The sequence below is a fragment of the Hemibagrus wyckioides genome, linkage group LG04, assembly GCF_019097595.1.
Source record: "Hemibagrus wyckioides isolate EC202008001 linkage group LG04, SWU_Hwy_1.0, whole genome shotgun sequence".
In the NCBI taxonomy this organism is placed as follows: Eukaryota; Metazoa; Chordata; class Actinopteri; order Siluriformes; family Bagridae; genus Hemibagrus; species Hemibagrus wyckioides.
Window position 1 is genome coordinate 10006819 of NC_080713.1, and position 144179 is coordinate 10150997.

General features: G+C 36.9%; 1 protein-coding gene across 1 annotated transcript; it reads left to right on the forward strand.

The window, feature by feature from the left end:
• The first annotated feature begins 20914 nt into the window (after positions 1-20914).
• si (sucrase-isomaltase) lies at positions 20915-110827 on the forward strand. Its single transcript, XM_058387154.1, has 48 exons — positions 20915-20988; positions 23243-23360; positions 24426-24499; positions 24853-24973; positions 25397-25506; positions 26056-26207; positions 28862-29033; positions 31117-31216; positions 35785-35897; positions 38811-38936; positions 42246-42377; positions 42657-42773; positions 49878-49991; positions 56434-56518; positions 57386-57503; positions 58086-58257; positions 62350-62466; positions 66602-66756; positions 67974-68058; positions 69809-69865; positions 79887-80011; positions 81024-81112; positions 82917-82966; positions 84296-84469; positions 85199-85348; positions 86300-86503; positions 86778-86932; positions 88774-88942; positions 90666-90762; positions 91316-91428; positions 92002-92127; positions 92293-92421; positions 93715-93828; positions 93924-93986; positions 94262-94375; positions 95300-95390; positions 96150-96288; positions 98229-98362; positions 98633-98667; positions 98806-98922; positions 104488-104636; positions 105786-105870; positions 106113-106169; positions 106518-106642; positions 106744-106832; positions 107167-107216; positions 108499-108669; positions 109260-110827. Exons 2-48 carry the CDS (start codon positions 23243-23245, stop codon positions 109335-109337), a joined length of 5430 nt encoding a protein of 1809 aa, XP_058243137.1. The 5' UTR covers positions 20915-20988; the 3' UTR covers positions 109338-110827.
• The last annotated feature ends 33352 nt before the right edge of the window (positions 110828-144179 follow it).

Sequence of the window (144179 nt, forward strand, 5' to 3'; positions counted from 1 at the left end):
AGGGATAATACAAAGCACCCTGACCTTTCAGAAGTGGCATGTTTTTTCATGGAAACATGAATTATTCTGTCACATAAGATACAGATGAATGTACTAAGAAACTGGCCTGAACAGCTACAGCCTCATATATCCCTGAAGCTTAAAAGGCAAAGTTAAAATATGAAATAATGTATGAAGTAAATAAGGAGAGAAACAGAGGTACAGAATCACAAAAATGCACTTTCATCTATCAAAGTGTTTACGCAGCAAAGTATCCATGCGTGATTTCTCATTTCTGTCATTTCCCTCTATCCTTCTCCTGTATCTTGTTTTCCTTATAAATAAATATACCCCTCCCAAACAGTTTGGGGTCAGCCAAACGCTAGTCATGCTGTGCTTATGTTACATAACCTCACTCGAGCTCTTATATTTAAAATGTGTGTGTGTGTGCTTGCAGGCATCTCAATGTCAGCACACCTGGTGTGTCAGTGTAGGAAAAGGACACACAGCTGAATTGGCCCGTGCCCCCTCCCTGTCTCCCTCTTGTGTGTGTGTGTGTGTGAGACTGTGTTTGCATTGTTCTAAATGTAAAATAAATTATATAGCATATATTATGCTAAAGTGCGCTACCACTGTGAGATAGCACGGGAGTTCCATCCATCTGTTGTTCAATCACTGCTCTCGTGTGTGTGTATAAAGAAGGGACCACGGACTGGCCTATGTGCGCACGAGATGGGACAGTGTAACGTGGCTCGAGCACATTTAATAAAGGTGCATGTATTGGTGAGATGAACAGTTTTGTTTCATTTTTTGTGAACTGCTGATGGTATTTCTCCTAAATTCAAAATATAACTATTGTTATTTAGAGTGTATATTTAAAGGAAATTACAAGACATCAAAATAACCCAAGATCATGCAGTATTTGCAGAGCTTTTTATAACTTAAATAAAACAAAATGCAAATAATTTGTAAACAAATTGTGTTAATGCTTTGGCTAAATAACATTAAGAAATCAGTATTTGGTGGAATAACCCCAGTTTACATGCATTTTGGTATGCTCTCCACCAGTTTTTCACATTGCTGTTGGATAACTTTATACCACTCTTTTTGCAAAAAAAGTAAACATCTCAGCTTTGCTTGATGGTTTGTGACCATCCATCTTCCTCTTGATGACATTCCAGAGGTTTTCAATAGGGTTCAAATCTGGAGATTGGGCAGTGGTCTCTTTTTTTCCAGAGCTGTATATACACAATATTGCCAAAAGTATTCGCTCACCCATCCAAATAATCAGAATCAGGTGCTCCAATCACTTCCATGGCCACAGGTGTATAAAATCAAGCACCTAGACATGCAGACTGTTTTTACAAACATTTGTGAAAGAATGGGTCGCTCTCAGGAGCTCAGTGAATTCCAGCGTGGAACTGTGATAGGATGCCACCTGTGCAACAAATCCAGTCGTGAAATTTCCTTGCTCCTAAATATTCCACAGTCAACTGTCAGCTGTATTATAAGAACGTGGAAGTGTTTGGGAACGACAGCAACTCATCCACGAAGTGGTAGGCCACGTAAACTGACGGAGCAGGGTCAGCGGATGCTGAGGCGCATAGTGCGAAGAGGTCGCCAACTTTCTGCAGAGTCAATCGCTACAGACCTCCAAACTTCATGTGGCCTTCAGATTAGCTCAAGAACAGTGCGCAGAGAGCTTCATGGAATGGGTTTCCATGGCCAAGCAGCTGCATCCAAGCCATACATCACCAAGTGCAATGCAAAGCGTTGGATGCAGTGGTGTAAAGCACGCCGCCACTGGACTCTAGAACAGTGGAGACGCGTTCTCTGGAGTGACGAATCGCGCTTCTCCATCTGATGGATGAGTCTGGGTTTGGCGGTTACCAGGAGAACGGTACTTGTCTAACTGCATTGTGCCAAGTGTAAAGTTTGGTGGAGGGGGGATTATGGTGTGGGGTTGTTTTTCAGGAGCTGGAACTCCAGTGAAAGGAACTCTGAATGCTTCAGCATACCAAGACATTTTGGACAATTCCATGCTCCCAACTTTGTGGGAACGGTTTGGAGCTGGCCCCTTCCTCTTCCAACATGACTGTGCACCAGTGCACAAAGCAAGGTCCATAAAGACATGGATGACAGAGTCTGGTATGGATGAACTTGACTGGCCTGCACAGAGTCCTGACCTCAACCTGATAGAACACCTTCGGGATGAATTAGAGCGGAGACTGAGAGCCAGGTCTTCTCGTCCAACAACAGTGTGTGACCTCACAAATGTGCTTCTGGAAGAATGGTCAAAAATTCCCATAAACACACTCCTAAACCTTGTGGACAGCCTTCCCAGAAGAGTTGAAGCTGTTATAGCTGCAAAGGGTGGACCGACGTCATATTGAACCCTATGGATTAGGAATGGGATGTCACTTAAGTTCATATGTGAGTCAAGGCAGGTGAGCGAATACTTTTGGCAATATAGTGTATATATATCATTTCTAACATGATAATAGTCCATCAAAAGGTACCCTGCACACACACATTTGCACACTCATTCACACATAGAGGCACTTCTGTGCAACCATGCATGCTTATGGACAGTGGGAGGATACTTATATGCGCACAGGCAGAACACTACTAAATCTGCAATGTTTTTAAATGTTGTTCTAAAGATATTTTCAAAGGTTCCATTTACAACTGGAGATTACGAGACAAGCCATTTCAACAGAGGATGTGGGATCGGCTAGCATGAGGAGAATGCATGTTAATGTTTTCATTGCAAATTCATCTTGCAGGTTGCAAGAGGCTCTAATTACAAATTGCTTTTTTTAGCATCAGGACACATTAATGCTACATAATATTACACACTAATGAAAAGAATAGAGTAGTATGAGTCACTATGAGATGTAATAGATGTTTCATTCAGTGAATTTTCTGTCTTATTTATAACATCTTGAGAAGATCTCTCACTCTTTCTCTCTCTCTCTCTGTCTCTCTCTCTCTCTCTCTCTCTCTCTCTCTGTAGGTGTGTGTGTGTGTTTGTGATAGGTGTATTTTTCACTACTTGAAATTTTTGAGGCCTCACACACAAGCTCTAATTGAAGATGAACATGCATGCAATGTGCAAGACTGTTTATAGGTATATATATATATATATATATATATATATATATATATATATATATATATATATACCCACACACACACATACACACATATACACACACACACACACATATATATATATATATATATATATATATATATATATATATATATATATATATATATATACATATATATATATATGTGGTAAAATCTCATCAGATTATCTTAAAAAATTGACAGCTAGAATGCCCAGGCTATAATTGCTGCAAAAGGTGTTTTTTTGATGAAGGCAAAGTTTGAAGAAAACATTCATCATTTCCATCAAAATCATTATTTCTAACTCTGACATATGAGCATGTCCTGTTTTTTTGCTATATTTTTTGCTATATTTATTGCTATATTCAGACTAATTTTGTGTGTGTTTCCTTGGAATACAATAACATTTTTGAGTGATCCCAAACTTTTGAGTGGTAGTGTAGACAACATAACATATAGCTACAGAAAAAAAACAACACCGAGCTAAGGACAGAAATTTTGTACTAGCTACATTAAGTGCAGCGTGTGCAACCAGGTGCAAACTAGTGATGTGTCATTCACGTACGATTCGTTCATTTTGACCGAATCTTTCCCATCACTCGAGAACATCGGGGAGTGAATCGTTCATTTTGTGTTGACTGCGCAAGTGCAACATCGTGTAAGATCAGTAAACAGAAAAGATTACTTCACCTTTTGAGTCTTCGGGTTTGAGTCATTGAGCCGGAAACAGAAAAGATTAGTTCATTTTTCGAGTCTTCGGGTTTGAGTCATTGAGCCGGAAACAGAAAAGATTAGTTCACTTTTAGAGTCTTCGGGTTTGAGTCATTGAGCCGGAAACAGAAAAGTTTAGTTCACTTTTCGAGTCTTCGGGTTCGGGTCTTTCATTCATTGAGCCGGAAACAGAAAAGCTTAGTTCACTTTTCAAGTCTTCGAGTTTGTAACGTGACATGACCGCTTTATTGGATACAGAAATGAATTCATTCTCAAACATCCTTACAGTTTTTTTACTCTTACTGTTACGTGATGCATTATAGCTTTTTATTTCCTACAGACTATAAATGTGTGAATATCTGTCATTATGGTTCTTTTCCATAACACTAAATGTTTTAATAAAGAGTTGGTTAATGCTTTAAACTTCATTAGGGAAAATCATTCTTGCTTTCTTTCTTTCTTATTTATCTACTTACTTTTTATTTTATTTATTTATTATCTTACTGTTTATTTATTCTTTGTATTATTTATCTGAATAAACATCAGCAGTAGTGCATCTGTAGTGTAGAAAATAGAAATGTATAAATTCATGCATAAATCTGACTGTTGTTTTTAATCCATATGCAGTTATTTAATAATATAGAATCTGACCTAAATGTAACCTTAATATATGAAACTAATATTAATTATTCACATTAATAGTGTTATTTGCTTTTATGTTATGCCCCTGTGTCATTTATGAGTTTGAGTTATCAGTATTATACCAGCAAATGCACAACTAGTGGCAAAATAAACAACAATAGGTACTTTGCAGGTGTTTGCAGATTTAGTTTATTTTAATAAGTAGTATTTGTTTACAGATAAAGACAGAACAGGCAAATTAGCATTTCCAAGTAAAATGCGGATTTATTTATTTATTTATTTTTTAAAAACCCTCACACACCACATATATCCTCAAGAAATATTAAACAATAAAAAAGGAGACTGACAGAATTATTATTTTTCAGAAAATGTTTATTGCACAAATATTTTGATAATTTTATGATATCTTATAGTTTTATAATTTAATACTTTATAAAGTCAATAATACTAATGTAATATTGTATTTGTTATAAGATACTGAGACTGGAAGCAGTCACATTACAAGAACGAACAACATGAATCCAAAGACTTGTTATGTAAACTAATCTTTTCTGTTTCCGGCTCAGACTGCATTGCCTTAGCATACGGGGCTGTCAGGTGATGAACGAATGAATCGAACCCGAAGACTCGAAAGGTGAACTAATCTTTTCTGTTTATGCCTCAGACTGCGTTGCCATACGGGGCTGTCACGTGATGAACAAAATGACTCGAACCGAAGGCACGGGAGATTAATCATTCTGTTGGGTATACAGGAGATGGCACAGCATAGCTTAGTTTAGGATGTTACGTGACAAAAGAATGAACGAATTCGACCCAAAAAATCCGTAGGTGAGGTGATGAAGTAACAGACTGCATAGCCACAAGACACAGGTAAGCTATTACTTATAATATGACAGTTCTTTCTTATTCGAAATGTGATCAATATGTGCGTGAGTAGATGTGTTAGGGAATTAACATGTAACATTTTAATTACATTCTGCTGGAGTGAACGAAATGAACGAAATGACTCGAAAAAAGATTCATTCATTTTGCTGAACGAGATTCAAAGAACCAAATCAGTAAAATGATCCGAACTTCCCATCACTAGTGCAAACAATGCAAGACAAGAGTACAAGTACAAACAGAACATACAAAAACAACACAGGACAGTACAGGACACATGTTGCCAAAAATGTGCAAACAAAAATGTGCAAACTAGAGAAACTGTAAACCAGTTGTATCTTATAACATATATGTTTGTAAACATATTGTCACAGAGCTATGAGGCTGAGTGGACCCAAATGCTGTGAGAGTCAGTAGATGAGGGTAAAGAAGTCTTTAATGAAAGAAATGAAGAACTGCAAACTCAAAAAGAAATGCAAAATGGCAATGAAGAAAAGGCTAGAATCCAAAAAGGCAAAATACCAAAAATAAAGCACTGAAAATACCTAAAAAAATCAACTCACAAATGTAATCCGGCACAGAAAACTCTGCAATAAAAACCACCCAAAAAAATCCATGTGAAAGGCATGGAGCAAAAACCAGAGAACAAACAAACAAAAGATCAAAAACCCAAAAAACGAGAATCCAGAAAGAGGTAATCCAGAGGGGCGATTGTATGAGTCAAGGGAAAAGCAGGATCAGAAACAGGAAACAATGCAACTAGGCGTCTGAGCTGAGAGACGTGAAAGGTGGGGTTGATGCAACATATGGTCAAGGGCAGACACAGTCTGACTGCACAGGGGTTGATAACTTTGATAATGGAAAAGGGGCCAATAAACCTGGGGAAAAAACTTGTGGGACATGGTCTTTATGGGGATGTCCCAGGTCAAAAGCATGACTCTGTCGCCAATCCAGAGCCTAGGACGAATGGAGTGGTGCTGATCTGCCTGCCACTTGTAGGCCCTGACAGATCTGAGGAGCTGTAGATGTGCCATCTTCCAGATCTTCTTTTGGTGGATGAATGCTTGGGCGCACAGAACCGATCATACTTCCTGTTCCTGGGTAGGAAACTGGGGAGGCTGGTAGCTGAAGCAATACTGAAAAGGAGACAGTCCTGTAGCATTGTTGGGCAGGGTGTTGTAGGCATTTTCCACCCAAAGGAGAAACCTGCTCTAAGATGTTGAGTCCAATGAGGCCATGCATCTAAGTGTAGTCTCCAACTTCTGATTAGTCCTCTCAGTCAGTCCACTAGTTTGAGGATGACAACCAGAGGACAGGCTGGGTGAAGTGCCAACTAGCCTGCAAAAAGTCTTCCAGAATTGGGCAGAAAACTGTGGCCCCCTGTTGGACACAGTATCGAAGGGGAGCCCATGAAGGCGAAAGAGCACAAGGACTTTAGAGAAAAGAGCCAACACCATCATGATGCAAGAGTTCCCCTCAGAAACCGGAAGGTCAGTGATGAAATCGAGGGCTATGTGGGACCAAGGATGGTGGGGGACAAGAAGAGGTCTGAGGAGGCCTGAAGGGGGTGAGTTGGGAGACTTGTTTCTGATGCAAATATCACATGCAGCCACAAACTGGCGGATGTCCTCCTTCATGTTGGCCCACCAGAAGCATTGCTGAATCAAGTAGAGGGTACAGGCCGCTCCTGGGTGGCAAGAAAGCTTGGAGTTGTGTCCCCATTCAAGAACTTCTGGGCGCATGGTAGCAAGTATGAACAGGCGACTAGGGGGAACATTGTTAGGGTCAGGCTCACATTCCACGGCCTCTCTGACCTTTCCTTCTATATCCAGAACAATGACTGCCACAAGGCACTGAGAAGGTAAGACAGTCTTTATGGATGAAGGCTCTTGAGAACAGTGTGAGAACAAGGAGCAAGGATGTAACTTGTTGTCCCAGGGATTACGCTGGCAGAGAATGGCACCAACACCTTTTCTGAAGCATCAACCTCACTGACAAGCTGAAGTAAAGGATCAGGAATGGTAAGTATGGGAGCAGAGGAGAATCTGTGTTTGAGATGTTTTGCAGCTTGAGCATTCCACTGAAAGGGCTGTGAGAGGGGAAGCCAGGGTACTGTAATTTCTTATGAATTTCCTATAAAAGTTGGCAAATCCCAGGAACCACTGAAGTACTTGATGAGAGGTCAGTGTAGGCCAGTCTAAGGCCCTGTCCACACGAACACGGGTATTTTTAAAACCACAGCTTTTTTTTATGCGGTTTGGCCATTTTTCCACATGCAAACACAGCATCAGGTCACTGAAACTGAACATTTTTGAAAACTGCCAGGGTGAAGTTTTTTAAAAACTCCAGTTTCAGTGTTATCATGTAGACAGCGAAACTGGAGATTTTTGGCTTGTAAACAGGGTTGCCAGATTGGACTGAAGATTTCCAGCCCAACTACAGCTTAAAACCCGCCCATTAAAAAAAATACCAGCCCAAAATGCATACCTTTATAACTAATACAATAACAAACACTTATAATAGTTAATAACTTTGTGATATTGGCTTAACGAGTAGAACGATTACAACAACCTGCTAATCAAGACTGAAGTCTGACTGGACAGGACTCTCCTTAACCTTATTGGCTAAACTGAACCATAAACGTCAACATTACATATTACATTTTATTTAATCGTTTGAATAGAAAATTAATAAAATATCATGTTTATAGTCAAAAATAAAAATCCGCCAGTTGCATCAAAAAAACAGACCAGATTTTATCAGCCCGCCCAATGCACTTTTTCCTGGTGAGACGTGACCAAAAGAAGCCCAATTGGGTGGAAACAGGCTAAGTCGGCGTCTCAGGCTTCTGATTGGCCAACATGGCTTTACAGTTGAGATTATATTGCCACCTGTCGGTTTTGCATGCTCTTGACAGCGCTTCAGACCACGTTTTTGCGTTTTCATGTGGACGAGATTTTTTTTAAAAACGAAGGAGGAAAAACTCCTTTTAAAAATCTCTTTTTAAAAATACCCGTGTATGTGTGGACTAGGCCTAAGACCGCCTTGACTTTGGAAGGTTCCATGCTGATTTTAGATGGAAAAATCTTAAAACCAAGGAAGGTTACAGATGTCTTGTGAAACTCACATTTTTCAGCCTTAACATGCATCTTTTTTTCCAGCAGTCATTGTAGGACCTGACGGACATGACAGTTATGTTTTTTAAGAGAACGAGAGAAAACCAGGCTGTCATGGAGGTAAGCAAAGACAAAGATGTTGAGGAAATCCCTGAGAACATAATTAATGGATGCCTGGAAGACTGCAGGTGCATTGTTTAACCCAAATGGAATGAATAGATATTCATAGTGGCCAGATGGAGTGTTGAAGGCCGTGGCTGACATCATGGTTTGCACAGCCGTAAGGCCTTCAGAATTAAAAGTGCAGGCGCCCAGAGCTTAAAATAAGTGGCAATGAAACTGATCCATTAACCAATCAAATTTTGAGTTGGCATCACTGGGGCCATCTAGCAGGCATACGATAATGTCAGCAATTTCCCGTCCTTTGATTGGATAGTCAGAGGCAGCGACCCACCCATATACATTGTTTCTATATTCGCTGCATCTCATTTCGGATGCTGCATCCTCCGGAGATTGCAGTTTGCTGCATATGGCATCAAGAATGTCTTTTTTGAGAAAAGTAACCATAATAAAATGGACTATTCCTTGTGAGGTTTGAAATACTGTAGCATAATTTCTTTTTTACTTTGTCATTTAATGGTTGATTAGTATCTATTGCCGTGGCTTCCAAGGGCGATTCTAGAATTTTCATTTAAGGGGGGCTCAGCCCCCAATGAGTGTATAATATTAAAAAATAAATAAATAAATGAAATAAAATAAAGGTTTGACTAACAGGGTAGGATGGTAAACTTATTGCAATGAAATAAGTCATAATGATGGAATAGAGGTGGATTAATTCAGGAAGGACACCAGTGAAGGATATTTGGCTTTTGGGTGAAATTTATAGAAAATGTAAAAAGTTCACGCTACAGTCATATTATATCATGAAAGTAGGACATTTAAGTAGAAGCATGCAATGGTGATTTACTCATCTCAAACAATTTATTGAAACAAAAGCCAACAACCGTGGTGGGTTTACCACAACAAAAAATGTCAATATTTCAATAATTTGTCATGTGCCCTTGACCATCAATTACAGCTTGACAACAACGTCTCATGCTGTTCACGAGTCAACTTATTGTCTGCTGAGGCATGGCATTCCACTCTTCTTGAAGGGCGGCCCTCAGTTCATTGAGGTTCTGGGGCGCAGGGTTACGAGCCTCTACAGAGGGACTCAGCTGATCCCATAGGAGGTTCTATGGGATTCAGGTCTGGAGAAAGTGCAGGCCACTCCATTTGAGGTACCCCAGCCTCCAGCAGCCATTCCCTAATGATGCGACCTTGATGAGCTGGAGCATTGTCGTCCATGAAGGTGAAATTAGGCCTGTGTTGTTCATGCAAGGACACAATGACTGGATTAATGATGTTATTCAGGTGGTATTGGCTTGTTACTGTACCATTCACAAGATGTAGGGCAGTTCTGTATTGAGTAGACACACCTGCCCAGACTGTAACCCCACCACAACAGTGGCTGATGCATAGCGCTCTCCTTGATGTCTCCAACATCGTTGGTGGCCATCATTTCTGCTCAACGTGAATCGGCTTTCATCAGAGAACAGCACTGAGGCCCACTGGTCCCTCATCCAGTGTAAATGCTCCCTGGCCCATGCAAGATGTCTGGTGGTGTGGTCAGGTACCCAAGCAGGTCGTCTAGCACGCAGACCAGGCTGATATAAATGGTTTTAAATGGTCTGACGTGACACTTGGGTGCCTCTCACCTCCCTTAAATGTGCCTGGAGTTGAGTGGCATTCATCATCTGGTTACACAGGGCACTGTTCACAATGAAGCAGTCATCATCATGGGATGTGGCCAAAGGACGCCCACTTCTATGCCTTTCTGTGACTCTTCCAGTCTCTCTGTATCTCTGTCGCAACCTGCTGATGACACTCTGTGACACTCTAAGCTCAGTGGCCACTTCCATCTGAGAACATTCTGTTTGAAGCCTCACAATTGTGAGGTACTGTTGATCAATTGTTAGTTGTTTTCTTGGTCTCATGATGTCAAAATGTGAACAGCATGATGAAGAGGACTGTTTAAATACCACTTCTAATTGAACCAGAAAATTTATTGGTTGATTTATGGATCAAACACCAGTTGTGAATTTTGCCGTTAAGCACCTTGTTAGAGAACAGCAAGTTATGCAAAAAGTACTGAAACACTGAACAGTTGGACATGTGCATTCAAAAGTATAGAGAAGGTCAAATTAAGTTCACCTGTAAAGGTTATAGAGCCTGAAATTTCAAACCTGAAAGCCAAATATCCTTAACTTTTTGTGAGTAGTGTATATACATTATATATATATATATATATATATATAATATATATATATATATATATATATACCAGTGGCGGGCTGTGCATTTCACACCTAGGCCTTCACTGGTGTCCTTCCTGCCTTCCTGAATTAATCCACCATCATTATGACACCACCATTCTACTCAGCCTTCCTAAAATTCTGCGATTCTTCATAAACTGTACACAGATTCGTGATCGCCTCAGTCCCCTTTAAATTTCATATGAAAACAGCGGCAGACTTCGGCTCCTCCCCGTCTTTCAGCACATTCTTCAATCCGCAGACTGTGGCAGCGCAGAGCGAGGATCCGAGGACAAGTGTGTGTGTGTGTGTGTGTCTGTGTGTGTGTGTGTGTGTGATCAGGAAGACTCATAGTTGGCTTGTTTAGTACTCAAATATTATACACATATATGCAATACAGTGGAATGCTGCAATAAGTTTACCATCCTACCCTGTTAGTTAAACCTTTATTTTATTTTATTTTATTTTATTTTATTTTATTTTATTTTATTTTATTTTATTTTATTTTAATTAATTAATGAATTAATTAATTAATTGGTGGCTGAACCCCCCTTAAATGAAAATTCTAGAATCGCCTCTGGATGCCACGGCAATAAATAATAATCAACCGTTAAATAGCAAAGTAAAAAAGAAATTGGGCTACAGTATTTCACACCCCTCAAGGAACAGTCAATTTTATTATGGTTACTTTTAAAAAAAAAAAGACATTCTTGATGACGTATGCAGCAAACTGCAATCTCCAGAGGACGCATCATCTGAAATGAGACGCAGCGAATATAGAAACAATGTATATGTGTGGTTCGCTGCCTCTGACTACTCCAATTATCCAATCAAAGGACGGGAAATTGCTGACGTAATCGTATGCCTGCTAGATGGCCCCAGTGACGACAACTTGAAATCTGATTGGTTAATGTAACAATTTCATTACCACTTATTTTAAGCTAAGGGCGTCTGCACTATTGATTCTGAAGGCCTTAAGACAGATTTCTTTCACTCTGGCAACACATGATGTCAGCCACTGGCTGAAATATGATTGGATAAATACATAAATATACACTACTGGAAGCAGCGCAACCAAGAGAAAAGCTATGAAATGTAGAGAATAGACTATTTGGGAATAATTTAATACACATTAATTGAAAAATATATTAAATATATTAAAATGCAAGTCAATGATTCAGATCACTGCTGTTTAGACCAGCAGAGAAGGCCTTGCTGACCCTGACTGCCCACCACTGATATATACATAGATGTATGTGTTGAATCTCACACAGTTGACACAAGTCAGTTCACACAGTTGAGTGAGCGAGCGAGTGAGTGTGTGTGTGTGAGAGAGAGTTGATACATTTCAGTTCTGGATGTTGAGCCTGAATTCTTTGGTACCTCTTTCCAGATGGCAGGAGAGTGTGTGAGGGGTTTGTGGGGTCATCCACAATGCTGTTGGATTTGCAGTGTATCGTGCTCTCAACGGTCCCTCTGTAGAACATGGTCAGGATGGGGGGAGGGAGGTGGGCTTTCCTCAGCCTTTGTAGGAAGTAGTGACACTGCTGGGCTTTCTTGGTGTTGGAGTTGGTGTTGAGTGACTAGGTGAAGTTCTCTGCCAGATGAGCACCAAGGAATTTGGTGCTCTTGACGATCTCAACAAAGGATCCATCAATGTACAACAGAGAATGGCCACTATGTGCTCTCCTAAAGTCAACAACTATCTCTTTAGTCATCATTCAGAGATAGATTGTAGGCTTTACACCAGGCTGCTAGATGTTGCACCTTTTCTCTGTATGCTGACTCGTCATTTTTGCTGATGAGAGCGACCATGGTCATGTCAATGTCTGCAACAATGCTTAGGTATGTGCTCCTTGCCAAAGTAACATCCACATGGATGGCAGGACCCAAGATTTCCCAGCAGAACATTGCCCAAAGCAAGACACTGCCTCTGCCGGTTTGCCTTCTTCTCATAGTGCATCCTGATGCCATGTGTTCCCCAGGTAAGCACAACCGGCCATCCACGTGATGTAAAAGAAAATGTGACTCAACAGGCTACCTTCTTCCATTGCTCTGTGGTCCAGTTATGATGCTCACATGCCCATTGTTGGCGTTTACGGTGGTGCACAGGGGTCAGCATGGGTACCCTGACTGGTCTGCTATATTCTGACATCTTTCTATCACAACCAGTATTAACTATTTTTGGCAATCTGAGCAACAGTAGCTCGCCTGTTGGTTCAGACCACATGGGCCAGCCTTCACCCCCCACATGCATCCATGAGTCTTGGACACTCATTACCCTGTTGCTGTTCTTTCCTTAGACCACTTTTGATAGATACTGACCAAAGACATAAAAGACTATAAAAGAAGAAAGAAGAAAACCTTAAATACAGTAAGTATTTAGTATTTACATCACAGCACACATGTGCAAACTGGCAGAGTACATAATAAATATGAAGAACCTTGAGAGTCTAGAATATAATGATGTTAATGATAGCAGTACAATGTGAAATTGTTATCACCTGTCACACACAGGTGTAAGGATGCACCAGAGGCAGGTGTAGCAGAATCCATAAGCAGATCTTTATTATAACAAAATCAGCAGGCAAGTATCGGTATCAGTATGGTCAGGCAAAAAGGGTCAAAAAGCCGGGAAACAAAACACCGATCAAACAAAACCAAAATCGCAAAACCGAACAATCGTAGAACTAGGGTCAGGCAGGGATCATACACGTAGTAGACACAATAGTAAATACAAGGCTTGATACACAATCTTAGAGAATGATACTTCGCAGTGAACACCTAGGCAGAGCTGTTTAAATACCTGAGTGAGACCGGAAGCAAATTAGAGACTGTCAAAACTCAGGTGATAGCACCCTCTGGCGATCTGGTTCCGCAGGCACTGTTACAACAGGTAAGCTATTGCACAATGTAAAATACAAATACAAATGTGTTTGTGTGTGTCAGTTTTTGAAACTCCTACAGAAAGATCATTAGCAGTCAGCAAAATTTCAGCTCTAAACCAAAGCCAATAAATTTTGAGTTTTTGTACAGTAGTTTTTGGTGTTCTCACATGGTCAAATTTCCCATCATTTCAAAATGGACAGAAACATTTGCAATGATTAATGCATTAATCATTAAAGCCTGTGCTGTATTTTAAAATTCTCAATTTCTCCTAATGGTCTGTTCAGCAATGTCATTAATACAGTTGTCAACAGGTACCGGGGGTTAAGCAGCAGTCGTTGGCATTTAAAAAATGTATCCCTTGCCACAGAGAAGCACCAAGGCCTTCAACAAATGGCCAGCAGCCCCAGTCTAGCCTGCTGAGGCATGAGAAGAAGTCTAGCGTTGCAGCCCAAGCTCCACTGTGTTAAACCAGGGCAGTCAGTCAGTGCGCTCAGGGGCAAGCCCACCAAGTGAGAGAAGACATGAGGTCAGTCATCTCCACCAGGTGGGTCAAAAAGGAATCCTGATGACTGAGGGCTAGGGTTACTGGGGGTATCCCCTCTAGGGCTGTCTCCAGTGCAGAAAACCTGCAAAGGACATTCCACAAATGCATCATTGGATTTAGATCTTTGGTATTTGGAGGCAAAATCAGCACCATGAATGCTTTGTCATGTTCTTCAAAACATTTTTGAAAAACATTTGGAGCATGGCAGGGTGCATTATCATGCTGAAAGAGTCTAACACATTTGCTTTCCTCAGTAAGCACTCTGCTGAGAAACCTGAAAGAGCTCTGGTTATAAGAGACTCTTAAAGTATGTAAAATTAGCTAGGCCTTTAGGTGCTCCAGCAGCACTAGTTAGGTGTATAATGAAATCTTAGAATCATTGGAAAGCATAGGTTTTGTAGGGATGTGGCTTCCAGCAGGTTATGGTCATTGAACTGCTGGATGTGGTGCAGGTGGTGATCCAAAACAATGTGGGCTATATAGATACTGGGAGCAGTTGTGATGCCAAGGCTGGCCTGTTATGGTAGGAGGGTATGACAGGTGCTGCTCTCATTTCTTGCAGCATAGCACATCTATCTCTGAAGAGGTCAATGTAATCTGTGGCAATCCAGAGCCAAGGCCAGACAGCAGCCAAGCTGGCTAAACTGACCCTCTGATAGCTGCACTTAGGTTCAACAATACTGAGACTGTATCAGTTCTCTGAGCTAAACATCATGTATCTCAGTAAATGCACAGCTAATACCTTTGATCTGAAGATAGGACTGTTAAATATTAGATCTCTTACATCCAAAGACTTATTGTTAATGAAGCTGTTCAGTATGATAATCTTCACATCATACACAAACCTAGACATAAATTCATTGCATTTGAAGATCCTTATACTAATATATTCTATGTAGCCACATAAAAATACGTTTACCCAGTAGATTATGTAAATTATTATTTACAGAACCATATTCTGAATGCCTTCCTAAATTTGTGAATTGCATCTCAATTCTAGTTGTTTCTTTAGACAAAGCATTAATTGTTGGAAACTTTAATATGTATTTTTACAATCCAGAAGGCCCTCTGAGAGTCATATCCATTCTAGATTCACTAGAGGTTAATCAGAAAATAATAGGACACACTCATAATTTTGATTATACTTTTAAAGTAAAAATAACATATGGATTTATAATGTGTCTGAATCTGTGCCATATGGACATACACATGAGTTTTTTTTTTTTTTTATAAATAATCTCCCAAAGTCAGCAACAGTGGTGATTCAACAATAGTGATTCAACAAATCACTATTGAATTCTTAGAGTCAACATTTTGCTGCACTCTAGATGATGTAGCTCAACTTAAAAGAAAAAAATTTGGAGACAAAAAATAGGACCCTTGTATACTGATCACACATGCACATTAAAGCTCGAAAATTAGAGTGTCAGTCATGTGAAAATAAATTGCCAGTATTTCAAAGAGCATTAAAGGAGAGCCTCCTGAGCTGCTGGAAAATTTATTATTGCTGCTAGATCAATGTATTACTATGCCCTTTTAGAACATAACAAAAATGAACCCTAGATTTAAATATAATATTAATGTATAGCAAAATTAATATAGAACTCTTACTACATAAACATGCACACCATCAACATGTAGCAAAGTTGAGTTTATGAAATATTTCAGTGGTAAAATTGACAGAAATATTGACAGAAAAATCAGACCATAAAGCACACAAACACTTTCAGATTAAAATATGTATAAGCTACCTCTGGATAAAATTATTTGTAAACCAGCTTCCACAGTTATGCTGATGATACCTCGTTGTATGTTTCAGCAAAGCCAGATGAGAGGCACCAACTAAATAAAGTTGAGGAAGGTGCAAAGAATGTTAACTTCCTCCTATTTAATTATGACAAAAAAGAAGTACACCTAGAAATAACCTTCTAATTATTTATTGCTTTATCTGGTGCTGAAGTAAAAGTCCTTGGTGTGATTGTTGACTCCAGTTCCAGTTTATTTGAACCTCAAATAATATAATAATATTATATTCTCTTTCATCTTAGAAATAATGCCAAGACAAGAAAAAATGTCTTGAGAACATGTGCGTGATTCAGAAAGGCCAGTTTATGCATCTGCTTCTGGAATAGATTATTGTAATGCCTTTCTGTCTGGATGTTCCAGTAGGTGCGTAAGCAAGTCCAGAATGCAGCAACCAGAGTCTTAACTAGAATAAGAAGATATGAACACATTACCCCTATCTTATCCACACTATATTACTTTATGACCCTCTATGCTTACTTCGATCAATATATACAGGCATTTATGATGGTAGCTCGAATAGTGAAGGCTACAGCAGGGGGTAGATGTATTTTACAATGCCCCAAAGTGCAGGAAGAAGTTTCCAATTAGTGTTCAGGACTCAGACACAGTCTCAGGGTTTGAACCTTTTCTGAAAACATATTTGTGAAGGCAAGAGTTTTTTGGTGGAATGTTTGGATGCTGTGGGTGAAATACCTTATTGATGAATGTCACCCCCTACCCTGTTTCTTTAAAGGTGGAGTGGCTGGCCGCTGTATGTCTAAGGGAGTTGTCATGTCTGTGTTATTTACTGTCTTGCACTCTGCACACAATGCACATTGTCCATAACCATTATATAGCAGATAGCAGATACTTGATAGCTGGTGTTTCTCCTTCTTCCTCTCTCTATCTATCTCTCTTTCTCTTTCTATCTCTATCTGTCAAGCCACACATTATACTACTGAGATATTATCAGACCCCTACTGCTTGCTGGACCTGCCCTACATGGACAGCATAAAAATACCAATACCTGGTATCACTTAGACACCATGAAACTGGATTTGGACCACAATTAATATGAATAGATTTGCTATGATGGCTTAGGACTACAATTCCTATGAGAACTCTAGTACTCCATAGTTATAGCTTCAACAAAATAGACTTCATGTTAAAAGTAGAATGAATTACATGGTTACATAACTTTTTGACCTTGCAGTTACAGAAGGGAAATTATTTCAGTATCTTTTTCAGTAATTTATGCTACAGTACAGTAGCTCTTCTGTGAGATCAGACTAGATGGTGTAGACAGTTGTCCTTTCTGAGTCTAACTCAGAAACCGGGAAATCACACAAGGTCAATACTCAAAGTAGCAATCAGAACAAGCATAAGCAAATGGATCAGTATGGAATTAAATCACAATTCTTTGTGTTATAGCGTTGCGAGCACGTTGCTTAAATGTTCTAGAAAAACCAGGAAGTGTTCCTCGTGGATGGTGTCAGAACTTGGGGGAGGGCTCCGTCTGGAGGACTGGTGCCAGTGGCGTTGTTACAGAGCACCCCCCCTCTAGGAACACCTCCAGGTGTTTTACACCGAGGGCAGCCCCAATGTCATGGATCGGGTGAGTTGGGGTGAAGGCAATGGAACTCCTCTACCACGAGGTGTCGTTCCTCCAGGCCGTAACCCTCCCACTTCAGCAAGTACTGAAGGCGATTTCTACGGCTCAAGGAGCTCACCCCGTAGGTTGGGGCTCCATCTATCTCGAGGGGTGGGAGTGGCTCGCTGTTCGTGGCTGCTTGCCCTGACAGCGGTGAGCTGGCTTGATACTGCATGGAAGGTGTGATTTTTGTCAGTTAACAACACTGTAAATTGCCATAGAAGTTTCACATTAACGACTGTTCACAGGAATGTGCATGCAGCATAGATAATTGTTGGGAACTCCCAAAAATAGATGTGGAATAGGCTTGGCAGTTGAATCAGTGTTTAATTCTTTAATAAAAATCAAACCAGTGTTAGCTTTTCACTAAAAAAATCAAAGATTCAAAGATCCCTCAAAGATCAAAAATCTACATTAGAAGAGTGCAGTGAAGGTTTTGCTTTTCAGTGAGCAACATTTTACATTTAGTAAAACATTTTTTCAGTAGTAGTAGTAGCAAGTAGTAGCAAAAAAAAAACATATTTTTATGTTTTTTTATTTACTTTTTTTTATTAGCTTTTATTTACTTCTTAAATGAAATTGCCAGTCAAATGCCAGGCAGCAGTGTGGATTTCTTTGAAGCAACAATTCATCTGAATCCATAAAGTAACTGCTGTGTACTTAACTCTGTTTTATTACTACACACTGCCAAAAAGTGGTTATTAAAAACAACATCGAAAAATTGAGTTTGAGATCAGTTGAGGAAAGATTTCCTCAATCTCAACAAAAATTGTGTACCACAGTGTTCACAGTCACAGTACATTTATCCTTAGCAATCTTATGGATACTACAAGGACAGTGACTGTATTCCAGAAAAAAGTGTAAGAACCATTTAGATTTTTTCCCAATTTTCCCCAAATCAGTAGCACTTCATTAATAATGTACATACTTGATTAATAATTTATCTGGTACTACAATTAATTAGCTTATTCATAGGCACAAGACATTACTGTGGTCTCTAATTTTATTTCACTCTGATAATAATTATACTAATCTTATCTTTATGATACACCTCTTGCACTCTGTATTGCTCCTTGGTATGATCCTACAGCAGGGACATCCAATGTCCGGTCACAGGGACAAATGTGGACCATGGCATCTCGATTAGATTGCATTATACATTGCAATTTTTTTTCTGTCACTTGATGAAAACAGCACACTGTGTTAAGTCATTCGGTCATCCATCCATCCATACATACATACATTCATACATACATACATCTTTCCATTTTCTCTACTGTTTATGATAGACAGAGTGGCAAGGAACCTGGAACATATCCCCCTGGAGGGGGTGCCAACCTATTGCAGGTCACAATCGCAGACATGCTCATACACAGGTCAGAGGACATTTAGATCATAAACATTTTTGAAGGTTTTCTATATCTTCTAAATGACAAAAAAAGTATACAAAACCTGACAATCCAAAACCTGATCGTCACTGTCTGACCCCCTTCAGAGTTAAAGGTGGTAACAGCAAATTTATTTAGTTATTTATTTATTAAAGTATATTTTCTTAAAGTGTAACAGATGAATGCTTAGTTAGCTTATCATTTAAGGTGAACTTTATTGAAATGATCTCTTATTATTTTGATTACTTCAGTGAATCAGTATAGCAAATTAAAAGCATGATAAAAATATCTTACATCCCATGCAAACAAATTTCGTGAGCATAATATAGTGTCTTGTCACCATACTATTTTGTGTGAACAATTAGCTGTCAGTATATGAAGTAACACTTGTCTAAACACTTCTGGCAAATTACATAAAGCTCTTTATACATTTACAGTGCATTGTAAGAAATATCTGGTTCTAGATTTTTCTTTATTTCCCAGTTACCTAATTAGAATACAGTAACCTAATTAGAATACAAATTAAGTTTTCTACTAATGAGAGCAGGTAGCAGAAATATTTCAGATATAAAAGGTGCTGTTTTCTTTATTTATTTTGTTTAAAAGACCAGAGAAAGCACCCAGCCAAACCCATTTCTCATCCTCACACCTCACACAAGCACTCAGTCTAGTTCCCATGGCTGAAACTGGAATTGGCAATTGAATTCTAAGTATTGACTCCACCAATTGGCACTTCTTCTCTTTGTGTAAAAGCTGCCCACCCAGCTTTTGGTCTGTGTGGAGCAATCTAGGCCTGAATGAATGTGCAGGCACAGAAAGCCTTTGAAAAATGTATCATTTGTGGCTTCTGCTGTTGGGTGTTATCTTGATAAACAAATCTGACTAACATATAACAATATCTAACATTTAAGAAATAGACTCAAGTCAGACAAGAGATTGTCTTTATCTGTACTTTCAAAATGAGATAAAATAATAATAATAATAATAATAATAATAATAATCATAAATTGCTCATTTTTATTAGGTAATTGCACAAGCAATCACTCATATGAAATGTAACCTATAAATTAGTTCTGGTACAACCAGTTGTCATCATAGTCACATAAATACAATTACATGACTTGAACCATCTGCGCAGTTCATTATTCTGGACTATTCATTGTCTATTGTCTAACGTGACATAAGACAGTCTACTGTATTATTATTGTAACTGTTTAGCTTTAGAGATTAGTGGTTAATGTATGATAAATCAGAAAAATAATCTGTGAATAAATATTAGCTGTAAGTCTTAATATTTGTGTAAAACATACACAAATTCTTTTATGCATTTTTATTTACTTAAACTGGAAAAGTTTCACAGAAAACATTTTCTATTTTCCTTTTAACTCACTTCATACTTGACACAGAAAAAATCTTCACAGGCCAAGGTCAATCCTCAGATCAAAAAATCAACAAATCAATAAATCAACCCTGCTATTGTGAAAGTGTTTCCAAAGGGTTGTGTAATCACTCCATTATTATCGCTGAATTATACTGCACTCCTTCCTTTGAAGCATTATATTCTCATTATATCTATTTGATTTTAGAAACAATAACTTATCCTATTCTGAATCTGGCAATCAGTTTGGTATTGACTTTGCAACATACTGGTAGAGATCTTCAAGCTTGGAAACACAGAGAAGCTGAACCTTAACAGCTGGTTATCATTTTGTAAATCTGCTGAGTTATTGCTGCATTCACACATAGACAAAGTCACAATCCCACCCACCCGCACTAACTAAAGATCATTACATCAGACTATACTCCATTAAAGGAGCTTTATAAGTCCAGAGGGAAGGCTCAAGAGAAACCGTTTTCTTCTTGTGTGGATTGCTGTGAAGAGTTTTGAAGCATAGCAAAGTAAATAGCAAAGGTAAGACAAAGAATGACATTATATCTTACTAGTTATTTTAAAGTGATCCTATTTGGCCATTAGACTTTACCATGACTATACATCCATGGGGAATGAAAGGAACTTGATTGAAATATAAATATGTGCAATGTTTATGTGCAACAAGAATGGAATTAGTTGATTTAGCTTAAATTATCTTTGAGCAACCATGTTAATCTATAGCACAATAAAAGTGCAGGCTTACCAGAATGGACTAATGGTTTTAGGAGGTCTGTGGGTAGCTCCATCACAGTGTTTGTGTTTCTGCCCATTTATCCATCCCAAAAATACCAACTGTTTTTCAAATAACATATAGCAGACTGATTAATGATTAATTATAATTAATTTCATATTTTGTCAACAACAACAAAATAAATAATTCATAACAGTAATATACAGATACATTTTAATACTACTACTACTACTACTACTACTACTACTACTACTAATAATAATAATAATAATAGATATATTGCTGTTGTGTGTGGCTTAATTCATAGTCACAGTGTTGCTCGTTAATTTGACACACTAATATGAAATAAAACCATTTAAATATCATTTTAAAGTATTAAACCTTTCAAGAATTTGGTCTGACCATTAAAATTCTGTTTGGTTAGATACAAGATATAATAATATATAATGCTAAATATGTAGGGCCATATTCAGGATTAGTACTAAAAGGTTACTTTTATATTTACTCAGGGAAATTTAATTACATTCAAATTTGGGTTACTATATTCACTATATTGGGTTACTATATTGAAAGCTGGGTTACGCAAATACTTTTACTTACTGATTTTCTGGGTGTGCTATTCTGATTAGGCAAAGTACCATTCTTTGAGATTTATTTATATATTTGCACAGAAACATCTGAGATGTAAATAATAATAGTAATAATAAATACATTATTAGTATAATAATAATAATAATAATAATAATAATAATAATAATAATAATAATTAATCAAATATAGCAGACCTGCAAATGTTTATGCATTTTTTGCAAAGGCTCCCCATTTTAACAAAGAGGTATGTTGCTTTCTGTCTAGGAAAGTGGAGAGTATCTTCAGTTCCAAATCCCAGCTGAAGATTTTAAAAACTAAAATTATCAGACAGACTCACAGAGAAATGTTAAATCTAATACTTTAAAAATGATGTTAATGACAATGGTAACTGAACAGAATGCAGAATGCAAGAAATGATGTATATATTTTCTGTCCACTGCCTTGGATCGGTGAAAAGGCCATGGATACTTCAAAAACTGCGGGATTTTATTCCATCTTAATTCTTAGCTTCCTAGATCCAGAAGTTATCACATACCTCACCATGAATAATAAACACTGTAAAAGGAGTGTTTTTTTTCTAAAATATACCTCCCAGCCCAAGCACATTTTTCATGTATTATATAAAATACCTGAAATGGGACCAATATGCCAACTCTGTCTTGGAGACTAGTTGAAATATTTCTAGAAAACAAAAGAGTTTAGGCTATAGTTATGAAAAATGTGATTCTAATACTGAAAGTGAAAAAAGAGAGAAATGATAAAGTGTACTGCATGCTTCCTCTGCAAAATCTCACTGAAAAAATGATGAATTCAGGAAGCATTGGATGAACTCAGAAGATGAGTATTTTCATAAACACAAGCTCTCAACATTTGAAGATTAAAGTAAAATAAAATAATGATGAAATGAATAGCACCAGATTATGCACTAGTATTAGGAACTGAAAATTCAGCAGAGGCCTTTCTAAGTAAGAAAGTGTTCTATTCCCAAGAGAATGTATATCCCATCCAGAAGGATATTGCTAAACTTTTGCTTTAAAAAAAAAAAAAAAACAGAACAAAACAACACCAAAAATAAAATAAAATAAATAAGTTAAACAATTAGAATGTCTTCTCTACCCTGAGTTCAGCACATGACATCAAATCAATATGGCTACTCAGAGACAATTTTAGAAAGTATTTGTGTCACTGAATTTGTTTGTTTGTTATTTTTTGTTTGTTTGTTTTAAAGGAGTACAATGTGTCCTTCAGAGCAAAAGCAATACTAAAATTCTGCTTTTGATAATATTGTAAACAATAACTGTTGTAAACAACAACTGTGAACAAATAAAAAAAGAAAAAAAAGATAACAAATATACATTTGAATTTAATACTCATACATGACTTCTATGGAAATGATCAGCATTTGATAATGGCTTTTGTGTGTGTTTGTGTGTGTGTGTGTGTGTGCGTCAGATGGGGAAGAAGACGTTTTCTGGGTTACAAATGACCCTGATAGTGATGTTTGTCATGATGGGGATTGTTGCCATAGCACTGATTGCTGTGCTTGCCACAAGAACAAACAATACAAAGAGTAAGTGATGTATGTTTACTCATTCAGAATCTCATAGCTTCATACATAGTCCATATAAACAACTCTTGCTCAACTCATTGGTTTAATAAAGACTGGATTGGGTTATCATAAAACTGTACCATGTCAAATTTTCTCTGAGATAAACACAGAAATGTATATGGTTTGGTTACCTATAATCCAACTTAACCATACATCAGCTGCTAGCTGAGGTTTCAAACAATCATTAACAACAATCAGTAACAACATTAACAAGCTGCCTTTTCACCAAGAGTTGGTATTCTGATAAGGCATGAAGAACACATTTAGCCTGCCTATCAAGGGCAACACATGAAGTGGGTCAGCCAAGAGGCAAAAACAAGAAAGAAAACAAAAAGATTCATAAGGGCATGAGGAATCAGCTGCTGAATCTGCACGGCCATGCTTATTATGACAGTTGTCACTCATGATCACAATTTGAACCCTTGATGCCATTCTGGCTCACTGCTAGCTTAAACTGGACAGACAGTTATACACCACAGGGGTGTTGAGGGCCACAGAGATTTGCATATTTGTGTAAGGAACATTCTAGTTTGCCTACTTGAAAAATACAGGGAAAATGTTGTGCAAGCCAAATGCAAATTCATCCAGATAGCTCATAGCTGACTTTTTCTGGATGGTGACTAGCTTTTCTAAAGAAAACTATTATCAAATTATCAGATCACTGGGAAATTTGCACTGCACTTTCACCACTGAACATTTTGCAAATTATTACTTTATAGTGAGCATACAGTATAAAAAGACTGAAAACTGAGTGGTTGTTTAATTGACTAAATGCTTAACCAGTTATATAATGTTGCCAGCTGTAAATCATGTATGGTTTCAACCTAAATCAACATAATAACTATCTAAAACAACAACAACAACAACAACAATAATAATAATAATAATAATAATAATAATAATAATAATAATAATAATAATGTATTTTACAGTTAATATTTAGTAGACAAATTCTTTGTTAAATAAATAAATAAACAAGACATACAGTATCTGTGTCATAATTCTCACTTTATATTTTAAACACAGATTTTGTAGTACAGTGTCCAAATATTCCCCTGTTGGAAAGAGTGGACTGTTTTCCAGATGCAGGTGCCTCTCAGGTAAAATATACATTTTTATTATAAACTCAACACACACACACACACACACACAAAGTTACAAATCCTACTATGAACATGTTCAATGAACCTACACTACTAGTTAAATGTACTCATTTAAACTTCATTTTCTGTTTCTAGAAAAAAAAATTATATTATATTTTACGCAATTCAATGATCAAGTGCATTAACTATAAATCAAAATGTTCTGCTATAAAAAAGAAATGTTAATCAGAATGCAGATGTCTAATTGAAGGCATGCATATATAGATGTCTGAACCTAATTGAACTGGCATATCTTATTATAATCAATCTCTGAAAATTCCTTTTATGGTTTTTGCTTCCTGACCCTCCAGCAAAGCTGTCAGGAGCGTGGGTGCTGCTGGGGCCCACATGACCAAAAAAATGTGCCTTGGTGCTTCTTCTCTAGCAATCATGGCTACACTGTGGTCAGTGAAAAACAGCCAAGTAGTACAAGTGAGTAGTGGATAATTATTTTATTCACTTATTTGGTTAGTATTAGGTACTAGTTATGTTTCAACATACATGTATGTATGTATGTATGTATGCATAGATAGATAGATAGATAGATAGATAGATAGATAGATAGATAGATAGATAGATAGATAGATAGATAGATAGATAGATAGTGACTTCCATTTTTGGAGATGACTCAAATCTCAAGTTACAGAAGGCTCTACAAATTACAATAAATCTACAGCCAGTTTTATTAGGTAAAGAAAATGCAGTAACATCATGCAACAATGCTGTGAAACAATTATAAGTATTACTATCTGTATTGGAGAAAAATGGTCTGGTGTGGTAATTCATCGCTACAGTATTCAGTGGGGTTGAGGTCAGGGATCTGTTTGTACTAAAATTGTTCACTTTATTTCTCAGAACTGGAGGCCAGGCTGAAAAGACAGGACTCACCCTCTCTGTTTGGCTCTGACATTCTTGAGCTATCCTTCCTAGCAGAAATGCAGACAGAAAACCGCCTTCGCTTCAAGGTATGCTTATTGTATACATTCCTATTTTGTTCCTCCTTTTGTTTCTCCACACACACACACACACACCATTATTACTAAATTGTATGCCTTAAAGAACCTTTAAAATATGCTTTGACTAAATTTGGATCAATCCCAAAATAATCAGTTCATCTGCTGGCAGCAAGGAATAATTCCATACAAATTCTACATTCAACCACTTATTTTTGAGATACTAAAAATTTCTTACAGACTGGCAGATGTACTGTCAGACTGATGGAAAATTGATGAATAAACTTTTAGATTCTGAGTCAGAAAGTTTAGTCAAGGAAGCAACTTTGCAATAAAAAATAGGCAAAACACCTGTGCTTAGAAGACAGCTGTGCTATACTGCCTTCCAAATTGCTTAGGCTTTTTCTAAAGAGTTTGCTAAATGCTGCCAAAATGCTGATTACTGAGGCAGCCTGCACACAAGAGTATATATAAAGTGGCATGCTAACAGTCTCATGCATGTTGAATGTTAAAATAAATCCTGTAACTTATAATTGGCCTGTGTCTGCTTTATGCCTACAGATCACTGATGCAAATAAAGCCCGGTTTGAAGTACCTCATGAACACATCCAGTCTCTTTCCAGCACTGTTAATGGACCACTGAAATATGAGTTTGAGCTTCTCAAAAGTCCATTTGGAGTTAGAGTCAGAAGAGCATCCAACAAAAAAGTCCTGTAAGTCTTTTTACTAACTGTGTCACATGACCAGTCTCATGATCCATATTCCAGTTCACAGTCTCAGGTTTTTGGGTAATTTGATAATGTCACACATGTCTATAAAGTTTTTTGACTGGTTTTTAATTGTAAAAGTTATTGAGCAACTTGACCATTTGTTCTTCATAGTTTTCACTCAGACAATTCTATCCATGCTTAGTTTTATTTCTTTGCTGAATTAGGCTTTACTTTAAACTCAGTCATCCTATTTCTTATCTACGTTTGGAGTTCAGGACGATTATTGGAAGCAGTAAATCCAGCATTATAAATGATCAAATAATATCTTGTTTGGTTTTCCTCCACCATTTATTACCATTTAATGTGTATATTTAGCTACCTATGTGGTGCCCTTGCATTGGCTTTATTTTGTATTCTTTTATGGATTCTTTTTCTCCTTACTCCTAGTTAATTGCCTCGCCAATTGCAAATCTTATATTATGATTGGTTGGAGAGTTGGTCTTCTGAATCACATTTGATTTGGCTGTTGCATTTGGCGTGTTCTGTTGTTTTGATTGTGAGACATTCTTTTATCTGGTCTGCCGAGTGTCACTTTTTTGGACTTTGAGTTTGACTAGGAAGTGACTCTAACCTTGACTGTTTTAAAATTGTTTGCAAAGTATACAGTGTAAAATATAATTCTGCACATTAAAAAGCTTAAGTTATATATTGTCACAGAATATTGTCAAAAAATCTGCAAAAATAACTAGGCTGCATCAATGTCTACAGATCCAGATACTCATTTTTGATTACTCAAGAAAACATTCACCGAAAGACATATTCCAAAGTATTCTGGTCTGTTACTCCCTTTCTGTGCTCCCATTCCCAATTAACCTCACATTTCCTGATATGTTTCAATATGTTGTTTTTTTCTTTATATACATCTTATTTCCAGTTTTTAAATCAAAATGACAGCAGAGTTTTACATGTTCTTCTCATGTCTAGATGTTTTTTCTCCAGCTTCTTCCCACAGACAAAAAACATGCTTTTAAGTGGTTTGGCTATGCTAAATTTCCCCTTAGGTGTGAATGAGTGTTCACTATGAGGGTCACACAGAAGAAAAGAGCATTATTGCTATATCATTATTTTATGTTATATTAGACTTATTTACCTGTCATTACAGACTTATTTTATGATACTTACATATTTATGTATTTGGTTGTATACTCTTTTGCACACCACTACTCTTTTTTTCTTAATTGCATGTCTTGATGACAGACAATCCATTTCATTATTTATCAGTTTTAATTTTATGTGAATGAGAACACATTCAGTCTTGAGATTACTTGTGAATCATAGCTTATGACTATTCCATGTCAGGAGATAAAATCATAATCACTGTACTTAGCTGTCATTAATGCCGTACATCTGTATTTCACAACTGGGCTTGCTCATTTTTATGCTCTGAGCTCAATATTATGCATTAATTTTGAAATAATAGCGTTATTTGTTTGACAGTGGCCTGCCAGTCAATGTCAGACTAAAAGACGTCATGATTATAGCTGTGTCAGTCACATGCACATGCACACACAGTTATTAGAGGAGTAAGTGCTAACAAACACAGCCCAAACTATTCAAGCTTAATTATTGACTGGCTTTTAGCACACTTCAAAGCACTGTGTTGTTTAGTAATGCTGCTTCATACAAGACTTAATCTATGTGTACTTCTAAAGTTATTTACAATGATTTTACAATGACGGTACTTTGAACTTGAGTAATAATTTGTCAATGCTTTTGCAATAATTCAAAAGTCCACATAACTTATCAAAATTATATGATTTTACTGACCTGATGGAAGTAGGTAAAAGAGTACAACTGTATGGGTCCAAATATCCAACAGTTAAAAAGTTGTTTTTTTTCTCTCATCAGTTATTAAGTGATAATTATTCAACAACCTAAAACTGAGCAATCCTTGTATGATTCTAGTGCATTAGCTATGTGTTTAATTAAAGCTACATAATTGTTTTAATATGGTTTGTTAGTTATCCGATTTAAGTGTTTGCCTTAAAGCAAAATAAAATATGAGTATCATTTTATTTATTCTAACATGTAGATAAAACCAACATTTATTCTATAAAATTCCCCAAAGTTAGATTGTGAGTTCCATGTGACCATTTCACAACTGTACGTGCCACTCTTCTTAGTACACAAGGGTAAGCCATAGAATACAATTTTTCAGTTGGCAGTCACTTCATTATAACACTTGATCACCCCCACTGGTCACAGCCTAGGCACATTCTTATCTGCAATAACAGACAGGTTAATTAGGTTATTGTTACAATATGGTGTCAGTATCTTTGGCAGAAACATTACAAAAAGAAACAAACTTAAAAACAAAGTAAGTAGATGGCAATGATCCAGTTGTTTGTTTCTGGTCAGATTTTTTACAGTCAATGTTTCATGAAAAAAGATTGATTCCAAGACCAAACAATGTTTTCAATCATTCAAAACATATCATTGACTGTCCATTTTCAGTGAAACTGTGCCCACTTTTTTTGGCTAGCAGGAGTGGAAACTGATATGGTCTTTTGCTGTTGTAATGTATATAAATGTAAATGTATATATACAATATATACTTACTGTTGCTATACTTATATAATATCTTTTTTTAATACCAGCTTTGATACAAGTATTGGACCCCTGGTTTTTGCTAACCAGTACCTTCAGCTCTCTGCCAAACTCTCCTCTGATAACATCTATGGACTCGGTGAACACGTTCACCAGCACTTTCGCCATGACATAAACTGGAGAACATGGCCTATATTTACACGAGATGCTTTTCCCAATGGTGTAAGTAGATTAAATACTGCATACTGTATCTAAAAAACAAAATACACCTTCCAAGAACTGCTTGAACAATATAATCAGTTATCAAATAAATATGAATAAAATTACAACACTCTTTACTGACATCAATCTGAAACATAGGTTCCCTTCATGGGAACTCAATGCTGTGTGTGGCTTAATGCTATGGGAACACCTCCACTAGACTGGTATCTGAAGCTGATGTGAAAATATGCTGATTCTGTTGGTTAACATGGGTGATGTGAGGTCAGGTCACATAGCGGCATGCATCAGCGAGACCATAAAAGGCCATCTATGTCACAGAATCCTCAGGTCAGTTTGGTGCATCCATGCACACAACATGGCAATTCTGGAGGCATACCAGGCTGATTTTCTTAAATACATAAATCAGGATGAGGGATTAGAATCTCAGCTGCTTTTGCCTTCTATGCCACTATGCAAATGACCTGCTCTATGTCCATTCAATGCTGTAGTTGTCATGGATAGGCACCTCGGGCTCAGTGTTATGGGGATTAAGGAGAAGGATAAATCCTTCTTCCTGAAATCCATAATTTCAACTCCTGGCCTGTTTGGCAATGCCATTTGCACCATCATTAACAGGTATCAGATGGCTAAGCTGCAGTTAGCGGTGTTCAGCATTATTCCCCTCCCTCTAGGCCTAGCTCCTAACCAAGTTCCTTGTCTAGAAGTATGGCTGAGGGGAAGTGGACTTGTTTGCCTCTGAGGAGTCAACACACTGTTCCCTCTGGTTCACCCTTACATTTCAACCTGAGCTAGATGCCATAGCCGAGGCTTCATCTGAATGCTTTTCCTCTGATAGCTTTGCTCCTGGGAGTTCTAGCCATCATTCAAGTCTGGGTCTTGGATCTAATGTATCGCTTTGACAGCACTTTTTGAAGATTCTTTTTCTAGGAGGTCTTGCCAAGCATTGGCAAACTTCAGCCCAGTTGGATATTTGGAAAGTTTGGATCTGGCCCATGAGGGGCACCAGCTAGATTCCAGTCTTCTGACTGAAATTGTTGAGACAATCCTGAGTTCCAAAGCTACCTCCACAAGGGATTTGTATACCATAAAATGATAGCTTTTTGCATTGTGGTGCCTTGAGCCCAGTCCACTTGCTTAGTGCTGGAGTCAGCAGGATTAGCCCCTGATAGCCATCATTGGAGCTTCTGTAAAGAGTCATCCCCTGGTTACTCACTTTTTGTGTGGCACCAGATGGCTGTGGCATAATGCAGGACACAAGTCTTGATAACTTTCAGTGGTCCTGGAAGAGTTTTTTTTGAGCCATTTGAGTCTGCCTCAATTAGAGAAGTTACTGACTCTACAAGTACAAATTTTGGTCTACATTGGTGGATGCTATCGCTCTGTCCTATTATGCAAATGGGATGGCTTCACCTCTAGGTGTGAGGGCCAACTTCACTAGAAGTGTAACACTTTCTGGGGCGCTAGCCATGGGTGCACCCTCATACAATGTATCTGCTGTGGAGGGCTGATCCTCTTCGTACACATCTTCATAGTTGATCTGGTCCAGTCTGCACTCAATTGTCTGTTTCAGTGGTGGCTCAAGTGGTTAAGGCTCTGGGTCGTTGACCGGAAGATCAGGGGTTCAAGCCCCAGCACCGCCAAGTTGCCACTGTTGGGCCCTTGAGCAAGGCCCTTAACCCTCTCTGCTCCAGGGGCGCCGTATCATCTCTGACCCCAACCTCCAAGGATGGGATATGTGAAGAAAGAATTTCACTGTGCTGTAATGTATATGTGACAAATAAAGGCTGTTTCATTTCAATGCCACACAATCAATTCCTAACATCTCAGGTTAAATATGTAACTTGGTTCACTGAGAAGGCAAGGAGACATGTCATATGTTGGGCATGCCTACTATCTTCCTTCAATCAATTAGAATCTGGGGATACTTTTACAGTTTTCTGACACACACTTCCAAATCTACTGAACTTACATTAGTCAGCAGAATTGCTGTGTTTTCACACCAGCTGAGACACCAGTCTCACATTCCCATAGCATCAGGCCATGATGCAAATATTTTAGTTGTTTTTTTTCCTTTTGTTCTTAGGGTACTCACAACCTGTATGGTCACTACCCCTTTTTCATGTGCCTGGAGGATGGAAGTGGCAAATCCTTTGGAGTTTTCCTAATGAACAGCAATGCTATGGGTAACCCAAAACTCTAATGCTCTTTAATGCTCAATGTAAAAGCCTAGAATATTTATAAAATAAAATACTAAATAATATAATTTACTGACTAATAAACCATCAACCCTTTGTAGAGAAAGTTCCAAGGAATTGCTGTTTCAAGTTCTTGTTAGTCTTCTTGTAACTGTTTGTCAAATACAGTTCATGTTGTCATTCAAGAATGCATTGTTTAAAACTGAGACAAGTCTTTTGTTTATTTTTGCATGTATTTTCTGTATGTAGCTGCTAGATATCTTATTTGCACCCTATGCATCCTAATGCAAGTGTTCTCTGCTATTTGTTTGTTTGTTTCCATTTGATATACTGTCAGGTTCATAAATATGTGTACATTGAAAAAGTTATTGCTATTTCAGCTATTTTCCACAGTACATTCAAGTTGGAAAGAGATTTGGGGTTTAAGTACAGTCTGTTATCATGAATTTACAGGTATTTGCATCCAAATTAGGTGAATGGTATAGAACACACAGGACTTAAACCCTTAAACCCAACTCACTATTAAGTCATTCTTTAAGTAACTGACAAACAAAATAACATAAACATCAATTGTTATTTTTAATTTTTAATGTTTTTATTCTTACGTTTTTGCAAATAATTTGCAGTCAAGAAGTCTTGATCCCATAGACATCTCTTTTTTTTTTTTGTTTTGTTTTTTGTCATTTTTATCTTACCAGTGGTCCACAGTTTTGGTTTCTTTGGGTTATTTTAAACTTTCTATATTTACTATGTTGCAATCTTCTCTTGATTGTTGACTTTGACTTTTTTCTTTGGTTAAACTTTGGTTCCCTTTCGAGGGAACTCGATGCTGCGTCATGGCTGACGCTATGGTAATGCTTCTATGTGGAAGTTGTGTCTGAAGCTCTGTGTGAAATCACACCAATTTATCGGCTCCCGTAGATCATGTGACAAAGTGGGGTGTGCCAGCAAGACCAGAAAAGGGCATCTACATCACATTACACCAGCTTCTTTGTCATCAGGAAACACTCTGTGTATGTTTGTGTCGATTGTTTGTCCTGACTGTCTAGACTAGGGAAAAAGAAGTTATATATAAAAGATTAGGAAAGATGTCACATTCAAGTGTGTACATCCATGCCCTGCTACATTTCAGGGGATGACTCACGCTTTTTCTGCATTGTTTGTTTGATAGTGGAGCATGCACTCGTTTTGCTATTTCTTTCATGAGGAATTGTGTTTATCAGAATCTGAGGAGCTCAATGTGGGTGTTGATGAGTGGTATGCCTCTGAATTGCTTCTTGAGAGAAAGCAATCAGTGGCGTTCATGCTGTTGAGTTTTGCATGCTGTCGCTAAGCTCATTCCATGTTCACTTGCTTGTATTTCCAGCCAAGTATTTGACAAGCTCCTGGAGGTGATCACACTTGCTGTTGCTATGCTTAGCTTAGTTTAGCATGATGAAAGGTTAGTGTTGTCCACTTTGAGCTTGACAATCTCACACTAACTTCACACCACCTTTCACCCCCATGCAGGTGTCTCCCATTTTTTTTCCATACTTCCAAACTGAGGTGTCGAGGTTGTGGAATAATCCTTATTCTGCCTGACTGTTCTCCCCAGCCACTGCAGACTATTCAGCCATTGTGGACTTTGATGAACATGGGTATGCGGCAATGCCTAGGGTTGAAGAGATGCTTGCAGGCTATCTCTCCTTTTCATTGGACTACAATCCTGCAGGTTAAACCGTTGCAGTGTTGAACACAATGGCAGTTTTGACCAAGCTGACCTGCTAAAGGAGCTCATCTGCAGGAAGGGGCTCATCAATGAGGTCTGAACTCTGCCAGGCCACAGATTTAGCACTCTGTGCCACAAAGCAGATGGCCCATGCCATCGGCCGTTTCATGACTGCATTTAGTTGCCAGAGAAGGAATCTGACAGAGATAAAAGAAAGGGACAAACCTTTCTTTTAGATGTCCTGATATGTTCTAAGGTCCTGTTCTTCCTTTGCCGCAGTGAGAAGCTATGGCTAGGCCAGTGCCCACCAGCCCCAGTCTGGCCTGCTGAGGCAGGAAAAGAAGGCTAGACTTGCAGCCTGAGCCATCTCATGTAAAATCTGGGTGGCTGGCCAGCACTTAGAGGCAGGTCCCCCAGGTGAGAGACAACCATCTCTGCCATGTGGGCCAGAAAGGAATCCTAATACCCAAGGGCTAGGGTTCTCAGGGATTTAGGGCCATTTCCACTGCTGCCTATCCTGCCACCTCCGGTGCGTCGAGGTATGTGTTGCCATCTCCTGGGTTAGCCCCTGACTGGCTCATTTTGGCTCAGTAAAGGGGAGTGGCAGCCAGGCATTGAGATGCTTTGCTTGTCCACATGAGGTCCCTAGGCCTCAACCCAGTGAAGTGTGTGCTTTCTCCCTCTCTGAGAACCACCTTCTGGGGATAGTTTGGGATTCAGCCACGATGTGGGCACATCTGACTAGGCCAGTGCCTCTCTGCCTTTCAGGCTTAGAGGGTGCTTGGGTCATGACTGTAGTGGCCAGAGCTATTCCTTTGGATCTGCTACACAAGAGACTGTTTCAACACTGGGGTTGGTGCAGGAGCAGGGGTTTTCACCCCCACAGAAAGCCTTTTTAGGGTCACAAGGGTTACATGCCATGAGCTTTGTACCCTACTTATGTGGACAGACCCCGGTTTCTCACCTTGGGTCCCACTCCAGGACTCTTTCAACAAATGCCCCCCTCTTGGGCCGAGGAGTGCATGGCATTTAGGAGGGCTCTTGTCTCTCATGGCACACAGATTGCCTGAAGATGTTGTCTATTTTTCTAGTTCTAAAACACTTTCTTCTGAAACTCAGGGGCTACCTTTATAGCTCCCCTTATTCAGTCATTAAGGCGGTCTGTGTTTGAGACCCTGTTCAGGTTGGTTTACACTCCAGAGAACATGATGAGAAAGCAGGCTTTCTGCTGAAGGTGCATGGGTGATTCTCCACCATCGCCCTGAGATTTAGAACCTCTAGTCTGGCCCCTGAGGGGGACCAGCTCCTATTTTGAACTTTCGCCTCTGGTGTAATCGCAATCGTCTGAATCTAGTTCAGAATCTAGTCAGAATCTAGTTCACTGTCTTTTTTGTACAGTGCCTCTTTGAGGGTCTATCACCATCTACATTGAGGTATACATGGCAGCCATTGCCGAGAGTCACATGCCTGTTCTCTGGTCTCTCATTTAAAGGATTTCCTGTAGATCATGTCTCCCTTCCTAAAACCTCTAAGTGGTCCTAGACAGGCTTCTCCAAGCCCCCTTTGAGCCAATAGAGTCAGCCTCTGAGGAGTTTCTGACCCTGAAAACGGCTCTGCTATAAGCCAGTCATTCAGCCTTCGTGATATCACACAGAGCTTCAGACACAACTTGCACATAGAAGAATTCCCATAGCATCAGCCATGATCCAGTGTCTTGTTCCCTTCTCAGGGAACATACGTAACCTGGTGTAGTTTTTTCATGACCTGAGATGGAATTTCCTGTCATCCTCTATAGCTTTCTGTGACCATTTGGGATTTTTCTGTTCTTGTTCATCCTTACATTATTTTTCTTTGAGGAATGTACCAGATAGTTGAACTGCATTACCCATTAGCACATTACATGACCTAGTCTCACTCACAGATTACTGCCACTAGTTTTTTGTTTTAATAATTAATCCCTATTTAAGTTCTATTTTCTTTGGGATCATGGTCAAACATCGTTTGTGTGTTGTTTTTGCCCACCTTAGTTTTTCTTACTCTCAGGTATGTATTATACCATGCTGTGATATTTTAGTTTGTTGTTGATCCTGTTTTGTACGTTGGACTTTTTTTGCTTGTTTTTTCCTAAATAAATGCCTGCACTTATTTGTCAGGGACTGGGATGTATCTGCCGCCTAGTCCCTGACAAATAAGGGTTAAACAGTACTATAGTCAAAATGCAAAAGCCACACTAGAAATCAACTTTTGACCATCTATAGTGAAATAATGAGGGGATAACACACAAATAGCCAGACTACATTATTTAATTTCAACTACAGTAGACAGAAAACTAACAATAACTGAGCCAATGCTCAAATATTTATGGATCTGACATTATATGTGGGCATAAATTCATTGACAGATATCATAAATATTTACATTTTACATCTTATTTTACAGATTCAAAACTAAAGATCCTAAAAAGATTTTAAATGTAAGGTGGTCAGAGTTTTGATAAACTTAGGTTTTCTCTAAATTGTAAGTTAAAAATATATGAATGTATGTGTATAGTAGTGATAACATTTTGATCTAAACCTATTGGACTAAAACTACCTGAACTGTATATGACATGAAGGTGAAAGCTTTGCAATTTTCTTTAGCACATAAGCAAAAAAACATGGGGGGGGCTTTAGAAGTTGAAGAACTTATCTGTGTACAAGCATGCAACTGTATAATGCATTTTTACATGGTGAATAGTGCAGTGTTCATCTCAGCATGTGTGTTTAATTGTATGTGAAAACAGGATATGTGAAAACTTTGCTTCACAAAGATGAACAGATAGATTTAATGCACTGGCATGTGTTTGTAGAGGTGACTCTACAGCCAGCACCTGCTGTGACCTACAGGACAATTGGAGGAGTTCTGGACTTTTATATCCTGCTTGGAGACACACCAGAGGCTATTGTACAGGAGTTCACACAGGTCAGATTAAATGGTGGAATATTGCTGATGAATCACAAATCTGTTATTCAATCAATTTGGCTTTGTAGGCTTTAAAGCTGAACTGGCCATGGACCATAAAAATAAAAAAAATACAAAGTTCAATTGTTCAGAAATTCAAACTTGATTTGTAAATCAAACCACTTTTCAGTGCTAACTCTACATATGGATTTATCATGCAATAATAAAATGAAGTCCCTAGTCAGTTTCAGTGGAGTGGGACTGTATTAGAAGTAGTTAATAGTCCTTTGACTATTTTTGAGCAAGTTTTGAGCAAGTTATTAGTTTGAGTCAATTGTAAAATCCCTCGAATAAGCATGTTAGCAACCCTAGACTCATAAACTGAAATGAGTGACTCTGATCAAACAAAATTACAGTGCAGAAGTGCATAAGTTCTAACTAACATTTTTAAAGGGCATAGAAGTAATCATAATTATCATGGTGGCTGGAGTGCAATGAGATATTTACAATCTTTAGCAGACAACCTGTAAAATATAAGCATCTGGTAAATTGGCTTGTGCCCAGTGGGGTGGCATGAGTGTGGTAGTTGGCAGCTGAACATGAAGACAGTGATTTTACACCATCAAGACACATTCTCCTGCTAGTTCACTAGGTCAGAGACTAAGAACCACTGAGAAAATTTTGTGAAAACAAGTCATTAGTAAATGAGCAAATAAAAACCCATAAATTATTATTATGTAATACATAATATATATATATATATATATATATATATATATATATATATATATATATATATATATATATATACATATATACAGTATATATATATATATATATATATATATATATATATATATATATATATATATATATACTGTATATATGTATATATATACATATATACAGTATATATATATATATATATATATATACATATATACAGTATATATATATATATATATATATATATATATATATATATATATATTCTTCTCTCTCTCTCTCTCTCTCTCTCTATATATATATATATTCTTGAACCATAACATAATATGGAGTTGGCCCAGCCTTTGCAACAAGGTTTAGAAGTGTGTTTGTAGGAATTTTTGACCATTTCTCTAGAAGCACATTTCTGAGGTCAGGCACTAATGTAGGAAAAGAAGGCCTGGTTCACAGTCTCCACTCTAATTCATCCCAAAGGTGGTCTATCAGGTTGAGGTCAGGACTTTGTGCAGGCCAGTCAACTTCCTCCACACCAAACTCCCTCATCCATGTCTTTATGGACAATGCTATGTGCGCTGGTCTGCAGTTATGTTGGAACAGGTAGGGGCCATCCCCAAACTGTTCCTATAAAGTTGGGAGCATGAAATTGTCCAAAAATGTTTTGGTATTCTGAAGCATTAAGAGTTCCTTTCACTGGAACTAAGGAGCCCCTGAAAAACAACCCCACACCATACCCCCCCCCCCCACCAAACTTTACACTTGGCACAATGCAGTCAGGCAAGTTCAATTCTCCTGGAAGCCACCAAACCCAGGCTCGTCTATCAGATTGCCAGACAGAAAAGTGTGATTTGTCACTCCAGAGAACATGTCTCCACTGCTCTAGAGTCCAGTGGCAGCATGTTTTATACCACTGCATCCAATGCTTTGCATTGCACTTGGTGATTTAAGGCTAGGATGCAGCTGCTTGGCCATGAAAACCCATTCCATGAAATTCTCTACGCACTGTTTTTGAGATAATCTAAAGGTCACACGAAGTTTGGAGGTCTGTACCTATTGACGCTGCAGAAAATTGCTGACTTCTTCACACTGTGCTCCCCCACTCTGATTTTATGTGGCTTACCACTTTGTGGCTGAGATGCTATTGTTTCAACTTTGTTAAAATTCCACTAACAGATAACCATGGAATATTTAACGAATGGACTTGCACAGGTGGCAAGGTGAACTCCTGAGAGTGACCCATACTTTCACAAAGAAGCAGTCTGCATGCCAAGGTGCTTGATTTTGGAGGGGTGTCCCAAAACCTTTGGCAATATAGTGTATATGTACTGTTCAAATATTTGGGATCATTTGAAAATGTCCTTGTTTTCCAGTTGTGCACACTGGAGCCTCCCACTCCTTTTTCTGTTCAGGTTAGAACTAGATAACTTTGTACCACAAAAGGAAAGAAATTTTATGTTTTTAAAATTGATACAGATTGTTAGAAAAAAGTGTGGTAGACAGACATCACTTGCAACAACCAACAACCGTGATCAACTGTGAGATGGGATCATCAGTTAGGATGTTCTTGGGTATCCCAACCCTGCTGAAGAGGAGCATCGATTCTTTAGCAGTGTTACAGGAGGTGGCCTTTCGAAGTGGGACCATCTTGGGGTACCTGGTGGTGTAATCGATGATCAAGAGGACGTATTTGTGACCCTGGGCTGACTTCAGCAGCAGCCTGGCAAGATCCATGCAGATATGCTCGAACGGGGTGCTGATGATAGGCCAGTGGATGCATGTCAACAGACTTGTTTTTGTTCTTTGAACTACTAATGAGTCACAGGGTTGGCTATGGTGCTCAGTGTGGTAGTATGACAGAAACATGGGGTGTGGGTCGTACCTTCCATGCCTGATCCCACATCCCGTCAGGTCTAAGCCATGTAAGCCATGTATGAGGATATACTTAATTTTGTTTATGGCAGGTTGGATTTTAACAGACTTTGTGGCTGCTTCGGGGAAGCCCATCCAATATATCCCGAAGAACAGGGGCATTGGGAGATCCTAAATGATGTAATAGGCCAGTTGGTCTGCCCAGAGAGGAACGGAGCAAGGAATCATTCCCATTTCACTTTGTCCCACCTCTTATGCAGGGCTACCCTCTTGAACGTGTGTTTTAGAGCTGTATATATGAAATATCTTTCACATTTTTCACACTGTATTTTGTTTCTTTAGCTGGTTGGAAGGCCAACAATTCCTCCATATTGGGCTTTGGGTTTCCAGCTCTCTCGTTGGGATTATGGCAGTCTGGAAGAAGTGAAGAGAACAGTGGAGAGAAATCGAGCAATTGGACTTCCTTATGTAAGTTTCAGAAAAATCATTACTGAATATTCTTCTGTTCTTACTTAAAGAAGCAACCAAAAGAAATTTGCTTATGAGACCTTCTCATTTTTAAAATAACGTGACTCATGTGTATGTAATAAAAAATATGAAAGTGCCACACACAGTGTCTGCAGTACTTAATGTTACACCTATAATTGCTGTAAGAAACTGTGAAGGACAATGTTTTTTGTGTTATGACTTTATGTTAAGGCAGAATTAGTACAGCAGCCTAATATGTCTCTATATAATTAGCATTTGCAAAGACCTGGCAGGAGCAACTCACCATCTGCTGAGGCTTTATGCAAGACTGAATATGCCAATGTAATGGAAAGCAGTAGCCAATGGTGCAGCTAACACACTAGCATAAGCAACAGGCTTTGACAATGTCCGTTCATCAGCTAGTGGATGCTAATGATGGGGAAAGCACATTTGCCAAGCTTGAAGCTTCAGGACCTGTGTGAAGGTCATGCTCTTATAAATAGAGTCTATTGTAACTTTAATTCTTACATTTATGTATAAAACTCCTCAAAATAATGAGCAATGTATTAGAGCTAAAAACCACAGCAGGTGCAGGTGGATACTAATGCTGGTAAAAAATGCTCTTAATAAGCCTGAGAACTCAGAAAGCAAGGGAAGTATTTCCTATTTTGTTTTTCACATTCAGATTCAGACAAAATCATAAATTAATAACCTATACATCACACCAGGCTTCTTTGGAAAGAGCAATTACAAAATACCAGGGAAGACATAATTGCCAAGCTTGAGACCACAGAAACTAAAATGAAGGATTTTAGAGGCCCATTTCAGTGATTTTGATTTGTAATAATACGTATGTCAAATCTCCAAATAATTAGGCAGGTGTGAGATCTTCAGAAGCTGATAAGGAATGCTGATGTTGAAAAATGCTTAATAGCATTAAAATTACAGTCTGGAGGCATCCAAACCATCAAAAAACATATTCCATTATTTTTCTTTCTGTCTTTCAAGCATGGAATTCAGCTGTTTTGAGGTTTGCAACAGCACCTAGCACATATTCATGTTAGTAGGACGTGTGTGTGTGTAAATATTATTCAATAAATAATAAACCTGATGGTCTCTGCAGAAATAGTATGAAGAGGTTAATGAAGGAGAATGAATATATATATATATATATATATATATATATATATATATATATATATATATATATATATATATATATATATAAAAGTTTGGACATTTTAAATCAATGTTTTTTTGTTTAGGGATTTATTTTCTACATTCTAAAACAATACTGGAGATTTCAAACTATGATTTCACTATGAAATAACACACATGGACTTAAGTAATCCATATGTAATGACAACAAAAAACAGTCAGTTGTTATTTTAAGACACAAAGGTCAGGTGTTCTGGAATAGTTCTTGTAAGAACAGTATTGTCAAGTGCATTTGCAAAACCCATCAAGTACCATGATGAAACTGGCTCACATGAAGACAAGCAAGACCAAAACTTACCTCTGCTGCAGAGGAGAAGTTCATTTAGAGTTGCCAGCCTCAGAAATCACCAATTAACAGCACCTCAGATTAGAGCCGTTATGAAAGCTTTACAGAGCATAAGTAGCAGACATATCTCAATATCAACTGTTCAAAGGACATTATTGTGTATTTCGGCCACCTTCAGCATTGTTTTACAATGTAGAAGGAAATAAACATCAGGAAAGACCATGGAATTAGAAGGTGTGTCCAAACTTTTGACTGGTAGTGTATATATTAAGCCTATTTCTATACATGTTCTAGACATTATAATGTTGCTACTTTTAACTCTTTCACACTTTCATTCTCTCTTTCCCTCTCATACACATATATACATACATACAGTATATGTGCTACAAATCAAAAATGGTTCAGGAATGGTTTGATGAGCACAACCGAGCATCTGTGGGATGTGCTGAACAAACAAGTCTGATCCATGGAGGCCCCACCTTGCAATCTAGATGACATAAAGGATCTGCTGCTAACATCTTGGGGCCACATACTACATCACACCTTTAGTGATCTAGTGGAATCCATGCCTCGACGGGTCAGGGCTGTTTTGGCAGCAAATGGGGGACCAACATAATATTAGGCATGTGGTCATAATGTTATGGCTGATCAATGCATGTATATATATATATATATATATATATATATATATATATATATATATATATATATATATATATATACGGAGTGGACCAGTGTGGTACATTGCTGCCTGACTATGCAAACACTAATAGCTAAAAGAAATTTTAAGATCTCTGAGAAAAAAATGTATTTACTTGATTCTTGCATTAATAGATGAAAATCAAAAACTGATGAAGCATACATCAGAGCAGAAGCCTGTGGCAGCAATCGAATGTTAATTGTGAGGAAAACATAACTGTCAAGCCAGACATCTCAGAAATTGCGTCCTTCCCCAAACAGTTGTTTTTAGAGGTTGTTAGACCTGCATTTATGCATGAAACACACAAAGTGATGAACTATACATTACAGCTGAGGCCTCCAACAACTAGCAAACAATATTAACAAGGAAGCCATTCTTAACAAGATTAGGAGCTCATAAATTGTGGTCTGGGATCTTGCCCATGAGAATGTGAATTAGAGAGACATTTGCTTTTGCAGTTATATTTAAAAGTGACAAATTAATAAGCCTTACTTAAGTACAACTTCCTGGTTCAGCAGCTAGCACATGCTAATATTAGAAAATAACATACTTGACAAACTAATATGTCATTCTGCTTAAAAGTCGGCTTTCCAGATGGATTCATGTATTTTAAATAATATTTTATAAATGAGACCAAAGTCCAGCAGCAACTAGAAACTGTTTGTCTTAGACACCACAAATGTTACTTTGGGTTATAGGCATGTCCTTCCCACAACAATCAATTTAATTTCAGAGTGTTAATATTTGAAAACTATGACACAAAATAATTGTTATGCATTGCCCTTAAAGGTCTAGCAGTTTTATCTATTACAGACACTATTTCTGGGGTGGACATAGTTAAAAAAGGAAGATTTTCCAGAGACAAGTGAGGTAGTGTTAAGGATGAATTTTAAGAGACTCATGCATTTACATATGAAAATAAGGAAATAATAATCCATGAGGAATGCATTTTCAGGCTCACGTATAAAAAATAAATTCTGAATGAGAGACAAGGATGATGAAAACTGGGACTCTCCCAGGTGAATTGCTGGAGATGGCAGAGAATGAAAGAATGAGATAATAAGGACAAATACACTCATTTATTCTCCTGCATGACCTGTTCCAGGATGTGCAGTTCACAGATATAGACTACATGGAGGACAAAAAGGACTTCACTTACGACATGGTGAAGTTCAAAGACCTGCCACAGTTTGCTGACTACATGCATGCAGAAGGACAAAAATATATTCTCATATTGGTGAGTCATATTATTATTATTATTATTATTATTATTATTATTATTGTTATTATTATTATTATTATTATTATTATTATTATTATTATTATTTGTAGTAGTATTTGTTTTCATTTTTATTTGGTCAGTAAACGTTTACCTGTCTTTTTGTAGAGACAATTTGTGCAGAAATCGGCTGCCTTTTCCACCTGTGTATCAACACCTATTCTAGTTTGATGAATAATTAGAAGCAATCATAATCAAGCTGAAAATGTTTTTGTTTGTTTGTTTGTTTGGTGAAAGGATCCTGCCATTGCCATAAGCAAGAGAATAAATGGGACATACGAGTCATATGACAGAGGAACACATGCTGAGGCATGGATCACTGAGGCAGACGGAAAGACTCCACTACTGGGAGAGGTAAACAATGATGGTTGTAAAAATAAATATGGTGATAACCTGAGATAACATATGATCCCCTGTTCTGCCCATCAAGACATAATTTACTTAATTCAGTAGATCCACAAAATGTAACTTCATGACAAATTATTTTTATAGTAACAGGGAAGATATATTTATATTATATTTATATTTATTATTACTTTATATATTGCTGTATGCACGTGTGTTTTGTGTTTCCTTTATCTAACTTTTCCAAAAGCACATAACTTTACTTTTCTAAATTTACATATACAATTTGTTTACCTAGTTACTATGAAAATAGGCATATACACATTCAAAAATATAACACTAGACCATTTAAATAAATAGACCATAGACCATTTTAAAATGAATTTTATAAATAGAAGACTGTCATTCCTATCTAGAGAGCAGGACCAAATACATTGGCTCCAAAGTGTTTTATTCCTCTTATAACACAGAATTTTGCCAAGAATTAGGTTTTATATTTTATTATTGAGCAATACATAGTGCTGTTTAACCATTTCATTTTGTAGGATGTCTCCAAGACCAGTTAGTTCCTATTATTATTTACATTATAGAAAATATAAATCTTAAAGGAAAATACAACTTGTCATGTTACCAAGAATTTTGAAAGTGCAATATTCACCCCGATGTAGATTGCCTGCTATGGATGTACTTGTGAAATAGCTGTTACTTTTTAAGATAAAATGCATTAGGTGAAGCACATTAAGGTAAACCTATCATTTTAATTACAGCTGGCACATTTATCAGACTTGTAACAGAAAAGGAATCAATACATCTGACCAATCATATTTGAGAATTCAGCAGCGTGGTAGTAAAACAAACAATCAGCATGACCTTCAGAGGTAGTTGGTGGTTTAAAGAATGTGTTTGATTAACCATAGTTTACAAACATTGTTTATCAGTAAAGTGCTTACTCAATGTAAATAAACGAAGGGTTGACAACTCCTCTCAGTTAAACAAGACAATACATTGACACATTATAACTGAAACTTTTTGACAAATGAATCCACAGATTCATAATCAGAAATAACACGTATGGACAAATGTATGTCAACACCACCATGCACACATTTGCTTGTTTATTATTAAAATTACAAAGAGGTGCACCCCTTCTGGTGCAATTATGATATATATATACAGCTCTGGAAAAAAATAAGAGACCACTGCCCAATATCCTGATTTGAACCCTATTGAAAACCTCTGGAATGTCATCAAGAGGAAGATGGATGGTCACAAACCATCAAGCAAAGCTGAGCTGTTTGCTTTTTACAAAAAGAGTATAAAGTTTATGGTATAAAGTTACCCAACAGCAATGTGAAAAACTGATGGAGAGCATGCCAAAATGCATGCAAATCTTATATTATTATATTAATAATAATAATATATTATAACTAATATTATTATTGAACATAAGCACTTGATCATACAATGGCTACAATGGTCATATGTTAACAGAAACAGTTAAACTGACCTCAATTCCTCTTATTTACCATTCATCCAGTTGCTAAGACAAACTAACTTGTTTACATTTTCTGAGTGCAAAGATGCCCTCTTCTTTTGGACAATGTTGCCAGCCAGTGAGAAAATTCTTTCGCATGGTACAGTAGTTGCAGGGGTGGCCAGATATTTGCGAGCTAAGAAAGACAGTTTAACATGGGCCCCTGTGTGAGCTGACCACCACTGTAGAGGACACTTATCCATCTCAATACTGGGCTCAGCTCTGTAATGATTTAGAGGATTGCTAAGCTCATTTTCCTCCTCTGATTTGGAGTCAGAACCCAGCAGGAGGATTCTTCTCTTCTTTGCTGGATTATGCTCTACACAGTGTTATGGAGTATCTGTGCCAGATTCTACATTTTTTAGCATCTTCTCAAGGCTGTACTACACCTGTTCTCTCTCTCTCCTCTTAATAGGCACTTCAAATCCTTAAAATGTGGTTCACGAGCTGAAGCCAGTTTCAGCCATTCGTTGTTCATGTCAGCTTGCCATTCAGCAAGGTCTTTCTTAAAGGCCGCCTTGAACCTCTCCACATAAACGGTCTAAACCGTTGGCAACAAAAGTGAGTACACCCCTAAGTGGAAATGTCCAAACTGGGCCCAATTAGCCATTTACCCTCCCCGGTGTCATGTGACTCATTAGTGTTACAAGGTCTCAGGTGTGAATGGGGAGCAGGTGTGTTAAGTTTGGTGTTATCGCTCTCACACTGTCTCGTACTGGTCACTGGAAGTTCAACATGGCACCTCATGGCGAAGAACTCTCTGAGGATCTGTAAAAAAGAATCTTAAAGTTGCTCTACATAAAGATGGCCTAGGCTATAAGAAGATTACCAAGACCTGAAACTGAGCTGCAGCATGGTGGGCAACATCATACAGCGGTTTTACAGGACAGGTTCCTCTCAGAACAGGCCTCACCATGGTCGACCAAAGAAGTTGAGTGCACATGCTCAGTGTCATATCCGGAGGTTGTCTTTGGGAAATAGATGTATGAGTGCTGTCAGCATTGCTGCAGAGGTTGAAGGGGTAGGGGGTCAGCCTGTCAGTTCTCAGACTATATGCCGCACACTGCATCAAATTGGTCTGCATGGCTGTTGTCAATGCATCAACAAATCTCACTGTCAGAGAGGCAAACAGAGATGGTCCTCTGCAATATGTGTGCGGCACAGGGCATATGATCTAACGGAAGTTTTCTTGCTGCTGCAACCATGTTTCGAGCACTGTCTGTTCCAATGGTTGTCACCTTATTGCGAATTCCTCATGCCTCAGCCACTATTAGGAACTGTTTGGTACATGCATCAGAATAGTGCCATACCATCAACGCAAAGGTCTGAAGTTTCCAGTCATGATCGATGAAATGTGTAGTAACACCTAGATAGTTCTGATTACTGACCGAGGTCCAGTGATCTCCAGTCAGGGCAACATATTTAGCTTGAGCTAATATTTCCTCTTTTGATTTTTTTGGTGTCAAAGAGTCGATTTATTTTTGAAGGTACAGCAGTATAAAAAGTCTACACGCACCTGTTAAAATGCCAGGTTTCTGTTAAATAAATGAGACCAAGATAAATCATTTCAGACCTTTTTCCACCTTTAATGTGACCTATAACCTGTACAACTCAATTGAATAACAAACAGAAATCTTTTAGGGGGTGGAGTAAAAATAAAAAACTAAAATAATGTGGTTGCATAAGTGTGCACACCCTCTTATAACTGGGGATTTGGCTGTGTTCAGAATTAAGCAATCACATTCAAACTCATGTTAAATTGGAGTCAGCGCACACCTGCCATCATTTAAAGTGCCTCTGATTAACCCCAAATAAATGAAGCTATTCTAGTAGACTTTTCCTGACATTTTCTTAGTAGCATCTTACAGCAAAAGCCATGGTCTGTAGAGAGCTTCCAAAGCATCAGAGGGATCTCATTGTTAAAAGGTTTCATTCAGGAGAAGGGTACAAATAATTTCCAAGGCATTACATATAGCATGGATCACAGTGGAGACAGCTATCATCAAGTGGAGAAAATATGGTTCAACAGTGACATTACCAAGAACTGGACGTCCCTCCAAAATTGATGACAAGACAAGAAGAAAACTGTTAAGGGAAGCTGCCAAGAGGCCTACAGTAACATTAAAGAAGCTACAGGAATTTATGGCAAGTACTGGCCGTGTAGTACATGTGACAACAATTTCCTGTATTCTTCATACATCTGGGCTGTGCGGTAGGGGGGCAAGACAGAAGCCTTTTCTTACGAAGAAAAACATCCAAACTTGGCTAAATTTTGCAAAAACACATTTGAAGTCTCCCAAAAGCATGTGGGGAAATGTTATGGTCTGGTGAAACCAATGTTGAACTCTTCAGCCATAATTCCAAAAGGTATGTTTGGTGCAAAAACAACACTGCACATCACCAAAAGAACACCATACCCACAGTGTAGTTTGTTTTTCAATTGAGTTGTACAGGTTATAGGCCACATTAAATGTGGAAAAAGGTCTAGAATGATTTATCTTGGTCTCATTTTTTACATCACAAAAGGCATTTTATATATATATATATATATATATATATATATATATATATATATATGAATGTGTATTAAATCATTCCTAATAGTCTATTCTCTACATTTCATAGCTTTTCTCTTGGTTGTGCTGCTTGCAGTAGTGTATATTTATGATAAGAGTATTTATCCAATCATATTTCAGCCAGTGACTGACATTATGTGTTGCCAGGGTGAAAGAAATTTGCCTTAAGAATCAATAGTGCAGGCACCCATAGCTTAAAATAAGTGGCAATGAAATTGTTACATTAACCAGTCAGATTTCGAGTTGGCATCACTGGGGCCATCTAGCAGGCATACGATTACATCAGCAATTTCCCGTCCTTTGATTGGATAATTGGAGTAGTCAGCGGCAGCAAACCGCACAAACTAAATAAAATGTATATTTTTTAACTCACAATGGCTGATAGAAGAATTTGATTTCATGAAGGTTAGTGAAGGCCTAGGTGTGAAATGCATGGCCGCATATGCACTGACATACACTATATTGCCAAAAGTATTCGCTCACCCATCCAAATAATCAGAATCAGGTGTTCCAATCACTTCCATGGCCACAGGTGTATAAAATCAAGCACCTAGGCATGCAGACTGTTTTTACAAACATTTGTGAAAGAATGGGTCGCTCTCAGGAGCTCAATGAATTCCAGCGTGGAAATCCAGTCGTGAAATTTCCTTGCTCCTAAATATTCCACAGTCAACTGTCAGCTGTATTATAAGAACGTGGAAGTGTTTGGGAACGACAGCAACTCAGCCACGAAGTGGTAGGCCACATAAACTGACGGAGCGGGGTCAGCGGATGCTGAGGCGCATAGTGCGAAGAGGTCGCCAACTTTCTGCGGAGTCAATCGCTACAGACCTCCAAACTTCATGTGACCTTCAGATTAGCTCAAGAACAGTGCGCAGAGAGCTTCATGGAATGGGTTTCCATGGCCGAGCAGCTGCATCCAAGCCATACATCACCAAGTGCAATGCAAAGCGTCGGATGCAGTGGTGTAAAGCACGCCGCCACTGGACTCTAGAGCAGTGTAGACATGTTCTCTGGAGTGACAAATCACACTTCTCCATCTGGCAATCTGATGGACGAGTCTAGGTTTGGCGGTTGCCAGGAGAACGGTACTTGTCTGACTGCATTGTGCCAAGTGTAAAGTTTGGTGGAGGGGGGATTATGGTGTGGGGTTGTTTTTCAGGCTTGGCCCCTTAGTTCCAATGAAAGGAACTCTGAATGCTTCAGCATACCAAGACATTTTGGACAATTCCATGCTCCGAACTTTGTGGGAACAGTTTGGAGCTGGCCCCTTCCTCTTCCAACATGACTGTGCACCAGTGCACAAAGCAAGGTCCATAAAGACATGGATGACAGAGTCTGATGTGGATGAACTTGACTGGCCTGCACAGAGTCCTAACCTCAACCCGATAGCACATCTTTGGGATGAATTAGAGCGGAGACTGAGAGCCAGGCCTTCTCGTCCAACATCAGTGTGTGATCTCACAAATGCGCTTCTGGAAGAATGGTCAAAAATTCCCATAAACACACTCCTAAACCTTGTGGACAGCCTTCCCAGAAGAGATGAAGCTGTTATAGCTGCAAAGGGTGGACCGACATCATATTGAACCCTATGGATTAGGAATGGGATGTGACTTAAGTTCATATGCGAAGGTCAAGGCAGGTGAGCGAATACTTTTGGCAATATAGTGTATGTATATATTTTTTTCAGTTAATATATGTAGGTGATATATAGCCCTTAGACACCAGTGGAGGAACAGAAATTATTTTTAGAGATGATAAGAGCAGATAAGTATGTTATATAACATCAGTTCTTGTAACATAACTTACACTTGCAAGCTATGTAATGAAAGAGAGGATTATTTTTAATGATTCTATCAGAGGAATACAAGAGATAAACCACACTGGCTGTGATTATTCACTCTTGAGTTTTGTGGGTTTTATTTCAAGTCAAGTATGCATTGATTTTAGATTAGAGTCTAATGTCATTGTAGTTTGCCTCTCAAAGTGATTGCAGACTATCATGGTTAGGACAAGCCATTCTGCTGCTCTTGATAAAGCAATGAAGTACAATTTTGCCACTGCTTCTAAATGTTCTGTGCATGCTTACAATCAGTAGAAAACAATGTACAATATCCAGTAAACTCCTTTCCCATACATACAGTTATGTGAAAAAGAAAAGAATACCCTCTTGAAGTCTATGGTTTTACATATCAGGACATAATTTTAAAAAAATCCATCTACTGTTTGAAACTAATATTAATAATAAAACCTTTACATTTTTAACACAATTTATGTTTTTTTTTTCTTTTGTCAATATTGATACGTGTTCTAAGAAGGTAGTAACTATCACTCTCTGCCTTGGGCTTAAATATTGTACAAATATGAGATTGTACAAATTGTACAAATGTGCTTTAATATTGAAGTGCTGGGAGTAAAACTGTCATTTTACTCTATTGTCATTGTTGTACTGCACAGACACACCAATAACATTTTCTTAAATAATCAGAATAAAAACTATTAAAATTTAGACAAAGGGAGAATATGGATTAAATACTGTACATATATCAGACATCATGCTGACCTTGTTTCCCATGCAAAGAATGTGAGCAATGAATAAAAAAATGTAGTGGCTGAATTTCTTTAGGGTTATTTTTAGTGTTTGGGGTGGATTTAGCATAGTACTTGGGCTGAAAACTTAAATTGTGGCAATCATATTTGGTTGATATTAACTATGTATAAACATATGCTATCAAGCACAGTTATACAATGTCACACTTAAAACTGCCTCTTATGGGATTACAATTAAAATTTACTAGTAACCTCTTGACTTGCCACTATAATCTATAAAACTGATCCGCTGCTGTTGCAGTTGTACAGCATGCCCTCTTTTAGTTGTGTGATATTGTATGACGATCTATTGTTCAGTTTGGTGCTTTGAGATAGATTGTGTGATTCTCTGCACCTACATTCATCCATTCATTTTTCAGGATTTATGATGTAAGGTGTTTGCATTACATGCAGGTTTGGCCTGGAGAAACTGTGTTTCCTGACTACACCAAGCAATCCTGCATCAAGTGGTGGGTGGATGAAATCAGCCAGTTCCATCAGCAAGTAAAACATGATGCAATATGGATTGTAAGTAAATCAGTGGAATACAAAGTCTGATGACAAGAGTTGGTTTTCGATTTCGATTTTACCTCCAATACTGTAGAGGTATATAGTATGTAAAAATGCAGTAATATACACTTCCAGTCAGAAGTTTGGACACACCTTCTAATTCCATGGTCTTTCCTGATGTTTATTTCTTTCTACATTGTAAAACAATGCTGAAGGTAGGCGAAATACACAATAATGTCCTTTGAACAGTTGATATTGAGATATGTCTGCTACTTATGCTCTGTAAAGCCTTCATAATGGCTCTAATCTGAGGTGCTGTTAATTGGTGATTTCTGAGGCTGGCAACTCTAAATGAACTTCTCCTCTGCAGCAGAGGTAAGTTTTGGTCTTGCTTTACTGGGATGGTCTTCATGTGAGCCAGTTTCATCATGGTGCTTGATGGGTTTTGCAAATGCACTTGACAATACTGTTCTTACAAGAACTATTCCAGAACACCTGACCTTCGTGTCTTAAAATAACAACTGACTGTTTTTTGTTGTCATTACATATGGATTACTTAAGTCCATGTGTGTTATTTCATAGTTTTGAAATCTCCAGTATTGTTCTAGAATGTAGAAAATAAATCCCTAAACAAAAAACATTGAATTAAAAGGTGTGTCCAAACTTTTGACTGATAGTGTACAAGCTACAGTATACAGGCAACTACGTGTGGCTTACGTGGAGTTACAGATGGAAAACAGTAGTGCATCTTATGTACATAGAAATGTGTATCTATGTGTATCAATGGCAAGTTTGTTAAAATTGTAAATTTCTAGAGCTGTTCATTATTACTCAACTAAATTATGCTATACATTGATTGTCTCAAAACTGGAGTGGAATGCGCCAGCAAGACCATAAAACGACATCTACGCCACATTCCTCCAGCTTCTACTTGTCTGAAGGAATGTCAGGGAAATTGGTTACATATGTAACCTGTTATAATTCCCTTTCGAGGGAACTTAACACTGCTTCATGGCTGACGCTATGGGAATGCTAATACCAACACTGCCACATGCTGGGAGATATCACGGGGGAAGGTCATGAAAGAGCACAAACAAGCCAGGAGCAGAAGACCATTACCCCTGTAAGACCCAGGACCTAGGAATTAGGTCCAGGTCCAGGTTATAGAACCTGGTAAAGGTCTGCAGAGAGGACCAACCTGCCTCAGCACAAATATCCCAGAGGGAAACACCCCTAGCCAGAGTGCTGGACAAGGTGATACACCTAGTGGAGTAGGTGGAGCGTGGATTCAATTCAATTCAATTCAATTTTATTTGTATAATGCTTTTAGCAATGAACATTGTCTTAAAGCAGCTTTACAGAACATAAGAAACAAAAACATAGTGCAAAAAGTCCTAGATTTTAGACAAAATCATTCCCAGTGAGCAAGCCTGAGGAGACTGTGGCAAGGAAAACCTCCCTTAGATGTTATGAGGAAGAAACATTAAGAGGGACCAGACTCAAAATAAAACCAATCCTCATTTAGGTGATACCAGAGTGTGTGATTATAAATTATTCTAAACACCAGAGTGTGATATGAACACTATATTTTACTGTACAGACAGTTGTGTGATGCAGATACAGCATATGTAAAATGTTATGTGTGTATTAATTAAGAGTTTATTGTTGTCCTCAAAGTCCACATAGGGTTGGCAGTGTTGCTTTGAATACGCAAATCCTCACGAAGCAGAACCCATTAGGTGCTGGTCCATCTCTGGATGCTTCAGGATCCTCGCAGGGTTGGCCAATGTCTCCTGGAGCTGACACAATCTCTAGATTCCTCGGGATGGGTAGAAAAAGGGAACAATTGGAAATCCCAAGAGGTGATGCCACACAGCCCACCTCATAGGCCTAGGAGATAGCTACCATGACCCAGCACAAGGTGCTGCTTGGAGAGTGGATTGTTTATGTTGCAGCCACCAAAGCAGTTGAAAAGGGAGGTGAATTGTGCCATGCACTCAAGCAATTGGCATGAGTGCTAACAAACCAAACTGGGCACAGCAGGTGCAGTCTCTCCTGCTCTGCCAACTTGTGGGGCAGAGTGCAGAAGGCCTGCAGAAAGGGTGGATAGCAGAGCCATTTCCAGGGTCAGAAACTCTTCAGAGGCTAATTCTATTGGTTAAAAGGGGGCTTGGAAAAGCCCCTCCATGATCACTGAGAGGTCCCAGGAGGGTAGACATGGTCTGCATAAAAAGCCTCACCTGCCTGGCACTGCGCAGAAGGTGAGAGATCAGAGGTCAGTGCCTGCCACATATACCTCAACATAGAGGGTGATAGGCCCTCAAAGAGGCATATCTGCAGGAACTCTAGCACTGTACTAACAGTGCAGTGAACTAGATCCTGATGACACCGATTATACCAGAGGCGAAAGTTCAAAATAGTCTCCACAACCTCGGTTGGGCTAACAGAGTCTAGGAGCTCAAGAGCCAAACCATAGGTTCTAAATCTCAGGGTGGTGGTGGAGAATCATCCCCTGCACCTGAGAGACGAGGCTCCTGCTGACGGGAATCTCCAAAGGAGCACCATTCAGAAGGGAAAATAGAAATCCACAGGATACAGTGAGTCGACTCTGAGTGAGGCGAACATAGACACTTCTGCCTTGCCAAAAATTACCATATGCATTCCACCACATTTGGGTGCCTCAACAGGAAGCATGCTGATCATGTGCTATGGATTGTAAACCACTCTCATTGAGAGGAATCTGGTCTCTACCTGGGGACAGATCTGGTGAACAGAGGGAGCAACACATACCTTAATGACTGATGAAGGAGACCACCAAAGGTAGCCCCTGAATTTTGGAAGAAAGTGTTTTAGCGCTAGAAACACAGCTCCCATCTTCAGGCAATTGGTGTGTCATGAAAGACAGGAGCCCTTCTAAATTAGTTAAGTTGTCTTTATTTGTCACATACATTACTGCACAGGGAAATTCTTTCTTCGCATATCCCTGGGGGTTGGAGTCAGAGCACAGGGTCAGTCATGATACAGCACCCCTGGAGCAGAATGGGTTGAGGACCTTGTTCAAGGGCCCAACAGTGGCAGCTTGGTGGTGCTGTTGCTTGAACCCCGATCTTCCGGTCAATGACCCAGAGCCTTAACCACTTGAGCTACCACCACCCCATGTTAACAGCATGGGCAGGGCAGCTATCTAGGATAGCTCCCCAACCCAATGGGGGGGGGGCATCCATTGAATGAGTCTTGTGGCAATAACATGCCCTAAGAATGGGACCCAAGGTGAGAAATCAGGGTCTGTCCACATAAGAAGGGTACGAAGCTTGTGATGCATAACCCCTGTGATCTTGAAAAGTTGTTGGCAAAGGTGAAAATCCCTGTTCCTGAGCCATAGCGACACAGACAAGATGAGCCAGTCATCTGAATAATTGAGTACATGGATGCCCCAGGGTGCAATGATGGTAGAGCAGCTTCCATGCACTTTATGAGAGTGAGCAATAAGACTAGGTGTAAGGGAGAACCTGGCACCAGTATGATTTGCCACAAAAGTGAACCAGGGGACTCTCCTGTGCTCTGGCAAGATGCCTATGTGAAGATAGGCACCATTCAGGATTACTCTGTAGCATTTTCCCACAGAACCCATGGGAGGGGCTCAGGCTGCAATGCTAACTTTCATTTCCTGCCTCAGCAGGCCAGGCTGGGGCTGGTGGTGATCGGTTGATAGCCCTAGCTCCCTAGGAAGAACAGGCCTTTAGGAGACATAATAAAGGGGTTTATTATAAATAAAGGGGTTGTCCCTTTCTTTTATCTCTGTCAGATTGCCTCTCTGTGGCAACCAAATGCAGTCATGAAACGGCCGATGGCATAGGCAATCTGCTTTGAGGCCCAGCAGGCTAAATCTGTGGCCTGACAGAGTTTAGACCTCATTGATGAGCCCCTTCCAACAGATGAGCTCCTTTAGCAGGTCAGCTCAGTTTGACTGCAAATCTGCGTGCAGATTTGTGTGCAGCACCGCACCGGCTTAACCTGATTGCACCAGATTGTAGGCCTTCTCTATTAGGCTGGGTTATTCAGAGATTGCAATGCTCATAGTGAACAACACTAACCTTTCATCATGCCAGTGTAATCTAAGCTTAGCAACCACATGTGTGATCACATCAAGGAGCTTTTCAAACACCACAGAATGCTGTTTCCCCTTTGTTGCCCCAGTCAAACTACTCAGGGTCCGAGGCAGATAGTATTATACCCTCATCTAAAGGCTAGTTCACACTACAAGACTTTAACCGTCGGCAGATCGCTTTGCTGTTCATACTACATGACTTCACTGTATGTTTTTTTGTCCTTGTGGTGTTCACACTACGCGATGCTTTGTAAATGATCCACAAGAGGGGGTTGCACACCACATGATCTGACAACAACTCGTCACCCAACGCCTCAAAACCGTCCCCAAACCACATTTTGTCACGAAAACACATGCGACAGGTGGATCGAAATGACTTTCGGTAGAGGTTTGTATTGAAAATGGATGTCGGCAGGAGTCTTGCTCTAAATAAATGTTAATTTATTAAATAAATGTTTTGTCCACACTATTTTTGAAGCCATGTTGCTGCTGCTGCTTTTCTTCCGGTGACCTCAACCTCTCATTGGCTGGAGGTCATAGCTACAATTGACACCATGTGATGTCGAGTCGGCTGACCGTCCCAGATATTTAACATGCCAGATATCTGGATTTCGTCTGCAAGGTGTCAGCGACGTGTCAGTGAGCCTCTTAGATGCGTCATTGAGTAGTTCACACATAAAGATTGCCGAGTGCTGATCACCCGCTGATTTTCCCACGATCACAGCCCGATCTGTCAGCGAGCTCGTTAATTTGCAAATCACCTTTAAATCGGGCTTAAAATCCTGTAGTGTGAACTAGGCTTAAGTCGGGAGAAATCTCAAAGTGGCTAAGGTATTAGAGACAGCTGAGAGGACGAAAAGGATTCACGAAGCCGTGAATCCATGACCGAACCAGGTGCACCTCGATAGATGTGGGACAGTGCTTTTCTGGAAATACAAGCAAGCCAACACAGAATGAGCAACAGTGCGCCAAACTCAACATCACAAACACCACTGATTATTTTCTCTCAAGAAGCAATTCAGTGGCATACCACTTATCATTGGCCACATCAAGCTCCTTGGAGTCTGACGAAGACATTAATTCCTTGTTTGGAGGTGCAGGCACTTGGTTTGGTGATCCCTCGAGAGCCGTGCATACATGCTTCTCTATCAAACAATGCAGAAAAAGTCTGAATTGTCCCTCATAATAGCATGTCACGGATGCACGAACATGTTCTAATGACAATAAAGATATTCTATTCCATTCTATTCTATTCTACTTTTTGAACTTCAAAAATCATCTTTAGAAAGCCATCTTTCCTATTTTTTTATATATATTTCTTCTTTTTCCCTAGTCTAGACAGACAGGACAAACAACTGACACAAACATACAAAGAAGCGGGAGTAATGTGACGTAGATGCCCTTTTATGGTCTTGCTGGCATGCTCTGCTTCGTCACAGGACCTCACAGGATTTCACACATAGCTTCAGACACAACTTCCACATAACTGCGTTCCCGTAGCATCAACCATGACGTGGGATCAAGTTCCCTCCAAAGGGAACAACTGTTAGTTATTGATTAATGATGACATTGCATTTAATTTAATAAATTATGCATAAGACAAATTAGAAACTGGTAAATGAGATCTATGTCTACCTTCATACTAGACTTTATTACCACAGACTACACAGGTTATTTATAAGTTCAGCAGTCATAAGTTAATCATTTATTGTATACAAAAAGGCACACCAACTTAGTAAACAATTAGAAGCATATAATTGCCCTGATGTCTATTTTAATAATTGTTGGTGTAATATTTGTTTAAATATCTACATATTCTAAATCTACATATTGCTGACACATAATTGACCAATTATATGTTTACAGTGGAAAATATGTTAAGTGTGTAATCATTTTAATTTTGCAGCATTGACCACATCAGTCTCAGTAATCTTATCATGTAAGTTAAAAGTCACTAATGCATTTATTCAGGAGGCTCAATTATGGTGAAATAATCATTCATTCATTCAGCATGTTCTGCTCTGAAAGCATCCAAGACATTCTCCCAAGCTTTTGCACAAATATAATACAGTAAATAAAGTTAGTAGTAAAGTTTAATACTTGTGTATTAAATGTACCTCTTTATTCATCAGTAGTTACATTATAGTTGTACATCTAGTTTATGGCTATTCACACATATTCACAGCCCCTTATAATGTGGGTCTTAACAGTATAATGTGTGTGTGTGTGTGTGCTTTTAGCTGATGATGTATGCTGAAATCAATAGCTTTTTGAATGTCTCCATAAAATTCTCAGTTAACAATTAGCAAAGCAGAGATAACAGAACTGAACTAATTGTTGTTCATTTATAAGGACATGAACGAGGTGTCCAGCTTTGTGCAAGGCTCCAGTAAAGGATGCATCGATAATACATTGAATTATCCACCATTTACTCCAAGTAAGTCAAACACAGCTCTTGATGTGCAATTACAAAGTTTAGATTCAATGCTGTAATTTTCAAATTACAAAACTTTCAAATGAGTATGGATGGCTTCAACAAGACTAACCCCAAGTCTATAAAATCCATAAGATCTGCTACCCTTAGTTTTACCAAAGTTGAGACCATTGCTTTTCTAATAGATTTTGGATTTAACAAACAAACAAAAGGAATTTTATGATCATGATTCTTCTTTCTTGAAAGAAATATATTTCTAGAAGTTTTTTTTATTATTATTATTATTCAATTATGGCTTTGGCTAAGATGTATGATAAGTATATGTTTGAATTTATTCAAATTTATTTATTTATAAGTTTGTTAGAGCAGGAAAATAACAAATTGTATACATCTGTTACCCTTCTGCATTGGCATGAATTATAGATCTAGGAGATATGCTCTGATGAACCAGTCTATCTCTCTCTCTCTCTCTCTCTCTCTCTCTCTCTCTCTCTCACACACACACACACCTGTTTAGCATCTTTCCTTAGGCCATAAATCATAAACTGTTTGAGAAAATCCTTATATGTAATATGCACAAATGTCCTGTTTGCAAACACACACACACACACACACACAAACCACTGACATAATTTTCATGCAGATTAATAAACTATGTGTAAATGTAACCTTGCCTAAGTAACCACACTGATTTTTAATAAAACAAAATCTGTTTGTTTGTTTTTTTTTAAATCAAATATATCCCCAAAAGTTCAAAACAGATAAGTCTTTTGGTCCACAGCAAGATATGCAGTAGTATACATTCTGTTTCAGAATATCATATAATCTCTCTCTCTCTCTCTCTCTCTCTCTCTCTCTCTCTCTCTCTAGACATTCTTGATAATTTGATGTACAGTAAGACTTTGTGTATGGATGCAAGGCAGGCTTGGGGGAATCACTATGATGTTCACAGTCTTTACGGATATTCCATGGTGCTGGCAACAGAAGAGTAAGTTCTTCAATTTGCCATAAACTTTGGCACAAATGTTTACTTCCACAAAATATTAAAAAAAAATGCTTGTGAATGCTAGTCACTTAGACATAGATTTTTGGTTTCAAATAACATGGTTACCAGTGGACAAAAACAGTTTATAAAAAATATAATTAACAAAGTTAAATAAAATAAATAATGATTACTACAGCTTTATAGTTTGACTTGTAGTGTCTTACCTTACACATACCACCACAGAATCTGGTTTTTATTTTACTTTATTTTTTTATTTTATTTTTCATTTCTCAAAGGAATACTGTTAATAAAAATAATATTTAAAAATTATTAATAAAAAAACTGTTGTTCAGAAAATAGAGATAAAATAAAAATCAGTAGGATTTCAGACAATAGTAATAGCTTTGCTGGATTAGTGTTGTTTATTATCATAATTAGGATGAAAGTGATAGTAAAAAGCTATGTGTAGTTAATAAGAAATGTCCTATGAGTAAGCTTTCACCAGCTCAACACCCTCTCTGATTGCTTAGTAACAATCAGGTCATTCTAACACTCATGTTTTTTTCTGTTCTTCTTGTCCTGTAGAGCTGCTAAGCAAGTCTTTGGCAGCAATCGCTCATTCATTCTTACTCGCTCCTCTTTCCCTGGAGTGGGAAAGTATTCAGGCCACTGGCTGGGTGATAACGCTGCCAACTGGAATGATATTAAATGGGCAATACCAGGCATGCTGGAGTTTAACCTATTCGGAGTGCCTTATGTAAGTACAAACCTTCTAGAATCAGAGTGTTCTGCCATAATATGTTTCATCCTTTCAGTTATAGAAGATATACTACCAAAATACTAAAACTGGTTAGTATTGTCCTGTGCACTAACTATTTAGCATGTAAACATGCAGTTGGGAATACAACCCAAGTATTTCAAAATCTGATTATATAAAAGTGTACCACCATTGTTGGTGTTTCTCAATATTTCGGACACTTGTATGAGAATAAAAAAAAACTATCAATGTGATATCAACAGTTACTGAGTATCAGGTGATAGTAAATCTTCAGTCCACTGCAATCTTAGTGATAGATTGCAAAATGATTTTTTACCAAGACTCTCAGATGCCAATAGGTTAGCTAGCTAAAGACTTGGGGAAAAAAAAAAATAACCTTTTTTTTTTTAAATACTAAAAAACTGTTTTTTTTTAGCATTAAACCAGTGTTTTCAATTCTCTACCCTGCAAGAATACACAACAAGGATGATCAGATACTTCAGATGAAATACAAAAATGTAGAAAACACAGTCTGATAATGATTAAATTTCCATATCTAGCATAAATAAGTTTAAGTTTATTTATTTATATTGCACAATAAAACAACAGTCATTGTGCTGTACAAAAATTATAAGATCAAAATAATAAAACACTATTTGAAACAGTACATACAGGAAATAGTACATACAGAGGAAAAACATGCTCAGGATGACTCAAATGTTATAATCATTTTCTAACAGATTAGTTTTAAGTTTTACTTTAAACAGAGATTCTGCAGGGATTATCCTAATAGAAAAAGGTAGGCGATTCCACAATTTGGGGCCAAGTATGGCAAAAGCCTGTTCTCCCTTTCTTTTCAACCTTGATCTGGGAATCTTTAACACTTTCTGATTTTATGACCTTAAACATCTAGCACACATGTTAACAGTCACAAGTTCAGATAAATACAAAGGTGCCAGACCATTTAAGACCTTAAAAAAAGTAGTAAAATCATAAACTCTATTCTAAAATAAACCAATGCAAAGAGCGTAAGATGGGAGGATGTGCTCAAATTTGTGTGCCAGTATCAATCAGTATCAAATGATCACATTAGTGAATTAAATGTCTTCGTCAATCCTGAATTCTTAAACTTCTTGTTTATAATTATAGAATTATTTTGACTCTTTCATTCCCTTGATTAGTTACTAGTGGTTGGTACACCACGTACTCAGGCTTCCTTCAGGCCTTAGGTTGGGCCAAGATAATGGTTCACATATCTGAGATGGCTTATGACTCATGCATACAAAATTCCTGCCAATCCCAACCTAACACCTGTGACACAGTTTGGCACTGAGCCTTAATACATGGAGCACTAAGATATGTCTCATTACCTCTCTCTTGACAGGGCCTACACTTGATTTTTTAAGAAGTTGGTCCGGGGATAAAAAGAATATTCAAACATACACCTTGATCTGATTCATACACTGAAAAAAAGCAATATGTGGTCAGCCAGATTCAAGAAAAAACTGTATAGATTATATAAAAATATAAAATTTCTCACCAAAATATCATTTTAATGCTCAAGTTTCTCAATTACTAGGTTAAATTATCCTGTGTAATCATATCCTTGGATTATAAACGTAATCTAGTTACTAATAACTGTAGTATTAATTTTAGGCACTACATGCATGGTGGAATAGTGCAGTGGAAAGGAAACTTTTAAGCATCAAATGTTGTCTGTATGAGAAACCACACAAAAACAGCAATCACTTTAAGCTTTTGTAGCATGTATAAAAGTGTTTCTAGCTTCATCAAGAGCTAGCCCTGCTGAAATGGTGTAACAATCTCATAATGCAGCATGAGGTTCAGATGATTTCTGTTTTTTTTTGTTACTATAAGTCAAATTATTTGAGGTCTTAAATTGTATGGCATAATTACATTATAAATCACAAACAGTCTACTTTCTGCAAAAGATTTTCAGTAATGCACCTTTTTATTCTCAGAATGCAATAATAGGGCAACATGTATTAACAGAATAGTGGTACTCATACAAAAGGTGAAAGTTCAGAGCTACTTTTTTGCAACTCATATTTTTTGACAAATGCATTAACTTGCCCTTAATCCTGTACCATTTTCAATATACCTGGATAAATTCTATGTTGCCGAAAGAAATGAGATTGTGTTGAGCATGACCAATCACAGGAATGGAGACATCCCTCATATCCCCACCCAAATTCTGTTTAAGGCCACTGTTGGGCAATTGAGCAAAGCCCTTCCTGCTCCAGGGGTGCTGTATCCTAGCTGCTTCTGTGCTCTGACCCCCAAATTCTGCGAAGAATGCGAAGAATAGAATTCCACTATGCTATAATATATGTGTGGCGATAATAAAGGCTTTGTGCCCTCAGTTCTTAAATTCTCAAAAATGACGTTGATTAAGTAAAACTGCATGGATGCCTCAGTGCTAATCAAACTGTGTGACCAAGCTTCTCTGCACTCATATCTCTGTGCTTGAAAATACCTTTCTGTGCAGCAATTATTGCTATCTTGCATTGCTTGCCCTCAGGTCTATTTATCAGGTACAGCAGCTCTGGACATTATATTACAATAAACTTTAAGATTTAAATATGTGTTATTGTACACCATATTGAAATGGTAATATATTTTTAAAATATTTTGAATATTTGCTGGAAAAAAATCTCAACAATGTTTAGATCAATACTTTGGCATTGTTCAGTGCATCTGGTTTGCATGGAAATGTAAGCTTTAAAAAAATGTGCATTCAACTAGCCTGATAAAATATATAAATAGTCTATTCATTTCAGTAGGATACAATAGGAGTGTAATAGTTATGTTTATGCAGTACAAATAAACATTTACCAGCATGCAGGAGTGACAATGCAGAACTATTTGCATTACAAATAGAAGGGATAAAAAAAAAAACAAGCAAGGAAGCACAAAATAAATTAAACCATAAGAACACTATGCAGCTCACTTGGAACATTGGAAAACAAAGCAAATTTCATTTTGAATGCACTTAGTGCCAGGAAATCCTAGCTTAGAATTCTTAAACAGGACATGTAAGAGCTGGAGAAGACACAAGAAGAAACAAGTAAAACCAATGAACAAAGAGTAGAAGAGTGACAGGGTTTATGTGTACAGGAAACTAAGCAAACTAGTAAATTAGTGCAGATAATGTGATAAAGGTTTAAAAAGTGGTGAATATATAATGTTCTTTATTAAAAAACAATGTTCTAAAAAGTGATAAAAAAAAAAACTTGTCAAGAATCGTGTCAAGAATTTGTGATTGTCACTTGTTTCTTCCTTCTTGTAATGCATGTAATATATATATATATATATATATATATATATATATATATATATATATATATATATATATATATATATATATATATATAATGTGTGTGTGTGTGTGTGTGTGTACATACAAACTTCACTGGCTGACCAAACAGCTACATTAGGTCTGACTTCAAATGAGAACTGAAAAACCTTTTGAATAAGCACTGGAAAAAATAAATTAAATAAAAAAGCACTGTATTTTCTGTATTGATAGTATTCTGAAAATCGAGTCTAATTGTGCTAGCATGAGCAACTGTTTTTTTCTGATTGATAAAGCAAGAGATTGCAGAGAAACAACACAAAGTATTAGGATCTCAAATGAGATGAAGGACAACTGATCTCTAAAGAGAGCCCATAGACCCAGAAATTTTATCTTCTGAATTTATCAGTGGCATCATTATTTAACAAATAAGAAGATGCAAGGGGTCTGAATCAAATCTGCATTTCCTAATGTTGTTTCTTCCACCAATTTGTTTTTACACCTTCTAAGATTTAAGATTAGTTAAAAAAAAAAAAGGTATGTAAAAATAGACATCTTAATGACGAACATGTTTTTATGTTTCCATTAGCAGTGGAATTATACTGTTTTTCAGAGGTGTGTTAATTGGTTTGAATTAATATCAATTGAAAAAAACTGAAATGTGTTAATTATTTTGTGTGAGAAAAAAATGCCTGTGATTATCTTCTATCACAATAGAAAATAATTGATGAGAGTGAACTGTTAAATATTTTGCATGTAATCATATTTTCATGCAGATTGGGGCAGATATCTGTGGTTTCTTTGATGACACAACTGAGGAGTTATGCACACGCTGGATGCAAGTTGGAGCCTTTTACCCTTTTAGCCGAAATCACAATGCTCAATACTACAAAGTAAGTATGTACACTAAATAAAACATTACTGCTTACACTAGCATTATCCATAGCATATCTCCAATGTTAAATAATTAAATTGCTGAATTTAAGCTTAACATTCTCAATTAATAAATACACATGCCACCAGGATGCAGGTCCAGATAAATACAAACTTTTCCCTATTATTTATTTACTTTTTTCTTGCTGTAGTTACTGATTGATTCATAAAGTTAACACATAAAGTGATTGTTTAAGTCTCACACTGCTAAATAAGATAACCATTGTACGAATTTATACTCTATGCAGTTAAATAATTTGGATGTTAAGCAGTCTATGTGTATCATGCTATGCTGTACAAGTTAATGCATCCAAATTGTATACATCAACCCTGAAAATAAGCAGAATCGCAAAATTACCCCAACCTACACACATATCATTATTATTATCTCTCCTCTGGGAGTGTATGGCAACCCATCAAACCCCTGGTGGATTTTTATCAAAATTGATACATTGACAGAGGACAGTTCAACGCATCCAGGCATGAAATTTGGGGTCAGTCCATCCATCTCTGTATGACTACCATCATGATTTTGACAAAATCACATTTAACCATCTCCTAGAATTATGGCAGAGCTGTCTTTAGGACTTATTAAAGGATAATTGCCAGGTTGACCAATCTGGCCAAAGTGTATCATCAGATTTGCCCTTGAAGTTGCAAATAAAAGAATAAAAGTAAAGCAGTGTTGGGTAGGGTACTTTGGAAATGTAATACTTTTCAATTACTTTATAAAAGTAAAGTAACTGATTACATTTGATTATTTTTGATTACTTTTAACTTTCTAATGGATATTTTCAACAAAATCATTTCCAAACACTTATACCAGGCAGGGTTAACCTTACAGTAGTACTCAACTCTGTTTACTGTTAGAATTTTAAATCTTTCATCACTTGAATTAAGATTATATTAATTTAATTTTAAGCACAGCCACCACAAAACCAGACTTCATAACAAAAATTGTTTAATACTGTTTTAGGAATCAAATCTTTGCATAGCTATGACAGGACACACTGGCAAGTAACAATGCCTTGGAAAAAAAAAAAACATAATCTGAAAAGAGTCATAATGTATGCTACAGTGCTAAAATAACTAAGTTATATTAGATCTGACATTACCAACACATTTTCAAGGAGGAAAAATGTGAGCTATATATTTTCTGTCAAAGGGTTCATAAATAGAAGTGTGCCTGGTAAAGGTAGCTAGTAGCAGGGACGATTTTAGGATTTTCATTTAAGGGGGGCTCAGCCCCCAATGAGGGTATAATAGTAAAAATAAATGATAAATAAATAAATAAATGAATAGTAAAATAAAATAAAATAAAGGTTTGACTAAAGGGTAGGATGGTAAACTTAATGCACTATTCCACTGCATTGCATAGATGTGTATAACATTTGAGTACTGAACAAGCCAAATACGAGTCTTCCTGATCACACACACACACTTGTCCTCTGATCCTCACTCTGCAACGCCGCGGTTTGCAGATTGAAGAATGTGCTAAACGACCGGGAGGAGCCGAAGTCTGCCGCCGTTTTCATATGAAATTTAAAGGGGACTGAGGAGATCACTTATTCATGTACAGTTTATGGACAATCGCATAATTTTAGGGGGGCTTTTAAAATGGTCTAGCGACGCCCATGGCTAGCAGATTAGCTAATTTGTTCTGAATGTTTTGAATACAGGTCTTGAGTACACTATGGTTTTTTTTCCACATAGCAGCTACAGTAAATCAACTGACCACTCCATCACTTTTTATTATACAGAAACGAGTAATATATCATTCCAAACTAAATGGTCTGTTTTTATTTCTGTACACTCACAATAATGACAAAAATTTTACATTTTAAATATATTATAAAATAAAGAATGGCTAGGTTACAGACCTGCAGATGCTTCCTCAAGTTCAACATGCTGCCTTTGATGCTGAAAGCATTTTAACAGCCGGCAAACTAATTTTGCACTGAACTGTTATATTTGCCCCTTATTGGATTTCAGGATGATATTATTTTTGCATTTTTATCACTCGCCATGGTGGTAATTCTCAGACAGTGTATTAGCCTAAAGCTTTCAGCGGCAATGTGGATTAACGTAATTGGCAGACGTGCCGCAAATTCAAACCAGAGAACCAATCAAAATCATCAGAATAGCACAGCTTTAACAAACTCTAACAACAAATTAATATTTATTCAGCATATACTAGTTTTTTTTAAAGAAAATATTCAGATGTAACTCTATTTGTAATCTTTAACATTTTCATAAGTAACTGTTACATTTATTTTGTAATTAAGTTACGTAACGCCATTACATGTAACTAGTTACTCCCCAACACTGAAGTAAAGTGGCCATATCTCTGCAATGCTTTGTTTACTGGCATAAATGTCAGTGCACAGCCTTACCATGTGTCCAGTTTAATAACATTTGGCCACTTTGGGGTGCTATAATGATAAACTTTTCTTCTTCTTCTTCTTCTTCTTCATAATAATAATAATAATAATAATAATAATAATAATAATAATAATAATAATAATAATTGTAGAAATATTTAATTATACTATAACATTTGAATGAATGGAAGATCCACTTGGGGCTCTAGTATGTGTCCTTCCTCTAACACTCTTTCTCCATGATTTATTCCCCAATCATAATTGTTAGATTAGTGAAAGAGAGAGCGACAATCACCGAATACAATATGAGCTTATGTGTTTAAGGGGCCAAATGAGGATGAATGAAAAATGATTTCCATGGCAAAATGAGATGAATAAGGCTTGACCTTTTAGTGAGTGAGTAATCAGTCCTCCAAAGTCTCCTCTGTCAAGATCAGCTTTTACACACCTAGAGACCCAAAGTCTCTTTGCTCAGCTTCCACATATTGTCTCTCTTTTTGTGTTTAGCTGCAGTACATTCCAATAGCAATTCTATAAATATTTACTCAATCTTACCTACAATAATTGGCCATTTATCAGACTCTATAACAAAGAAAAATGGTGTAATTGTTGTTGAAGTTTCAAGTTATTCCTTCCTTCCTTCCTTCTGCTTTTTTTTTTACTTTGGTTGTGCTGACAACAAGCTGAGAAATTCAGCCCAAACCTCTATATCCTATGCCACAGACACCAGCTCCTCCCTAGGCAACTGTAATATATTATTGCCCCACCAGTTTATATGGCCCAGTCCAGTATAGTGTGAAATAATACAGGTCTATTTTCATTCCAGTTGCTTCATACTCAGCAGTAAAACATTTGGTGGTGCCAAGAGAGCAACATAATCTAAAAATAACAGGGGTGGTACATGAAACCACTCCAACATTAGCAAAGTCCCGATGTCCTGTTCATGCAAACCACAAACTGGAGTGGAGATAAGACCCACATTTTGACATCTAACACCCACTTTAAATGAAACAAACCCATTGGTGTACATTTCAACAACAGTAGAATATAGGAGCCACCATCACATTCTGCTAGTCTGAAGGATTTGCCCTGATCTCCATGCAACATTATTAACCACAATATGATCATCTCCTTTCAACATCTCCTACTGGATCTCATGCACCACTCCATATATACTCCAAAACTGCTTTTTTATGGAATATCCAGTGATTTAAGGATTTTCATAAACTGCTCCTTCCCAAACTCCTGTATTCATAATATCCCCAGTTGAAGACAACACTTTCTCATCAGAGCTTGCATATAGTCTCATTTCCCCTTTTGACAACAATACCCCTTCTTGAAGTTAACAGCTTCCCTCACCACTGGTGTCCACCAGAATATCCTAGGGTTAATGCCATAACATGCACTGACAGCCTTCTGGCCACAGATTCTTAAACCTGCCTTTACGAAATTGGGACATTGAATGTGGTCCCTTATCAGTGTAATCATATGTACTGATTTATTCTTAACTGTTTTCTTGAAATTCTTGAAAGTCTTGAAATTGAGGAAATGGTACTGTTCACATATATAGCTTGCCTGCAGACACCACCCCCAGGCTTTGGTTCAATGGGCAGGGTACACTCTTTTGTGGGTGGAACAGGCTCACTCTTTCTGACATATCCTGTTTTAAAGTTTACAAACCTCTTCAGCATAAAACCATTTTTTCCCCTTTAAGCCTCAGGATCCTGCGGTTTTCGGTGCTGACTCTGTACTTGTGAAAAGTTCCAAACACTACCTGAGCATCCGCTACACACTGCTGCCATACCTCTACACACTCTTCTACAGAGCCTACATCAGTGGGGACACTGTGGTGAGACCTGTCATGCATGAGTGAGTTTACTACAAATATATGTTTCACTCTCACAACAAATGTATGTTTCACACCAGTAGCCTGTGTTCTAAAGCAGAGAGACAGAAACAGTGACACTAATGTAAAAAGGAGTCTATTACTTGAGCCAACAAAAGGTTTTAGTTGTTAATACTCTCAACTATAGCAAATGAAAATACAAAAATATTAAGGCTCAGAATGACAGTAACACATGCAATACTTCATAACCATGGAAAAAATTATTATTATTATTATTATTATTATTATTATTATTATTATTATTATTATTATTATTTATTTTGTTTTATTCTTATTATTATTATCAGTAGTAGTAGTAGTAGTATTGTTGTTGTTAAAGTAAACAAATATGTTTAGAAAAATAAAAAAAAGAAAAGTTTTTAAACTTAAAGATAAAACAGTTGAATGAGGAGACATAAGCTGAGTGAAAAAAGCAGGACATAAAACAAAAGAGAAACATGAGGATGGTTGCCAAGGAAACCACAACAGACAGGACTCAGGGATGGTAAACTCACAACACTATTACTGACCAATTTTGATAATGCTATCAAAAGATGACAGCACATTGTTTAGTGTGGTACACTTGGCCTTACATATGGTGTGAGCACAGTAACATGCATACAGGAACATACTGTTGTGAATTCACCGAAGCAGTCCAGGGGACTTGGAAGTAGTATTCAGCAGGAATCTTTTATTGGAGATCAGAACACACTACAGTGGCACTGCAGTTATGTAGTCCAGTGAAAGGCACATACGTTGCAGTTTTAAAGGCATTGAGTGGGCAGGCCTTGAAGGTGTGTCAATACAAAAGCCTAAAGGTGATACTCTTAAACAAAAAACCCTAAGGGAAGGTAGACCTCACAGGTGCCCACTCCCTGGTATGACAATGCAAAGGCCTAGAGGTAATACTCTTAAAGCATTGAATGGGAGGAAGATCACCGGAGTCGACCCCCAACTGTCAGCTAGTTCACCGTTTCTGATTTGATCACTAGCTTTGGATTAACATGCTCTGCCACTTTACATTTATTTATACATTTATATATATATATATAGATATTTTAGATCTATTTTCTATTTTTATTTATTTATTTATTTATTTTATTCTATGTAATTGCCTTGTATCAGAAAAATAAACTCATGCAGTGGTATTTGTGGTATTATAAGTTTGCAAGTATAAAGATCATTTTGCAATTTGTTTCAGATTCTACTCAGACTCTGCAACATGGACCGTGGATCGTCAATTTCTATGGGGAGCACATTTGCTTATCACACCTGTACTGGATCCTGTAAGACACACACACACACACACACATCGGACTTATATGCATGTTCACGCTCAGAAATACACAGGCTTTCTGATTGATTTTTTCATTTTTCACACATCTCTGTCATCCCCATAAACAAACTGAGATTTCTGTCTGTTGTACTTACCCCTTCAAGCATGGTTGTGTTACTCAGCTCTTGCCTGTTCCATTTGGGTGTGTGATGGTGACCTCCACTGGGACTTGCTGGAAAAAAGCAAGGGATTTATTTCTTCTTTCCATTTCCTTTCTTCTTTTCTTCCTTCCTAATGAGAGCACTGACCTCATTACAGTGAAATTAGAGCAACAGATAGATTGCGGTCATGTTCAAATGGGTGATTAATTGCCAATTTAGCACACTCTCACTCTTATGAAAAATATCTGAAATAGATTTGATTCATAACACATCCGTGGGAAAGTTTTATTTTTTAATGAAAAGTACAGCTCTGTAGAAGTGAAATGTGCTAAATAGTATGCATAATAATATGCAACTATGAGTGAGGAAAACTTCTGAGTGCATGATCAAGGGCTGTTCAAATCCCATCCTTTATCAAAAACACTAATTTTAAAATGTATTATAAGTGAATTTATAACAGGAAAACTTTTCAGGAACTCAGGAAATTATTCATTTCAGTATGTTTAAGCACTTTTCCAGCAGATGAACTAATTTTGGATCCTCGGTCCTACATAGCTGCAGGAACAACTGTAGGCTTGCTATTTAAATTCAAGCTTTACAGAATGACTCACTCTAATTTAATAACAAAGGTGATGCAGCAAAACAGAATGTTCCAGCTGCCCTTTATTTATTTATTTTCTTTTGGGGATTAACCTTCTACACAACACTATGCTTTTGCCATGTAAATAAATTGTTTAGTCTAGTGAGAGAACAGATGAATGACTAGTTGAAGCATGGTGTTCTTGTTCCGGAGAGTTATGCAACTAAATTTGCATGCTGCTTCACCTAAAACTTGCATCCTTCTTCCTTTTCATCTTCAATGACAAGCTTTTATATTTTAAGCCAAACATTCTATTCCTGAAAAATACCATTTTGCCATGTCTGCTGAAGATTATTTTGCTAGTGTTCCTATTAGACTCTCAGCCCCAAGCTCTAGAACCCACAGGTCCTGATTAACTTAAAATGTGTATGTAAAACCACATGCAAACTGTGTAAAACTATTAATTTTGCACCTGCAATGCACTTTTATAAACCCTGAGGTCATTTTGAGAATGGCACTTGCCTATGCAAATTTGCAGAAGCCCATTTCTGTCAGTTGAAGACAATTTTATTTTTTTTAATACATTAAATCTGTATTTAAACCTGTAAAATAATGAGTAATGAACGTGAAGCAGTGTCTCAAAGCAATCAGAATGTCTCTCAGAATGATGATTTATTATTGCTGCTGTAAACTTGGTTACATATTTGGTATTCACTACACATTGATGCATCTATAAACACAGACACTTTTATTACCTCATTAACAAAATGCACACTCATGTACATGCTTTTGTTTTATGTTTCATTTTTAGTAAATAAATGGCAACACTGACAATGTTATCTCAATCATGGATGTGAATCTTATAATTTGTGGTCTTGGCATATAAGAAAGAATTGAATTCTTGACAATTACTCATAATGAAAAATAGTGGAATCTTGTTTGAAAAATGTAAGGTGGCATAAATAAATAAACAACAACAACAATATTAATAATAATAAAGTTTTTTTTCTTTTTTGCAGGGTATGGACACAGTGTATGCATACATTCCTGATGCTGTGTGGTACAACTATGAGACGGTATGACACAATATCAGCCAAATTATTGTTTTTTGTGTGTTTTTAAGATGTTTTCAAAGGACACTCTAAGCTCAATTCATGGCTTACTTCATGAAAATCTATACTAATCTAGCATGGAATGCATATTATTTCTTTTGGCATGTTAGTAATTAGGAGTGTCAGTGACTAGTCACTACAAAAAACAATTTACAAAGGTTGCAAATGAATGAAAAATGTACAATCAACAACCAAGTCTCATCCGTTACAAGCACATTCATCTTCTATGTAGATGACATTCTGCAATAATGTAACCTAACTGCTTCCACATCTCCCCTACACTGTTTGAATAAGAACATTTAAAAAAAATCTTTCACAACATCACTGTTTAATGTTGTCCAAGGAAGAACACTTTTAGGACATTCAGATTCAAGTAGTCAACAGCATTGTGGTGAACAAATTTATTTTGTAAAGTGATGGACCGTTAGTACAGCAAAGTAGATTACATTCTTATAATAGTATGTCCTAAAATCTTGTATTCCTTGTATACCATAGTAATTTTGTTACATGTTACATTTTTTACATTTATAATTGAAGGAACCACAGAGCATTTTTTTCCACATGTACCTGTTATTATACAGTGTGCTACAGTGGCTGTAAGTATCCCTCCCCTCACCTTGCTCTCAGTTTTTCTTCCTTGAAGTTAGCTAGACAAAAAAGTAACGTGTCCTTTTAAAGAGAAAATGGAAAGTTTTCTGTTCAGGAATGTCACTAACTATTAAAAAGTCCTGACAGAGTAGCTACACCGATCAAACATAACATTATGACTACGTGCCTAATATTGTGTTGGTCCCCCTTTTGTTACCAAAACAGCTCTGAAGCATGGACTCCACTAGATCCCTGAAGGTGTGCTGTGGTATCTGGTACCAAGATGTTAGCAGCAGATCTTTTAAGTCCTGTAAGTTGCAAAATGGGGGTCTCCATGGATCAGACTTGTTTGTCTAGCACAGCCCACAGATGCTCGTTTGGATTGAGATCTGGGAAATTTGGAGGCCAAACCAACACCTCAAACTTCTTGTTGTGCTCATCAACCATTCCTGAACCCTTTTTGCTTTGTGGCAAAGTGCATTATCGTGCTGAAAGAGGCCACAGCCATCAGGGAATACTATTTTCTTTTTTTTTTCCATTTTCTTTTTTATTTTCAGAAAGAAAATACATTCATAGGCAAGGGCATACACAACTTCTCAGAATCAAAAATACAAATGATGGGGGGAAAAAAACAAAAAACAAAACCCTCCTAAATACCAATACAGAATATTGTATGTCCCCAATCCTAGAAAAAGAAAATATCCAAAATATTACATATGTGTTTTCTTTTCTTCCACTTAACAACTATATACAATAGAACGAGGGGAACTCTTACAACATGTGGTAATTCCTACAAATTGCCTACAATGCAGTTGTTACATTTTAGGAAAAATCTGGGCGTATTGGTTTAATGTAGTCCATCCATTTACTCCAAATCTGAAAGAAGACTTCCATTTGAGTTCTCAATGAGAACGATAATTTTTCCATTGCATATATATTATGCGCTGTATCAATCCATTCCTCAGTTGTGGGTGACTCTGGTTTTAACCACTTTCTAGTAATTGCTTTTTTACTAGCTGCAAGAAGAATTAACATCAGTTTTCTATCCTTATTGTTTCCCCCTTCTAGAATGATGTTACCAAAATATAAAGATTCGCAAGTAAATCTGATCTCCATTTCAAAAACAGCTTCCAGATTCCTTTTGATTTCTTGCCAATAAGGGATAAGTTTTCGACAAGCCCAGACATACCCCACACAATCTCCAGCAGTCAGTATTATTTCCTCTGTGTGTCTTCTGTATAGGAGCACTAAAGAACCGAATGACATTCTTCCAACCGAATTCTCTCCATATTGCTGAACTTGTAGATTCCCATTGTGATTTACAAATTTTTCCTCAATTATCCTCTGAAATATTCAGGTTTCCTTCTGTTCTCCATTTATCTCTGACATATAATGTGTTCTCCTGTACCGTTTGCAGAAATCCATTATATAACGTAAAAATTATCTTATTGCATGGCTGAGCTTTAGACACTGATAAGATCACCTTTATTGTTCCTGTCTCCGCTATCTTCAATACTTCTGATTTAATTTTACATTCAACATAATGCCTTACCTGAAGATATCTATAGAAGTCGCTCTGATTAAGCCCATACTTTCCATTTAATGATTCAAAGCTTTGAATTTTACCCTTGTTAAACAATGTATAATAGTTTGTAATACCTAGCTTAGCCCATATTCTGAAACGGTCATCTATTCTATTCGGGGTGAAGTCAGTATCATAGGCACACCATCTTAATAATCTCGTTGCATCTTTCAAATCACCCATTTTCTTTATTTGGTGCCAGATTTTAAATAATAAGATGATCCATGGGTTTGTTTCCTTACTCAATCTAGTTCTTAGTTTGTTATCAGCAACCAGAGCAGGTAATGGAAGCTCGTCCATCTTTCCTGTCTCTATTTCAATCCATCTTGATGAGTATATTGGACTGCACCAACAAACAAGTGGCCTTAGTTGAGCTGCATAATAGTACTTTTGAAGGCACGGAAGGCCTAGCCCACCATTTTCTTTACTTAATTGCAATGTTTTAAATCTTACTCTAGGTTTTTTGCCCTGCCATAGAAATCTAGATATTAACTTATGCCATTCTGTAAATTGCTAATTTGGTAATATCTATTGGAAGTGTTTGAAATAGATATAACAGTTTTGGTAGAATTATCATCCGCACAGAGTCTACTTTTGAACTTAAACTGTAGAGAGGAATAAGGTTCCAAGTAGATCCGATTTTATTTTTTTATGAAGGGGACTGTAATTTAAATCAAATAATTTAGAATGATCACCAGACATAATTACTCCTAAATAGTTAATTGACTTTGTATCCCACTTTAGATTAAATTTCTCTTTAATTTGTCTAGGTGGTTCATAGTTAAATGTTAATACTTGGGTTTTTGTGACATTAAGTTTGTAACCAGATATGGCCTCATACCCTTCAAGAAACTTAAATAAAATAGGCAATGACTTTGTGGGTTGGCACATATAGATCAATATATCATCAGCAAAGAGAGCTATTTTATGCTCTTCAAACCCCATATCTATACCTTTAATTGAATGGTTAGTTGAATGTCTTATCCATTGGCTCAAAGGTTCAATGAACAGGGCAAAAAGTAATGGTGAGATGGGACATCCCTGTCTTGTACCCCGTTCTAAATTAAAAGGGTCTGATAAATCTCTGTTGATTTTAATTCTTGCATATGGTTTATTATATAGTGTCTCAATTATTTCTATAACCTTATTATGAAATCCAAATTTTGCCAATAACTTGTAAAGGAAACCCCATCTCACTGAGTCGAAGGCTTTCTCTGCATCTAAACTCAGTAAAGCTGCTTCCACCTTATGGTTTGAAATGTAACTAAGTATATGTAGAGTTCTTCTGATATTGTCTGATGCTTGCCTTTGGCAGATAAAGCCTGTTTGGTCTAAGTTAATGAGGTCTGGAAGAATCTTTTCTAGTCTCCGAGCTAGAATGGAGGTGAACAACTTATAGTCAACATTTAGAACACTAACTGGGCAATAGTTATTACATTCCATTCTATCTTTTCCCTCCTTTGGAATAAGTGAAATTATCGCTTCTCTCCATGAAGGTAAGATTTCCCTTTTTTGTATTACCCAATTGAGTGCCTTTAATATAGTTGGGGCCAAGTGGTCAAACATGGTTTTATACCATTCTGCCGAATAGCCGTCTGTTCCTGGGGATTTACCTACCTTTAATCTTGTTACAGCTATTTTCAACTCTTCAATAGTAATTTCAGCTAATAGTGATTAATTTTGTTCCTCTGTTACAGTGGGTAATTCTAAAGAGTTTAAAAAAGAATTTATTTGCAAATCATTATTACTTTTGGGTTGTAAGTAAATAACTTTATAGAATTTCTCGAAGCTCTTTTGAATTTGCTCTAATTTACAAAGTATCTCCCTTGTCTGGGTATTTCAAATTTTATTAATGGTTCTATCTGCTGTTTGTTTTCTTAGTCTATAGGATAACAATTTTAATGATTTCCCTCCTACTTCGTAATACCTTTGTTTAAGGAACAAGAGTTTCTTTTGTATTTCTGTAGAGTATATTTCATCCTGCTTCACCTTATGGTTCATTGTGGCCCTGTGTTCTTCCTGTAGTCTTTTTAGTTTAATTTCAAGGTCTTGTAGTTTTGCCTTCTGAGTTTCTTTAAATAAGTCGTGAGTGCAATAATTTTACCTCTTATAACTGCTTTCAATGCATCCCAGAGTATCGATGGTGTCACCTCCTCATTATCATTTATCTCTAAATATGATTTAATCTCATTTTCCAAATTTTGTTTGACTTGAGAATTATTCAAGATATCTGAATTCATTCTCCATACCATAGATCTAGGTTTTCTATCCAGGCCCATCGACATATAAATGGGTCTATCTGGGAGATATCCATTGTACCCAGTTCACAATGTTCAATCAGATGCAGATCTTTTTTAAAAACAAAAAAATTATCTATTCTGGAGTATGTCATATGAGGATGCGAATAGTGGGTATAATCCTAGGATTTAGTTCTCTCCATGCATCCATAATTCCTATTTCCTTGAACAAACCATCTATCTTTTTAATTAGTGACTTTGATTCCCTGATATTTTCAACTATCCAACTTGGGGTTCAAACGTATGTTAAAGTCCCCTCCACACACTAGAATTCCTTGAGCTTTAGTAACAGTTAAATCAAATATATCCCGATAAAAGTTCCACTCGGAACCAGGTGGAGCATAGACACTCAAAAAACTAGTTAAGTTTTTTGAGTTAAGTATTTTCCCTGTTATCATTATAAATCTTCCTTCTTTATCTTTTATCTTGGATATGTGTTCATAGTTCACCTTTTTGGATATAAGTATGGCCACACCTCTTTTACGTGTAGATTTATAAGATGAAAAATATACCTCTTTGAATCCCATTTTGTTTAGTTTTGAGTGTTCTGCATCATTTAGGTGGGTTTCTTGTAAGAACACAACCTCTGCTCCTGCCTTCTTTAGTTTGGTTAAAATTTTCCCCCTTTTAACTGGACTAATTACGCCATTGACATTAAATGAAGCAATTTTCATAATTTGCAGTTAAATTGTAGAGTGATTCTAGCAAACGTAACATTGCACATAGCTTCCCCTTAAACGAAATGAACAAGAACAAGTTTGCAATCATTAAATCCAAAATGTTACTCAAGGTGTACAACATAAAGTGAACTTCCAAAACTGAAGTCATTGTCATGACTATAGTTGAGCCATCACAAGGCTCCAGGGGAAAACCCCTCTTTATGAGTCTGTAGAAGGGGCCCTTGTGGATAGCAGTAAAATAAAAGGCCATTTGAGCTAAGCCTATAGCATGTCCTGATTTTTCAAAACTTCACTCTATTCAAACTAGGCTTGTCCAACTAAACGTACAAGGACTTTATGTCTCTCTCCCTTTTTCAATCTTAAATACCTTCGCCGTGTGTCCACCACATCAAAACGATGCAGCATTCTTCTCAGCCCCTTACTCCGCTTTCCCATCCAGGTCCATGGGTGATCACGTCTGTGCTTAACTTATGAAGGCGGTGAGCACCCGTCTTTTCTTCGAAAAGTTTGCAACTTCTCTTTGAATGATGGTGGTCCTCTCTGTTGTTTGCCTATGCTCCTGGTGTTCCTTTGCCACAACATTCTCTGAATCCGCTCCATAAGGGTGTTTGGGTGACTGATCGGCTGCACTGGGAGTCCTCTCTTTGACATATCCTGCGTTGCCTCCTCAACTGTGTTATATATCTTCACTCTGTCCTCGTATAGCACTTTCAAGCGAGCAGGATACAATGTTCTAAATTTCACTTACGTATCTCTTTGTATTCTCTTCTCATCTGCAGCACCTCGGGGGCGTAATCGGTATCGAAGCTGATCCGCTTTCCTTGCCAGGAGAATCCTCTCATCTGTCATGCCTGTCGAAGTATCAGTTCTTTGGTTGTAAAACTTTGAAAGTTGACCACTATTGATCGTGGCTGTGCGTCTGCCGGTGGTGGTTTGCCAAACGCTCTGTGTGCGCATTCAATTTGAAGGGATGTGCCCTCGGATATAGTTAGATTTTCCTTCAGAAATTTTTCTAGAAAAAGGACGTGTCGGGGAGTCTTTTTCGGCACCTCCGGGTGAAGGCAAAGCAAGTGCAGCCTTTCCTGTTCCGCCAACTCATGGAGTGAAGGACAGAAGGCCTGCAAGATGACTGGACGACCAGCCATCCTGGGCACCTTGAAGACATATCCTGCCCTGGGGTGCAGGATAGCCTTGGACATGCCAGGGGCAAATTCTAAGCAGACAGGGGCAACTGATAGAGACTGCAGATCTCTTACCCTTCAAAGGGAGGCCAAAGCTAAGAGCAGAGCCATCTTTAGGTTCAGAAACTTCTCAGAGGCTGACTCCATGGGCTCAAAGGGAGTTTCCAGCACCCCCTCTAGGACCACAGAGAGGTTACAGGAGGCAAGGCAACACAGACACAGTGCGCTTCCTGAAGACAAAGAAGCTGGAGTAATGTGACATACTGTAGATGCCCTTATATGGACTTATTGGCGGGTATACACTTCGTCATGTGTCCTATCCCACTATTCCTGCCTTCCCCATGCTCTCTCTTGGCCCCTGGGACAGATGTTGACTGCCATGTGGCGGTGTGGGAATTGACATTCCTATAGCGCCAGTCATGAAGCAGCGTTGAGTTTCCTTGAAAGGGAACTATTCACAGATGTTGTGGGAAGTTACAAAATGTTTTTAAGGTGTAACTGCATCTCATATTTTGCTAAAGCCAAGGCCTCTAGGAATAAACGGTTTGAGGAGCTAGAAAAAAATATTCATGATCTAGAACGTCAACTGGCGCGTGCTTTTTCCGATAAGCTTTATCAGAATCTTTATTAAAAGCGGAATATGTTTCTCTATCTATATCCAAAGCTGAGTTTATCATTCACAGAACAAAGCAAAAATACTATTTTAATGCAGATAGGCCTAGCAGATTGCTTGCACTGAAACTCAGAGTGCAAATCTAAAACCAGCATTGACATTAAAAATGGCTCTGGTGAAATTACTACGGACCCAAAGGGTTGTATTTGTCTGAGGTCTCTCTTGACAGAGGAGATGCTGGATGATCCTTTAAAATTGGAAGAACTCTGGGATATTGTGGGCCCTTTAATTCTGAAGTCCATGAATTATGCCACTGATTATGGTACACTTCACAGAGATCAAAATGTAGCCATCATTACCCTGTTGCTTAAAAAAGACAAAGATCCACTAAGTTGTTCTAGTTATCATCCAATATCTCTGATATTAGCCAAGGCATTGGTTTCATGATTGGAACCATATACTGACATTTTGATTCATTATGACCAGGCTGCCATTTTTTCTTTGGACACTCTCAAAGCATTTGATAGACTTGAATGGGACTATCTATGGGCTGTTCTAGAGCGATTTGGATTTCAAGTTCATAAATGTTATACAGTTGTTATATAAAGGTCCTTTTGCTTGACAGGTGTCTGTCAATCGCAACCTTTCCCACTTCAAAGAGGTCGCCAGCAAGGTTGTTCCTTATCACCAATTTTATTTTCACTCTCACTAGAGCCTCTCGCACAAGGTCTTAGACAAAGCCAAACAATAACACCTACAACTATCAACAAATCACATCATTACATCTCATTGTATGCTGATGACATTATGCTTTATCTCGCAGATTGGAACACCTCTCTACCAGAGGTCTTGTATTCGTTCAACTCCATTAGCACTATTCCTGGTTATAAAATAAATTGGGATAACTCATCCTTAATGGCACTTAATAGCATTACTAAAGCAGCCTCTCTACTGAGTGCCCTTGTCTTTGCTAATTCATGCACTTATCTTGGTATTAAAATTGTTGTTTCTCTGCCTAGGATTGCTCAAACAAATTTTTCTTAAATCAGTCAGAAAATTAAGTGGGACATACTGAGGTGGGACAACCTAAAAATCTCAATGCAAGGTAGAATTAGCATGGTTAAAATGAACATTTTACCCAACTTTTTTATTTTTCATGCTCCCTTGTTTTCCTTCCCCAAAATTTTTCAAAGAAATGAATTCATTAATCTCGTCTGGGGCGGTAAGCATCCTAGAGTCGGTCTTTCAGTATTACAGCATGCAAAACCACATGGCGCTCTTGCTCTTCCTAATTTAATGCTTTACTACCTTGCTTTCCAAACTTGGGCCGTGCATGTCTGGGTGGACCCTGTACCCTGGAGAAGCATTGAGTCTGGAAATAAAAAGTTTGGAAATATTATTTCAACTACTTTAAAAGCTTGGTTCAGTGCAGGAAAGATTACCGGTCACGTTAAAAAAATCTCATGTCAGTCTCCTCTCTGAAATAATGCCCCTCTACTATCTGGTAATCAGCCTTTCATTTACCCCCCTGGTCCTCAAAAGGTGTGATATATTCAATGGTAGTGCACATTTCAGGATATTCAAGCAGATTACTCCATGCAGGGTACCTCCTTTTTTATGTACTTGAAGTTAAGGTCTGCAATGGAAGCATATGGGGTACTCTGGAATTCTAGCCTAGATGATGACCCATTGTTAGAGTGGTTCAAAAATACTGGAAAAAGTCAGGACACAGTCTCCTTGATCTATAAGCAACTACTTGAATGTTCATATATGTCCCAGAAGATATTAGCTGTGTGGGAGAGAGAACTCTCATGGTTGGGCTATAGTCCTGATTGGAATACAATTTGGTCAAATTGTATATACACAAATACACAAAATGTATTGTACCCCATATAAGCGATACTTGATGAAACTCATCAAATCCTAATTGCAGTCTTTGTAACAATAACTCTAAAGGTACTTTTTTTGCATATGTTTTGGGACTGTCCAGTTATATCCAATTTTTGGAAACATGTAGTTCAAGTACTAAAACATCTCACAAAGTAGATCCTTGATCCTTGTCTTATGTTGTTAAATGTTGATTCTTCCTATAACTTTACATTAGCTCAGAGAAGATTGTTAATGTCTGGTTTCACTGCTGCTAAAAAACAATTACACAGCAATGGTTTACACTTGACATGGATCTTAGAAGATTCTGGCTGCTGTTTTTTATTATATTGTTTGTTTAGAATGCAATACTGCAAGGATTAATGGGGCTAGAATACAAACAGTCACTTATTGGAATAGTATAGCCCAAGCTCTAAGAGAATTGTTTTGAACTGATGATGCATTATTCTCTGCGGTAATTTGCTGCTGGGGTTTATTTGTATGTTCTCTTTAAGTTACCCTGAAGTGTTAATCACTTGCTGTACTTGTGTCTTTCATGTATTTTTTTTCTTTTTCTTGGTATTTATGCTGTCATCCAACATTTGTAATGTCATTATTTCAAATATAAAAAAAAAACACAATCACAAAAAAAGAAAGGGAACTACACCAGGATACGTATGTAACCCGGTTCCCTGAGAAGGCATTGCTTGCCACACCCCGGACATCCACTTGCACTTCCTTCAGACAAGTAGAAGCTGGAGTAATGTGACATAGATGCCCTTATATGGACTTAGTAGTGCGTATTCCCTTCGTCACGTGTCCTATCTGAGCCTTTAAATTGGCATGTGTACACACAGAGCTTCAGACACAACTTCCTCAATGAAGCGTTCCCATAGCATCAGTCATGATGCAGGGTCTCGTTCCCTCGAAAGGGAATGAACTGAATGGAATCGAACCGAATATTGAGTGTCTAGTACCTTGTTTTCAACCTCAGAGTAAGCCTGTAAACTTTTTGCTAATGATGAAAGATGACATTGGTGGTAATTATGATGACAAGGGCAAAGAAAGTGATTAGGAGATGATGGTACAAGTTATTTATAAGATGATGAGGAGGAGGAGGATAGTGATAATGTAAAAAAATCTGAATTTTATATATATTTTTTCTTTTGATTTGTCAGGAAGAGAAAATCAAGGAGCGTAAACAGCATTTTGACATGTACCTGCCTCTAGATAAGATGGGTCTTCACATCAGGGGTGGAGCCATTCTGCCAATCCAGAGACCTGCAGTCACTACTGTATATAGGTAACCCTGCCCACTGCCTAAACACACATCTTACATTCAAAGCTATTTCTTTATGGTGGAAATTCCACAGTAGTGACTGTAGCTGCATCAGCTGTTGATGATTAATTGTTAAGCAGTAAATAAAAAAAGATATATGTATAAAGCATAAAACTGATAAAGCAACAACCTTATGTTAGAATATTTAGATTGTGACGTTTAGGGTATTTAGAGTGTAAAGTTTGAATGTATTTACCATCTACATCAGTTTAGTGCAAATATAATATATATTAACCCTGGAAACCACTTTGGAAACACTGGTAAACTGCTCATTCCACATGTCTAAACTACAGTTTTACACCTGCCAGTCTGGAATATATTTTGTACAGTTATTCTCTACAGCAATAAAAGTTTGTAAATACCATGTAGAGTTATTTACATGTATATTTCTATATAATTATTTCTTAATTGTGGTATACTGTGAGTTTATTGTGCACTGTTTATTGTGCACGTGTGATCTATTAAGTCTTGTACCCCTCATTGCTCTTATGTTATGGCTGTTGTGACACCAAATTTCCCCTTGATGATTAACAAAGTACTCTCTAGTCTACTAAAAAATCCCAGAGGTAGAAATTGCAGCTATATCACCATGGCTCTGGCAGTTTCTTAACCTCAGCTACACTACTATTACTTGAGATCATAAATGGTCTCAACACGTGATGTATGAGGTATTTTTTGTATTCCTGCCCACACAGTTATTTTTCTTTGTAAATGCATGCAATATTTTCTAATGAACTTAGATTGTTATATTTCTCAGTATATGAACATACTAGTAGTTACTAAGGATGTTGTAAATGTTGTGCTAATGAGGATGATGTCTTTTTGTCTCAAACTTCATATATGACTAAAAGTAAAACCCATCCGCTGGCATGCTGAATGTATGACACTGTACTTCAAAGGCTTTGCTTTTCAGTCTCTCATATTTAGTTCTTAGTAAAAGTAGTGTTTGATGATGAAAGCGTATGTGCTCCTGCAGTCGGCGCTCTCCTATGGGTCTGATCATTGCACTCGATGACAACAACCAGGCATCAGGCGAACTATTCTGGGATGATGGAGATTCTCGAGGTACTAATTACTAATAATTAAAAAAATAAGAAAAAAAAAGAAAGTTTCAATATTTTTTCTGTAGTCTCTTCTTATCCCAGTTGTGTAGGTGTTTGTATCTTCTCTAATGATTCCCTTATCAGTGGCATTGCTGTATAATATGTATCTATGTTGTTATCAGCTGAAAAGGTATTTATTATTTTATTTCATCATAACAAATACATGTGTGTTCTACTGATAACAGTGAGAGAGAGAAACTGTGTGTGTGTGTGTGTGTGTGTGTGTGTGTGTGTTCGGCGGGGGTTGTGTGGATGGGTGGTTGTGGGTAAGAAAAAGAAACAGTGTGTGTTTCTGCATGTGAGAGATGCAGAGGAATGTAATAAAATATTTGTTTCTGAGAAAGACAATAGAAATATGTGTGTTTGTGTGTGTGTGTACCCTCTTATTGTGTAGTGTTTTATAAGGAAGTGTGTAAGAGTAAGCTAGAAAGACATTTCTAATTTACTTAAATTTTGCAAATTACTTAGATTTTTAAACAAACATTTGATACACAAGTTACATTCTGCTTTATTTCTGCACCAAGGACAGAGAGCAAGGACAGTTATAGTGGATATAAAAAAAAAGTTCAAGTGGAAAACAAATATAAACATTTTAAGAAAAAAAGTAAGAAAGAAAGAATTCACTGAACCAACACTTTGTTAAAGAACTCTTTGCTTGTAAAATAGCACTCAGTCATGTTGGGTAAGAATTTTATTACATGCTCCTTTGCTAAAATACTCAATCAAATTTTGAGGGATATCCAGTGCACACAGTCAAGTCATTTCACAGTTTTTGTGGCAGATTATTGATATGGACCATTCAAAAACATTTTCTCCTCTTCAGCTGTCTAATAGAGGCCAACAGGATTTTTGCCAAAATATAGTGGTATTTGGAGCTGTACATGATTCTATAAATCTTGACTACAGCCTCAGTCTCAGTTAACAGAGAAGCAGCTCCATAGGCTGATGCTGCCACACCATGGAATGGTGATCTTTGGGAGATAAATTGTCTGGATTGTATATCTTTAAATTATGCCCAAAAATCTACTTGGTCCTTATCAAACCATAATGTGTTATATCACATGGTTTGGGGTGCTTTAAGCATAGTGTAAAGTAAGTATAAATTTCTGTCACTTGCAGGGAGTGACCAGCACTTGGCAGATATTTCTACAACTCTAATATTGCTATAGGACTCTAAAGGTCTCTTCACAGTTCTTTCATTAGGTAGATGTTATTGGATTGTGGAATCTGAAGAAAGTGGTAGCTCAGTGGTAAGACATTAGGAATCCAGATAGGAAGGGTGTGAATTCAATTCCTAATGCCACCAAGCTGCTACTGCTGGGCCGTTTAGCAAGGCCCTTAACCCATAACTGCGTATGTATGTAATGTATGTCACTCTGGATAAGGGTGTTGGCCATATGCTGTAAATGAACTCAAGAACCACAAAGGAACAGATTTTATACTCTGACTCTCACTCACTGTCTGTCCTCCTGACACAAACAACTTCCTCTGTCTAGAACTTTGTTCTCGGACCTAAAATGACCTGTCACCCTTATTGCCATTTTTTCTGGCTCCATCCAGGCTCACTGTTCTTTGTTGATGTTTTTTTTATTCTCTGTATAATAAATTTAGTGACTGTAATAACAGCTCAGTGCAGGTAAACTGACATGTGATGGGTATTTCTGATTAAAGCACCTGTTCATCCATTTGCCCTGTTATCTGTGTGCATGTGAACTTAGCTAAATGCTCTCTCTCTCTCTCTCTCTCTCTCTCTCTCTCTCTCTCAGATACTGTTTCATCTGGGGCCTACATCCATTACCAGTTCTCTGTTGTCCAAGTAGGTTTTTCTAAACATCATGTGCTCACCTAATATTTTCATTTTAAAAAATGACTGCTCTTTCAGAGTATTTTGCTAAGATGTTTCAGCTGATGCCAATGTTAAAATTCAGAACTCTTACTTAAATTGTGTAGAAGTTGGCTATTATTTGTTATAAGTATTATAAGTATGACTATTATTTATTTGTTTGTTTGTTTTATATATGTTTTCATCTTACCCATTCTCCTTGCAATTATTCACACTGCATTGAGGCTATACAGGGGACACCCCACAGTTTGAATACGTGTGGAGTAAACTAATTGAGGCCAACCTGTGTAGTTTCTATTCAGTTGAATGGGATAGTTGATTCATTTCTCTATTTGAGTAAGCATGCATTTCTTGGTCATGATCCAGTCCTTTGAGGTGGTCTAATTGTAATACAGGGTACCTGAGCCCCACACTAGACCAATGTACTCAAACTGACAAACAAATCACTAATTAGTAAAGAAGAATACTGAAAAATCCCATCTCAAATTGTCTTTTTACTTAAAAAATACAACTGTATTTACATACAGTTGGCTTAATGTGTACCGAGGAACAAATCAGTGATCAAAAAAGAGTAATCTGAATAATCCTGAGGAACATCATTTAATAAAGACATTGCCTTACAGATTGTAAAGGCTTTTATATTCTGTAAAATATTCTGTAAAAGTTTCCCAATACCTAAGATAAGGCTACTTCCTGCTGTCCATTATGAATCAGTTTATTTGAAAACCACAAAAGAATGAATATTAAAGAACTTTAAAGAATAACTGTTTTGTTAAAATTTTGGATTACAATGTGGCATCAGTTTATGTTTGTGTAACTATACACATATGACTCCAGATGATGTGTTATGATTAGGGCTTCATCTGCTATCTGCAATCTGGCACCAACTGCTGCTATTGTATGTTTACAATGATCATCTTATTATTTTCATCCGCTTATTTGCACAATGGTCAATTACAGACTGCTCACTGGTCGGTGCTTTTTTATGTCCTGTAGTGTATTGTATTGTATTGTCTGTCCGCATTGTTTTTTGGCTTGCCCTGTTTGCACAAAGATTCACACTATGCACTATATGTGGACAACTTACTTTTCAGTCCTTTGCTCTGTCTTGTTTGGTGTAGCACCATGGTCCTGGAGAAATGTTTAATTTCACTATGCACTACTATATTTGTGATTTATGATCATACATTTGTTTTGGAGTACAATAATATAAATACACCACAATTACAGTGAATTTAATCTGATTCACAAAATCCAACATACAGTGTATAGGTTTAATAAAAATTGTGTTTTTTGTTTCAGGGAGTGCTGATCATGCAGGTTCGCCATAATGGCTATGTTGATCCAAACAATCTGGTGTTTGAGAATATTACTGTTTTAGGACTGAACAACCCCCCCAAGTCTGTGACCATCAATGACGTAGACACGGTCACTACTTTGCCAGAGTCCAACATTCAGTATGACTCAGTAAAGAGGGTGAGTGTGTGTTTGCTTATAGAGTTAAGGCTAGCACACTGTAACCAATTTTGCATAGGAAGGTAATGATAATGCTACAACAATAATAATAATAATAATAATAATAATAATAATAATAATAATAGTAGTAATTGCGTATGGGTATATTTGTATTAACTAAGCATAGGTAACTTAACATAGGTAAGTGCCTTCTACTGGATTATTACTGATGCAGTGAGTAGCTTCCAAGTTCTTAAACAACCATGTTGGAAACATTTTCTGTAGTCATGGAACAGATGTTACTTTGTTTCAAGCAAAGAAAACAACATTGGAGAAGCTAAAAGCTAAAACTGGGTTAAGAACTGCCCAATTCAGTATTATTAAAATCTGGAAGGATAATGGTGAACCATTATATTTGAGGAAGAAATGTGGTCAGAAAAAAATCTTAAATGATTATGAACAGAATTCACTTAAATTTAAATTAAATGGATTTCATCCATCAATTGAAATGAATGTATTTTAGGTCAATGTGAATATTTCAATGAATCTAAACCATTTGCCATTTGTGTAAGGGAACATTTTGCATGCAAATAAATTAATTATGAATCTGATGAGAGTACTCTGAGCATATAATAGGCAAAAAAGATAAATTTAGATTTAACACGCTGCCATTGACTGAATTTATCGCCTTTGTTTGTTTGGCCTGAGAATTGTTCGTATAAAAGTGTGTTATGGGGATCTTTTTTCTAGGTGCTATATCTCAGAAATCTCCAACTACATCTGGGGAAGAGTTACACACTCACTTGGGATACCACTGTTGAAAGTTTGCAGCGGTTTGACTGCTATCCTGGGGAAACAGCCACTGAAGAGTCCTGCACAAAAAGAGGCTGCATTTGGGAGGTAAGTCTACATGGAAATTGACAGAGATTTACAGGAAAACTCCAGCATGTTTAGACAGTATTTATAAATAATGTGTGATATTCAGTCGTGTCAAAGGTTTATTTTTTAAAATTCTAAATTGACTTTATTAGTTTTAACTTATTTCTTAGATATTCTGGTCTGCTGTTGCTTTGGTTATCAGTGCCCTACATTACCCATAATGTCATCACATCTACCTGTCATTACTGGCACCAGTGAGAATTAAAGCCCTTGCTTTATCTCAACCTAAAGAGACCATGTCAATGGTGCTTTAGTCATTTAGTCTATCCAGCTCTCACATCTTATCATTTGATCAGTCCGCTCTGATACATAGAAGGTACAGTGAAACTTAGGAATCTTGTAGGCTGCATGATCATGTTCATGGAAAGCCTACACCATTACCAAAAATGGATTAATCTGCACTTGTAAAGTGCTATAGCTTTAGACTGCAAGCCACTTTAAAACCATTAAAAGTTTTTCAGTTGCTTTCAGTTGCATTGGTTATCGTTTTCCATTTTGGATGATATACTGTCCATTTGAGGGTGCATAAGTGTACACTCTCTATTTAGAGCTGCATTGCTTTCTGGACCTTGGAGACTAACATTTGTGATCTTCTCATAATTAATTAATCAATAAGATTTCATTTATGATCATTGCATTAGATAATTTCAGTTGATTTAATTAAAAATAACTTATGCAATAATCTAGATTGTTGGACACCTTTAATACCTACTGTCTCAGTGTTTGCTATCTTGGCCACTCTGAGTCTAAGGTTCTGAGGTGCACAACATTTACATATTTAATCTCTCTCTCTCTTTCTTTATAATATATATATATATATATATATATATATATATATATATATATATATATATATATATATATATATATATATATATATATAAATCCACTTTTTCCTGTATTTGTCTTCAGCCCTTAAATCTGAATGGTGTGCCCTGGTGTTATTTCCCCATGGATTATGGCTATATCGCCGAGCCTGCAGAGGAAATGGAAGGTGGATGGAGCTTTACTATCAAGCGAAATAATAAATACCCTGTTCCACGTATTTTATCCAGAGACATAGACACACTGCAAGTTGAAATCACATATCTGACTGGACACTCTCTACGGTTTAAGGTACAGACCCTTCTGTCTGCCAGAGGTTGGACTGTGGCAGGACATGAATTAGGTTGTAGGTTATAGCGTTGTTAAGTATGAAGTATAAAGAAAATGATTTTGTGAGTTAAATGAAAAAAAGAGAAGGAAACAAAAGCTACTACAAAATTAAGTATAATTCATTCATTCATTCATTCATTCATAAATAAATAAATAAATAAATAAATAAATCAATCAATCAATCAATCAATCAATCAATCAATCTTACAGGTTGGCCAATGTTTGTTTCCTGCAGATTTTTGATCCAGCTAATAAACGTTATGAAGTTCCTGTTCCTCTTGATTTACCATCCACCCCAGAGGTACAAGAGGATAAGAGGATGTACACAGTAAATATCACACAGCAACCTTTCGGTATTCAAGTGGTCAGGAAAAGCACAGGAACTGTCATGTAAGTTCATAGTTTAACAATTTTATTCAAGATATATTTCGATTGTATCAGTCTATTGTAATCAAAGTCTGTGATTTTGTGTGTGATTTTGTGTGTTTGTGTGTGTAAAATGATGCAAACATGAAAACAAAAACTGCAAGCTAACTTAGGAACTGGATCTGGGGAAGATACAATGAGCAAAATCATGCCTTTCAAGTCAGCATAATGGTGTCTTGTTAAAGTTTTCAGAAGCATCTATTTAAAAGAAAAATAAAATATAATTTTACTAACAAAATAGCAAAAATGAGAAATACTGAAGAGATGAAAAAAAAATGATAATTATTAAGTTTAAAATATTTGTCACATATACAGCTCTGGAAAAAAAAAAAAAAGAGATCACTGCCCAATCTCCAGATTTGAAACCTATTGAAAACCTCTGGAATGTCATCAAGAGGAAGATGGATGGTCACAAACCATCAAGCAAAGCTGAGCTGTTTGCTTTTTGCAAAAAGAGTGGTATAAAGTTACCCAACAGCAATGTAAAAAAAACTGGTGGAGAGCATGGAGCCAAAACGCATGCAAATCAGGGCTATTCCAGCAAATACTGATTTCTTAATGTTATTTAGCCAAAGCATTAACACAGTTTGTTTACAAATTATTCGCATTTTGTTTTATTTGAGTTATTAAAGCTCTGCAAATACAGCACGATCTTGGGTTATTTTGACAATGACATTATGTTTAATGTCATTTCCTTTAAATATACACTCTAAATAACAATAACTATATTTTGAATTTAGGAGAAATATTGTCAGAAGTTCACAAAAAAATGAAACAAAACTGTTCATCTTACCAATACATGCACCTGTAAGAAAAAAACATAAGAAACTGATTATTTTGCAGTGGTCTTTCTCTTTTTTTTTTCCAGAGCTGTATATTCTCTTTTTTTTTTCCAGAGCTGTATATTCACATCAGTAATACCAACATCATTTTTCATGTGTCTTATTGCCTCTAATGTGTGGCAGCTCTTAGCTTTACACTTTGTGATCTGAGCTCATTGTGGTTTTTGGGAACAATTATCACAGAAAAAAAATCATATAAATATAGTGCCCTCCCACTGACAATAATTACATTATTATTTGTCAATCACATACAAAATGATTTATCAGATTAAACCTGTGCACATGCCAATCATTGCCCTTTACTCTTTATTTGAGTAACTTAAGTACAAAGTGAAGTACTTGGTATTTGACTCAGATTGTCAGATCCAGCTATAATGGTTTTGATGTTAGAAGTACTACCTTTGAGAAATGTAAATAAGAAATGCAACACATTTTTTTCTGTCCATTTTGTTTGTTATTGTTCCCATCACCTCAATGAAGCTGGAAGATTTAATCTAGAAAAGGGCATTTTGTGACCTTAATATTGAAAGGTTCCGTCAGGGTTAAAAACATATGAGAGAGAGTGACCTTATAATACTAAGGTCATGATATCACTACTTGTACAGTACAATGATGGCTAGAAGTAAGAGTATGACAATAACTTGTGCAAGTGGCATTTCCAGGCACTATGCTTCCCAGTGCATAATCTATGCATACATATGCAATCATAGACACAATACTTTGAAGAAGAAGAAAAGTTGTTCTTTTATATCAAAATGTAATATCTAATCATAATTTTTGAAGAAAAGTTATCATTGTAGTTCTTAACTGTATTACAAAAATTAAGAAACAATAAATTAATAAGCTTCCCTGGGACCTAATAAGAAATATTTAATCATCATAATTAAATTAATTAATATTGTGTTAAGGCAAATTGCAACTGTATTTTATGTGTATTTTTTCTGCTCCTGTCTTTTTCTGAAGATGGAATTCATCTCTTCCTGGCTTTATTTTCTCTGACATGTTTATACAAATCTCAACTCTACTTCCTTCACAATATATCTTTGGCTTTGGGGAGACGGAACATGCAAGTTTTAGACATGATATGAACTGGCACACATGGGGCATGTTCAGTAAGGACCAACCTCCAGGCGTGAGTAAATTAAGCACAATTAATTTAATAAATTTACACACAGAGATATATCACATATACCCTCCCTCTCTCTCTTTCTCTCTCTCTCTCTCTCTCTCTCTCTCTCCTCTCTCTCTCTTTCTCTATCACACACACACACACACACACACATAATGACCATTCTATGGATGCTTTTAAATCCAAAACCAATCCTGTACATGTCCTCAGATGGTATTTCAAATATTTTATCCTTGTGATAAATTTATCCTCAGATAAATATCCTTGTGGTGAGTGGGTGTATAGTCCTTTTCACAGTCCCATTCACTGGTCTCAGTCTATGTACCTTTCTACTAAAAAGACCTCATCCATTCATTCTACTCAAGGCAGGTTTTTCTTCAGTATAGTAATGTTCTTGCTTATCTCTAACACCAGAATGATAAGATAGTCATAAGATAGCATGAATGTGTTGCCTGCTCATGACCCTGACTGCTAAAAATGAGCCCTTTCTAGTAGCTCAAAAATCAAGGAATGAAACTGAAAACCCAGTGAAAACAATCATGACACTGTTGAGGCATAACCATTAACAAGACAGGGGCATGACATGAATCAAAACAAACATAAATCGAAAAGTTTAAAAACAGATAACAAAGCAAAACATAACGGAAGTAAACTTGTGCAACCGAGCTCAAGGCAGAGATTTATGACAAGCTGTATAGATTTAAAAGGTACTAAAGACATTCCGTTGAGAATATCACCCCAGGGTCAAGCAAATCACCAAGGAAAGTGCAATGACTAATTACTGAATTTAATATAACACAAACATTTTATACAATACAAACATATAATACAAATATAATTCAAACAGTATAACAAATATTTGATGTATTTGCTGATTGATGTATGGTAGCAATCTATATTTGTAATGTAGTCTGCTATCTAAACTATGACGCAAGTTATTGTTCTCATGAAACAAATGAGCAGACAAAATCAGTCATTTTGTATTGATACTTAGTGGGAATTTCTTTTTGCAAACAATACTGAGTCACCACTTACACATGCACATTTAACATGAGACCCTTATGTAAGTCAATTTCCATGAAAATACGAATGGTAATGAAGCATGGGTATTGGATGGAGGCAAACTGGGGTTGGACCTAAATGCACACACTTTTATTCATGCTATGATCATTGTCAGAGTCAGATTTCCGAATAAAGACATGTAATTAACTAAGATGTATCCTTTCACAGAATCCAAATGGGCAGGGAAATCTGAAAACCAGGAAAACACAGATTCTTAAAACTAAACATCCTTGTTGCTGTCTGAGAATTTGCCATAAAAAATTTTGTTGTACTGTATACATTGATGATAATGCATTATATCTTACCTCAGGCTAGGAAGGAATAAAAAGGAAGGAAACAAGCAATGACTGGTGCATCTTAAAATGCCAAACAAACAATTTAAAACACCTGATGTTTGAAACATCAGCTCATTTCCAATATGCCCAAATATGCCAGATAGCAAAGTGGTCTTTATTGGCATAACTGAAATAATGTTTGTCAGCATTGTGCTTAAATTCAACCTGCATTTTCAGAGGGTTAATTTAAAACCTAGGTTACAGTACTCCTTGCTTGATAGCTGTCCTTCAGAACATCTAAATCCAGACACTACCATTTACAGACCTGTTAAAAACAAACATGGAACAATTCATTCTCATATTGTCTTTTTTTTTTTACTTTTTTGTAGGAAAAGATGAACTGTTATGGTGTGCATCCCTTCTACATGGGCCTGGAGTCAAGCGCTCATGCTCATGGAGTCTTGCTTCTCAACAGCAATGCCATGGGTGAGACAAATAAATACACACACACACACACACTTGCATTACACAGATGCCCTTATCCACAGATGCCCTTATCCACAGAAACTTAGATTTAAACAACTGAGCAAATGAGGTAAAGGACCTTGAAGACTCATTTTGATCTAATGACTCAAACTGAGATACTTGAAATGTGATACATAACATTTGAAGTGATAATCTGTCCTCAACACCCAGGAAAAGTAATTGCTGGCTTCTAACAAAATAAAGTTGCACAATATCTAATCATATAGCAAACCACACAACAGAAAGTAAAAACTTGTTCCTTTTCATACCTCAATGTGAAAAAAAGGTTTATTTTTTAATCTTTACCCACCACTTGCACAAGGGCCCCATAGTAGCAGCCTGGCCATGCTTTGGATCAGTAACCTATAACCTTAACTGTTGAGCCACAATTTCCCCTTCTGTGGAAAACATCTGAGCACAAAAAAGCTAGAACACAGTGCTAAGTTTTGTCATATGCATAATGAAACAAAATAATTGAGAGTAAAATTAATATGCTAATGTTCAAATGTTTTAGATGTTACAGTTCAGCCAACACCTGCTCTCACTTATCGTACCATCGGAGGGATTCTTGACTTTTACATGGTGATGGGACCCACTCCAGAACTAGTGGTACAAGAATACACTGTGGTAAGTGTGTGTTTGTGTGCAAGTTTCTTTTCATGGGGAGAGAATTGTGTTTACAAATAAATGTCAAGGGCACTTCCAGAAAGAAAGAATAAACAGTGACTTTTATCAAGATGACCTGTAAATCTTGTGAGCCAATTGGAAAAAAAGGCTATGTTGTCCTTTTGGTAAGAAAAATATTAGGTGCTACAAAAACCCTGCATTCAGAAAATAGTTTCTAATTAATAATATTTGCTATAAACAATTATTCCACCATGTAATGTAATCTTTTAACCATAAGACCTGGTTCCTAATCAATGCCACATGAAAAACTGGTGTATTTCAGTGTTGTAATGGTTGGAAACCTGACACATTACCAACATAATATATATAATAATATATATAATATAAGTGTACATACAATTGTACATATAAATGTCTAAATGTACATACAATATAATTGTGACATGGTCCCAGGTGTGTGCACATTAAAGATTTTACAGTGGCTTCAGGCAAGGCTCATCCAATCACACTACATGTTTTATATATAGTGTGTGTGTTTGTTTGTGTGCAATGTTTTTATTTATTTTTTGACAGATGATTGGCCGTCCAGTTCTCCCAGCTTATTGGGCTCTGGGATTTCAGCTTTGCCGCTATGGTTATGCTAATGATTCAGAAATTGCAGAGCTTTATGAAGATATGCTGAGCGCCAGTATTCCTTATGTAAGAGAATTCTAATCCTAATTTCAATATTTCATGATAAATTAATTAGCATGATAAATGTCAACTAATCTAGAATTTATGTACATGTGGGAGATACACAGTAAACAACAGATACCCCTGAAATAAAAGATTTCTGTGTTTTCTGTGACCTTTGCTCCCTGATAGGATGTGCAGTATGCAGATATAGACTACATGGAGAGGCAGCTGGACTTTGTGATTGATAAGGACTTTATAAACCTTCCAAATCTGGTCAAAAAAATGAGGGGAGAGGGCATGCGCTTCATCTTCATCCTGGTATGGAGCATTTATTTGCACTTGTTCTGAGTTTGTTGAGTGACATGCCCAGTTCTCTCACTGAGGTCAGATTTTATGCCCACTGGTCATTTTTAACACTACCCTATAGTACTACACTAACGATAAATAGCTTGTTAACAAACTTATGTACTGGTTTTGCTTATATAATAATGTGCTTTGCCAAACAGTATCTAACTAAGGTAATATTATTGTTAGCTAAGTGATGCTAGTGTTATTAGCATCACAGTTTTTAGGATTAGATCATCAAATTTAAGTGAAACCCACATACAGCCACTGTCTGAGACTGCTGCTAAAGATAAAATGCATTTTATCTAGTTGATAAAAGTATTAGTTAATATAGGAAGCAGTAACATACCCAGAAATGAATATATCAGGAAAGTATGAGGAAATAATTAATCACCACATGATGAGTTTGAAACTCTCATGAATTTTGGTGGATGCCAGACAGTAGTAAGTGAGATGATGAGACAAATTAGTTATTTTAATCATTTTAATCAAAGCACAATCTATATTGCCATATTAATAAAATACACTTAATACATACACTTAGCCATAAAATACCTTTTCCTCAGAAAATCATTAAAAAAATCAGATGGTAGTAATGGATGGTTGCTTGGTTGACATTTTATCTCATGAAAATAGATCTGTGCTTGTTTTCCCCATGCAGTAACCCTCCACTGTTCAACTATTAACTCATATATCCCTCAAAGATTCACCCTGATCAGAAGCCATATAGAACTTTTACTTAGTGTAAGAGTCAAAAGAAAATCCAGAAAAACACATTTAATGATTGATTTGTAATGATTAAATGTGATACTATAGATGTATACCGATACGAACAATTATTTTGTTTATACGCAGTTATGTTCACACAACAGGAGAAAGTGACACAAAGTAAAATATCCTTTTAATATCCTGTAAATTTTAAAAGAATTGAATACATGTATTTGTATTATATTTATTTTATTTTTTAATGTTTAGTGAAACTAAGTGTGATTTTTAAATAAAATAAAATAAATTCTACCCTTAGCAATAACATAAAAAATTCTACCCCCCAAAAAAACAACAAAAAAATAAAACAAATCAAACAAAAAGTTGGAAGTAAATGTCATTTTGCCACAAGCCGAAATAGGTGACTATGAAAAGTGTTGCACCTTTCCCTCCATCTTCACCACATGGTAAACACATGTCCTTTAATATAAATATGAACTACAATTGTTTTACGGTATAAATAAATATATAAATGATCAAGGGTTTTTTTTTTTTTTTTAGGATCCTGCAATTTCAGGCAATGAGACCAATTACCCTGCCTATCAGAATGGTGTCAAAAGAGAAGTGTTTATTAAATGGCCAGCTGAGTTGTCTGACGACATCGTCTGGGGAAAAGTAAAGCATCCAAGGAAAACTATAAATACAATCACATGAAGCTTTGATGGAACATAAGTTTAATTTAACTATGGTCATCTTTCTTTCATTTCCAGGTGTGGCCTGATTTTCCAAATGTCACCATCGATGAATCTCTGGATTGGGAGACACAAGTAGAGGTATGCATTTCCAGTTTTGTCATTTTCAGTGAACAACCTGATATTCTGTATTTTCTCTAACTTTATCTGTTACTTTTACCTCATAAATACCCATCAAATTGGAATCATTGATACAATGTGCTGTAATTGTGAAGTCGATAGAGTGAACAGTGATTTGGGATGTGTCACTTCATCGTGGATCCAATCAGAACACAAAGGCATAATGGGAACTCATCATAGCTGACCCTTTGCAGACATAATCAACTGTCTGTTTGTGATTTGTTCCTCTCACTCAGAAATACAGGTCTTATGCAGCATTCCCTGACTTTTTCCGGAATAATACAGCAGTTTGGTGGCAGAACGAAATCAGCGACTTTTATGCAAGCATGAGTTTTGATGGCCTGTGGATTGTAAGTCCAAATATAATGCTCAGTAATATATTTTATGTATTTAAAATGTACTTTATGTATTTAAATGTGAAAGGCACAGTAGCACAGAGGGTATGATATCATTACCATTACATTGCTGCAGAAAAAACGGTTTCAGTCTGAGCTCAAGTTGCTGCCCTAATGTCACTATAATACAGGGTTATCCACAACCACAAGAATGACAGTTTTTTGAAAATGAATGAATTTTTAAGATGTGTGTGTGCTGTTAATTATTTTGTTTATTACATATTCTTGAAACAAAATGCAAAACCTGATTTTTAAGGACATCAAGAGAAAGTAGTGTTTCAACACTCATCATTCCCTAGACTGATATAGACTCATTATTTACTCATGACCTTTATATAAATCTTTCGAGCAAATGTAACTAGCACATCAGAACTAATTACTGCGTAAACCTAGTAAGAGTAGACTACTTTACCAACTCTATGATTAGACTCTTTCTATAAAAGTTGCATAAACATCTCCTAAAAATGAAATTTACCACACCATCAATTACACTGTCTACATGTTTTATGTAGAAAGTATAATAAAAGTTGCATAAACATCTCCTAAAAAAGAAATTCACCACATCATCAATTATACTTTCTACATGTTTTATGTAAAATTTGTTTATTGGTTTTAGATTATGTGGCACGTCCACTGCCTTGTGAATGAGCTGTTACTATGGAAACAATAACATATCACAATGAGTAATATAAACCTGTTGTTCATGTTACAGCTGGAACTACTGTTATAGATGTGCTGTTATATCTATCTGCACCTTATTCTATTAAGTCTAAAATAACATAGTGTTCCCCCTGTGGTATACACTATGTGTTCTGCTCCATCTCAGTCTTAAATAGTACTAATGTTGCAGTGATTTTTGACTTTCTCTTCTGTGTGAAGGACATGAATGAACCAGTTAGTTTTGTCGATGGTACAGTTGGAGGAAAGTGTCTAGGCCCACCAATCTATGATCATCCACCCTACATGCCACGTGAGACAAAATCTCCCTTTTTAGAATATAAAAGTCTTAGTTCACTAGCCTTTCTTCTCTATGCTGAATATTTATTAGATTGTTGTTTGTGCATGTAAACTACCATATGATTAATAAAATTAATTTGTTTCAAAAATAGTTCTTTAATAGGTTGAGTAAAAATGGTTCTGTAATGTTTATTCTAAAGCATCACTTCCAGGATCTTAGTAATGGTACCAACTATTCCACACAATGTATTAATGAATTGAAAAATTATTTTTGTAAATCATGCATAATTAAATTTAATGTTATAGATTGTGCTCCGGTTATCACTTATGCTGTAGCGACTATAAAGAGTCATTTTCTCACCAGTCAGTCAATGGTCCTTTTTCATTTTACTGAGAACATTTTACTTTTACAAAGTGCTGCCACTGGAGAGTCCTTTCATAAAAAAATGATGAACATTTCCTTACAGAAAACGACACTAGGTTAATCATTATATTAAATGCACTGTTAAACATGCTTTTTAATCTGTTATTATTATTATTATTATTATTATTATTATTATTATTATTATTATTATTATTATATTATTATTATTATTATTAGTAGTAGTAGTAGTAGTAGTAGTTTTAGATTATGTATATAGTCATATACATGACTCAAGAATCCACCTTGAATCTTTGTAGAATGTCTATATTGAATGATCCAAATAAAATGTTACCAAATCATATGTTTTGTTTTTTTTTTGAAAAACTATTTTGTTTGATTCATTTGCAGCACTGGAGTCTAAAGAACGTGGACTGATCCACAAAACCCTCTGTATGAACAGTCAGCAGTTTCTTCCAGATGGCACTCCAGTTAAACACTACGATGTACACAACCTGTATGGCTGGTCTCACACCAAACCGACTTATGAGTGAGTGAACAGCCACTACTGTTGCCTTTTAATCAATGAGAACTTACTGTTTTTGGACTGATATTAAAGAAAAGAAAAATATCTAGATTTCGTAAATGTGTGTGTATAAATGCCTGGTCCCCTGCGATGAACTGAAGTCTCATTCAGGATGTATTCCCAACTCCTGCGCAGTGTTCCTTGGATAAGCTCCAGAGCCACATGTCTAGCAACTAAAAATTTAAATTGCATGTCCTTAAAGCTGCAGTGCATATGGTTTTATTTGGAGTAATAAAACAAAAGATTTAGCACAAGAGTGAAGAGAGCAGAAAGAAACAAATCTTGTTAACACATTTGCCTCACACCTCTAAGATTAAAGGTTTAATTCCTAGCCTCACCCTTTAGAAGGGGTTTCTCTTGTGTACATGAATGTGTGTGCAGTTTCGCGCTGCGATGAGTTGGCACCCATTCCAGTTTATCCCTCAAAAAGTAGTACAGAAAATAGATGTATGGATTATCCTGCCAAAACCTGAGACACTAAAGACACCTGACTAATCAGTAGTCAATCAGAAATAAGCATTTCAAGATGTAAACATAAGATTTTCAGATAAAAATAGTTCTGAAAATATCTTGAGTGTAAGAGGCTAAAAATAATTAATGGCTGATTTTTTACTGGTCATTTATTTGTTTTCTGATTTGGTGGACATCTAGTAAATGATAGCAGATTAATCCTTGTGATTAATCTATCATGATTAATTTATAATAGCCATCTTGCAGCTCACACTCTGTCTGACGTTCATATATGTACACTTATCTTCCAGAGTCAAATACTAAATAAATAAATAAATAAATAAATAAATAAATAAATAAATAAATAAATAAATAAATAAATAAATAGCAGTATTTATGTTATCAGACTCATGAACACTTAATAAAAATGTATACTGTTGCCAGTTGTTTGTGAGTACAGCATTGCTATTATCATTTTAAATACTACTTAGTGCACATCATGTGTTTTGAGACATATCCCTGACTTCTCTCTAAATGTGTATTGGCACGTATATCCACCAAACTCTTGCATGCAGCACAACTAGCACTATGATTTTTTTTACTGAACAATAGCTTGCAAAAGCATGGTCCAGGCAGAAGGGTAAAAAACACAGCATCATTTAACCTCAGCTTAAGGAACCTTTCATATTTGTAATTTAGAAGCAGTGTTAGCACCACATTTTATTCTAGGTTGTGAAATCCTGCTCTGAAGCAGGTTTTGTGGTGTTAACCCTGCATTGCAGTGCCAAAAGTGTACAGTGTTGTTACGGCCAGGTGTTTAACAACAGACACCCAATGAAGAATTAAACTGCAATTTCTAATATATTGTGAAAACCAAAAATTGCTGAATAATGCAAGCAGCAAAACATTAAACATAATGGAAGTGTCACCTTAGCGAGGGGGAAATACGTGATAATGAAAAAACTAGTGGAAGTTGGATGCTAACGAATGCCTTGTAAACTATGCAACAAATTTAAAAAAAAAATTCTCTAATGTGGAACTTTCATCTCTTCGTTGTCATATACTGATTAGCTGACATTAAATAAAGCTTATATTCACTAAAGCATTTGCTGTCTGCTCAGTATTTCTGTGCTTTATTTTTTTTGTCCACTGAACATATGCACTATATGCACTAAATGCTTAATTGGAATGGAATGATAATTGATAATGCCACATTAAGAACACCACAGTTTCATAAGGTTTAAGTGGTATCTATTTAACCCATCCAACTCTTATAAATGATATTGTTATGGTAACATTAGGCACAAAGCACAGATACCTCCTTCTTGTTATTCATATGAGTGTAGCTGTAGGCTTTAATCAGTATGTTTTCTTCTTCACTAGTTGGTAATTTGTAGAAACATGGATTCTCTGTGTAAACATTATTGTTTTTGTATGTGTGTGTGTGTGTGCAGTGCTTTGTTAAATGTAACAGGGAAAAGAGGAATCGTGGTGACTCGCTCAACATACCCGAGCAGCGGGAAATGGGCAGGACACTGGCTGGGAGATAACACAGCTGCCTGGAATCAACTCTACAAGTCTATAATAGGTGTGTGTGTGTGTGTGTGTGCATGTGTTTGTGTGTGTGTGTGTGCATGTAACAGCGAGTGAGAGAGATACAAATGATGTGTTGTTGTATATGTGGGCCTGCAGGTTTAGAATGGGGTGGGGGGTGGGGGTTGGGGGGGGGGGGGATTTGAGATGAAAGATGAATCACTACTTGGTTCCAGTAAACATACAATCGTGCTGCTGGACAAAGACACCTTGTTGTTTTTCACATACTGAATCAATCTCTCTGTGCCCCACACTCCTCTTTCAGGGATGATGGAGTTCAGTTTGTTTGGAATCTCTTATGTAAGTGACCTACATTGTTTTCTGGACTTGAGTCCCAGTGTTCCATTAAACTTAGTTCATTAAATAGCTACTGCTGTAAAACTGCTTCTACCATCCTTTTGCCTCCTCACTCATTCGTTATTCATTTTTGTGGTACAGACTGGAGCTGATATTTGTGGGTTCTTTAACAAAGCCGAGTATGAAATGTGCCTTCGCTGGATGCACCTGGGAGCATTTTACCCATATTCCAGAAATCATAACGGCAAGGGTAATCCGGTGAGCTCACACACTGAACATAGAACATGCACAAAACATTAATAGCAATCACAATGTGCAGAGTGTGGACATTTGGGGATAATATTACTTAGTATAAGCAGTTTGTCCTCACACCATATGGTTATGATTACATTTGTTTAATAGGTGCTTGGGAGGATGATAAGTACCAGTTACAATAACCATCTATAAAAAACTAACGTCAAGTGACTTTAACTTTTTTTAACAGTTAACTAAGTTAATAAATAATAATAAAAAAAACAGGGGTGACAAGGTAAAACAGGAAAAAAGAACCAAAAAACCCTAAAATCCATTGCATTTATCAGCTGTTTGAATGAAATATGGAATAAAAAACACTGGAATATGGAATAAATATCAGCAAATTAATGAACAAACAAATAAATTGATAAAATTAATTACATCACTAATTACACTAAACCCAAAACATATGCAAGTGAAGTAACCATAAGTGACTTAAATGTTATAAAATGTATGAGCATGATAATAAATAATGCTTTGAAACAACATTATTAATACTGTTTTTGCCATGTTATCAATTCAGCAAAGGGAAATCTAGTATCTAGCAGTGGGCTTATTAGACTCAAGTGTAGATATGTATAATTACACTATATGAGCTCATATGCCAGATCCTTTTTTTGATAAGTGCATTCAAGATCACTTAAAACTCAGTATCGTACCTGCACTGCTGTGTCACAGAGAAAGAATTGTTGTGTGGGTGTTGGTGACTGATGTCAGAGGTCGATGGACCATCGTGTTGTCAGGTATTCACCATGACATTCGTTTAAAAAGTGACCTTTGAGTGCAAAAATCCAATAAACCCTGAGTGTGTGGGATCGATGCGGCGGAGCTGAATTTCCTCATCGAGCAACGCAATAGCTTTGTCGCCAACTGTGAGACACCAGTATAATTGAATTTTCTAAGGTGATCCAAGCAGCCAATCTCCCCATTTCAATCATTTAATACTGCAGTGCAAATACATATTTAAGCAAGAGAAAGTAAAGCAAAAACTTACGTCTGATGTCACTTACAAACACTGAGACCTATTTTAATGGAATGCTGAGCAGTATTTCCTCTGAATAATCTCCATTTTATATAAATGATTTATATAAATGATAAATAAAAAATTTTATATAAAAATAAAAGCCTTGTATCACAGGTGGTTGATATCTTTTTTATTTTTATTTTTTTTGAATATTTCAATAGATGTCTTGTTGCACGATTCAGCTACTTCATACAGTATATCATATCACCTGACATTTCCTTGATAGCTTAACCAACATAGCTAACTAATAAGTAAAGAAAAAAAACCCTACCAACAAATGCAGAAATATATATATATATATATATATATATATATAAATATATATATATATATATATATATATATACATTCTATCATATAAATGCATTTATAATTCTAATTAATAATTAATAATATCTTAATTCCCTGTACAAGCCACAATGTTTCCACATTAATTATAATTCTAAATGCATTTTAAATTGGTTTTGGAAGAAAAGCTTGACTAACACAGCTATATTTATGTCAATTGTTACAAGCTAGCTCGACTTTATTATAGATTGAGTCAGTTGTGTTTTTTTTTTTGTTTGTTTGTTTGTTTTTTGTTTGGTTAGGTCATTTATCCTATCTATTCCTATTTCATCTTCCCAACACACTGTGTATGTGTGTGTATGTGTGTGTGTGTGTGTGTGTGAGAGAGAGAGAGAGAGAGAGAGAGAGAGAGAGATACACAGGTTTGGTGTGTAACAAGCCTCACTGACAGCCCTGATAACAGAGCATCCTCATACCCCTGTTTATATGAGTTCGTCCTCTCTGTGTTGTAATTAACTCACCAACGTATCATTAGTGCTAATGTGTCTGCACTAGGAGCCCATTTACAGCCCCGAAGGAATAGAAAAAATGTTAGGTCATCTATGTCTGGTCAAGTTGGAGTTCATCAAAGGAAGAGAGACGAGGAGAGTTTGTGTGTGTGTGTGTGTGTGTGTGCATGTAAGAGCGAGTGAGAGAGATACAAATGATGTATATGAGAGAGAGAGAGAGAGAGAGAGAGAGAGAGAGGGAGATGGCGACAAAACCCTTGATGAATATGAGAAATCAAATTACAACAGAGTGAAGAGATGTGCAGAAAGGCATAGTCAGAAGACAGATATGGAACAAGAGAAAAAGAAGAAAGAGAGAGAAAGAATGCACCTTGTTGCCTTCTAATGTCTAGCAGAGTCATTTGCTGGTGTAAATTCACCCATCGATATGAGTGAGAGGGATGCACTACCTTCAGACAGGCCTGTTTTTCTCCTGCTGTTTTTGGTGGAAATGAGGCAGCCTGAGGCCCGTGGGTGGCCTTCCATCACATTCAGCTTGCTGCTAATGGAGTCAGAGCCGAGTACATTTGGAATAATTCAGCCTTTTGTTTGAGAAAAGCGGTTAGCCCCAACAGGGGGAGGTCGACTGTGTTCAGCATGCTATAATGTGGAAATATGAGAGCCATTCCAGGGTTGTGCAAATTGTTCTTGCTGGTTGGAGAAGAGAAGAAAATACAGTCTGATAGACTGCAAGAGATATATATCAGCCATAACTTAATAAACAACTTAAGCAAGGACAGGACTTCTTGTCCATGTCCTTCTAAATACTTGGCTGTCTTTTTCAATATATTGAGCTATTTTAGATTGCATACAGAAGCAGTGGGTTTAAAGCATTGGGTCTCCTTCAGTTGTAGAAACTTGTAACTAATTCACTAAAACCATTTTCCAAGTAGAATGGCACTTTTCCAATGAGGGCTTAATAGTTTTATTCATAGGGCTTATTGATTATGATGATTTAGAGAAACCTTAGAGCCGCCTATATAAATTTACACACAGTTAGAGAGCATTGGTTAGTTAACTGATGATGTCATGGTGCCACAAGGCAGACATATTTGTCCTCTGTCTAAAATGTTTTCTGTGTAAAACCAGGTGTAATAGAAAAGCTCATAGACAGTATTTTCCTGCAAAAAATGCATAATAAAAATGGCAAGTGCATTCAGAGAGTATTCAGACGTTCACCTTTTTTCAGTTTTGTTATGGTGCAGCCTGATACAAAAATCGTTCAAATTCAGCAACCCATAATGACAAAGTAAGAATTCTAGAAATGTTTACAAATAAATGAAAAAGGAAAAACCGAAATATCACATGTACATAAGTATTCAGACCCTTTGCAACAGCACAAGCTCATGTACCTCCTAGTGCCTCCCTTTTATCATTGCTGGGATGTTTCTACACCTTGATTGGAATCCACCTGTGCTAAATAAATTGAACATGATTTGGAAAGGCAAACACCTCACAGCTGACAAAGCATATCAGAGCAAAAACCAAGCCATTGTGCTTTGATTGTTGCATCTGGGGAAAGCTGCAAAAAATTTCTGCTGCACTGATGATTCCCAAAAGCACAGTGGCCTTCATAATTCTCAAATTGTAGAATTGCCCAATACGATCCCAACTGTGAATCATGGTGATGGCAGCATCATGCTGTGGGGGTGTTTTTCAGCAGCAAGGTCTTGGAGACTGGTCAGGGTTGAGGGAAAACTTAATGGATATATATATATATATATATATATATATATATATATATATATATATATATATATATATATATATATATATATATATATATATATATATATTTATATATATATATTATATATATATATATATGTATGCATATTCAAAAACAAAGCAGGCTAAAATCTACATCACCTGGAAAATGTGAAATGCAAAAATGTGCTTTTAATGGTGTTTTTCCCTATAGTTCTTTCACTATAGGACTATAATCGGTCCTGGTAATATGGACCCAAAAATAGCTGGATGAAAAATTGAATTGAAGTGAAATACCAGCCTTTAAAAAGAAAGAGCTTTTTGTAGCTGAAACCCAATTTGTCATGTAATGGAAGTGAAGATGGATACAACTGCAGTTTATGGCATATTTATTTAAAGAGCAGGCATCATAGGCAGTACTTAGAAACAGGAAACAGGCAGAGATTAGGCAATCTACAAACATCAATATCAGGGTCAATCCAGAAATCAAACTAGGTGTCAGACATAGAAACTTGGTTAGGGATGTTGCCCCATTGGCCTGTGGCTGTGGAGGCCACTCTGCCAGTCTCTCGAAGGAACTCTGAAGGGGTGGACGCCCAGTCGGTCCCTGGTTGGAGACCACCCTGTCTCCCTCTGGTTGGAGAATGGATAAGGTCACCCTGTTGGCCTCTGGCTGGAACTTTTTGGGAGAGGCCACTGTGACAGCCTCTAGAGGCTTTAAGGATTGCCAAGATCCATGTATAATATCTGCATCTTGAAAATACTACAACTCAGAATGCACATTACTGTAAATGTATTCCCTTGAAAAGAATAAAAAACAAGATTTTTAGCAAAGAAATTGATTTTTTTAGCAAAACCCTTAATAAAATAATATTGTACATATTGTTTTTGAAATGCATTAATATTTGTTTAATTAATTGTTTAATGTATTTTAGCTCAAATATAAGCAAAATACTTAATACTTAAGCTATGTAACAGGATTGTTAGTGCCATACTTACAATACTATAATAAAATATTCCTGGATAGTATAAGAACAAATAATCGATGCATTATTATGGAATAACTCTAGTAGTTATTAGAGTTATTCCATTCTTTGACTGTTCACATATATGTGAAGAATGTCAGCAATCTGAGACAACTTAGGAACTTTAGTTCCTAAACAGAGCTTCACACTTTAAACACTAAACACACACACACACACACACACACAAAACTTTGGTGTGGTGATGAAAGGTCTAGAATGTGTTTAAGTGTTAGACTGTTAGCACATGTTACTCATTATCGGTTTTCTTCTTGTCTCTGCCCACAAAGGTGTTTAACAGTGCAAAGTGCAACATGTCCACTTTACAACATTAACACCAAGCAGTGTGAACATTTGTAAAAGGCATAGGGGAGACCTAACGGAAAAGAGTTTTTCATAACACAGTTTTCTCTCTTTTCATGAGTTTGTGAATTCACAATGAAACTTTACCTTCATAAGTTTGGCACAAAGTAAAATGTTACAAGAAGTTTTCTTTTTCAAAGTGCTCAAGGATGTTTGACATTTTATCAATAAACATATTTTATTTAATTGTTTTTTCACATACATTATTGGTGCTTGTGGATCGGGATTGATCATATGATTGGGAATTGATTCAAATCTCTGACCTCACACTGACATTAGCATACGGTATGCTCTTTAAAATTTTAAATCTGGTAATCACTTAGATTAAACATGGATTTTTTTTAACCATTGCCATGTTTTGATGCCTGTTATTAATTGATGCTACAATATTTAATAAAACCAACCCTTTCAGCCTTCAGAGTATCAGAACTATATTGCTATAATATTTTTACCAGTGTAGCATAACATTAACTTTATAACTATTTCAGACATCATTACCACAGTAAATTGTAAGACTACAACATCAGCTAGTCCATCTATTAAAATCTCTTTGTCTTTCTATTTTGATATGTAACAGAGACAAGACCCAGTGGCCTGGGGTGCTGAATTTGCTAAAGCATCTCGTGATGTGTTAAACATCCGCTATAAACTCCTCCCTTACCTGTACACACTCATGTTTGAGGCTCACACTAAAGGAAGTACGGTGGTCCGGCCTATGCTGCATGAGTAAGTATCTATTTTTAAGCCATGTCAGATAATTTTAAAGGTTCAATTCACAATTAATGCTATCATTCCTAAAGTAGTGTATGGTAAAATACAAAGTAGTCTGTTTCTTTTATCTTATTAAAAGAAAATGAAAACATGAATTAAAGTACAATTCCCGTACTCCATTTGAATGTCACTACTGTCAAGTCACTGAAAGTCCTTTTCTTATTCTTCGGTGACTTCAGGCTTGTTTGCTACCTACAGTAATGTTGTGGATTGTCAGTTTCTATAACAGTAGCTCCTCAGCTGCGTCTTTTTTTATCTCTATTGAATTTAATTGGAGAAAAGCATGTTTTCAGGTAGAGAATAATGTTATAAAGCATAATGGTATAAAGAATGTTTAAACTGAATATAAATAAAGGATATGGAAAAAAGCAGTTCTTCTCAGCAAATGCTTCATCGACTGAGAACCTTAGAAATGTAAATAAATAGAAAAGAAGAGGGGAAATTTCTCCATCCAGGTAAAATAGGAACTCTATATACAGATACACGAAAAGGAGAATAATATCACATACAGTACCACATCTAGACATACTTATCATCCATCCTCCAGTGTTTATATTTACTTTATGCTCTTGAAGTCACTGAATGACTTGAAAGTGTAGTGATTCAGCAGAGCACGTCATTTTGTCTCTCATATTCTTCAGCCTCCATTGATTAGTCTAATTTCAACCCTCTGCTCATCCTCGTCATAACCTTCCTGTCCTCTTCCTGAACAGGACACCATGCCCTCTTATTTAGTTACGCCTCCCCTCTACCAATGCCCCCACTACACCCCACACACACAGTTCATAAACTGCACCTAGCTGTATGTTTGTCTGTCTTTCTTCAGTCTGTTTTTATTTTCTGCTGTAGGTTTGTGGATGATAAAGTGAAATGGGGCATTGATAATCGGTTCCTTTGAGGTCCAGCACTGCTCATCAGTCCTGCTTTGGATGAGGTTAACCTTCCTGTAACCTCTTCCTGAACAGGACACCATGCCCTCTTATTTAGTTACGCCTCCCCTTTACCAATGCCCCCACTGCACCCCCCACCCCCCACACACAGTTCATAAACTTCACCTAGCAGTAAGTTTGTCTTTCTTCAGTCTGCTTTTATTTTCTGCTGTAGGTTTGTGGATGATAAAGTGACATGGGACATTGATAAACAGTTCCTTTGGGGTCCAGCACTGCTCATCAGTCCTGCTTTGGATGAGGTTAAGAAACCAACACACACACATGCACACACACGCAAATTTCCATCATTAGCATAGTATCACACTTTGTATTATTGTTGAGTAGCATGTCTAGTGTTTAAAAAGAAGTTAATTAGTTTATGATTAATGGATTAAATTATACTGTATATAGAGTTATATGTTGTTGCATAGCATCTACTAGAGGACAAAAATTGTTACAGTGATGATTGAATTCTGTTTTTTTTTTTTTTTTTTTCCTTTAGGGAGTAACTGAGGTTAATGGCTATATCCCTAATGCTCGCTGGTATGATTACCACACGGTATGTTTAACTGTAGTACATACAATTATGTTTTATCAAATTAATTCAGCCATGTTTATTAGGATTTTATATTATATTAAAGTTGGAATATCTACTCATTTGTGTGTATTGTTAGTTTCTTATTTTTTTTACAGGACCCTCGGAAATGAAACATGCTTCAAACTCTCTGTTTCTATGAGAACTTTTTATGTTGATAATAATTACAAAAGATGCTTTAAAAAAGTGCTGGTGTAAAATATAATTGAAACAATGGGCCAGAGTGTTCTGCAGCCGTAAGGCTACAAGAAGGTTAAATCAAATTTGCGTTGTTTTAAATATGTGGGTTTATATATGTTTTTATTATTTCAGGCAAAGTTGGTTAACGTGAGAGGCAAGTTTCTTACCATGCCCACTCCACTCAATCACATCAACCTACATGTGAGAGGAGGATTCATCCTACCATGGCAGAAACCAGAGAACAACACAGAATACAGGTACAAAATTCCAAGTGTAATATTAAGAGCCATTTTTAGTCTGATTGGCTGGTTGTCAAATTCTTAGACGCAATAATACAGCAATAATATTGTGTGTACAGTCGCAAGAATCCTCTTGGTCTTATTGCTGCTCTGGATGATGATGGAACAGCAGCAGGTTCTCTGTTCTGGGATGACGGAGAGGGAATTGGTGAGTTTTATCAGCTGTGAACATCCAACATTACACTATTTTCACACAAATGACAGTGTATGTTTGTAATTTGTTTGTGTGTTTGTATGTTTGTGTTTGTAATTAGAAAAATAATTTATCATCCATATCATTGTAATTTTTAATAATATAATGTATATGCATGTGATGTGGTGTGTATGTGTTGTGTATGTACACTGTGTCACACTGTAATAAGAAATTAAGCATTTGTTGGTGGACTTTATAGTGAATATAACTGGAACGACAAAATGGATTCCATTGAAATGTCATAATTTTCTTTCTTCCTTTTTTTTTGATTGTTGACATTTCCTTGCAGACACATATGTGAATAAAACATATCTCCTGACATACTTCAGCGTGCATAAGGTACAGTACCACATTAACAAAAAAGTTTTCTTTCCCATTGTCACAATTTTTCAAGCATTTTTCACACCAAATTATTTCTCCCTAGCTCCCCTTTTCAAATATGTTCATGCAAGCTGGTCATATGCCATAGCTCTTTGGTTACATCCCATGTCAAATCATAACACTATACGCTGTAAATTTACTCCACTGTAGGTTTTGAGTATTTAGTAGTATTCCATGGGTGGTATGAACTTGAAATACTAGTAAGTATAATAGTATGCAATTAGGAACTGTTGATAATTGATCTTCTGGATTTCCAATTTTGATTATAATTAAATATGTCTTCATGTATGCACAAAAGTATAAGCTGTAATCTTTGCAGTGTGTAAGTTTTCTGAAAAAAGGAAGTGGAGCTCCCAAGTGTCACTGTACCATGCTCTTTGGGTGGGAAGGATGTAATTACTTTCTTAAATGTCAGTTAAAAACATAAGTAGCAGTTCATTGAGATGCACTGGCTAGTTTCAAATGTCTTAGAAGAAGCATGTGCTAACATCCACCCTCCCTTGTACTCTTCTCAGATAATAATGTATAACAATTTTATCCTAAATGAACACTTCAAAGAGAATCACAGGGTGCATGTAGAATAAAGCAGGAGTGTCCCAGTGAAAAAATAATTTCACTATCATCATTTCACAAGATTTGCATGATGACCATGCTGCTAACAATATTGGGTTGCTAATATACTAGTATTAAAGTCTATATTTGGATAATTTCATAACTATATAACTTTGTGTTTAGTATTAATAGTATTGGAGGGCCACCAGGGCCATTACGTCAGCAATTGCTGATTACGTCAGCAATTTCCCGTCCTTTGATTGGATAATTGGAGTAGTCAGAGGCAGTGAAACAGACAAACTAAATAAAATATATATATATTTTAACTCACAATGGCTGTGAGAGGAGAAGAAATCGATTTGGTCGCAGACATCCTTACAAATGCATTTTCAAGGCGGACTGTAATAAAATTGACTATTCCTTGTGAGGTGTGAAATACTGTAGCCTAATTTATTTTGTACTTTGCTATTTAACAGTTGATTAGTATCTATTGCTGTGGCATCATATTGATGCTATAGAGGTGGATTAATTCAGGAAGGACACCAGTGAAAGCCTAGGTGTGAAATGCACGGCCCACCACTAATTAATAGATATAGAATCCTTAAAAGTACTAAAAAATATTAGTTATCAACAGTTATATCCACCACATTTGTTTCAGATTTTTTTTCCTGGTTTGTGTGCATTTCAGAACACTCTCTCAAACTTAGTTGTAAATGATGGTGTAGCTCCAGCTGATCAGCTCAAACTTGGTGAAGTATATGTTTGGGGTGCAGGAAGTCTTCCCATCACTAAGGTGACCATGAAGACCAGTGGAATTGAAACAGTGCTGAAAGACTTTAGGCACAATTCAGTCACAGAGGTAAGACACTGCTATAGTACAGATAGCACAGTCTTCAAAAAGATATGTGCTTGTGTGTGATATGTGCAATTTATAATTATTTTTAATATTTGGGTTATGATATTTAATAACTAAAATTATAAATGACAACAACAAGAAAAATTATACTAATAGTATAAACATTCTATATTATTATTATTATTATTATTATTATTATTAATAATAATAATAATAATAATAATAATAATAATAATAAGTAGTAGTAGTAGTAGTATTTGAATACTCTCCTGTACACCTTCTTATCCATGTAATTATCCACTGATCTAATTCTGCATAGCATAGTGTGTACAATCATGCACATTGTTATGATCTCTGCCTTGTGCATTGGCGCTGAGCATGCAGATCTTTAGTGCATTTTCATCTAAGCAGAAAAAAACTCTCAGTATGCACTGGACACATTGAATGAGTTTGTGCATTTTGCTGATGCCACATGATTGGCTCACTGGATAACCGCATAAGTATGTGTGTGTGTGTGTGTGTGAGAGAGAGAGAGAGAGAGAGAGAGAGAGAGAATCATGAGATTTACACAAATGTGTCTTCCTCTGTTTTAGGAGCTGTTCATCAATGTGGCGAGCAAATCACATTTCATTGGTCAACAATTCTCTATCACTTGGAGTACAGAAATATGAAAAGAAAAACCCAAAAACAAATCAAGATCCACTCTTCACATCCAATTACTTGAATATCATTTAAGCAACACTAACTAAAAGCAACCCTGAATGAATTCTTTCTTATGTAACTTGAACATGGTGAGCTTATTTTCCAGAGAACATCCAAACTGTAAGAAACTAATTGTAATAAATTAAAGCTGGAAAAAATATACCACATGGGGTCTGTTCATATAGTACGGAGTGCTTCCTTGGAAAACTGTGTCTGTGCACCATGGGAAGATGATAATAATAACCCCTAATTATCAACAATCACATTTTTGGCCGACAACCTGCCAGGCTAACTTCATGCACCATTAGGTCTCAGCTATAATAATATGATCATCAATTATTCATTCCATGATAAACATAATGATATCAATTTAGCAATGGGGACTGCAAATTGATTTCTGCTCTAATTGGCAATCAGCATGTGGCATGTGAGGTATGTGTGTTGGTGTGGAGGAGGCTGAAGGTGCCTTAGGTGATTGGTAATGACGATTATACTGGAGACATATACTTCCCAAATGAAGGTCCAACTGTGCATATAATTATTTGGTGTTTCATTTGGAGTGATGGTGCATTTAAAGCTATTCAATTTAATTTCCATGGGAAGAAAAACACACATGGCAGGATGCTGAAAAACACACACACACACACATAAACACACACACACACACCTGCTATTTAGCAAGAAAGATCAATGAAGACAGAAGACTTTATTTATAAGTCAAGGACTGTGGTACACACAACATGAAACGTAAAACAAATAGGAGATGGGCATGAACAAAAAAACAAAATAAATAAACACAGTATAAGACCCATCAAAATATGCACTACGTGCAAAAGAAAAAAGGGTTCGCAGAACTTCACAGCACTCCATTCCTGTTTACTTCAATCACATGTAATGCCCTTGACCTTTCTGCAGCCTTAAATCATGATGACCCCATCCCCATGCTTCATTGTATGTGCAGTGTTCTGAAAATCATACACTTCTATATCCAAACATGGTAACATCTTGCTGTTTCAAAAAGAGTTATCATTTTTGTAAATGCATTTAGATACACAGATCTCTGCTACTTTTTTAGCAGACAAGCTTTGCATGGGGTGTAGGGCTTTGCATGGGGTGTTATTCAGGCTGCTATCAGGTCTGTCATCTCTTTTCCCATTGCTTTGTCTGTGGTTTTTCCATTTGAGTATTGCTTAATAATGCTGTCCTTGAGAACTTTTGGAACATCCATCCCCTACACTATAATTGCTATTGTTACATGAAAGCTTCCCAAGCATTTACATTGCCTTTTATAATCCCATTAGGTGCAATGTGCTTTTTTGTTTGTATTTGCCACATTTATGTATATCTAGAACTTTGTATATGACATTTATTTTGTGACTAATGGAAAAATACTTAGGTTGGTGTCCTTTTTCCTCTACGTATGTCATTAAGGCCACATAGTTTTAAGACTATCCAGAAAAATCACCTTCAAATTCTAGGTCATCATTCTGGTGATTACCTGCAAACTTTTTATAATAAATACTGCCATTTTTATAATCACAAAAGAGCTTCTTCCTTGCACAATAGCCTTTCAGGCCATGACAGTATAGTACTCTTAATGCCGGATGCAAATAATTTGCTACCTCCAACTCCTTCACCTTTCTTTGTTATTGTTTTGGGGTTTAGGTTAACCTTTCAGACAAAAGTTAATACATTCTTTGGAGTTCATTTTTGCCTCTTTTCTTAATAATGCAGTGTCCCTATTGGCTCAAGATTTTAGATTTGCATACATTTATTTATATAGATATCAATGGTACATACATTATGGTACATACAAATATGATTTATACCGGATTTATGATTGTCCACTTTTTTTTTCTAAAATCTTGTTTAAATTGCTTGGAATTTCCCGCGGTATCAAGAGCAAAAAGGCACTGTCTCTAAAGTTAGGCCCTTTGCAGCCACAGATTTGATCTTAATTAACTGCTGTTATAACAATTAATTTACCACTGTTATAACAATTTCTGTGTTATAAATGGTCTAGACATGTGTCAGTCTTTTTGTTAGCCATCAAGGGACCTTTAAGGTAACCTATCAGGTCTAAGATAGGGGTAAGAAAAAAAAAGTCAGAGTTATGTCAGAAAAAAGTGTATGAATGTACCATGGTGTAGTTACGCAGGCATGTTTATGTATGCACTTTGAAATGAAAAAAAAAAAAAAATTGGCTCAGCCGTGCTCACAGAAGGAGTTCAGTTTGTGGGGAACACGTGTTACATCGTGCTCTGTGCTTTAGAGATTTAGGATTAGCCGCTGTGATAGGAGTCTGCTGATTTATACACATAGACACAGCCACAGGACTCATTTCCATTGATTTGATCATTTAATAAGAATAGGTTGGTATTGAAATTTTGTGGGTGATTTGATTCGAAACTGTAAGGGGAATTCTAAGGTGGGGACTACCTGTTTAATAATAAATGTTCTAATTGGTTACTCCAAGTACAGTTTTTGTCTGTACGTTATGTTAAGCCTCTAAGGGTAGTAAGTGAAGTGAATAATGAGTTGTTGCTATAATATAATGCATGGGAGTTTGAGCTCACATTAGCAGCATAGCTATGTAATAACTTAATTTGGGCTCTCTTCCTCAAGTTAGAGACATACATGCTAATTAGGGCTATTGTAGACAAATCTCAAATTTTATTATCTAATTTCCCTTCCATGCAAAGTGTGGCTTCTCAATACAGGTATGAGAGATGGTATCACCCTCAAGACAAAGAGATTGAGTGGGTGGGCTACACCTGTGATACGAAACACAAAACAGATGCCCTAATATATACAGCTCTGAAAAAAAAATAAGAGACCACTGCCCAATCTCCAGATTTGAACCCTATTGAAAACCTCTGGAATGTCCTCAAGAGGAAGATGGATGGTCACAAACCATCAAGCAAAGCTGAGCTGTTTGCTTTTTTGCAAAAAGAGTGGTATAAAGTTACCCAGTAGCAATGTGAAAAACTGGTGGAGAGCATGGAGCCAAAATGCATGCAAATCAGGGTTATTCCACCAAATACTGATTTCTTAATGTTATTTAGCCAAAGCATTAACACAATTTGTTTACAAATTATTTGCATTTTGTTTTATTTGAGTTCTTAGAGCTCTGCAAATACTATATGATCTTGGGTTATTTTTATGTGTTGTCATTTCCTTTAAATATACACTCTAAACAACAATAGTTATATTTTGAATTTAGGAGAAATATTGTCACCAGTTTAGAAAAAATGAAACAAACTGTTCATCTCATCAATACATGTACCTGTAAGAAAAAAAACATAAGAAACTGATTATTTTGCAGTGGTCTCTTATTTATTTCCAGAGCTGTACATTGTGGGATGGACAACGTTAAGAAAGTGCATAGTGATGCCTAAATAGCAGCAGTGTTGTCTGAGTGAAAAGAAGAAGATATCAGCAAATTTGGAGTACAGTTTTCCTGTGGCTGTACCTTAGCCAAAAGCTGCTAAAAAGCAAATACATCTGTGTTGCCCATTTGTTTAAGTTCAGAACAAGAAAAGGAAAATGGATCTATGAAGCATACTTCATAGCATACTTCATATATATATATAGCCCTTGGTTTCATGTATAAACTCATGGTTTCATGTATACATATATCATATATATATATATATATATATATATATATATATATATATATATATATATGTATATATATATATATATGTAAGGGCAGTTTGAAAAGCTTTAAGATTTTTACTGTTTTCATAAATGCTTTATTTAGGGATCTCATTTTAGAAAGGGTTTCAAAATATATAATATTTAAGATCAGTGTTATAAAAGGTAATATATGATGGTTTCTTTTGAATTGCCATTGCACAGGCTTCATGGTTTCATGTAAACAAAGTAAACAGCGGTGCACAATCTGACATCAAACAAAGGAGACTACGGCGCATATGCCTGCGTCACAAGCCAAAAATCTCAGATTTTGCTTTCTACACGATAACACTGCAACCGGAGTTCTTGAAAATTTTCACCCTGGCAGGAGTTTTCAAAACTGTTCAGTTTCAGTAACCTGATGTTGTGTTTGCGTTTGGACAAACGGCCACCGCTTAAAACCACTTAAAAAAAGCTGCGGTTTTGAAAATACCTGCATTCATGTGGACAAGACCTTAGAGCTGAATAACTGGCTGCTTTGTCTGCTGTGTTTAAAGTTCATATAACTTTTGTTCACAGGAAACTTAAAGGAAATTTAATGGTTGAAATATCCACTAGTTCATTTTGATGTAAGGATAATACAAAATGGCATAGAAGAAAAAAAATATTGAAATAAAATTATACACTTTCACCTCAGGGGCAATTTCTCCATCCACTGCTGATTTAGAGGTGTGATTTTATGGTAATTTCTGCTTTTAATCCTGAACTTACTTTGCCTTGTTTTCTCCTCAATTTCCATAACTGAACAGTGAAACAGCAGCCGGTTACAGCTGTAAGATCTGACTTTCAAACAAATCAAAGCAGGCTGCTTTTCATTTTCAACCAGCATACCTGAAAACAAAGATTCTTTGTCTGTTCAGAGAGTAAAAGAACAAAATGAAGGTATGAAAGGGGAAGTGCTCACAGAGTCAATTCAAAGCACTGATGGGTAATTCAGATACTAGAATACATTAGCCAAAACATGGAACAGAGACGAAAGAACATAGCATGAATCATGTCTTCTCTGTGTGTTTTCTGTCTGTTGTATTCTTTTATCTTAAGAAAAAAAAAAAATCTCTATATTAATCTCTATATTAATATTTTCTGTTGTCAAATAATAAGTCATAGCTTGCATTTGTTAGGTGGATTTTACTGTCTTCACATTTTCAAGTCAAGTCAAGTCAAGTCAAGAAGCTTTATTGTCATTTCAACCACATATAGCTGACGCAGTACATAGTGAAATGAAACAACGTCTCTCCAGGACCGTAGTGCTACATAAACATACAACACATAATCACACAGAAACAACAACACAGAGCTAGGACAGAAGTTTGTCCTAGCCACATAAAATGCAAAGTGTGCAACTTTTTTGACAAGACAGTAAATACAAAAAAAAAAAAAAAGGACATGTAGCAGGTATCTAATAAGATATATGATTGTAACATATACTGTAGATAGATAGATAGATAGATAGATAGATAGATAGATAGATAGATAGATAGATAGATAGATAGCAGCCTGACAATATGTATTAGTGCAAAAATGTAATAGCAGCGGTTGAAGTAGTGCAAATAGAGATCAGCAGATGAAATGTTATAACGGTGGTTGAGGTAGTGCAATAAGTAGTGAACAACATATTGTGAGTCTGTTTACACAGGTGATTGTGTGTGTGTGTGTGTGTGGGAGAGAGTTTTGTACAGTTCAGTTCTGGGTGTTGAGGAGCCTGATGGCTTGAGGGAAGAAACTGTTACACAGTCTGGTTGTGAGGGCCCGAATGTTTTGGTACCTCTTTCTAGGTGACAGGAGGGCAAAGAGTGTGTGTGAGGGGTGTGTGGAGTCATCCGCAATGCTGTTTACTTTGTGGATGCAGCATGCAGTGTAAATATCCGTGATAGAGGGTAGACAGACGCCAATGATCGTTTCAGCTGTCCTCACTATCCTATGTAGAAAGTGGTCAGGATGGGTCACTGCTGTTTTGAATGGTCGTTCTTTACTAAGACTCAGAGAGTTTAGGACTAATAAAGACAAATACAGACTAGTTATGCTGCTATTAGTTTATTGATTTGATGTCAAAAAGAATGATGTTATCACTCAGGAGACACTTAGCTTAAATTAGATGGAGCTAGTATCTTTAAATGTGCATCGCCTGGCTTGATTAAGTCTGTCATTTGATTCTGTTCATAAATACCTAATATTCTCATTCCTGTAATACTCTTTCAGGATAAAGTAGATCCTGTTCGAAGGAACTCAAGCTGTCATGCATTGATGCTATGGGAATGCTTCTATTAGACTAGTGTCTGAAGCACATGTAAAAACACACAAATTCTGTTGGTCAACATGGGGTCAGGTGACCTAACGATGTGTGTTAGCGAGACCGTAGGTGCTATTGTCTGACATCCGCATCACAGAATCCCTAGCTTCTTTGTCTTTAGGAAGCTGTTTGTCTGTCTGTGCTGACTGTGCAATTTCTTGATAAAAATGCCTAGCAAACCGTTCAAAAGATGTATGCCGCTGGGTCTCAGCTTTTTTACAGTGGCATTTCACACAATTTTTGTGTTTGTTTGGGAGCAGAGAACACATGGTCAGTCCTTGAGGGGGCTGATTATGTTCATTGTGAGCATTTCTCATTGAAAAAGCTCTGCTCCTGCCTTAGTCTGTTTTCATGATGGGGGGCTGGGCAGTGAACACAAACCCAGTTGTCTAAGGGGAGGTTCAGTCTAAGGACAGTGGTCTCCTTAAGGCCTGGTAAAAAGAAGACCTGACGCCTGTAAGTGCAAGTGCAAGTAAGTGACACACCCCCTCAGGGTGGGTCTAAGTACACCATTACCATCGCAGTGTTTCTATTAATCCAGCCGCCTCCAGTGATGCAGGAAGTGGGAATGCATAGCATCTTTGCCTACCAGGATAATATATATATATATATATCTTACCTTACTATTATTTAGCTCTTTGAGGAAAAACCAATGCTCCTAATAAATTGCCTTTTAAATTGCGTTTCTATTTGATGTGTATGCAAACTGTTTAAATTAAAAATTCAACTAGTTTATTTGTACACATCAGTTAGTAAAGTACATCAGCAAATTGCAGTGGGCTAAAAATGGTGGGTTTAATAGAAAGCATTGATGATATCAGAATATTTTAAAATGTAACATATTGCTGCAGTTTCTGGCCTAAGTTAATGGTCTGAGTTGAGCATATCAGGGGCAATACTTGCTTTGCTGATCTCTGGGCTTCATGTTTAACACACAGGCTTCAGTGACAGGTGGCATGAGTGCAGTGCTATTCAAAATCTCAGGAAATAGACTAGTAATAAGACAATTTGAGAAAACAGGTCTCTGTTGCTTGCTACAAAATAAAATGTGACCTTTGTATATTATAGTGTAGATAAACAATGGTCAGGAATCCTATAAGCAGCAATCAATACTATCATTTAGGTGTGTTGTTTTTATTAACTAATTAGTTATAATGTTGATTTAAATTATATGTGACTTTCTTCAACAGTTAATGTTTCTCTTAATATGCATTCTGTGAGAGAGAGAGAGAGCTGTCTGTTATGTTCTTAATTGAATACAAGTTTGAAGACACCTGTGGTGCTAATTACAGGACACACTAATGGCTATGCTCAAATTATTTATCTTTTCTAGGGGTACCATCACTTTTCTCCAGGCCAGTTTTATTAGTTTGTTTTTTTTAATGCTTCTGTTGAACCACAATTCAAAAGCAATGTCTGATTTTCATTAGTCAGTTTTCAGAATATCTTTATTTATTATTACTTTTGTCAGTTTCAAGTTATTTTAGTGAACATTGTGGGGTGTTCTTTCTTTAATGGAAGGGTAACCATAATTTTGTCCACTTGTGTAATTGAGTAGTCAAGGCATATGCAAGTAATTTATCAAGTAGAACAAACATGCAAATCCAAATTGCTAGGCAGAAAGAAGTAGTCAATGAAAAGGACAGTTATTCGGTAACAGGCTAACAGTCCAACCAGGCAAAAAAGACAAGTGTAATCCAAAAATCAGTATCCTTTAAATAAACCCTAAATAAACAGACACAAAGGTCAAATTTTAAGGCACAAACAGCAATGAAAAATGCCGTGTAAGACAGGGTGAACTGGCAATACATTGCAAGTAAGCATTGGCTGTATATACATATGGCAAACAAGAAATAAGCAGAGAGGAAATGACTGGGATCAGTATTCGGGGAAGGGCTCCCGCTGGTGGTTGGTGGGATTGGTGTTCACCACAGATGTTATAGCCCGACTACATCACCCTTGCTTGTTGAAATTCTATTCATCATCAGCCAGATATTAATGCCACCTTAGCTTATCCAGTTTAATTAAGACTCCAGCCAAAGATATCTTTAGCTGCAGGTATGCAGAAATGCATTTACATGACATTTTCAGCACCATATAGTACGGAGCATGAGCAATGACATCACATCAAATAATAGCTAAATAATGTTTTCTTTAAAAAGAGAATAAGTGTTGATTGCAATAATTATACTGCAACATGGCTGAATTCTCAAATCAAAACGTGTTGAATCATTTTCAGAACCTCTCTGGACTTTGCCATAACACCCACTACCTCAGCTGGACTTTTGCACAATTGCAGTATAGTGCAATACATATATATATTCTATATTCATATTCATGCCACACTATTGCACATTGCACCATTTTCTATATTGCATATTTATTTTTCTATTGCACAATTTTCCACCATATCTTCCCTATGCACTATATGTTTGGGTAATGTATTTGGGTCTTATTTTTGTTCTTTTACCTTAGTGTTAATTGGCTCTATTTTTATATCAAGGACAAAGATCTGAATATTTATGACTGGAAAATTCATTCTCAGGTTTATGAATTATAACATTCAACTCAGGTTTATGAGAAAAATGTTCATTCTAATATGTTATATTTTCTATAGTAAAGTTTGCTCAAAGAGACTTGTAAGGCACATAATATAGTTCTAACTGATAAAAAGTTTAAAAAACATATATATACACCATTGAACCATATTTGCTTTGTGGCACAGTGCATTATCCTGCTGAAAGAGACATGTGGGGAAAGAAGGTCTCAAAAAAGACAGGACACAATTGTCCAGAAGAAATATTCTACAGTCAATTCATGTGTCTCCACACTACTAAATAACCTCATTGACTTTGAATGGGACTTTATATAGGTCAGTGAGCTCTCTCTTGTTTCTCTCTCACAGACATGTTGCGACAAAAGGTTCCTCAAAAAGGTTCTTAAAATTTTTTTTTAAAAAATGTATAATTTGTTTTAGAAGTTATGATAAAAAAGGGATCCATCTCTCAGTTTTAACCAACATGTTGTCTATTTTTGATATAAGTTCTTAATATAATAATGTAAAATTTTATAATCTGTAATATAATCTGTAATCTGTTACATTTCATGTAAGTCTCAGTACTCTCATGGTGAATAAGGTTAGTCATGTTGTTAAGGGGTAGCCTCAGTTATGTAATTAAATTTTTTATTGGAGTTGTTTTGTACCTGAAATTTGTTTTTCTGGCTTGTTACTTGGAACATAATTTGCTTTTCTATTTGTTGACTCTACCCTTTTACCCTTTGATTTACATCCTTTCTGAAGTGTTTATTGCTTAGTATAATGTATCATAATCAGATGTGTGTAGACCAGAAAATAGTGTTCTACTGTTAACCAAAAATTGAAGATTCAACTTTTAGGTTATTTTATTATAAATAAAACATACTGTTACTGGTAACTGAAATAATCACAGTATTATACTGCATTTCCTTTTTACAGAAAAATGTAAAATAATCCACAGTATAAATACTGTAAAATTACAATAGATTGCTGGCGTCTGTGCTGCCAGTATTTTACTGTAAATTGAAAAAAAAAAAAAAAATACAGAAATATACTGTATTTCATTTCCACAGTAATAAACTGTAAAGTAATTTCACAGTTTGAATACTGTTAAATTGCAGTAGATTGCTGGCGTCTGTGCTGCCAGTATTTTACTGTTATTTTACAGCATTTTTTTTTACAGTGTAGGTAAGCGATGTACACGCATCCGGCCATCCACATGATGTAACAGAAAATGTGATTCCTCAGACCAGGCCACTTTCTTCCATAGCTCTGTGGTCCAGTTCTGATGCTCACGTCCTCATTGTTGGCACTCCTTACTCTTGCCCATTTTTCCTGCTTCTAACACATCAACCTTGAGGACAAAATGTTCACTTACTGCCTAATATATCCCACCCACTAACAGGTGCCATGATGAGATAATCAGTGTTATTCACTTCACCTGTCATTGGTCAGATTATGCTTGATTGGAGTATATACAACAAAGAAAAGGGTATAATTATTTGTATGATAAAGTTTCCTGTTGGAAGACTTTTATTTAACGTTTAAAGACTCATGGACATTCCATAACATTAAATGAAATTAACAGTAAGAAAGTATAATGAATCTTTTATTATAAAATTTAAAATTTTAGTGTTTGGTAAATCACTGTTGTCACAAAGATATCCATGACATCTCCTCCAATCCAGCAGAGGGAACCCTCACCTGAATACTAAGACTTCCAGACTGATTCGGTTCTTTGAATTTCATTCAGCAAAATGAACGAATCTTTTTTCAAGTCATTTCGTTCATTTCATTCACTCCAGCAGAATGTAATTAAAATGTTACATGTTAATTCCCTAACACATCTACTCACGCACATATTGATCACATTTCGAATAAGAAAGAACTGTCATATTATAAGTAAAAGCTTACCTGTGTCTTGAGGCTATGCAGTCTGTTACTTCATCACCTCACCTCCGGATTTTCTGGGTCGAATTCGTTCATTCTTTTGTCACGTAACATCCTAAACTAAGCTATGCCGTGCCGTCTCCTGTATACCCAACAGAATGATTAATCTCCCGTGCCTTCGGTTCGAGTCATTTTGTTCATCACGTGACAGCCCCGTATGGCAACGCACTCTGAGCCAGAAACAGAAAAGATTAGTTCACCTTTTGAGTCTTCAGGTTCGATTCATTCGTTCATCACCTGACAGTCCCGTATGCTAAGGCAATGCAGTCTGAGCCGGAAACAGAAAAGATTAGTTCACCTTTCGAGTCTTCGGGTTCGATTCTTTCGTTCACCTGACATCCTTATAGGTTATGGCAATGCAGTCTGAGCCGGAAACAGAAAAGATTAGTTTACATAACAAGTCTTTGGATTCACGTTGTTCATTCTTGTAATGTGACTGCTTCCAGTCTCAGTATCTTATAACAAATACAATATTACATTAGTATTATTGACTTTATAAGGTAAATTATAAAACTATAAGATATCATAAAATTATCAAAATATTTGTGCAATAAATATTTTCTGAAAAATAATAATTCTGTCAGTCTCCTTTTATATTGTTTAATATTTCTTGAGGATATATGTGGTGTGTGAGGGTTTTTTATAAATAAATAAATAAAATAAATAAATAAATCCACATTTTACTTGGAAATGCTAATTTGCCTGTTCTGTCTTTATCTGTAAACAAATACTACTTATTAAAATAAACTAAACCTGCAAACACCTGCAAAGTACCTATTGTTGTTTATTTTGCCACCAATTGTGCATTTGCTGGTATAATACTGATAACTCATAAACTCATAAATGACACGGGGCATAACATAAAAGCAAATAACACTATTAATGTGAATAATTAATATTAGTTTCATACATTAAGGTTATGTTTAGGTCAGATTCTATATTATTAAATAACTGCATATGGATTAAAAACAACACTCAGATTTATGCATGAATTTATACATTTCTATTTTCTACACTACAGATGCACTACTGCTGATGTTTATTCAGATAAATAATACAAAGAATAAATAAACAGTAAGTTAATAAATAAAATAAAATTAAAAGTAAGTAGATAAATAAGAAAGAAAGAAAGAAAGAAAGAAAGAAAGCAAGAATGTTTTTCCCTAATGAAGTTTAAAGCATTAACCAACTCTTTATTAAAACATATAGTGTTATGGAAAAGAACCATAATGACAGATATTCACACATTTATAGTCTGTAGGAAATAAAAAGCTATAATGCATCACGTAACAGTAAGAGTAAAAAAAACTGTAAGGATGTTTGAGAATGAACTCATTTCTGTATCCAATAAAGCGGTCATGTCACATTACAAACCCGAAGACTCGAAAAGTGAATTAATCTTTTCTGTTTCCAGCTCAATGACTCAAACCCGAAGACTCGAAAAGTGAACTAATCTTTTCTGTTTCCAGCTCAATGACTCAAACCCGAAGACTCGAAAAGTGAACTAATCTTTTCTGTTTCCAGCTCAATGACTCAAACCCGAAGACTCGAAAGGTGAATCTTTTCTGTTTCCGGCTCAGACTGCATTGCCTTAGCATACGGGGCTGTCACATGATGGACGAATGAATCGTACCTGAAGACTCTAAAGGTGAACAAATCTTTTCTGTTTACTGATCTTATGCGATGTTGCGCATGCACAGTCAACACAATATGAACGATTCACTCCCCGAGATGACTCGATGTTCTCGAGTCATGGGAAAGATTCGTTCAAAATGAACGAATCATTCGTGAACGACACATCACTAATTTACAGACTAAACATGCTCACACCAAATGCTTCTTCATAAAATTTCGTAGTCTGTTCTACATATCAAGCCTTTGTATTCCTGCTTTCAGTTTGCTATTGTGTATGACCTGTTTCTTGTTTCTCGGATGTTCACTATTACAAGACTGTGGTATGAAAGGAATATTATCTTTGACATACAAACACAAAAACTATTCAAAAGGTCAGATTTAAAGTTTGTTTAGCCTATTTCTTTATCTACACTATATATTACTAATATTATTTTAGCAGTTTCAGCAACATTGCAGTTAAAAATATAATTTAGATATTCTGAAAGCTGCAGCACCCTTAGCATCCCTACAGCACTTCCCATATTGCTTAGCTCCATCACCAGTGAAACCAGAGTTGTCTTCTTACACAGCTAATTCAGTTTTTGAGTGTCTAGCACCTGGATGTTCACAGTATCAGATTACAGTTTAATAGATGACAAATCACCACATAATAGTTTATATCAAGAATAACACCAAAACAGAGAGAGAGAAAAAGCAAACTAGGTGTAACAGCATTCTACATTATATTCTAGATTATAGTGTGATTTAGGAAAGGGATCTCTGACACTCCAGAGCAAAAAAATCAGTAATAATTGTCATGTTTTTTGTTTGATTGTTTCAGTCAGACAGTGTGCTCCGATTTGCTGATTGACAGAGCCCTCAATATGAACTGAAATATTTCTCATCAAACATCTTCCCCAGTTCAAATGCTGAATTGTTATTATAATTATTATTTGGGCCATTGGTCTGTTCTGCACCTCCACTCAATACTAATAGCAAGTCATTGTCATTCCCACCTATTCCACATTATAGACTAATAACACCACTTCTATAAGTGGCTTATCTTTACAAAAGGTCATCTTAACAAAAGGACTGTAGGTTTTTGTATCTTTTGATAATTATTCCTGCACAGAGAAAAAATAAACTAACACTTGAAATTGGGTTCTTTATTATTATTATGAGCAAACATGCAATCCAAAGAGCATCAAGCCAGGGTCTCCTCTAAATCAAAACTTAAAATACAGGATACATGGAAGATTATGTGATAGCTATTGTATATTTCCAATCTATATTTTGCTTCATTGAAAAAACTGTTCCTAGTTGATATGCTAGCTAAGTTTTGTAAACATTGCCTTTTGTAAATAATTGTCTTTTCAATTTACTTCAGTTTTCAAGTTAAGCACGTTTGATTTTAGCCAATAAATGACACTGATGATGTCGGCATAAAACTGCTTTTTCCTTTTTTTTTTCTTTCAGTAAACATCCCTACACTATTATATTGCATTTGGGTCTGATTCCTGGCTCTGCAATTAATTACTTTTTCTCATGTTTACATTTTTTAATCACTGACATCACTTTTTTCAGTCACAACATTTCTGAATTTCAATTTGCCTGAAATTTCCTCATGGTCACTATGAATTGGCATGACTACAGTTAACAAAGGTAATGTTAGGTCTGTTAACATTACCAAGTATTAACTGGCATTAAGCATTCACTTATGACATCATCCCCATTTAACCATTTTACCATGACCATGGTAACTAAAGTGACTTACCTTGGCATGGAACCACAGAGGAAGAAGGAAAGCTACATGGACACTTAAAGAAAATGCACAGTAACCTGATAGTACTACTGTAAAGCCCTGGTGTCACTATACCACCCTGGTATCACCCTGCTACACTTCAAAAATTTGTCATACAGTACAACTATGTATGCATTAATACCAATATAAAGTCAAATGTATCACTATTGATCTAAAGATCTGTTTTCCCATGCAAAGACTGAGAAAAAGAAGATTTATGTAGCCTCTGTTGCTACTGATGCTCTACATCACATATACATGGCATGTAATGAGTACTGTATATGATCTGTATTCATTGAAGTCCTTGACCATATATCTTTATTTTAATATTTTCATTCTTAAATAACTGACCATATTAATTTAGGTTTTGTGCATAAATATGGTTGGGAAATACGTTTTTTTTTTTTTTTTTACAGAATTTACAGAATTGTTAAATTGTAATGTGCAATCAGCACAAAATCAGACAAACAATGCTGAGAATGGTCTAATGTCATAAGACTATAGCACACACATATTCACACTTATATATAATGCACCACCAGGAGGCAGTTTGATTTTAAGTGGCTTCCTAGTTCTTTTATAAACCTGGCAGTTAAAACAGTGCTGAGTGCCAGGAGTCAGTTTTAATTAATGTCTGTGTTTCTCTCTTTGTATGAGTGATTTATATCAATCTAAATAAAAGCAGACAGCATCACACACAAAAGTGCCACAAAACCAACAGCTTTTATGAACATATTTTTAGAGTGCACCTAGGAAATGGAATTGCATTATAATTAATTGCCAGACACATCTGCTATCAACACAAATCCATAAGATGTGTTAGAGGTTACTCACCACAGTAATCACTATAATCATCACACCAGGTATTTATCCCAGCAAATGGATGTGTATTATTGGGGTACAATCATTTGTAGTGCTGTAAAAACAAACTGGGTGGTACATTTTGTATTATTTATTTATGTTATTTAAAAAAAAACACCATGGTGGTGGTTCACATTTGATTACAGGAAGGTTGAGGCCCTTGAGCAAGACAATCATCCCTAAAATGTTGCTTGGTCTGGATTGTGGCTCAGTTGTGGTTTTGGATTAAAGCTTCTTAATGTAATGTATTTTCTTCAAATAGTGAAATAAAACACATAATTGACTCATTATAAACATAGTTATTCAAATTTGATATGTCCAAAGTGTTTTTTCATTAGATGTCTGAAACTAATATACTGTCCATGACTTGCAATTGGAGCTTATAAATGCCAGTTTAGCCTGGTACAAACACCATACATAAACTATTATTATCTATAAATGCTTAAGCTATAACACTGTAATTTCCTGATCATATTAACTTCTAACTTTAACTAAATTCCACCTCCAATCTTTGAGCCACACTTTAAGCCACAAACAATATATTATATATACAGTATATATATTTTATAAGATAATGTTGATCTCTCCTCCATAAAAAAAAATCTAACAAGTTGTGGACAGTAGACAAGTAGAGCACAAATTAAGCAAATGTAAAATGTTGAAAGAAAGCTAAAAGTAAACAGGTAACAAGTCAGATAACAAACACAACCCATAGTCAGATAACAAACACAACCCATTGGTGCAACTGCTTCAGTCCCATATCCTCAGATGAAGGAGATAGCAATGTACAAAACCTGGTAGATAATTAAGAGCTAGGGATAGGTTAGAAAAATTCACTAGGACAGCTATTTTTTCATTATTTTGCCATTGTCGTTATACCAACTAAATTTGTTCTCTTTATCTTTTTAAAGCATTTATTTTTATGTTGTTTGAGTTAGTGGGAAGAAAAAACTGTGCGAATTTTGCTGAGACTGATGTGGTCAGGCGTTAAATATTTTAAATATCACTGATGATGCAAATGTAAAATTGGTTTCTTCTCAGGTCCAATGATTTCCCCACTTAATTAAAAGAAGAAAAAGCACTGTGAAAGGAAGTGACCCACACTCAATGAAGAAACACTCCTAATTAATCACTACCACTCTGTATTAAATCAAGTCAACCAATACTGCAGTTACATACTGTGTCAGTGATGAAAGGTTGAAAGTTTAAATCCCAACAGCTAATGCATTGTCTATGAGCAAGAACCTTTACCTGAGGTCCATAATTGTGCTTGAAATGGACTCAATAGTATGCTGCTTGAAATTCAATTCAATTCAATTAATTTTTGTATAGTACTTTTAACAAAGAGCATTATCTCAAAGCAGCTTTACATGAGAAACAATATAAGAAAACAACAAACATATAAACAGGCAAACAGACAACAGTCCTAGATGTTATCCCAAGTGAGCAAGCCTGAGGTGACTGAGGCGACTGTGGCAAGGAAAACTCCCTTAGATGGTAAGAGGAAGAAACCTTGAGAGGAACCAGACTCAAAAGGGAACCCATCCTCATTTGGGTGACAATTGTGTGATGCAGATACAGCATGTGTAGAATGTTATGTAAATCAATAAGGAGGTTGTCCACAGTGCTGCTTTGAATACCCCAATCCTCACAAAGCAGAACCCGACTGGAGCTGGTCCATCTCCGGATGGGTAGAAAAAGGGAAACAATGGAACAGCATTAGCATAGCTGCTGTTCATAATATTAGCAGTACAAGATGATAATGTGCATTTAATCAGATGTACTGGAGCACAAGGTTATGGGATGTGTTAAATGTATGCCAGGCTAAAGAGATAAGTCTGTAGTCTACATTTAAACTGGGAGACTGTGTCTGAGCCCCGAACACTGTCAGGAAGACTATTCCAAAGTTTAGGAGCTAAATACGAAAATGCTCTACCCCCTTTTGTGGACTTTGATATTCTGGGAACTACTAGAAATTTTGCGATCTTAAAGAACATGGTGGATTGTAACGTGTTAGAAGACTGGAGAGATAGGTGGGAGCTAAACCAATTAGAGCCTTGTATGTAAGTACTGTAACCCTACTTTCTTGGCTTCTTTAATACTCTCCAGTCTCTTTTTGGGCTGTGGGTAATAAGCAGGCTACAGCTGAGTTACAACAACTTCTTTATTTCGGCCAAACGGCAAGACAGTACATGAACTTTTCCCTCTCTCTTCTCTTCTCCCTCGCCCCGGTGCTACTACAACCTGTCCTCCCCCGGGAAAACCCCGGTCTTACTTGTTAGTTCCCTTTTAACATAACAAATACAACAAGCAAAATCAAATGTCACACATGCAGGGATACAGACAAAATAATAATGTGCTATAAATAATAATTAAATAATATTCAATTCTAAATTAAAACACATAAATAAATAAATACCTTATGGGTGTACGTCATATGATAATAAATAACATAAATCAATGCACAACTAAGGTTACAGTCCTCCCTTGCTACGAGTAGAAATGTCCTCATTTCAATAGTCCATTGAGAAAAATAACAGAACAGACATGGGAGACAACATGAGCACCCTTGGCAAATATCAGGAACATCAGTACATTAAACACTCATTGTTTTTTTTGTTTCTTTTTCTTTTCTTTTTGAGTTGCAAGAGTTACATACAAAACAGAACACTCATGCTATGAAAAGTAGCCTGTTACCTGAGTCATACTCAAAACATTCAGCCATATGCAAACAGTGTAATACCCAGTTACAGTACCAAACAATAAGAAACACAACACTTAAGGGACTGTTACCATCTAAATAAGTCTAGGTGACAAAGTCTCTGTACTTAAGTGGCCGCTTAACCTGACGACCTGAGCGGGACTTGACCTGCAGGGGCTCCTGGTTAAGTGGAGTGTGCCCCTCAGAGGTAATGTTGGTAGCAATTGAAGATGTGGAAGAAGAACAAGGACCAGGAAGAATAGGACTGGGTTTACTACTGCCCTGAGGAACAGTCCTGGGTGGAACAGTCAGGCTCTGCTTTCCAGCTGTAGCAGGGACATAAGGGGGAGTTGAAGGGTGAAAAGGAAGAGCTCCTGACAATGCAGTGAGAAAAGGAGCTGAGGCTACTGATGTGCCAGCCCCAGATGACATAGGGGATGCATGATTGACAGTCAGGTCAGCTAGTAAAACTCCTCTGTATGGCTTTAGTCTGTTGTGGTGAACAACCCATGCCTTTGAACAAGTGTCCCTAGGATCCATGATCTCATAGGTGACACCTGGGTGTCCATCTCTGCGCATAGGTTGCTGGACCACAAACGGCCCTTTCCATCTAGGAGCAAGCTTTTGCATCTTTTATGCTGGGTTATCCAGGAGATCCAGGTCACCTGGCCGGTGAGGGTGAAACATCAATTTCTTGTCGTACTGAATCTTTTGCTGCTGTTTATGTGTAGTAATGTTCTGAGCGGCATCTTTGAAAGCATGTGACAAATGCAACAAGGTGCTTGGCATAAGCTGCTGGTGTACCTGGTGTTGAAGAGGTCAATGCAGGACTACAGTTTTACATGACATCAAGTGGCAAATTTGGTTCCCTGCCATGAACAAGGAAAAATGGGGAAAATCCAGTGCCTGAATGAACACTCTAGTTATATGCGAGTTCAGCTTGTGGCAAATACTGATCCCATTCGCCCCCAGTGTGTGATATATACTTAGCAAGCTGATCCTTCAGAGTCCTGTTTAGTCTCTCTACCAGGCCGTCTGATTGGGCATGATATGGAGACGTGCGTGTTTTGTTAATGACCAGTAAGGTGCAGAGATGTTTAATGAGATCTGATTCAAACTGCTGGGCTTGGTCTGTGTGAATAGACTTTGGTAAGCCATGCTGTCGTATGTAGTCCTCAAAAATGCACTTTGCCACAGTAGGTACGCGTTGGTCTTTCAGTGGGAAGAGATTGACATAGCGTGTGAAATAGTCCATTACTACCAGAACATACCTATTGCCTTGTGTAGTGACAGGCAGCTCAGTGATGTCTGCAGCAATCATTTGAAATGGTCTCTGTGCTTGGATTGGCTGTAGTGGAGCTCGTTCATGTGGAGTGGGAGAACCACGTGTTTGACATGGCAAGCACTCAGTACAAAACTTGTGAATATCACGGAACATGTACGGCCAGTAACAGATGCGCCGGGCTCTCAGCAATGTACGCTCTGCACTCAGATGACCACTAAATGGATTAATGCTACCAGAGCTGTGGGATTGAGCGCAACAGGCAGAACAACTTGAAAAGAATCAGGCGTGTATGGACTTGTTTTGGTTTTCCTGCACAGGATTCCATGTCGAATGGTCAATTTGGGATACTCGTGCCACAGTTTCCGCAAGATGGGAGACGAGTGCTGCAGGTGGCCTATTGGTGGTCTGGCTTCATTGTTCTCTAGCCATGCAAAGACTTTACTAAGACATTCATCTCCATGTTGTTGTCTCCGCAGTTTTCCCAAGTCCACTGACAGTGTGTGACTGATGTCAGCGAGAACTGAGGCATTAGTGTTATCGGTATTACTGCCCACAGGGTTAAGTCTATCTGTAGAGGTGATTGTGGAGATGACACATTGAACAGCTTTGCTCTGGGTTACTGTGTTAGGATGACTGGACATAGCATCTGCATTGGCATGCTGTTTACCTTCCCGATGTACAATGATGTAATCATACAAATCCAGTTCAAGTATCCATCGACTGAGTCTGCCAGTTGGATCGTTATCCACCAGTGTTCTTCAGACTCAGGAGGGGTTTATGATCCGTGACCACTGTGAATGAACTGCCAGACAAGAAATGTTTAAAATGTCTTACAGACCAAACAACTGCCCAAAGTTCACGGTCAAACGTAGACCATTTCCTTTCAGAAGAGCTGAGGGTGTGGCTTGCGTATGCTATAACATGTTCTTTATTGTCCCATTTTTGAGCCAGCACAGAGCCAATGCTCTCCTGTGAAGCATCTGTGTACAACAAGAAAGGCTGAGTGAAGATGGGGTGTGCCACAATAGGTGGGTGAGTAAGAGCATGTTTCAGTGACTGAAAAGCATCCTCACATTCGACAGTCCATTTGAATATTGTCCCCTTTTGTGTGAGAGCATGCAATGGGGAAGCGATGACTGAGAAGTTTCTAACAAACCTACGGTAGTAGGGACACAGTCCAAGAAACTCACCTCTGTGGTTGTTCTAGGCATAGGCGATCCACAAACTTTTTCAAGGTTTCTCCCATCGGGCTGGAGTCCTTGGTTGGAGACTACATGTCCCAGGAAAGTGACCTGAGATCGCGCCAGGTGACACTTACTGGCTTTTAGCTTGAGGCCAGCTGAGCGAAACTGGCTGAACACTTCCCAGAGGGTCCATAAGTGATCTGTAAAAGAGTGACTAAACACAAGGACATCATCCAGGTAAATCAAACAGTCCTTCCAGTGCATGCCACGAAGAACCAGCTCCATCAATCTTTGGAAGGTTGGTGGGGCATTAGTCAGTCCCATAGGCATAACCTTGAACTGGTATAGGCCACTACCTGTAGTGAATGCTGTTTTCTCCTTGTCATGTGGCTCAAGTTCAACCTGCCAATATCCACTTGATAAGTCCATAGTGCTGAACCAGCATGCACCTGATAAACTGTCTAGTGCCTCTGCTGGGTGAGGTAGTGGGTATGAATCTTTAATGGTGACTGTGTTCAATTTTCTATAATCAATGCAGAATCTGTAAGCACCATCTCTTTTCTTGACAAGAACCACAGGTGAGGACCAATGGCTACAACTTTCCTCAATAAGGTCTTGTGAAAGAAGCTGCTGCACCTATCTATCTATCTCTGTTTGTTTATTGGGTGATGTCCTGTATGCTCTCTGTTTGATTTGTGGAGTATCTGAGGTCTTGATACTGTGTGATACTGTGTATGCTAGTGCGTCCATAGTCTTGGTCATGAGCACTAAAAACATCAATGTAGGTCATTAGCAAAGTCTCAAGTTGTTGTCTCTGCTCAGTAGTAAGGTCTGTTTGATTAAGGTCAACTTTTGGTACTGACTGATGAGGAGAGGACTCTACTGTTGCCTTAGCTGGTAGCTACACTAGCTTCCGCTAAACAGTAGTCATCGTCAGTGTCTCTGCCTAGTGGATGAAAATCGCCTAAGCGAGTGTCAGGTGAAAGCTGCAAGTCAGCAGTCGACGGGTTCATCACTCAGTCCTGCCTGTACAGGGGCAATTGTGCGTGCAACTAAGAGACCTGGATAACTAGGTGGATCCAGCTCTAAGACACCTGTGTAGTCCGCTTCAAGATCAGATACACCAATAGCTGGCTGAACCTTAGCTAAAACAGTCATCTGTGACGAAGCAGGAATTACAACAGGACCTAGAGTAACTGCACTGCAGCTCAAAGGAGCCGTCTCGGTAGCACATAGCAGGGGAACAGTAGTATGATTCCCTACCTTAAAACTACCTTCCTGCAAATCGACTACTGCATGATGGATGAGCAAAAAGTCCCAACCTAGGATCACTGGTTGTGTAATATTCCTGACTATTTGAACTGTGTGAGTGAAGGTTTCAGTACCTAGCCTGATGGTTATAGGAAGTGTGCCTAAATTATCCAGATCAAGTCACCAGTCACTGCCCTAGGAAAGTGCTGAGAATGTTGCATAGTTCTAGTCCTTAAGGATGGAATAGACATCCTGAAAGCCTCACTAATCAGTGATATGTCAGAACCTGTGTCTAGGTAGACTTTGGTGGCAATATTCATCACATAGCATGTGAGTATTTTGCATGAAGGTGGCGATACCTGTTGTCGGGCCTCATCACCAATAGCAGCAGACACTTGGCCCCTAGCATCTGCTAATACTCTTTTCCCTGATCAGTGAAGTCTTCAGAAAAACTCATGTGATGACCCTTCTCCTTTGGGATTAGGTGTCTGTCCCTGGCTGAGTGGGCTTGGTGGGAGTCATAGCTGGATCTGCATCCATCAATGGGATGAGAAGAGGAGGTGTATCTAAAGGAATCATAATGATGCACATATCCATCCCTGGAGTGATCAGGAGATCGCCACCGGTCTGGGCTGTAGTGATGAAAATGATCACGGCTGCTGGCAGAATGATACTCATGTCGATAATTTGAAGAAGACGTAGGGGTCGGTGAGTAGTGTCTGTTGCAGCGAGCGGGAGAGTACTTTGCATTGAGATGATCACTGTGTGACCTGTTGGATCTGTGATAACTGGGTGCAGATGAGTAGGTACCACGATCAGGAGACACAGATGGGGAGCGTCGATATCTCTCTCTCCCACGCTCAGGTCTCTGTTCAACTGCAGGGTCATACTTATGTCCGGCAAGGTCAGTATAGGGAGAGCAGTAACTAACTGGGTGTGATGTCGCCCAAGTTGAGAAACTTCCAGTTTAAGTGCATGAACATCATCTGAGAGCTGTATAACCACATCAAGAAGTCCAGCTGATGGGTCGGACTGAGTTTTTTCACGCTTGGTGGACACTATAGCTGAATGTGGTACTGGTAAAGCAAGGGAAACAGCAAGAGGTGTAGAAGTGTGTGAAAAAACGGGTGGAGGAAGAAGTTTCAAAGCCTCCTGAGCACGTTCCCACTTACATGCAACAGCTAAAGCATCTTCCAGTGTAGCAGTGCCATGTTCATGACATTTTGCTTGAAGAATGGGATCCAAACCAGCAACAAACCATCTGAAATGTTCCATTGCCACAGCTGGCCTCCCATAGTTAGGGAATGCTTCCAATACCAGCCTCGTAATTTCTGCAGCATAAACCTCTAAAGGTTCCTTAGGCAAATGCTGCCTAGCATTCACAAAAGTCTGGAAATGTAGCAAAAATTCTTTCGGTACTTGTTAGTTCCCTTTTAACATAACAAATACAACAAGCAAAATCAAATGTCACACATGCAGGGATACAGACAAAATAATAATGTGCTATAAATAATAATTAAATAATATTCAATTCTAAATTAAAACACATAAATAAATAAATACCTTATGGGTGTACTTCATATGATAATAAATAACATAAGTCAATGCACAACTAAGGTTACAGTAGAGCTAATTTATAGTCAATTCTAAACTTCACAGGTAGCCAGTGCAGAGATGATAATATTGGGGTTATATGATCAAATTTTCTTGATCTGCTAAGAACTCTGGCAGCTGCACTCTGGCTGGACTAACTGCAGCTTGTTTATTGAAGATGCAGGACAACCACCTAGTAAAGCATTACAATAGTCCAGTCTGGAGGTCATGAATGCATGAACTAGTTTTTCTGCATCAGATACAGATAAAATGTTCCTAAGCTTGGCAATATTTCTAAGATGGAAGAAAGCTGTTTTTGTGATATTGGATATATGATTTTCAGAGGATAAGTTACTGTCTAATATTACGCCCAGGTCTTTCACTGTTGAGCTAGTAGTAACAGTACATCCTTCTAGATGCAAGCTGAATTGCGAGAGCTTCTGTGTACTGGTTTTTGGGCCAATAAGTAATATCTCTGTCTTATCAGAATTTAGTAATAGAAAATTATCGGTCATCCAATCTCTAATGTCTTTAACACACGCAGTTAGTCTAGACAAATTAGATATTTCATCTGGTTTTGATGAAATATATAACTGGGTATCATCGGCATAACAATGGAAACTAATCCCATGCCTTCTAATGATGTTACCCAATGGAAGCATGTATACAGAGAAAAGCAGAGGTCCTAAAACTGATCCTTGTGGGACCCCGTATTTCACTGGCACTACACTGGACAGTACTCCATTTAAATCTACAAAATGGCATCAATCAGACAGGTATGATCTAAACCATTTTAATGCCTGTCCCTGCATACCTATGTGATTTTGTAAGCGATCTATGAGAATATTATGATCTATAGTGACGAATGCAGCACTAAGATCAAGCAGGACTAAAATCGAGATGCATCCTTGGTCCGAAGCTAAAAGCAAGTCATTTGGGATTTTAACTAGTGCAGTTTCTGTACTATGATGGGGCCTAAAACCTGACTGAAATTCTTCAAGGATATTGTTTTCCTGTAGGAAGGAGCGTAATTGGGCTGACACCACCTTCTCTAATATTTTTGATATAAATGGAAGGTTTGAGATCGGTCTGTAATTTGATATTTTATCAGGTTCTAGTTTCGGTTTCTTAAGAAGAGGCTTAATAACTGCTAACTTGAGAGATTTTGGGACATGGCCTAGATATAACGAAGAGTTAATAATATTGAGAAGAGGCTCTTCAGCTGCATGTATGAATTCTTTCAGCAATCTAGTTGGAATTGGATCTAACAAACACGTTGTTGATTTAGTCATGGTGATAAGATTAAATAGCTCTTCCTGCCCTATGCTGGAAAAGCATTGTAGCTTTAAGTGTGGAGCTATAGGCTGGTCTGGATCACCGGATGCCGTCAAAGGTTGAACATCCAATATTTTGTTCCTGATACTATCAATTTTTTTTAGTGAAGAAATTCATAAAGTCCTCACTACTAAACTGTGCTGAAATACTCTCTCCAGAAATCTGATGTTTTGTTAGTTTAGCCACTGTACTAAATAAGAATCTGGGATTGTTCTGGTTTATTTCTATCAGATTGCTCAGATGCTCGGCCCTAGCAACTTTTAGAGCCTGTCTATAGTTGGACAGACTGTCTTAATTCGCAATTCTAAAAACTTCTAATTTGGTTTTTCTCCACTTTCACTCAAGGTTACGGGTTGCTCTCTTGAGGGCGTGAGTATGACTATTGTACCATGGTGCAGGTGTTTTATCTCTGACCTTTTTTAGTCAGATGGGGGCAACAGTGTCTAGTGTGCTGGTAAAAATAGTGCCTGCATTTAGGGGTCTAGTAAGAAGTTGAGACAGGTCTGTCAGATTGTTTGTAAATCTGTCTATAGTGGTTGGAGTTATAGTTCTACCAAGTTTATAACATGGAGAGACATTTCTAATATGTTCTACAGGTAGAGTGTACACTAAGAGGTGATGGTCTGTGATGCCATCGCTTTGAGGTAGAACGGTTATATCAGAAACATCAGTCCCATGTGATATAACTAAGTCTAGTGTATGATTAAAACGATGAGTTGGTCTATTAATGTTTTGTTTAACCCCAAAGGAATTTAGTAAATCTATAAATGCGAGTCCTAACGCATCGTTAGCATCGTCTACATGAATGTTAGTCTCCTACAATTAACACTTTGTCAAAACTGATCAAAAGATCTGAGAGTAAATGTGAAAACTCATTAAGAAAAACACTGTAGGGTCCCGGGGGTCTATACACGGTGGCCCGAGCAAGATATAGTAGGGATTTTTTGTGTATGTGTGAGAGTGCAACATTAGGGACAAGCACTTCAAATGAGTTAAACCTGGGTCCTGTTTTCTGAGTAACGGTAAGAGAATTATTATAGATGGTTGCAACACAACCATCACAACCTGTCTGACGGGGCTCATGCTTATATGAATATCCTGACGGAGTAGACTCATTTTGGCCAATTTATTCATTTGGTCTAAGCCAGGTTTCAGTATGACAGAGTGCGTCAAAACTATAATCTGAGATCATTTCATTAATGAAAATGCTTTCGGTGCAAGGGATCTAATGTTGAGAAGCCCAAACTTAAGAAATTGTTTTTCTTTACCTATTTGGCCTTTTTCAGGTTTAATTAAAAATAAATAAATAAATAAATCTAAAAGTAATACAGATATGTAGAAACGATACTTAAAACATATTAAAATTTAACTTTAAAGTTCACACAGGTACAATATTGTTTAGGTCAGTAGTAGTATTTTTTAATCAATGCAAAATTTTACCGGGAGCCAATGCATTGTGGATGAGATAGGGCTGATGTGTTCATATTTCCTCTTGTTGGGACTCTTGTTAGCTGCTGGACTAACTGGAGCTTACTTATATGTCTACTGGGACAGATAGTAAGGCATAAAATATTTCAACCTAGAGGTTACAAAAACATGATCTAGTATTTTTAAATCATGCAATATTTCTTATCTTAGCAATATTTCTGATATAAAAAAAAGCCTATTATAGTGATATTATCTACTTGAGCTTCAAATAAAAGACTGACGTCAATAATCACACCACGCTCTTTTGCTGCTGCAAATGATGAAACAGAAAGGCCATCCATAGTTAGTATGTAATCAGACAGCTTACTTCTGGCTGCATGTGGTCCTAGGAAAATATTTCCGTTTTGTCAGAAGTAATTCCACCTTATTAAACTGGTGCCTCTCATCTGGCTTTGCTTAAACATATAACTGTATGTCATCAGAATAACAATGAAAGCCAATAACATGTTTACAACTAATGTTATCCAGAGGTAGCATATATGAGGAGAGAAAAACTAAAGTTAGTACGCATATAGAAGTCACTATTTATATCTACAAACAGATAATGAGCCAAACAAGACTTAAGGCAGGAGAAGGCTGTTCCCTTAATTTTCTAGCATATTGAGTGTAATAGTATGATCAATGGTGTCTAAACTGCACTAAGGTCAAGCAACAGCAATGAGACCCAATCCTATTCTAAGCACAAATCTCATATAGTAACATTGTTATCTACATGGGTAGCTATCAGATTGACTAGTTTTAAGTTTTTGTTTCCTGATATTTTACATTTTCTCCCACAATTAATGCTTTGTCTAGAGAAACAACTAGGTTTGACATGAAAATGTAAATCCATAGAGGAATTCAATATGTCTCTGAGGTCTGTAAATAACAGACCTCAGGGCCATATATAATAGACTTATTTTTTGTGGCTACATATTTGTATAAAGTACTGCAAATGTGTTTAATTTCTATCTAGGTTTTTTTCATTTAATGTTATATACTGCTTTGGTTTAACTGAAGGGTGCTGACGGCCCAGTGGTAGGATTCGCACCTACCATGCGGAAGGCCTGGGTTCGCTTCCCAGCCCACTTTATTATGCAACAGAATGGTACAAAGAAAAGTGCCCATCAAGCCAACCCAACTTGTGGAAGGTATTTCAGGAGGAATGGGATGAAATTTCTGCAAATTTATTTAATAAACTTGCACCTATAGAATGCCAAAAGACTGCATGGCTATAATTGCAGCAAATAGTGAATTCTTTCATGAAAAGAAAATTTGAAACACTAAATTCTGTGAAATTGATAGTAAAATGATTATTACAAACCTTGTCAATTTGCGGACTATTTTTCTGTTAACGTTGCAACTTATTTGATCTACATTTGATTTACAATTTTTTCATGTAAAATGTAATATTTTCATAAGTTCTGTTCTGAGATGTTTTTTTTTTGCTAATTAAATTTGTTTCATTGCCACTTATTTTAAGCTACGGGTGCCTGCACTATTGACTCTGAAGGCCTTAAGGCAGATTTCTTTCACCTTGGCAACACATGATGTCAGCCACAGCCACTTAGTGACCAATTGAGGTGTTTCTATCTAGCTTTCTCTGTTTTTTATGCATAGGATGAAAAGTACCTTTCTCCCTCTTTTGTGCTTTTTTTCTATCTTTTATCTTTTATATCTTTTATGCAATTCAAATGACATCCTGGCTTACTTACCTGTAGTTTAAACAGTAATAAATACACCAGGTTACACAGATTCACTGGGAGCAGGAGAGAGATTTTATCTTATGTGAATTTAAGTACTGATCAGAATATGATGCACTTGCTGAGCCTGTAGCCAACCATCTTTTAACAAATATCAGAATATCAGTTCCAGACAAACAACTGTGGTTAAATCCTCAGCAGTGACTTACTAGTTTCTTTTCCTTGCTTCATGCAAGTGTAACTCTCTAAATGTGTTTATTTGTGTGTGAGACAGAGAAAGAGCACAAACAGACTAATTGAATATCATAACCAATAATTAGAGGAGGATATCCTGCCTTCTATTCTCTTTTCACTAATGGACTTACCACACAAAAAACCTCAGTCAAGCTATTCAAATATTTCTAAATATTTCTAAACTACCTAGTGGAGTCTATGCCTTGAGGGGTCAGGGCTGTTTTGGCAGAAAAAAAGGGGGACCAACACAATATTAGGCAGGTGGTAATCTAATTGATATTGTTTGGTTACAATATTTTTTTTTGAATGTACGTGTATTCTAGATTATTACAGACTTAAATAAAATAAATGAAAAAATAGGTGTTCAGTAGTACAATGCATTGATGTTAGCCATGCAACCAAATATGTAAGTTTTAAATTAGACTTTTTTTAGGTCTCCTAAATTTACAAAGGTTTAATACATGTTTTTTTCTGAGAGAGAAGCTAACAAAACGATATTGGAAACAATTTGATCTTCAGTCAATTATTGTTTTCTAAAACCTAAAAGTATATGTGGAATGGTCCTGAAATTGCTGTTTGCTGAACAGCAAGAAAATGCTTTGTGTAAGGATGAATTTCTCCCTTTGTATTTATTGTTAAAAATTAAAACAACAACGACAAAAAAATGGCACTTTAGCAAGACTGTACCAGTCACAGATATTAAACTACAAAGAAATGAAAAAAGAGTGAGAATTAAGTAATGGAGGGAAGCAATGGAAGAACAACAGGAAAAGAAAGAAAGAAAACTGAGAAACATGCCAGGAAGTCGAGAAGAGGCTATTAATTAGCTCAGCCCACAAAAGTGTACTATGGAAAAAAGAGAATGTGAGAGAGAGTAAAACAAGTAGTGGCTTCATTATTTCATGCAAGTGCATTTAATTACAAGGACTTAATTACTGTGCTGCTTTGAAGTAACATTTCAGGATTCATCAAGATCACTGCCATTACCCATCCAGCTCTTTCTGCTTGGTTAATAGTGATCCATCTCTCTTATGTGACCTCACAGGCCCTTCAAGAAACAAAGAGCTTGTTGATAATTACTGAACATAGAAAGTGCTTGTTGTGCATTTTGACTTAGTTACTTAATTTCTCTCTCTCTCTCTCTCTCTCTCTCTCTCTCTTTCTCTCTTCTAATTCCCTTTTTCTTGTTTCTCTCTAATATCCTGGCTAAGATTTCCCAATTGAAAAGATTAATTGACCCAGAAAATGTTACATTAGTTAGATTACTCTGAATTAAACTATAGGCAAATTTAAAGACTTAAAAAATATAAGTAAATAAGATTTTTACAAAATATTGCAAAATGACCTCTTATGTCTTTGGTAAGCTTGGTTGAAACTGTCTAGTACTATCAGTTAATGAGATAATGTTACCTATCTCAAATGAGTGTGATTATGTACAAAGGCACAAGTAAGTGCCTTAAAGTAAAATAAAGTAAAGTAAAATACTTTAGATCTAAGATTTTTTTTTTTTTTTACCAGATTTCAATACATATTTAGATGTTCATATGTGAACTTATAAAATAGCATGTGACCGCTGAAATTCATGTTAAAAAATTATTATAATACATCCATCATCAATGACAATGACAGTTTAACCCCAAATAAAAACCTCTTTCAAGTAGGATGTTTTTAATGTCTTAGTTTCAGCTGACTGTTGAAGAAGTGGTCCACAAAGAGTCTCCAAAGCATGTAAAGCATTTAATTTTCAAATGATCAGGAGAGGGGTCCAAAAGTATATCCAAAACACATACAGTAAAACACCATTAAGGTCATTGTCAAAACTTGAGAAAATGGGGCACAACAGTGACATCACTAAGAACCAGAGAAATTTGTCGGTTGCTATATCACATTAATTGAAAAAAAATCTGACATGATTTATCATAGATTTATCGGCTTGGGTAAGTCATGTGACGAAGCGGAGCGCGCCAGTAAGACCATGAAAGGGCATCTATGTCACATTACTTCAGCTTCTACTGAAGGAAGCGTGAGCGGACACGCGGGGTGTGGCTAGTGATGCAGCATCTCGTTCTCTTCTCAGGGAACCGGGTTACATATGTAGCCTGGTGTTGTTCCCTTGCGTGGGACACCACCAACCTGCCTCAGCACAAAAATCCTGGGGGGAACACCCCTAGACAAAGTGCTGGACAAGGCAACACACCTAGTGGAGTGAGCTCTAATCCCTAGGTGAAGCCACACAGCATACCTAATAGGCTTGGAGACCAGATTGCTTTTGTTGCAGCTGCCAAAGAAGATGAAAAGTGAGAGGACTTATGTCATACACTTGAGCAATAGGCCTAAGTCCTTTCTGGCCCACATGGCAGAGAGCTGTCTTTCGCCTGGGGGACCTGCCCCTAAGCGCTGGCCAGCCACCCTGTTCTTACACGGCGGGGCTCAGGCTGCAAAGCTAGCTTTCTTTTCCTGCCAGGCTGGGGCTAGTGGCTACTGGATAGTCCTAGCTCGCTGTCGTGAAAGAAGTACAGCACCTTAGGAGACATCAGGGCATCTAAAAGAAGGTTCTGTCCCTTTCTTTTATCTCTTTCAGATTGCCTCTCTGTGGAATCCAAATGCAGTCATGAAATGGCATGGGCCGTCTACTTTGTGGCACAGAGGGCTAAATCTGTGGCCTGGCAGAGTTCAGACCTCATTGATGAGACCCTTCCCACAGATGTGCTCCTTTAGCTTGGTACCACTGCAAAACCGCCATTGTGTGCAGCACCACAACAGCTTAAACTTCAGGGCCCATATTCACAAAACAGAGGCAGACTTCGGCTCCTCCCTGTCTTTCAGCGTGTTCTTCAATACGCAGACCGCGGCATTGCAGAGTGAGGATCAGAGGGCGTGTGTGTGTGTATGTGTGTGTGTGTGATCAGGAAGACTCGTATTTGGCTTGTTCAGTACTCAAATGTTATACACATCTATGCAATACAGTGGATTGCTGCAATAAGTTTACCATCCAACCCTGTGAGTCAAACCTTTATTTTATTTTATTTTATTTTATTTATTTATTTTTTACTATCATTTGGAGCTGAGCCCCCCTTAAATGAAAATTCTAGAATCACCCCAGTCCATTCTATTATAATATATTCTATTTTCACAAAGATCGCATTTTAAGACCTTTACAGATTTTTTATCAACAAATCACAGTCCTTGAATTGCTGCGTCATCCCTAGCAACTGGGTCAACCACACCTCCTCACTAAGATAAAGGTTTTTGTACTTTACTTATTCAGAATTGCTCTGAGAAGTTTCCTAAATCACTTTTACTCTCCCAACTAGGACTTTTTAGGCTAAGATAGGAGAGAATTCTAAGAAGCTTTGTGAATACGGACCCAGAATTGTAGTTCCCTATAAGGCTGATGGGAATGTAGACTTTCACAATGCAGCCAATGAAGTAGAGAGATAGCCTGCAAGCGTCTCTTCAACCCTAGGCATTACCACAACCCTAGGCATTGCCGTTCATCAAGGCCCACAATGGCTGAATCAACAGTGGTTGTGAAAGTCAACAGTGGCTGAGGAGAGGATTATTCCACAACCTCGACACCTCAGTGTGGAGGTATGGGAAAAAAGGATGTCAAGCTCATAGAGGACCACACTAACCTTTCATCATGCCAATCTAAGCTAAGCTTAACAGCAGCACGTGTGATCACCTCCAGGAGCTTTTCAAACACAGAATGCGGTGGCAATTTGAATGCTGTTTGCTCCTTGTTGCCCAAATCGAGCTCCCCAGAGTCCGATGCAGATAGCATTATATCCTCATCTAGGTTGGGAGAAATCAGAAAGTGAGCTCCCGAAGCTGAGGTGGAGGTATTACTATAGTCAGCTGAGGGGACAAAAGGGATTCATAAAGCCGTGAAACCATGACCAAATTCGCTGCGCAAGCGCTTGGCTGGAAATACAAGTAAACAAACGCAGAATTAGCTTAGCAATGGCACACCGCTCATGTACGCTCCTTTATCACACAAACAACACAGAAAATGTGTGAATCATCCCCCATAAAGTAGCAGGGCATGGATGCACACACTTTATGAACTTGCCATCTTTCCTAATCTTTTATATATATAAAATGAAGAATATATATTTATATAAATATATAAATACACAGAACACTTGCTGAAGACAAAGAAACTGGAGTAATGTGAAGTACACAATAAAAGTGCTGTTTTATTGTCTTTCTGGCCTGCTCAGCTTCATCACATGACCTACCCGAGCCAATAAATTGTGTGATTTCAGAGCTTCAGACTCAATTTCCACACAGAAGCTCAACGTGAGCCCATAGTGTCAGCCATGGATCAGAGCATCTCCAAAACAGCACTTGTGGGGGACCAGTCAGGGCGCCCATGCTGACCCCTGTGCTCCGACGAAAGCACCAACAATGGGCACAGAATCAGAACTGGACCACAGAGCAATGAAAGAAGGTGGCCTTGTCTGACAAATCAGCACTTTGCACTGTAACACAAGATACAAGAGGTATAAAACTAATCAGGAACTGAAAATAAACCTGTAGATAAATAATAATAATAATAATAATAATAATAATAATAATAATAATAATAATAATAATAATAATAACAATAAAAATTAAAAACAAACTGAGCTGAGAGCCATAACATGCACTGAGAGCTACCAGGCATGCTGACAGTGAAAGTTTGTGACAGCTATGCAAAATTCTCAGATAATCATGAAATTGATTATGGATATATATGCAAATGCAGTGCTTTGTTTGGTAGCTTACAGCTGCAAAGCCTATCAGCAGCAACTAAATGAAAGGAATGAAAATCATCTCAGTGACCAATACTGAGTCATTCAGGTTTCTTACTCATTCAAAAAGAGAGAATCGTTTGTTAATAGAATATGTGTACACAAATATAAAGGTATTATATGGTGACCAAGAAGTGCAAAACAAAATAACAAATTAGAAAGCACAATGACAATTCAGAAAACAAAATAACAAATCAGAAAACACAATGACAATTCAGACTAATCAGAAAAGGTAGGTATAGTTTAATATTTGCAAGCAATAGGAAATTGTGTATCTAACTTTATTTCTCGTACGTGTGTAGTTCTGCGTTCATTTTAAACTATTTTATTTCCAATAGCACAACTTTAAATCTTTAAAACTTTAAAATAAAACAAAAAAAATCCATTGGCTAACAAGGAGAAAATTTAATTCATTCAATGCCACTTCAAAGAATTTGGGATTTGGGATATGACGATGAATCATATCATTACATAAAGAGCAGTTTGCAATCTCTTAAAACACACATGAACACAAGTATGTTTTGAAGACAAAACAATTGCAGATTAAACAATATAAGTAATGTTAGAAGAGCAGAATTGCATTCATACACACACAAATTGACTTTCTCCTGCCACAGACTACTGTACTTCCTGTATATCCTGAGCAACAGATGTCTCCTCCAATCAGTGGTAGGAATTTCACTGACAAACTATACCTACCTTTTCCAGTTAGTCTGAATTGTCATTGAGTTTTTCTGACTTGTTATTTATTTATTTATTTATTTATTTATTTTTTGGATTTGTTATTTTGTTTTGGATTTCTTATTTTGTTTTCCGATTTAATATTTTGATTTGCACTTCTCTGCCATTTTAGTATTATAAGATAAAAATATAGAAAATTGTTCATTTGTGATTTGAGAAATAGCTGTGCACATCACTATGGCAGACCCTTGATTAAGCTTAGTGTAAAGTTAGTAAGCCCAACATTTGTGAAATTTGGATGGAGATGAAGCTTTTCTCAGATTGGCTTCGGGAACTCATCAGATTAATCCACATTGGGATTTAAAAGGGATGGCACTGAGGGACAATCTGTGAAATTATATTCGTGAAGAGTGTGTAGAGGATTCAGGGCATATAAACACAGAATGCACATTGTCAGTGAGCCAGAGAGAGCGAGACAGAATGAGACATAGAACAGGTGGCCTAGCTTTGGTTCAGGCTGTTCTTGGAGCTTTGTTTGCTGTCAGAAGTAAAAAATCATAATTCACTTTCAGATGCCTATCCCTTCTCTCCCATTATCTCCTTTCTTATTTCTGTCACTCTCTTTTTCATAATCCATATCAAATGTGTTTTAGTAAGAGAGAGATTCCACCTGTAATGATGAAGGTTTAAAGAAGTCACTAATTTATTATGGCTTAAAATCTGGTATATCCTAGATTTTTCTACTTTTGACCTTTTTTTAACCATTTTATCATTTTTATTTTGTCAACTCATTCTCTGATTATCTCTTTCACAGATTCTTCTCCCATCATATTGAATAATGCACTGAAATAATTAATGTATTAAAGTAATGGTGTCTTTTTAGTGTCATATACTAGGAACAGGCCTGAAAAAATCCAGAAAGAGTGATTCAGTCAATTGTTTGATAGGCATTTTGTTGGCAGCATAGTGACAAAGTATTAGCTTTATGTGTTTAGAAGTGATTTTAGAAGGAGTGACTGACAGAGTTTCACTGAAGTATGAGATCCTAAAACAACCCAAGAAGTTCAGAAGAGTTCACAATCTCATGAAACTCTGAGTATCTGTATTGATCAATCACATAAGTAAGTTCACTAAGTAAAATTTTAACTGAGTTGACAAGAGTCATCATTTATACTGAAGTGCCAGTATATTAGCAACAGCAATTTAGTATTTAACAAATTGATGTATGTGAACACATATGTGGACCTTCCCTGAACTATTGGCACAAAGTAATAAGCACATGATTTTCTAGAATGTCTTTGTATGTTGTAGCGTTGAGATTTTCCTAGAAATTTCAAAACTGTTTCAACATGACAAAATCCCTATGCACAAAATGTGGTCCATAATAATAAGTACTTTAGATGAAAGAGATTTAATATTTAACAGTCCTAGTTTCAGATAAAAGATGCTGACTATGCATACACTATGATCTAGTTTTATGCTAATAAGGTTACTAAAATTCATTTTAAAATTCATTTTCAAGTTAAGGGAATAGAAACAGTTTCAATATTGACAATATTGACAATTAAAGCAGACAATTGATTTAGCCTGGTTGTCTGCCCCCTGACCTTGGCTCCGGATTGTCACCAATTATGTGACACTTTGTGTTGGTCTATCACGTAAAATCCCAATAAAATACATGTGGTTGCAACGTGACAAAATGTGGAAAAGCTCAAGTGGTACGAATACTTTCACAAGGCGCTGTCTTTATAAATATATTTCCTCTCAACCAGAACCACTAGCTTGCTCAATAACTCATTTAATTGTTTGCTCATTCATTTCCTATCTCCA

What these genes read in the sequence shown, in the direction of transcription:
- si (XM_058387154.1), top strand. Translation starts at nt 23,243, where the DNA reads ATGGGGAAGAAGACGTTTTCTGGGTTACAAATGACCCTGATAGTGATG. An exon ending in GCATCCAACAAAAAAGTCCT is followed by an intron (nt 26,208 to 28,861) that starts GTAAGTCTTTTT and finishes TTTTAATACCAG; the next exon opens with CTTTGATACAAGTATTGGAC. An exon ending in AGTATGACTCAGTAAAGAGG is followed by an intron (nt 84,470 to 85,198) that starts GTGAGTGTGTGT and finishes TCTTTTTTCTAG; the next exon opens with GTGCTATATCTCAGAAATCT.